Below are 124,583 nucleotides of genomic sequence, written 5' to 3'. Positions count from 1 at the left end.
TTTCAAATCCCGCTTAACATTTTCGAAAACTTGATGAGCGCCGAGGTTGTGGCCGGAATAATGGTGGAGTAGTAAATTTTCTTTTCCGAAGTCTTAGCAAAGACACATATTTGGTTTGGTTTGGTTTATGGGGTTTAACGTCCCAAAGCGACTAAGGCTATGAGAGACGCCGTAGTGGAGGGCTCCGGAAATTTCGACCACCTGGGGTTCTTTAACGTGCACTGACATCGCACAGTACACGGGCCTCTAGAATTCCTCCTCCAAAGAAATTCCAGCCGCCGCGGCCGGGATCGAACCCGCGTCTTTCGGGTCAGCAGCCGAGCACCATAACCGCTGAGCCACCGCGGCGGCAAAGACACATATTTGTTTCTTAAAAGTTTGAACTGACCTAAATAGCACATATTTCTTTGTTGCTTCCATTTGTGATACCAAAACTTCCTTTTTTAGCGATTCTGATACCTCGTTTGCCATGCAGAGACAAAAATGCGCGTTATATGAGCGAACGGCGCTTTGTATCGACTATCTGCTACCGCACGAAAAACTAAATCAACGAGTCTACTGAATTCGGCGTTAACAGCACTGTCAGAAATATCGTCGGTGTTAATGCCCGAAACAATACTAATTACCAACCGGCAATTTATTTGCGAAACGGGCACGAACGTTCGTGTATTCCATTTGAGTTTATCTCCTATATAGGTAAGTAAACACGAAGATGATCTGAAAGACTTCACTTTAAACGATGACAGTTGCATTGGCAGTAAAGTTAGTGATTACATGGCCAATTAAAGTTGCTGAACGTTAGACGCGTACCGTAATAGCTGTTGGCCATCTCACAACTGCGTTATCTATGAAACTGTGCGCTACCACTTTGCTGCTCCCAGCAGCTCTTCTTCGCCGACCAGCATAGACACAGTAGTGATTCCATCCTGTGCCCTTAGGGTGAGCTGCGCATGCTCATGGGCGGCGCCGTACAAGACACATGCACTGATCGTCTCAAACGTTAGGCTCCGCGCTACACGTTACAGAAAATAAGTAAACGATTACAATTGCACCAACTCAAAATGTAACTGATTACAGTAGTCAATTACCGCCCCAGGAAAGTAACTTAATAATTACAGAACCGTAATCGATTGCTATTGCGTTACTTTTCTTTGAACTCTATTTTAATAATAGATACTCACTCAAACTACAATAAATATTTCGGCTTGCTTGATATTTTTTTTACACTTTGGTATATTTCAAGAGTTGTTTTCCAATATTGCCATTGCTGATATTGCAACATTTCCTCGAGAAGTGATCAGCCGCTCAACTGAGCATTTTCGATGTAAGCGCTGGGAGGTAAGACTGCGCACCAGATCATAGTTCCGCATTGCTTCGATGCCAGTTTCTACAAACGCTATGAAGCGCAGCGATTCGTTCCGGTAAGTTTGTGGATATACTTTAATCCTATCTACAATCCACAGCGATTAGTTTCAGTGATCACTTTTATGCACAGAGGTACGGCATATGTGAAGGTTCCTCAGTTGATCAAGAGCTGTGCGAGTAACACCTGTCAGCGATGGACCAAAGAATTCAAGAAACTCATACCAGGAAGGCCTACCAATGCGTAGACGATTACCTACCTTGCCTTGTTACAAGAGGTGCAACCTGACAGCATGGTGACTACCTCTGTTGAAATTCTACGCGTCTACAACACATTGGCATGTGGACACAAGTTTACCTGTGAGTTAGCTGTCGTCAACGCGATATAGTTTTTAGATGTCCTCGCCAGGTCCTCTGAGTCACAAGTGTGCTGGATGCGCTACCCCAGGTCCAAGAAAAGTGCACTACCTTTCGATAGCGCTCATTCTAAGCTGGTAAAACGGGCTGTAGCTAGCACTGATCTTCGGACAGCTCTCAGTAGATCCTGCCCGCACCTTCGATGACCAAGTAGCTCGCCTATTAAGTGATGGCCATCCAAATGCATTTCCTTCCAACATTTGTGAAACCCTGCTCCACAAAACAAAAGAGACAGAAAAGCGAAGCATGAAGTTAACAGCCAGGTTATTCCGTATTTTCACAGGTTGTCCCACAGAGTTACGAAGGTGGCAAATATAGTTATCATGTTTACATGGTTTTCTCTGTCCCGTACAAGCTTGGAAAGGTCTGTGCAATGCTTGGTGATCGAAAGCGCAAATCACGCTTTGAGAAGCACGTCATCAAATGCACAAAATGCAGGAGCAAACTTACCTATAAGATCTCCCTCACCTTCATCAGTGTTTAAATTGGACAAACGGGAAGATGCTATAAGGACAGCGTCGGAGAACTCACCTTGAACATAAAAAAAATTACCGACGATTACGTTACTTCCTAATGCGAAATTTGAGCGCAGCAAATAAGCTGTTTCACCTTTTCGATAGATTGAGGCAAAGAAATCGAGCAACACATGTATGCGCTATCACAGAATTTTTTTTTTATTTTTCACACGTATTCGCAATTTCGGCTCGGGCGGTGCACTTATACAGATCCGCCGCCACCGATCTGGCTCTCTGATTGCCACCGCACAGGGGTTGCATTGGAGGAGGAGCGAAGAAAGGAATTAAGTTCGAGCCGGCGCTTTGACAACCGGAGACTCGCAGGAAGAGGGGGGAGGGGGGGCGGCGTGTACACCCAGCGGCAAACGATGGGGGCAGAAGCGCGCGCAGCAAGCGGACAACACGATAAAGGGAGGAGGGAAGAGATAGCAGCGACTGACTGATGCCGCTGACGCCGATAGCGCTGGGGGGATGAAAGGGGGGCGGAGCTGGTTACGAGGCCGACGCCGACGACGACGCGAAACCCAGGAACGGACGCCAAAGAGCTGCGCTCTAAAAATAAATTCTGCGATTCCTTGGCATGCCATTGTAAGGGCTGTAGTTGTAACCGCTCTTGAACTAAACCATGTTTCCTGCATACGCCAAAGACAAAACTGGAGCGAGAGATTATCCAAGTTTTTTTATTATTTCTAAAGCGCGAGAGAAGTGTGTCAGCAAACCCTCGGTTTCACTCCTCGATAAAGAACTTAGATTTCTGGACGGACACAAGTAGGCTGTTTCTTTTTTGTGGAAGGTGATTCCTGCCGTCTTGTCTGCGATTTTCTTAAGACTTGATTACCCTTTGACCGGGATCGCCTTTTTTGATGTTTGACATTGCCATGCTTCGGATAGTTTTCACTGTCTACACTGATTGCTTGTTATCGCCTTTTCCCTTTTTCTCTTTTTACGCAGCCTCGCTAACAGACACACAATTCTTGGTCACTAAACAAAGGTTATTTATTGTTTATTCCAGGTTATAAGCCGGTAAATTTTATATCGATTTTCTTGTGCTGTTTAGAACTGTCGCTTAATGAGCAACGACTGTATAGAGAAATAAGGTTTATCGCTTGGTCATGTGTCAGATGTTCTGCACGGGTGACGGTTGTACATTCCTCAACACCAATTATCTCCGCTCAGAGCCCCGCCTGCCGCCCGCTGCAGCTGAGCCCTCTGCTAACGAGCCGGAGAACAGAGGTTCTGCCCCTGTCGCGAAGGCATATCCCCAGAAGGTCAAGACGTTTAATATCGCCAGGTGGTACAAATTATTCGTGAGCCCGCCTCTACGGCACCTCTTACTTCGAATACATCTACAACCATCCCTTCACTGCACGGTTGAGATTTCCACCAATAGTGGGACAATCACTGTGCCTTCCTTTTGCTTATAATTTTCATTTTATTTTCTACGTGGTGGTGTACTTTCTCTCCATGCTTCATCCTCAATCCACTCGGAGTCGTCCGCAGCTGCATTGCACGATACGTTAGAAAGGGCCAGGAAAAAAAAGGCAGCCAAAGCTAAGCTTGTTGCTAAGCCTTGTCAGCGGCGACCCTAAATTCTAATTGGAGGCTATGTGGCGCGTGCACAAATTAAATCGGTGCAGCAGCAAGCCGCCCTCGCTGCAGTGGTTGTTGCGGCATGTATATCACGCACTGAATGTGCACCCAAGCTGTAGATTCGCCAAGACCACGTACATCTCCGTCATTTTGTAAAGCGTTCCGGGAAACACGCACCTCCCCAGTGAGATTACAAACCTTGAAAAAAAAAAAGTCATCTGACCTCAAAACACCTCCTAAAGGACAGGCACTTCGCCTCAAGGGTGATTTCCTGAGTCAACTTTCCGAAAGCCCCCTCACAGAAGCAAACCGCTTAAAGATCCTCCTTGAAGAACGTGAGAGCGCCGGCTTGCAGTTGCCGCTGAGCTTTATTGCCCCTAAATATTTCTCACCTTGTTTCTCCACTTCGCACGTAGCCGGAACACTCCAGTTTGAGTTTTCTGAACGCTCAGGCAGGCAACTCAAAGCTATACCAACGTTTAGGAGAATGAAGAGCCGAGGACCGTGGAGCCAAACTTTATTGCCTTGTATTGTTGTAGAAATATATAAACGCAAAATTGGACGCATACTCTTTACATGAACAATTACATAACATTAATAGAAATACAATTAGAAAGTTACATACCATCCCTGTCTTTCCCCCCTCTCTGTATCTACATAGCACTGAGCCGGAACGCGCTCTCAATCGGGCAGCTTGCGCACGTCTTCGTTGCTCTGCTGCCCTCAAGTGGAGTGCAGCGCCAACCGAAACTCCAGCATTTGGGCACGATGCGACCAGGATTCTCATCCTCATCACTGAGCAGCCTCCCATGACTCATAATGGCGGCACCAACATGGCAATAAGAACTGGTGCACAACATAAATATCGAAAAAATAATAATTCTTATCAACGAAACAACTAAAAACGACCGCTTAATGTGGAGTTAACCATCATTTTCGACTCCTTCGTCCTTCTGTGGTCATTATCCCGCACTTCTACAGCGCGAAAGGTCGCTTGGAAGCCCTCCATTCCAAGATAGGCAAACGCTGAAAACGTTCAGAAGTGATAATTCCTTACCGCAGTTGGGACTCAATAAATTTGGTGGCAAATTGGCGACGCCCAATGCGGTTCTTGTCATGCACCGCACAGAAGACGCAGTCGCACCACGAGAGAGACACGCGGGGTACACTGTAGTTCTCGAAGAAAAGCCTCAGGTCGTAGCTGTCTGCCTGCAGGTGACGCAGCACGGGCAGCGCCTTCAACACAGCGTGCAGGTCTTCCGGCTGAAGTCCTAACGCCGAGAGAGTCAATTCAGTTCCCAGGGTCAATTCTTCGAGGCGCGGAAAAGAGAGATATTGCACACAGAGGCAGCAGAAACGGAGGAATTCTGAACACGTGCCGTCACCGTACAAATGAAGCCTCCGCAGCCTTCTGGCAGCAGCTTGAAATAGTCCATAATAAGCGCGTATAGTGAGCGACGCTCTAACTTCCAGTATTTCCAGGTTGGGGAATGCATTACTGTCTAAGGTGATGTCATGGTCCGAGCCTTTGCAATACGCCAAGCGTAGGCATTTGATTTGTGGACAAAGTTTTGCTATCCCAGCGAGCCGCAAACCTCCGCAAAATTCCAAAGATAGATACTCTAGCCGTGGAAGACCCCGCAGCAGTTGACGCAGCTCCGAATCGACGTCGACCATACAGGTGGGAGGACAGAGCGCTACCGAAAGACTGCGAAGGTGCCGAAAGGCTGAGACGGCAGCCAATCCTTCCAGGGACTTCACGATAACCTGCAAAGCCAAAGTGTGTCATTAGAGCTCCGCAACAGCAGCGGTTTCCACATGTCACATAGAAAACGCTGAAACGTTTCCATGCGTAAACACATCAATTTGCACAGTACCACGCACAACGCAGTGTACGACAGCTAGAAAATGGCCTGTTTCACATGAGGGCTACGTTTGTCAGTACCATAAACACGCGTCCGAGGAAACCAAGTTTTTGAAGCACATGGATTGATATCTTCCGCAATACAGATTCCTTACCTTCATGTACAGGGGCTGCAGTGTAGACTGCACACTTTTCCACGACATGGAACAGTAGCATGCTCAGACGAATGATGCTGCGCTTAAGACAACCCTCAGGTACCCATGACTGCCTGTAAACTGAGTGCGAAACCACAGCAGCCTACCTTTAACCTACCCCGTCATACGAGATCTGTTAGAAAAGTATCTGACTTTATTTTTTTTTTTGCGAACACCTGAAGGATATGAAACAAACGCGCTTGCATCAGCCGACCTTGAACCTTCGTGTGCATGCACGAATTTTTTCCCGCCTGCCGATGGCGTTAGTCGCTGGGACGCAGCATTTGAGTGAGGCAGTGCGCAGTGCTCTCGTCGGTTTTTCATTGCAAGGAAAATGGCGGAGTGACAGTAGCAGCGCTACTGCATCAAATTTTGCCATAAACTGGGCGACAGCCGAGTGAAAACCATTCGAATATTCAGACGGCTTTCAGTGACGATGCTATGAGCAGCACACAGATCAAGCAGTGGCACAATTGATTTAAAGATGGCCGCACATCGGTGGAGAGTGAGCCACGATACAATTGGCCATCAACATGCCGAAATGACCAGGTCATTGCCGAGCTGAACGCTGTGATGATGCAGGATCATCGCGTGACTATCCGAGAAATTGAGGAAGAGGTGGACATGAGAAATTTTTCCGCACATTCCATTATCACCGAAGATTTGGCCATGGAGAGAGTTGCGGCAAAATTCGTGCCGCAGCTGCTCACGGTGGAGCGAAAGCAACTTCGTGTTGGAGTCTCACAGGGCATGCTGGATTCCAAAAACAGTGACCCTGACTTCATCATCATCATAATCACTGCCGACGAGTCTTGGGTGTACGGGTATGACCCGGAAACCAGATCCGAGTTGTCACAGTAGAAGCATTCCACGTCACCAAGACCAAAGAAGGCCCGCATAGTGCGCAGCTATGTGAAAGTGATGTTGACTGCTTTCTTTGACTTCCTGTGTGGCAGACCACGAGTACGCACTCCACAGGGTCAAGGAATGACCAAAGAGTACTACAGGGATGACCTCCGTTGCCTACGTGATGCTGTGCGGCGCAAGAAACCGGAGTTGAGGTCAACAGGAAAGTGGCGCATCCATCACGACAATGCTCCTGCACATTCCTCGCACTTGATTCAGACTTTTTTGGCGAAAAAACAGACCCCTGTAGTTCAACAGACTCCTTACTCTCCTGATATGGCCGCTGCGATTTCTGGCTGGTTCCCAAAATCAAGAAAGGAGCGCGATTTCAGAGAAGGAAGAACCTTATGGCTGCAACGACAGCTGAGCTAAACTCCATTCCGAAAGGGCCTTTTCGGAATACTTCCCACAATGCCACCACCGCTGAAAGAAGTGTGTGGAGTCCCAAGTAGACTACTTTGAAGGTGACTAGGTTTGCAACGCTCCAGTTTTGCAAGTTTTTTTTCTGCGGCCAAAGGTCGGATACTTTTCTAACAGACCTCGTACCTCCTTCCGCTTTGCTCGTGATGCTCTTGCCGTACTTTCCTACGCTTTCCTCTTCATTAAAGCCCCTCCATGACGTTTTCTGCCGACCAGCGACAAGAGAGGGACTTTGCACTTCATATTCTCTCCATACCGGCTTCCTTGGGTTTTCTCCTCGCAATCTTTTAATGTCCCTCCATAGCATTTTCTGTCTATCCCCATCATTCACCTCTGCTTGCTCCCTCTTTCGCTCTGTAGGTCTTTCACAAGTGAGCGACTGCGCAAGCTCACTGTGAAAATTTTCCGACTCGTTACAACCTCGTCATTTTGGCCGCTCAAACTGGCGCTACCGCTGGAAACATGTTTTCGCGTCGCACAGTTATAGAGTACTCCTCAAAAATATTGCCAAAGTTTTCTCTCAGCGGCAAAAAAGCCGCATTCCTGATAAAACCGCCAATGAAATTTCAGAAATCTTTCTCCATAGAAATCGCCTGCGAAATTTCCTCTTGTGAACGTGAATTTTATTACGTCGTCGTACTCCGGCTAACCAGAGCGAAAATACCAGCCTGTGCCACATGACATACCTGCCAACCATCGCGATGGCTTCGGGGTCAGCTGGTAGATTTCCAGCTGGAGCGCATTTTGTATCATGCGTCAACGTGCTTACGTGCGGTGTTTTTCCGCGCTCAGGCAGGATCCACCGGCACTGTGGGTTTTGTGATCGATGAATAACTAGCCCGTGGACATGTAGACGTCATCAGGATGGTAGATTCGACGACAAAAAAAAATCTGGAGGGGGCAAACTTCGCCTTAAGCTAACGTAAACACAGTAACGACATGCTATAACTCTCTAATGCCTATTACTGCGGAATTGGCCATTCTTGACTTCATATTCATAGATCCTGTTTCGTGCCTGTCTATTCTAGGATGACTCTAGTAACTGAGGACTTCTTTTAGATGGGGATTATTGAACGTTTATTACAGTCTGGGCTACATAGGTCTGATTAGCAGGAATACATGGCTGGGTCTGCTGCGTAGCTGTTCAAGTGGGGGCGCCGCGAAATCCGAGTCGTCTGCCACTTGTCCATAAGAGGGTGAGGAGGACGGCGGCCGTCGGGCCCGTGCGCTCGGCGCATCGGCGCATCGCTTGCGGGGGTGGCTGGCTGCTTCTCCGACAGCGGAGGAAGCGGAGGGTGCGTTGCCGGTACGGCTGGCGCCATCTACAAGAGCGTCTTGTAACATCCTCCCTTTTTTGTAGCTTGCCGTCATCCAACCAGGTAATCGTGAAGTCGCTTTGGGACCATTCTTGCTCTTTGAGGTCGTGCCGGCGTGCGAGTCACATCAGGGCGCTGCTGGGTTTCATGCTGTTCAGTATCATTGGTTTGGTTGTCTCCCGTTTCAGCATTTCCTTCTTCGGACTCAAGTTCTCTCTGTTCTTGTTCCTTGTTGCTGGTTGCACTATTCGGTGGGCTTCTTATAAACACGAGGTTCCTTCTCAGAACGCTGTCTCCCACGTTGACTTCATGCGATCTGTCATCAACTCTTTTTGTCACGGTTCCTTTAGACCATGGTCCGCTTCTAATCGGTCTGACAGTCACATCTTGTCCTTCTTTCATTGTTGGCAGGCCCTTGGCATGTTTGTCATGATAAAAGATTGTTCGTTGTCTTCTTGCCTGCTTCTTGCCGGCCACGTTTATCGTTTCGGGTTCAAGCAGCTTTGCTGTGATTGGCAGTGTCGTTCTGGTGCGGCGACCCATGAGCAGCTTAGCCGGGCTGGCGTTTAATCCTTGCAGGGGTGTATTTCGAAAATCTAGGAATGCCAATTGCGGTTCTGACTTGCTTTCTTTCGCTTTTTTCAACAGCATTTTTGCCGTTTTTACCGCTGATTCGGCCATTCCATTCGAACGTGGATAAGATGGACTTGACGTTTTGTGTTCGAAGTTCCAGCTTTTCGCAAACCTTTCAAACTCCTCGCTCGCAAACTGGGGTCCGTTGTCGCTCACCAGAATTCTTGGAATCCCGTATCTAGCAAAGTGAGCTTTCAGCTTGAGGATTACTTGGGTTGAGGTTGTCGTCTTCAGCTGATCTACTTTCCAAAAGTTGCTGAGATAGTCGACTGTAACGAGAAAGTTTTTTCCCTTATGCTCGAAGAGGTCGCATCCGACTCGTTCCCACGGATAACTCGGTTCCGGATGAGGGATGAGTGTCTCTCGTTGTTGGGAATGCGCATGCTTCTGACACACTTCACACCTTGCGATGTAATCCTTCAGTTCTGTGTTCATCCTTGGCCAGAATACACACTCGCGAGCACGCCGAAGACAGCTCTCAATTCCCATGTGCGATGCGTGAAGTTTCTCTTTGATCTCACGGCGCAGAGACAATGGGATGAGCAATCGTAATCCCTTGTAGATGAGGTCCTCTTCCACTGTGAGTTCATCTCAGAATGGGTAGTAGACGCGCATGTCTCGCGGCACTTGGTGCTTTTCTTGTGGCCATCCTGACAATATGATTGACTTAAGCTTTTGCAGGAAGTCATCTTTCTCCGTCGCTTTGCGGATTTTTTCCAGGGTTTCCTTGCGCACTGACAGGTAGTTCACAACGTTGATGCTTTCTAGTTCACTTTCACTGTCGCGGTTGGGAAGGAATGCCCTCGACATCGTGTCAGCTAGAAGTAGTTCTTTCCCTGGTCTGTGCTTGATGTTGATGTTATACCTTTGCGTTTGCAGTATCATACCTTGCAGTCGTCTTGGCACTTGATATAGTCTTTTTTTCATGATGGACTGATGAGGTTTGTGATCACTGATGATCGTTGTAGCTGTTCCGAAGGTGTACTGATGGAATTTCTGCAATGCAAATACGATCGCTAGCATTTCCTTCTCGATCTGGGCATAGCGACTTTCTGTCGGTGTTAGTGCTCTGCTGGCGAAAGATACAGGTTTTCCTTCTTGGATGAGAGCCGCTCCAAGTCCGAGGTCGCTGGCGTCACATTGTATTTCAACTGGCTTTCGCGTGTCGAAGTATGCTAGAATAAGAGCTCTTGTCACTGCATCTTTTGCCTTCTGGAACGCTTGTTCTTGTTCTTCTCCCCAGTGCCACGGTGTGTCTTTCACTGTGAGCTTCCTCAATGGTTCTAACACTCGTGAAATTCCGGGCAGGAATCTCGACAGGTAATTGATCATTCCGCAAAACCGCTGTACGCCTTGGACATCAGTTGGTCGAGGCATTTCTTGAATTGCCTTTGTTTTCTCTGGATCCACTTTCAGACCTTCTTTTGTCAGCACGTGTCGCATGAAGACTGTTGTGCTCATGCGAAGTTGCGTCTTGTACTTGTTCAGACGTATTCCAGTCTGTCTGCATCTCTGCATTAGGTTTTCGAGCTTTCTGTCGTGATCTTCAAGAGCATCCTTTTCAGTTTCTCCAACTCCATAGACGAGGATGTCGTCTGCTATGCACAGAACTCCGTTTAGTCCTTCAAGTGCCATTTGAAGTCTCTTCTGAAATATTTCACTGCTGACCGCTAACCCAAATGGTAGGCGCAGCCATCGATATCGGCCGTTGGGCGTTTGAAACGTGGTCTTTAGACTTGACTCTTCATCAAGGCAGCATTGCCAGTAACCTTCTCGTAGGTCTAGTTTTGAAAATACCTTGGCTTTTGCAAGCTCTGGCAAGCCGTCGTCGAGAATGGGCAATGTGTGGCGCTCTCGTTCTAACGCTTCATTTAGCGCTTGTGGGTCAATGCACACTCTCATGTCGCCATTTTTCTTCATCGCCACTACCATTCGGCTCACCCACTCGGTTGGCTCGGTGACACTTTTGATTACTCCTCTTCTCTCCATGCTTTGCAAGGTTTCTTCAAGCTGTGGTTTTATGCTGACAGGCACTCTGCAGCTTGTTATCGCTTTCGGGACTGCATCCTGTTTTGTTACCAGATGTACTGTTCCCGGCAGCGTCCCTAGTGCTTCTCCAAAGACGTCTGGGAATTTTTCCACTATGCGCTTTGTGAAGTCTTCCTCTGGAGCGTTAACTGTAGCTACCAGATCATAATAGATTGTTATGAGACCCATGCTTTCTGCTGTCTTCCTTCCAATGAGAGGTGTGAGCTCATCAGCAACAACTACGAACTCCAGGACATGCTTCTTTCCATTTTTGGCAGTGACCTCAAGCTGGGCTTAGCCTTTGGAGTAAACTTTGCTTCCGTTCCATGTCCGCAGTGTCGTTGCGCTCGCTCTCAGCTGCTGTGGCTGGACGTATTTGGCTGTAATCACATCAACTGCCGCTCCACTGTCTGCTTGAAACTTCACTTTGTTTCTGTTCACTTCCAAGAGCGTGTAGACTGAGCTGGGATTTTCGCTCTTAACTGCCAAAATGTCCTCTTCGTCGATATCGACCTCCGGACTAGCCACTGCCCTGCTGCCTTTGCACACTGCTGCGAAGTGGTTTGGCTTTTTGCACTTAAGGCACACTTGTTTCCAAGCTGGGCAGGCTGTTCTTTTGCGTTCGTGGCTCCTTCCGCAGTACTTGCATTTCGGAAGATTCGCCATCAATGGAGATTTCCTTTCTTCTTTTAGACTTTTACTGGCATAGTTGCGACGGTTCTGCTTTTTCACAGTGTGAACTTCGCTGTTGCTTGCAGCTGATCCCTCTTTAAATGCTTTCATTTGCTGTTTTGTAGCCTCATAAGCAAGACACACTTTGACAACTCTCTCGAGGGTTGGGTCATCGAGCTTTAGAATGTCCGCTCGCGCTCTCTCGTCGTAAATGCCACAGACGATCTGGTCGCGGATCAATTTGTCTCGTTCGTTCCCGAACCCGCAGTCGCGCGCTTTCAATTTCAGGTCGGTCAGAAAGTCATCGAACTGCTCTTCCTGTTGCTGCATTCGTGAGCGGAAGACGTATCGCGAGTACAGTTCGTTATGCTTCGGTAAGAAATGCGCGTCGAGAAGGCTTATCACATGCGTGTAGTCAAATTCTGGGTGTGGTATTGCTCCTGTTGGTTTCCCGAAGTCCAAAGTGTTATATAAGTCAAGAAGCGTGGAGCCTCCGACGGTCATAAGAAGTGCTACTTGCCGGTCGGACGGTGCTTTCGCTGTGTTGGTTGCTTTGAGGTACAGCGTGAAGCTCTGCTTGAAGGCTCTCCATTGTTCCGCTGCGTTGTCAATGGTTTCGAATTTCGCAGGTGGTGGAATCTTCTCCATGTTGAGGCGTTGGCGGTAATTTTACACTTCTGACACCATGTTTCGTGCCTGTCTATTCTAGGATGACTCTAGTAACTGAGGACTTCTTTTAGATGGGGATTATTGAACGTTTATTACAGTCTGGGCTACATAGGTCTGATTAGCAGGAATACATGGCTGGGTCTGCTGCGTAGCTTTCAAGTGGGGGCGCCGCGGAATCCGAGTCGTCTGCCACTTGTCCATAAGAGGGTGAGGAGGACAGCGGCCGTCGGGCCCGTGCGCTCGGCGCATCGGCGCATCGCCTGCGGGGGTGGCTGGCTGCTTCTCCGACAGCGGAGGAAGCGGAGGGTGCGTTGCCGGTACGGCTGGCGCCATCTACAAGAGCGTCTTGTAACAGATCCTGTTATGATTCTCCATACATTCTTTATATCTGCCAGCACATAGAAGTTTCCCAGACAAGCATCTGGTTATAGGTTGAAATTTATTCCTTCCCATCATCGTCTGACTCAAAAAGCCCAATACCTTATTTTTACATCCTACGTGGTTAAATACCGTGTACACACAATAAAGCCAGCTAATAGGGTCCAAGGTTCAGCCCCGGGGCAGCAGCCCCCCCCCCCCCCCCGGCAATGTTCCTTCTCTCACACAACCTCGGCACTCAGGTGACACCATGACACAGCTGGTCGTTCGTTTAGCCGTCGCTGCTGTCATCACCGCCACTGGCCCCGCTAACATCTCCACCAATGATGGGCGCGTGTCGCACCCGCGCAACGACATCTGTGGTTTCGCGCCATGTGGCAGAAGCACAACAGCCAAGCCAAGGCCTCCCAGCTGGATGGATGACTGGAAGATCTTGCCAGTAGCCACCATACACCGACCATTGGTAATCTTGCCTTGCCCATTTGCTCTTTATTTCGACTGGCTGGGATGTCATTAACTTGCCTCTTTCCTTCCCCATTCTCTCTTCACATCTTTCAAAACTTTATACCTATAATTTTCGCTGATTCATTTTCAAGTTGAACACTTTTCGTTAACCTACATGTTTCTGCCACATAGGTGTGTACTGGTAGGATCCAGCTGTTATGTACTCTCCTCTTGAGGGATGCTGGTAAACTGCCATTCCTGATCTGAGAATGCCTGCCAAGTGCACTCCACTATTCTTCTTCTAGTTACTCCAGTTTTGTGGTCCAGATCTGCAGTTACTACCTGCCCTTATTGCCTCACCACTTCCAGTGTCTCGCTATGTATTTAAACTTCTATTCCCTACCGAGACTGTTGAATATTACTTTAGTTTTCTGCACATTAATATCTGTTCTGCAGTGAAATCCAAAATTCCTCAATTTTCCCTCTAACCGATTAACTCGATGATGCGCTCCTTTCTAACTAGTTTCTTCCGTTCCTTTCTCAAGTCAAGTCTAGGGGAACACTGAACTTGCTTGCGAGATAGAAAGCAACACATGCTTTTTCCAGTTTGGGTGTGCACAGTCACTTGTGTTCTGTCGACTGGCATTTGATCAGGATGAGTTAGTCATCTACTTAACCAGGTCCTCCCTATAATACAGGTTACCTTGCTAGTTCCTGTTATGCTGTGCCAGCAGGAGGTCGCTGCTGCCACAAAGTATCTGTTTATGTATACTACTTGTCCCCCTTGCAATGTTCCTAACCTAAGCTGTGTGGTGGTTTCCCAAAGGCATGACAATTGGGCATGAGCTACTCTTCATGGAAATCCCTAATTTTTCCCGATGCAAGCATTATCGGGCATTGCTAAGTTAGGCATACTTTTTTGCTGGTCCTTGTCTGTGACCAGTACTCTCGGAAATGCAACCTTGAGATCAAAGGTGTAATCCAAACAGAGACGGAGGATGTTGTCGAGCTTGTTAGTAAAATTGGCACTGCTGTCGGCGAACCTGTCTCGCCTTTAGATATTGAGGCCTGCCATCGTGTGTCAGCGCGGAATGCTCGACAGAGCGACATTGTTGAGCTGAGCGAAAATCAAGAAACAAAAAAGTTCGCTGCGAGCAATATTGTTGTGCAGTTCAGAAGTCGCCAGAAACGTGACCAAGTTCTAGAAAAATCAAGGAAGAAGCGCATCACTAACGAAAGTCTAGGATTGTTTGACAGCCGTGCTGACGGTACAGATAGCTCTGCAAGCAGCCCTCCAGTGTTCGTCAACGAACACTTGTGTCCAAGCCTGAAAAAGCTGCTGTCATCGGCCATTGCACGCAAGAAAGCATGTGAATGGCGGTTCGTGTGGACACGCAATGGCAAAATATTGGCACGGAAAACTGAGGGTAGCGATGTTGTTCACATTGAGTCTGTGGACGACCTTACTAAGATCTCCTGAATGGTTTTGTTAATGAAGCGGTGCGAATTGCAGCTTCCATAAAATGTTCAGTCTTTCTGATGTCTTATATCAGCAGTTTGTTGAACCTAGAACAGCTAAACTGTGCTCATCTGCAAAAAGCACAGTATCCTTTATTCACCTTAACATCCGTTCTCTGGCAAAAAAACATGATGAATTTGCTCTTTTCATTGAACAGTTTTCTTTCCGATTTAATGTTATCATGCTAACTGAAACTTGGTGCACAACGAGCAACTGTGCGCCTTTGCTACCTGGTTATAATAATTTTTTTATCAATCGAACCGACAAGCGTGGTGGCGGCGTTGGCATGTACATTTCTGACAGTTTATCATGTGAGAAGGTGTCCCAGTTTACCGATATCACCAAACATTATGAAGCACTTTGTTTGCAACAAGAGAGCACTCTTTTCGCTGTCGTATACCGACCTCCTTCAGGCGATGTTAAAAGATTCATGGACTTTGTGGATAACCTACTCGAATATGCATCCTTCGAACGATTGCGGCTAGTTCTTGGTGGAGATTTTAATATTAATGTTACTGCAGGTAATACCTCTTCTACTGAACTGAACAACAAACTTGCAGCCTGTGGGTTTCAAAACGTCATTAAAACACCAACGCGTGTCACATCAACAACTGCATCGGTTTTGGACCTATTGATTACGAACAGCAACACACCAGTAACCGCAGCCGGAACCGTCAATTGCAGCCTGAGTGATCATTGTCCTGTTTTTATGGCTTATTCAGACGTCGCTGTGGGTCGCAAACCTTCTCGTTCAAAGTTCATTTTTCAATCTATAAATGACACCAGTCTCGATGATTTTAGGAACAAAATTATTAGCACTGACAGGTCTGAGGTTTTTGCAGAAAGTACTGCAGATAAAGCATACGACACTTTTATGACTATTTTTTCTGCCCATTACAAGGCATGCTTCAAACTGAAATCTGTTAGGCAGCGTCGATCGATAAGAAAACCTTGGATCGGCATCGAGCAGGTAAAAATGATTGAAGATAAAAATAAGCTTTTCGCTCTGTTCTTAAAAACGCGTAAGCCTTCCATATTTGCAGAGTTCAAGAAACTACGCAATCGAATCACATCAGAACTAAGGAAAGCCAAAGTGCAGTACTTTCAGCAGCTGATTCAGGATGCCTCGACATCTCGTCCTGATCGGATCTGGAAGATTGTGAACGACGCACTCGGCCTGCGTACAGCTGCGCCTAATCAGTTTCAGATGACTGTCGAAGGTCAACTGCTTACTGAAGGTGCTCTAGCAGAGCATTTCAACACCCACTACATAACTGCCATGACTAACAATGCTGCTCCTTCTGTAACGTCTTGCGTCCTTGAAGACAACCTCTTGAACACTGTTTTTATGGTGCCAACTAATACAGCTGAGGTTTACAACATATTTACGTCACTAAAGAACAGTAAAAGCCTTGACATAGATAATATCCAGGTCCGACCGGTCAAATACGTCCTCGACGTCATCTGTCCAGCCCTCGTACACATTTATAACCTTGCTTTGGAGACGGGTTTTTTTCCACTAAACATGAAACGCGCAAAAGTTTCAGTTATATATAAAGGTGGCGACAAAAATGATGCTGCCAACTACCGACCAGTGTCAGTTCTCCCAGTGTTTTCAAAAGGTCTTGAAAAAGTTATTCTGTCTCGTCTCGACCCCTTTTTTACCAAGCATAAACTTCTTTCTGAATGTCAGCATGGGTTCAGAAAAGGGTGCTCTACCGAGTCTGCCCTTTTGATTCAAAAGGAATTGGTACTCAAAAACATGGATGCAAATAAACTAACGCTTGGGGTGTTTGTAGATTATAGCAAAGCTTTCGACTGCCTCAACCATACTGTTCTCCTTAATAAACTGTATCACTATGGCATTCGGGGCATACCCCATTCACTCTTAAAGTCATACCTTGCAACACGCATGCAGTCTGTAGTTATCGATGGCAGTCTGTCGTCCTTTAAAGAAATACCATGCGGCGTCCCTCAAGGCAGCGTTTTGGGACCGTTTTTGTTTAATATCTATGTGAACGATGTGGTTCGTATTGATAAGCATGTCAAGTTTGTTTTGTACGCTGATGATACCAGCTTGTTTTTCACATCAGATAATAGTTTTCACCTACTGCATACCGCTAATGAAACTCTCTGCAAATTGCTTGATTGGTCGAGCAAAAACTGTTTAAGAATAAATCCTAAAAAATCAAAAGCCATTCTGTTTGCTTCAAAAAACAAACCAGTAAGTTTGATTGGCGGGCTCCGCTTGGGCAGCTCTACAATCGATATAGTCAAAGAGCACAAGGTTTTAGGAGTGGTACTATCGCACCGTATGACTTGGGATGCGCATATACAGCAACTGGTGAAAAAACTCTCTTCCGCTGTTGGCTTAATACGTCGATCTCGAGATATTTTTCCAACCAACATTAAACTTCAAGTTTTTCACTCCGTCTTTCGGTCGCACATTAACTACTGCACGTTAATTTGGGCCACGACTACTAAAAAAAACATAACTATACTACATAGGCTCGAAAAGAAGGCTGTTCGTTGCATTGCTAATGTTTCATACTTTCACCACACTCATGACCTCTTTACTCAGTTCAAGTTGGTCAGTATACAACAGATTTACGATTACCGTCTACTATACCTGCTGTACTTCTCAAGTGTATCTTACCAGCAGTTCCTGAAGGAGCTGTGTACTCTTACTTTGCAAACTCGCACATATCGAACCAGAGCGTCTGAGGAATGGTATGTACCGCGGCCACGCACTAATTATCTTCTGCAAACATTAACGTACAACGTACCATTTCTATTAAACAAGATTAAAACACAATTTTCTGGTTCCATTGCCCTAACGCGCACCGCATTGCGCAGCATGTTTGTTTCTGGGCAATTTTCTAAGACTGTTATATGATTTTGAGTGGTAATTGTGAAATTGGGCATACAGAGTGAGTGTGTGTGTGTTTGCCTTCTCATCGGGATCTCATGGGTAAAACGCTTTATGGTACTAATTTTTATTCGTTTGTTGCGTAGTTTTATTGTAGGGCACATTGTTCTTTTGTGGCGTAGTTAAGTTGATGAATGAAGTCCGTGTATTCCATTACAATATTCACTTGCATTTTAACTATTGTACTCAGTAAGACAATGTATGTATTCTGTTGCACATTTCATTTGTATTTGAATTATTGAAGTGTATATGAAGTCGCTGCTGCCAAAATGGTTCCCTGACCTAGTCAAGCTGTCCTCACAGCTTTTTGTCACGGAAGCCATCAACATTGTAATGTTGAAAATAAATTTTGATTTGATTTGATTTGATTTGACCAAGCTGTTGTCCCCTTCAGATACCATGTGCACAATTATGGACATAAATTACACTAAGGCTACTACACATTTCTCTGTTTCAAACCAAATCACCACTCCTCATGTAGAAAATGGGTTGTTTTACATTAGCTGGCAATAGTTATCATGACAGTTTGCAATCACAGCTTTTAACATAGCCATGAAGACAAAGTTTGCCACCCGCAATGTTTTATACTTGTTTTTGACAAATGTTGATGTGCGTCTGAATGGTGATGCTTTGGACAAAATGTGGTTTATGCCTGTGACAGACTAACAGCTGCTTTTTCTGCATTACAAGGGTAGTTCTTTCTCGAGACTTTTGTAAACTATACAGGAGGGCGTATCTTCTTTCGATAGAAGTGGCAAGTGAAAGAGTTATGGATAAGAGCAGCTGCACTCTCGTTGTGCCATTTCTGAATAAGAGTCGGATGTGGCAGTGTTTTTTCTGATTTATATATTCCAGCTTTAGCACCCATCAAAATTTATTTTAATGCCTCGTACTGTCGTGACCAAGATGTGTTAGCAAATGTGACCGCGTTTGGGATGCATGCCATATATGGGCATATGCCAATCAATAGCCAATAGATATTTAATCCGGTGCAATCAAAAGACATCGGAACATGATATAAAGGGATTTCATGATTACATCATTGTACTTAATGACTACTTGGTAATTAGTAGTAGTTAAGAAGTAGCATCTGGAACTGCACTGTGCCTGTACCTTAACTAACACTACTTAATCAGTGTACTAGTTAAGGTCACATTAACTACCACTAACCATACATTAACTAGTATCACAAAATGTGCAAGTCATGCATAACTATCATTAATCATCATTGTCAGATGTTGAGTTGAGTTTATTGGCGCATAAGCAACTAAGGCTATCATGCGCCAAGCTCAACGTATAAAATTTGTTTTATATAGATGTTATACAAAAGTCTAAATGAACGGCGGTGTAAAGGGCCTAAAAAGTTAATTCACGCAACCTAGTAAAAACGTAAGACAAAAGTTTAGAAGTGACTTATGGTAAAAGCTTTAAAGAGTGTCGGATACCTCAGCAGCCATCCTATGCTGGGCAAGGATCTCGACGTTCCCACCCGATGGAATAGGGACCTCAGCCGTCTTCTCAGGAATGAGAAAGTGGCTGAGGTGTTTCAAAAACAAGTAAGGCAAGATGAGGTGTGTCAATAAATTGTCAAGCACGGGGTTAAATGCATGTTTCTAGAATTTATGCGTTACAGTTGTTGTAACCTTTAGTTTGTTTAGAATATTTGCTTCTTGTAAAAAGTTAAATGTGCAGGACAAGTCGACAAGTGCATTCTCTCCCAAAACCAGTGATGGATGAAAAGGGATTTTTTCATTGTAAAACCGTGTGAAATGTTTCTTCCTCAGTGTTTCGAGCTTTCGACATGAGTATAGCAAATGGTTTACGGTGAGATCGTCTCCGCATGCGTCACATATAGGTTTGTCTTGTTTTGTTAGTATGAAGTTTTGTGTGAAGTGTGTGTGTCCTATGCGAAGACGGCATAAAATGACTTCCTTAATGCGTTCCTGGTGAGTACATGTTTTCCATTCGCCCAACACAGGCTTAACCAAGTGGAGTTTGTTATTTATTGTATTATTCCATGTTGCCTGCCATTTATCCCTTAGTTTAGAATGTACTAATTTCATGTAATCTTTAAAAGGTAAATTTACTTTCTCGATTTGTTTGTTCCGGGCTTGAGCTGCGCATACATCTGCTCTTTCATTCCCTTTTATACCGACGTGACTAGGGACACAGCAGAATTTGACGTTTAGTCCGTGGGCAGTGGCTGTTATTATGTTGTGTATGATGTCGCCGAGTAGTGGCGTGACTGCATTTCTGATGTGAAGCGCTGTGAGTACACTGAGCGATTCTGTGAAAATAACGCTGTTGCTTATGTTCTCGTTTAATATTTTCTCTACCGCAACGCAGATGGCATAACATTCAGCAGTGAAGATGGATGCACACTGCGGAAGTCTTATTATTTTTTCCCATCTTCCTTATACTACGGCACTTCCAACACAATCGGCTGTTTTTGAACCGTCAGTATAAAAAGTTTCAAGGCCACTGTACCTTTCCTCGAGTGCGAGGAATTCTTGGATGATGTGTTGTGAGGGAGTTTGCGCTTTTCGGAACTGTGTAAGCGTGAGATCGCAGTCGGTGTGAAAATTATTCCATGGGGCAAGTGGGTCCCGTCTTTGAGCCATTTTAGGTAATGTGTCAGCTATGTCAAGATTCTGGCATATCTCTTCGAACCTTAAAATCAGAGGCCTGGTAGCTTGTGGTTTGTTCCCGAATATTATTCCAGAGGGGCACTTTGTTACGATGAAATAACAGATGTGTTTTGGTAAGGATCTCACTTTGAAAACATATGTACAAGTAAGGGCATTTCTTCTGACTTCTAGCGGTGGTTCATTTGTCTCGACGTAGAAACTGGCTATGGGCGATGTTCTGTAAGCGCCGCATGAAAGGCGAAGGCCTGAGTTATGTGTGGGGTCTAGTCTTTTCAGATATGATGGCCGTGCTGATCCGTACACTACGCATCCATAGTCTAAGATGGAATGTGTCAAGGAGCGATAGATGTGTAGGAGGCATGCTCTATCAGACCCCCAGTGTTTTTGAGAGAGTACTTTCATTATGTTCAGTGATTTAGTGGCTTTCTTTTTCAGGTTATTTATGTGGGGTAGGAACGTAAGTTTTCTGTCAAATGGTACGCCCAAAAATTTATGCTCCCTTTTCACAAGCAGTACTGTTTCATTTAGGTGGAGTGTGGGGTCGGCCTGTAAGCCTCTCTTCAGTGAAAAAAGAACGGCGACTGTTTTTTTGAGGGGAAAACTTGAATCCATTTCTTTCAGCCCAAATTATCAGTTTGTTTAACGTGAGCTGTATTTGTCGTTCACATGTTGAGAGGTTCGTGGAGGTGTACGCTATTTGAAGATCATCAACATATGTAGAATACATAATAGACTTTGGCTTTATTTTCACAAGAGAATTCATTTTCACAATAAAGAGAGTTGTACTGAGAATACACCCCTGGGGCACTCCATTTTCTTGACTAAAATTCTTCAAAAGTGTTGAGCCAAGGCGGACTTGGAGTGAACGGCCAGAGAGGAAGTCCTTTATGCAGTTTAGCATCCTGCCGCAGATGCCTAGATCTGCAAGGTCACGAAGAATACCGAACCTCCACGTGGTGTCATAAGCTTTTTCCATGTCGAAAAAAACTGCCAGGCAGTGTTGTCTGTGAATAAACGCCTCTCGTACTGTATTTTCAAGGCGGACTAGATGATCGGTTGTTGAGCACGCTTTCCTAAAACCGTATTGATGTATATCAAGCAGTGTACGGGATTCAAGGACGAACATTAACCGGATATTAAGAACACTTTCAAAAGTTTTGGCAAGACAACTTGTGAGCGCTATGGGTCTATAACTACCGGGGGAACTTGGTGGCTTTCCGGGTTTAAGGAAAGGTACAATTACTGCTTTCTTCGATGCCTCAGGTAGCTTCCCGGAGACCCATATTTTATTAAAAAAACTTTAAAAGTGCTTCTACGGCAGGTTCTGAAAGATGGGCTAGCATTTGGTAATGTATTTGGTCTGGGCCGGGTGCAGTATGTTTACCGGCAGAAATTACTGTTTTGATCTCTTGCATTGTAATTAAATTATTGTAGGGTTCATTTGTACCACAACTTGTTGGCAGTCTTTGCTTCTCCGCTGTGTTTTTGTGTTTTAGAAAAGATGCTGTGTAGTGTGATGAGCTGGAAATGGTAGAAAAATATTCGCCTAAAATACCTGCCTGTTCTTCTAAACTCATCTGTACACCAGGAGCTGACAGAAGGGGGACTGTGAACGGAGATTAGTTGCCATTTAACTTTCTGACCTTCTCCCACATTTGTTTAGACGTGGTCGAGCTGTTTATTGATGAAACGTAATTTTTCCACGAAGATTTTTCGGCACTGCGACGAATATATCGAGCTTTCCCTCTCGCCTTTTCAAATTTTATAAAATTCTCCTGTGTAGGGTATCTCCGAAAAATGCCCCAGGCTTTGTTTTGCTTCTTTTTTTCTTCTTTACATTCTTTTGTGTACCAGTATTTGTGATTCTGGTTTACTATTCCTGAGGACTGAGGAATAGCTTGGCGTGCAGCGGCAATAATACAGTTTGTGAACAATTCGTTAAGTTCGTCTATACCCAGGTCGTCAGAAACTATTTTATCTAAGCTGGCTTCTTCACAGAACAGTGCCCAGTTGGCCAAGTGCAGTTTCCGCCGTTGCGGTTTAGTTGGGATTATTTCGGGTGAATGTGCTAAGCTAATTAGTATTGGTAAATGATCGCTCCCATATGGGTTATCTAAGACATCCCAATTAAAATCTGTAAAAATGGAGGACGAGCTGAAAGATAAATCTATACAACTCATTTTTCCTGAGCTAGGAGAATAGGTTGGCTTGCCAGTATTTAAGAGACAAATGTTATTGCAGAGCATAAAATGTTCAGTCAGTTGACCTCTAGTGTCGGTTTTCTCACTACCCCAAAAGCAGGTATGGGCGTTAAAATCTCCTATCATTAAATACGGTTCTGGTAATTGGTCTAAAAGGTCTTCTAAGTCATGGGTTGTTATTTTAAGATGAGGGTCAGTATATACGCAGCACACTGTAATTGTTTTAAATGTGTGTAGGATGGCTGCTACGGCTTCTAATCTAGTTTTAAGTTTGTGTTCACGAGCTGCGACTCCATTTTTAACTATTATGGCAACACCACCCGAAAGCCGGCTCGCCTGCTCTCGATCGCGGCGGAAAACTGTATAATTCTTAAGAAAGTTATTTTTTTGGGGACCTAAATTTGTCTCTTGTAGACATAAGGCAACAGAAGCGTGCGCTCCTAGTATGTCTTTTATATCACTGTAGTTGTTTAGAAGTCCCCTACAGTTCCATTGTATTATGAAAGCCATCTTAATTTTGTGTTTCTAAAGGGTGAAAAGGTAGATCAAGTTGTCGATGGCCCCGTGACTCGGGGCCTGTCTTTTTTTGACCGATCCAGGGAGCTCCGCCGACCGTCCGATGTGGACGGCACGGGGCTGTCCTGGGTCGTGTCCATCGCCTCTGGGGAGACGCTGGACGACCGTGCAGGAGGCATGTTGATTTTTGAGTTTGACCTCGACCTGTGGGAAGAGGTCTTGAGGCCCGCCGACCCGGGGGTCTGCGTTGCCTCCTTTGGGGTTTGCGGAGTAGCGCTAGCTACTCCACACGGGGGCGCGGGTGCCCCGCCACAGGCTCACTGCGTGTGGCCTGGACAGGTGCCGTAAGCCTGGTGTGGTGTGCCGCGCCCACGCACCACATCGGCGAAGTTTGTTTTTGCAGTGAAGGAGAATTTGTTTGTCTGAGCGTATTGCCTTCGTGCTTCTTTGAAAGAAATGTTTTGTGCAGTATTGAGAGTAATTATTTCTTTTTCTTTTTTCCATGAAGGACAAGCTCTGGAGTAGGCAGCATGGTCTCCTTCACAGTTTGCACACCGTGGGTTAGCAACACATTCTTCGGATTAGTGGTCCTTCGAAGAGCATTTTGCGCAAGTTTTGCGGCCGCGACAACTCTGTGAGCCGTGGCCAAATCTCTGGCAGTTGAAACATCTGCGTGGGTTGGGAATATACGGTCTTACATTTATTTTCAGATATCTGACTTCTATGCTTTCAGGCAGTATGCTGGTGTTGAAAGTGAGGATGAGGTGTTTCGTGTCAATTTCTTTGTTGTCCTTCCTGATCTTTATTCGCTGAACATTTATGACATCTTGATCGGTAAGGCCCTCAAGCATTTCTTTTTCAGAGAGGTGGACAAAGTCGATTTCAGATATGACGCCTCGGACAGTGTTTAGAGATCGATGTGAAGTAACGGAGACAGGAATCTCCCCTATGGACACGAGGTTTGAGAGTTTAGAGTACAGGACGGTGTCATGCAATTCGAGCAGTAAGTCACCACTGGCCATTTTGGATACCTTGTACCCAAGGCCCAAGGTATCTGTCAAGCACTTTGCTACCAGGAACGGGGATATCAGTCTTGCTTGTTTTTCTTCTGCATTGCTATGTACAACATGGAATTTCGGGAAAGTTATCTTTCTTTTCTGGAAAAAGTCGCCTGCATCGGTCCGCCCTCTTTTCGGAGAGCGATCAGGTTTTGAAATGGGGGGAGCCATAAAAAATTGAGGTTTTTCAGTCATGGTGCCAGCCACCCACCATGGAGCCCAACAAGGGGACGGGACAGGAACTTGAAAGCAAGTCCTGCCCACGCCAGCTGTACACCTTAACTATAACCTAATATGACTCAACTCAGGGTAGTTGGTCACACACGGTTAACCCTCGCCGCCAGGAAAAAGAGGAAAAAACGAAGAAAAGAGGAGGAGACAGGAGAGTTGTAACAAAAAGATAGGAAAGTGAAAGATAGAGGGGAGGATAGGAAAAGGCGACTGCAGATTTCCCCCGGTCGGGTCAGGCCGGAGGTGCCGTCTACAGGAAGCTGGGGCCAAAGTGGTGTGTTGCCTCCGCCGAGGGGCCTTAAGGGTCCAAACGCTCGGCATCGGCTCAACCACCAGGATCCGCTTTTCCCCGGACACGGCGATGCCACGCACGGCTAAGCGCGGATGCTCGGGTCCGTGGTGACGCATTGTTCACCATCATCCCCCTGCGGGGATGTCCCTACGGATGCTCGGGTTAACCCCGTGGTGTCGCCACTCACCAACGTCTGCATGCTGCAGACGCCCCCCTGCGGGGACATTGTCAGATGTTTGTAGAAGTTTCCTATACATTGTGTCCAACATTGCAAAGAGGTCCATCACTTGCCAGGTGAGTGACAGGACATGATGGATGGCATTAGAACAATAGTAAAGACCAATTAACCTAATTTACCTTCCTAGGCAGACCACATACATAAAGAAAGCAGAGTAGGAAATTGGTCGAGTTGGGGAATTGAACCAGGGTCTCTGGAGTGAGAGACGAGCATGCTAACCACATACTCAACACTTTTCCTGTACTGCTTTTGTTGATGGTTGTACTAACTACAGTAAAGGTAATTGATCAAAGTGGCCTGCAAAACTGCAGTGATTCTTCGTCATGCACGTATCATAAATACTTTCATTCTTTCACAATTCTTTGACCTTACATGAACATTTGTGCAAGTTTATGAAAGTCCTCCAAAACATGTGCCACTGTCATGCTTTGGCTGAGCATTTGTAGTTCTCAAAGAAAGCGCCTCTTTTTACTGCGTGCAGATTGATTTCAGTGAGCTTTATTTGGCTGTGGAATGCAATTTTATACAAATATGTAATAAACTATTACTTCTAACACAGTGTATGAGTCTGTTTATAGCAGGGCTCTCTGGTCTCGTTTTCTGGATCTATAGCAATGGTTGAATGAACTCATTTGCTGCATCTAGGACTGAAAGTGCAATTTTTAAAACACTGAAGAATATTTACTGTCATTGTGTTGCCATAAAACGAAGTTTAAAGTTTATGCACATTTTCTTAAGACACCAGGATGCTGCATCTATTTTTTGGTGCCTTAATTGCACTGCACACAATCAATTTGCGTCACCACCTATTGGGGGATTTCCCCATAGGTAACGGAGGCTTCTCAAATTTCCAATTTATTTGCCATGCAAGAGTGTGTTGTGTAACCACAAGAGTTTTAACAAATCTGAAGTTTCTGAGAATGTACCTATTAATTCTAGGCAGTGCATACCTGGGTTTCATTGCATGCATTGTGCTACTTGTAAAGCGCACGTGGAGTGTACATGCTCGTACTGACAAGGAAAATGATCTAATTCTTTGAAACCATCCAGTGCGTTCTTTCCCAGCTACAAGCTAGCAAGCACCCCACAATAAAAAATATGTAGCGCACATAATTATTTTTAAGGGGTGGGATATGGTTTGGTTTGGTTCACTGGGGTTTAACGTCCCAAAGCGACTGAGGCTATGAGAGACGCCGTAGTGAAGGGCTCCGGAAATTTCGACCACCTGGGGTTCTTTAACGTGCACTGACATCGCGCAGTACACGGGCCTCAAGAATTTCGCCTTCAAGAAATTCAGCCGCCGCGGCCGGGATCGAACCCGCGTCTTTCGGGACAGCAGCCGAGCGCCGTAACCACTGAGCCACCGCGACGGGGCAAGGGGTGGGATATCATAGGGCTTAGTGAGGTTGGAGGACAGATGAGGCATATACAGTACTGAAGATCGGGCACGTACTTTGCTATCGTGGATTAGCAAAAAGACGAGAACTAGGCATGAGATTCCTCATCAGTCAGAATATAGCTTTTAACATAGAGGAGTTTTATAGCATTAACCAGAGGGTGGCAGCTATCGTAATTAGGCTTAATAAGAGGTATTAGCTGAAGGTGGTACAGGCCTACGCGCCTACATCAAGCCATGATGACCAGAGCGTTGAAAGCTGCTATGAAGACGTGGAATTGGCGATGACCAATGTAATATCACAGTACACTACTGATGAGCGACTTTAATGCGAAGGTAGGCAAGAAGCAGGCTGGAGACCAGGCATTAGGCGATAATGAGATAGGTTCTAGGAATAGCAGGGGAGAGTTATTAGTAGAGTTCAAAGATAGAAATAACTTATGGATCATGAATACCTTCTTCCGCAAACGAGCCAGCAGGAAGTGGACATGGAAGAGCCCCAGTGGTGAGACTAAAATGAAATAGACATCATACTACGCGCTCACCCTGGCATCGTAGAGGTTGTGGAGGTCCTCGGAAAGATCCGTTGTAGCGACCACAAAATGGTATGGTCTAGTATTAGCTTAATTTTGAAAAGGGAATGGAGGAAATCAGTGAAGCAGAAGTCTACTAACGAGTTAGCATTAAGAGGGGAAGTAGAGGAATTCAGGATTTTGCTCCAGAACAGATTTTTCTTTTTAACTGAAGATGATGACCGTAATGTTGAAACAATAAACGATCGTTTCACAGATATCTTTACGGGGTGCGCCGTAGAAATAGGCGGTAGGATGGTTCGACAGGATACCGGGAAGCTATCTCAGGAGACTAAAGATCTGATTAAGAAACAGCAAAGGATGAGGACGTCTAACTCCATACACAGAATAGAACTAGTAGAGCTGTCGAAGCTAATAAATAAGCGCGAGGTAGCCGACATCAGGAAGTCTAACATGGAGAAAATCGAGCATGCTCTAAAGAGAAAACTAGGCATAGGTAAAAACCAGATGTATGTGAAAGAGACAAAGAGGGCAACGTCATTAGCATTATGAATAAGATAATTAAAGTAGCCGAAGAGTTTTACACAAATCTATACAGTAGCAATTGCAATCAGAATGTTACTGAGAGAAGCAGTAGAGCACAGCAATGGGACATCCCGCCAGTAACGAAGGAGGAAGTAAGGAAAGCCTTAGGAGCAGTGCAAAGGGGTGAGGATCAGGTGGTGAGGATCAGATAACAGCAGATTTGTTGAAGGATGGAGGAGAGATTGTGCTTGAAAAACTAGCCACCCTGTATACACAATGCCTTGTGACCTCGAACGTACCTACAGCTTGGAAAAACGCTAACATTACCTTAATTCATAAGAAAGGACACATTCAAGACTTGCAAAATGGCAGACCGATCAGCTTACTGTTTGTTGCCTACAAGGTATTTACTAAGGTAATCGCTAATAGGGTCAGGACAACCTTAGACTTCAATCAACCAAATGATCAGGCAGGCTTTTCTAAAGAATATTAAACAATAAACCATACTCACGCTATCAATCAGGTAATAGAGAAATGTGAAGAATATAACCAGCCCCTATATATAGCGTTCATTGTTTACGAGAAAGCATTCGACTCAGTAGAAACCTCAGCAGTCATGCAGGCATTGCGGAATCAGGGTGTAGAAGTGTTATGTGAAAATATTGGAAGATATTTAAAATGACTGCACAGCTAATATAGCTCTTCATAAAGTCAGCAATAAAATTCCAATACGGAAAGGTGTTAGGCAGGGAGACATGATCTCGCCAATGCTATTCACCGCCTGCTTACAAAAGGTATTCCGGGGCCTGAAATGGGAACAGTTGGGGATAAGAGTTAATGAAGAGTGCCTAAGTAATTTGCTACTTGCTGATGACATTGCCTTGCTAAGTCACTCAGGACAAGAACTGCAAAACGTGATCACTGAATTAGACACACAGAGCAGAACGGTGGGGCTAAAAACAACATGCAGAAAAACAAAGTAATATTCAACAGTCTAGAAAGAGACCAGCAGTTCGCAATTGGTGGCGCGGTACTGGAAGTAGTAAGAGAATATGTATATTTAGGGCAGGTAGTGACAGCTGGTCCGGATCACGAGAGGGAAATAACTAGAATAAGAATGAGGTGGAGCGCATATGGCAGGTTCCCTCAGATCATGAATGGCAGTTTACCAATATCCCTCAAGAGAAAAGTATACAACAGCTATATCTTACCGGTATTCACCTATGGGGCAGAAACGTGGAGGCTAACAAACAAGGTTCAGCTTTAATTAAGGACAATGCCGCGAGCTATGGAAAGAAAAATGATAGGTGTAACGCTAAGAGATCGGAAGCGGGTGGAGTGGGTGAGGGAAGAAATGCGGATTAATGACATCCTAGTGGAAATCAAGAGGAAGAAATGGGCTTGGGCAGGGCATGTTATGCGAAATTAAGACAACTGCTGGTCCTTAAGGGTAATGGAGTGGATACCAAGAGAAGGCAAGCGTAGCAGGGGGCAGCAGAAGGTTAGGTGGGCGGATGAGATTAAAAAATCTGCGGGAATATAGAGGGGCCGCAACTCGCGAAGGACAGGGTTAATTGGAGAGACATGGGAAAGGCCTCTGCCCTCAGTGGCGTAGTCAGGCTGATGATGAAGAAAAAATGCTGTGGTCATTGTCCAGGAAATCTTTCAGAGGTGAAAAAACTCCACAGACACACCAGAGCTGGGACATGATTGAATTTTATTCTGTGTGCGCCCACTGTGGAGCACGTGAGCTTCAATGCAGGTGAGCGGCCACCCTATTCCCACAAACTATTTAATCTCATCTGCCCACCTAACTTTCTGCCGCTCACCCCTGCTACGCTTGCCTCCTCTTGGAATCCACTCCGTTACAAGACTCCTCACGTAATGCCCCGAAAGGCCCTTTGAGATACTCATAAATAAATAAATTTTTCTTAGAATTTTGTGTTCTGTAACTTTATAATTTTGCGCTGTTTTGTATCCTCTGGCTTTGTTTTGTCCCTTCCTTCGCTAACACACAATTGTACCGAGGACATATTTGCTTACTTATTTATTCCAATACTCCTAATGACCCCCAAGAAGGGGGTACTGCAAAAGGGGGCGGGGAGGGCTACATGAAATAACTGTAATAACGATTTGCGAGAATTCTAAATGCAGCAGAAATTTAAAAAATTGGCTGAAGGCTTAGCTTGGTTAAGCCTGGCTGATTGCGAAAGCAATAACATCTGGCTGCGCTTGGTTCTGCTGGTAGTTTCGTTTCTCGAAATCACGCGTAGCAGACTCGAACTCGCCAACTCTTATCTCTTGTTCTTCACGTCGCTGAGCCACGATGTCACCGTCTCGAATCAACACAATGCTCTGCTATTTCTTCTTGGCTGTATACTGCACTCTTCTTTTAGCAAGCCGCTCTTCTTTCTGTTCCGGCGTTTCTTCCGCACGGCATTTTCTTCGCTTGTGATTATATCGCTCCGCACTACTAATAGATTCTTCTTCGGCATTAAGAAAAATCAATGAAATTAACCAATTCATTTAATTAATTAAATTTAATTCAATAAATTAAATTAATGAGGCTCCATCCATGAGATCAGTTGGGCTCCCAGCTCTCCTCTTGTCGTGACGTCACGCGGTCAGGTGGTAGCGCGCCGCAGCTGCGCCGGAGCGAAGGATGACCAAGGAGATAGCGCCACCCAGCGTCGGTTGTGGGGCAGAAGACGAAAAAGCACGAGTAGCGTGGGCGGAGGAGAACGGCGGAGCGGGTGGAAGAATATTACGTGGCAGAGAAGAGAAGAGCGCGGTCGATGACGGACGTGGACGAGTTCTGCTGGCTCCCCGAGTTCCGGGCTTGGGCCTCAGCCGCAGACGTCCGGGCCACCAGACCTGGACATCCGTCGTCGAGAGCCTCAGCCACCAGACCCAGGCGCCACTCTTCTCCGTCCATCCGTCAGCTGCTCTACACGGGCCGCCTCTGGCGCCTACGTGGCGTACCTGGGCTACCTGACCTGGGAACCGTGCCGGGAGCCCACAGACACTGACGCTGCGGCAGCATTGAAGGCCAACGTGGGAAACGCCGGCAACTGTGCGTCGACACTGGGATGCCCAAAGACTGCCTAAAGACTACCCGACACCCAGTCCTCCCAGCTCGATGCTCGTGTAAGATTGAAGTGTGGCTCTCCTTTTTGACTCTTTTCTGTACTTTTCGCGAGGATTTTGTTCTGCTCTCCCATTTGTTATTGCTTTTGTTGCGTTGTTCTCTTGTCTCTTTGCTCTTTTCACTCCAATACCGAAATTAGAGTTTCCTTTCCTACAAAAGCCGCCTCGTTTATTTCTTATACCTTTGATGAACGCGTCCTAACGCGTAAATTTAACCTGCAATCTTTCCACTTCCTCAAAAATTTGGCGTCCGCTATGACAGGACGAGGTGGGTTTTTATTTCTTTGCCTGTTGTGTTAATTTAGGCACAGTATAAGCGCTTCAGAGTTCGTTGCTTTAGGCGAGCGCATGGGCTTGTGCGGCGCGGAGTTGCGAGCGTGGGTGGAGGACGAGCTTCGTAAGGCACGGGGAGAAACGCTGAGCGTAAAGCTACGAAGCAGAGATTGGAGTTAGAGCGTGAAGCTACGAAGCAGAGATTGGAGTTAGAGGCACGGAATTTAGAGACGGGGCGTGAGGCTGCGAAGGAACGTTTGGAGTTAGAGGCGCGGAACTTGCAGCTACAAATAAGGCTCATGGAGGGTGGCGCAAATCCTCCAAATGACCGTGGAGAGCGTAGGGTCGCACCGGCCAGCTCCATTAACCCACACGCACTCATACCACAGTATAATGAAGCACGGGATGACCTCAATGCCTACTTAAAGAGGTTTGAGCATGTGACCACGGGGTAGGGTTGGCCAAAAGTAAAGTGGGCAGCGGCGTTGAGTTTGTGCCTTGGCGGTGAAGCACTTGGGGTCTTCGGTCGGCTCTCGCCCGAGGATTCCGTGGACTATGACAAAGCGAAGCTTGCCTTGCTTCAGAGGTTGAGGTTTACCGCGGAAGGGTACCGAGAAAAGTTTCGCCAGAGCAAGCCCCAGGATGGCGGAACGGCCTCGCAATATGCTGCGAGGTTGTTTAGCTTCTTTGACCGTTGGGTTGAGATGCGGGGTGAAGGCCGCACATTTGAGGTGGTTTGCGAGATGGTCGTGAGCGAGCAATTCCTGAATAACTGTCATTCCCGTTTAGCCCTGTTCTTACGTGAACGAGAGGGCAAGACAGTTCGCAGTCTGGCGGAGGCTGCCGATGATTTTCTCGAAGCACAGTGGCAAAATAACTTGTTGGTCTTTAAAGAGCAGGGGGAGCACACCATAAATAAAGCCAAGGACGAGGTTTCAGGTTCACAATCCAGCCTTCGGTGTTTTCTTTGAGAGAAGACTGGCACAAGGCGTCGGATTGTCGGACGAAGCCGAAGCAATCGTATTGCATCTGGTGCCGCGAGGTAGGACATGATGCCCAGTCATGCAGAGCTAAGAGACCAGAAGACCGTCAGGCGTCCGCATGTTGCATGACACCTCGGTATTCGCGTCCCGATAACCCTGCAGAGGTAACGCGAATAGAGGGCCAGTTGGGTCTGCCCTTCCACCCCTGTGGAAGCTGCTATGCCCGGGGGGCACGGCGAGGTGTTCGGCCAGCCTGGTTCGGTATTACGGGATACAGGCAGCAACGACATTGTGGTGCGTGAGTCCCTTGTACCGGCAGCGGCACGTACAGGGAAAAAGGCTACATTATTCTTGGCCAATGGGACCCGTGTAGAAGCTCCGGAAGCGGAGATGGTGATTTCTTCTCCATACTTCTCGGGTAAAGCCATCGCGTGGTGCTTATCTACACCCCTGTACGACATCATAATAGGCAATGTCCCTGGCGCTAAAGCTCCATTCTTGGTCGACCCGCTAGTTCTAACTGATCAGGCAGCTTCCCATGCCACGACGGGTTCGGCTGATGTTCCTTCCCTTACGGTGACGGCAAAGGTTTCAGAGAATAGCAAAAGCCCCACTCATAACACACTCCACTTGTCACGGCCGGAGTTCCCCCCCCTCCCTTCATCCCCCTACCCCTTCCCCTCGTCCCCAAGAGTGATGCCACCAACTAGCCAACATACGTCGGGACCAGTATCCCGTCCCAAGAATGTCCCAAAGTAATCAAGTCAAGTCAAGTTTCGCCTCAAGCAGGAAGAAGACCCGACCTTAGAGGTGTGTCACAGGAGGTTGGGGCAAACATTTCCTGGCAAGGGACAGACCGCCCATACTTTTCATACAGATGACGGTGTTCTTTTCCGAACATACCATGTGTGTGCCGGCCGAGTCGTTGAGCAAGCGGTGGTACCGAAATGCTTACGCACGCAAGTCCTTATGTTGGCGCATGAGAGTGCATTATCCGGTCATCAAGGGATACGGAAAACAATAGCTAGAGTGCTCAGTGAGTTTTATTGGCCTGGTGTACAGGGTGACATTAAGAGATATGTCAGGTCGTGTGATACGTGTCAACGGACTGTGTCGAAGGCAAGAACAGAGTGAATAACATCGTAGGACGGGAACATTTAAAATCATGGTGGAGACCGAGATCGGTTTGGAGAAACCGGTTTCACAAAGGAAAACGGAAGTACTAGCTGAAAGAGTTCTCGGGACGGTGAAGTGGTTTGATGTGAAGAATGGAATACGGAAGAATGGAGCCCACACCTGTTCTTGTTGATATTGTCTTTGTTCATGTTTGTTTTTGAGTGTCCGCTACCTACTTTTTATGCCTTTCGTGATTCTTCGCACCTCTATGGACGCTTTACGTTGACTTTTCATATACTCTCTGTGCTGTGTGTGCGAATGTCTGTGTATGCTTCGAACATTGACGACCGTCGTATTGTGTGTGGTGTGTAGTGTGCGCGCTGTGGTGTGGTGTTCTATGGTGCGATTGTCGAACACGTCTGGGGTCGCTCTTCTGGACTTGAGTTCTTTCCCTTCGAAAAAACTTCCGAAGAGGGGGCCTTCTGTAAGGAGATAGTGCCACCCAGCGTCGGTTGTTGGGCAGAAGACGAAAAAGCACGAGTAGCGCATGCGGAGGAGAACGGTGGAGCGGGTGGAAGAAGATTACGTGGCAGAGAAGGGAAGAGCGCGGTCGGCGACGGACCTGGACGAGTTCTGCTGGCTCCCCGAGTTCTGGGCTTGGGCCTCAGCCGCAGACGTCCGGGCCACCAGACCTGGACATCCGTCGTGAGCATCTCAGCCACCAGACCCAGGCGCCACTCTTCTCCGTCCATCCGTCAGCTGCTCTACACGGGCCGCCTCTGGCGCCTACGTGGCGTACCCGGGCTACCTGACCTGGGAACCGTGCCGGGAGCCCACAGACGCTGATGCTGCAGCAGGGTTGAAGGCCAACGTGGGAAATGCCGGCAACTGTGCGTCGACACTGGGACGCCCAAAGACTGCCTAAAGACTGCCCGACACCCAGCCAGTCCTCCCCGCTGGATGCTCGTGTAAGTGTCAAGTGTGCCTTTCCTTTTTGACTCTATTCTGTACTTTTCGCGAGGATTTTGTTCTGCTCTCCCATTTGTTTTCCTCTTGTTGCGTTGTTCTCTTGTCTCTTTCCTCTTTTCACTCCAATACCGAAATTATTTTCCTTTCCTACAAAAGCCGCCTCGTTTATTTCTTATACATTTGATGTACGCGTCTTAACGCATAAATTTAACCTGCAATCTTTCCACTTCCTCACAGCCTCCATCGATGAGAGGAGTTGGGCGCCCAGCTGTCCTCTTGTCGTGACGTCACGTGATCACGTGGTAGCGCCACAGCTGCGCCGGAGCGAAGGATAAACCTCCATCGACGGCAGCAAAGTGCAAGCAGTATTGCTTTCGCAATAAAACATTGCAAAAAATACGCCAAAAACACCAATATCTGAAGCAAAATCACATTCAATGAATAAAATTAATAAATAAATCTTTGGTGTGATGCAATACATAGAGTGCAGCGAGCTATGGAAAGAAAAATGATAGGTGTAACGTTAAGAGAACGGAAGCGGGCAGAGTGGGTGAGGGAACAAACGCGGGTTAATGGCATCCTAGTCGAAATAAAAAGGAAGAAATGGGCTTGGGCAGGGCATGTAACGTGAAGGCAAGATAACTGCTGGTCCTTAAGGGTAACGGAGTGGATTCCAAGAGAAGTGTCAGTCGCTGGACGCCTTGATCGATCACACCCGTTCCAACTGAACACGTTTATTCAAGGCATATCTCGGATACATGATCTCAATCACATGACGGTCGGAGTCGCTCTCTCTCTGCTGCTCCCCCCCTTTCTCTGCCGCCCTCTCTCCAGTCCCGTCTCCGTTTTCACGTGGCCGCTCAGGTGACGCGCGCGCGCCGATCCAGGTGGCCGTGGTTCTCACCTTCTAGCTCTCGTGATATCGCCTAGCTGGCGCTAGGCGTCCGGAGATAGTGGGAGACTCGAATGCTTACACGACCGGGCTCCCAAACATTGCGTCCTCGCAATGGTGTAGACCCTGTCGCTGCTGCGTATTATTGGGTAATATAATCTTCGAGCCACTTAGGCGGTTTCCTTAGGCGCGTTCGGCGATCTGAACAGTCTTCCGGTGGATCTTCGAGTTCTCTTGAGCGCGGCGAGTCTTGCGTGAACGATTCTTGTGCTTCCTGTAGTTCAGGTGATGGTGTCACCGCGCTGTCTTGTACATGGTAGTGCTTCAGTTGTCTAGCTGTGGCAAGTCGGGTATCTTCGTAGCCGTTTTCTTCCTTAGCGATGGTAAACGTGTCTTTGTTTACATGAAGAATTCTGTATGGCCCGTCGTAGAGAGGTCCCAGCTTGGCATCTCTTGCTCCTTTTTGGTACCATACTTCGTCACCTACTTCGAAATTGGATAGGCGGTGTTTAGCGTCGTGCGTCCGTTTCATTTTGCGTAGATAGGCCGTTAATGTGGCATTGGCTTGCGCACGTTTTGCTTCGATGTCGTCAGTTGGGTCGTGCGGGATGTTCATTTCGTTGTCCAGTTGCTTGCGTGGGACGTAGTTGAAAAGCAGTTCGAATGGAGAGAATTTTATTCCAAAGTGAGGCTGGTTGTTCCCCTGAAATGTTGTTTCTCTCATGTATTCGCTCCAGTGGTCGATGTCGCCGTTCACGTTTTTTCGCAGTGCGGACAAGATTTTGCCGTTTGCTCTTTCGACAAGACCGTTTGTTTCCGGAGCATAATGTACTGTGAGGCCGTGCGTGATGCTCTTCTCGGCAAAGTATCTTTTTGCTGCTCTCGACGTGAAAACTTTGTCGTTGTCCGTTATCACGGTCTTCGGTGTTCCAAACGTGAGAACGATATCTTCTTCGACAAAACGTAGTACATGTTCCGTTGATTTATCAGGTACGGCACGTGTTACGACGAATCGCGTTGTCACGTCAACAGCGGTTATAAAATATTTGTTGGAGTCCTGGGAATTGATGGGTTCAACGTGGTCCATTGCGATGGTTTCGAATGGGTTGGAGGATGGCATACGGGGGTTTAGTGAACCAGCTTGCACTCCCGTCTGCGAGTTGAATCTTTGGCAGGTTTCGCATCCACTCACGTAGTTTTCAACTTCGTTCTTCATGTTTTCCCAGAAGTAGCGTCGCTGTATTTTAGACAGTGTCCGAGTGACATCGCCATGACCGTCGTTGTCATGGTACGATTGGAGTACATCTTGTTTCAGCGATTCGGGTATTATAATGCGATGAATCTCCTTTTCTCCGTTATTCGTCACGTGTACGAGTCTATCGTTGACAAGCTTGTACTGTGACTTGCTTCCCTGCGGCTGCTGCGTTTGCTGAATGACTGATGCAAGTTTCGGATCGGTTCGTTGCGCTTTGTTTAGTCGATCATCCTCGGCTATGAGAATGAAAAAACTGTGGGCGTCTTCAGGCGTTCTTTATAAGGCGTCGGCCACTACGTTTGTCTTTCCTGATGTATGGCGGATGCTGAAGTTGTAAGACATCAGGTCAAGCACAATGCGTGCAAAACGTCTATTCGGCTTTTTCTTTGACATAATGTGCGAGACAGCCCAGTTGTCAGTGTAGATGTCGAAGTGCTCGAGTCCTTGTAAGTAATGGTGAAACTTGTCGGTGACGGCCCAATGCACTGCAATTGCCTCCAGCTCTGTTGAGTGCTTGTGCTTATCCGATTTCGGCACTTTCTTGCTTGCATATTCAATTATGCGTGTTTCGTTTCCGTGTTTTTGGGACAAGACTGCACCAAATGCCGTGTATGAAGCGTCGACATGCACTTCGGTTGGAAGCGATGGGTCGAAGGTAGCTAGTATGGGTGCTCTGATCAAACATTCCTTAAGTTTGTCCATGGCTTCTTGACATTCAGTAGTCCACGTCATCAATGAGTCCTTTTTCGTTAGTTCTGTCAGGGGTTTGGCGATCTTCGCATAGTCCTTTATATACTTTCGGTAATGCGATGTCAGCCCGAGGAAAGATCGTACTTCGGTTTTTGTGTTCGGTTTGCCATATCTTGATAAAGCTGCGGTTCTTCCCGGATCGATTGTTACTCCCTCGCGAGATATTATCGCACCAAGGAAAGGGATGGCATGGCAGGGATGGCACTGCGAATAGGCATTTTTTGAAGTCTGCTCTGAGTCCTAAGTTCTGTAGAGTTTTCAGCACTTGACTCACTGTCTTGATGTGCTGTTCCGATGTGTCCGTAAAGATACAGATGTCGTCCATGTAGACGATGACTTGGTTTCTGTCGATCAGCGGCTTTAGACCTTCGTTCATTACGCTCTGCATTGTTGAGGGTGCCGTGCATAGTCCAAAGAGCATACGAGTCGGTTCATAGTGACCATCTTCTGTCACAAATGCGGCTTTTTTTCGGTCTTCCTCACGAAGCGGAATGTTCAAAAAGGCCTTTTTCACGTCAATATTTGTGAAGTACCGCGATCCAGAAATTTTGTGGACTGCTGCGTCCACTTTCGGCATCGGGTATGCGTGTTTGACAGTTTTTGCGTTCAGGAAGCGATAGTCTACACACAGTCGTTTAGGAGTTGATTCGTGATGAGGTTGCTCAACCATGATGACGGGTGATGCATAAGGCGATTTCGATGGACGTATGATCCCTTTGTCCAGCCATTCTTGCGTTTGTTGCCGTATGAACGTTTTGTTGATTTCACTGGCGGTGTACGGCTGCATGCGAATGGGTTTGTCGTCGGAGAGCTCGATTGTGTGTTCCACGTGAGTGCACAGTCCGAGGTCATTCTCTGGGTATGTGAACACTCCAATGTTGTCAAGTAGAATGGATTGAAACCTGCCTGTTTCATCTGTAGTGAAGTCTTCAGGTTTCACTTGCGTGATGAGCTGAACGATTTCTTCACGGGATGGAAGTTCTTTGCTGCTTCTTACAGTTGTGACGTCCGTGATTGCTCCGCATGTTGTTGATGTCGGGCATTTGCAGGTGTCATTAGTCGCTTCGGAGTGTTCGACAGTTTTGTCTTCGGTCGGTGTCGTATTTGTCCCTTTCGTCCGATTGGGCGGTAGCTTTTGCGGAACGACGTTTTCTTCTGCTCCCCTCACGATCTCCTTTGGAATCCATTCCAAGCTGTGAATGCCGTTTGCGCATCGTTCAATGTAGTCATATGGTACGCACTCGCGCCAATCGGTTCCCACAGTTGCGTCGTATGGTAGGTCCTTTACGCATTTGACCTCGATTGTTGCTGAGGTTTTCCCAATCGTGATGCGTGCTTGCGTGACGCCTACTGGTATGTCGGATGTTCCGAAAGGTCCTTTGAGCAGAATATCTTTGTCTGGTGCCACTTCGAGGTTGTGCTGTGTGGCGAATGCATGAGACACTAAGGAGACTGTTGAACCAGTGTCCCAGAGCGCTGACGTTTCGATCTCGTTGATTTTTGCCGGTAGGAGAATTAGTTTTCCTGGTGATCCGCCTTTGACAATCCAGTTGGTGTGCTCTTCGCTTGCTCTTGCCTCTCTGCGGCGCGCTGCAGACTTCTTTTGCTCTTCGGTCCTCGTGTCTGGTTGGGGGCAATCTTTGGCTCGATGTCCCTTCGTTTTGCGTCTTGCGCAGGTGTCTGGCGGTAGACATTGGGTCTTCGGGTACGTTGCGCTCGGGGCTTCCACCGAATTTTTTTCAGGGAATTTTGAAGTCTTGGGGAAGGCTTGGTGTCTGGTGTGATCCTGCGATGGTCCAGCATCTCGTCGATCGAGCTGTTGAACGTAGTGCAAGAACTCACTTATGGTTCCGCGGCGGAGATCGTGGAAGGCAGCGAGCATGGGCTTCGCACTGTCTTGTCGCACTCCCTGAATGAGCCAGTCAACCACATCGTCGTCGGAAAGACCATATGTGCCACGTTTGATGCGTTGGAGCCGGGCGTACATGTAGTCGGTCATGCTTTCGTTTTCTCGTTGCACTCTTGCGTCAACTGATGCAACCCACTGGCAGAAGAGTAGTGGTTTGTCAAACTCATCTTTTAGCGCTGAAACCCAGGTTGTCCAGTCGTTGTACTGGTTGCCTGTGGTTTGATGCCATGATGATGCGCGCCCTCGGAGTCGTGATATTCCTGCATTCAAGGTTGCTGCATCGGTCCACGAGCAACGATCTCTCGTCGACTCCACTGATGTCTTCCAATCTTGAAAGTTTTCTCTTTCAGTTCCGGAGTAAGTCGGTAGCGTTCCTGTCAGATCAGGCGTTGTTGTTATTTGCAGCGCCGTGCTGTCGTTCAGCAGGTTAGATGATGTCATTTGCCGTTCCAGGAGTCGAGCCATCATCTGTAACGTAGTGTTGAGCACAGCGAGCTCCGTCGTTGCACTTATAGTTCCGGATTGCATCGTTGTTTCTGTACGAGGTGCGTCTGGCGTTGTCGACAGTCCGATTTCGGATGGATTTCTAAGCGGCGTTTGCATTCCGAAAATACCCGGGGTCCGAGGTTGTGTTGTCTGCAACTCCCGTGTGCCGTTTCCAGCTTCGTTTGGTATCGGCGTAGAGATTCTGGGTTTCGAAGCGTTCTCCCCGCCGGTCGCCACTGCTGGTGCACTTTCAGCTTCTCATTCAGTTGCTCGGAGTTCAGTATAACGTTTTCGGCTGCCGTTGGTCCGCTTGAAGGTCCGCTTGAAGGTTCGCTTGAAGGTTCGCTAAATAATCCTCGTCGCCATGTCAGTCGCTGGACGCCTTGATTGATCACACCCGTTCCAACTGAACACGTTTATTCAAGGCATATCTCGGATACATGATCTCAATCACATGACGGTCGGAGTCGCTCTCTCTCTGCTGCTCCCCCCCTTTCTCTGCCGCCCTCTCTCCAGTCCCGTCTCCGTTTTCACGCGGCCGTTCAGGTCACGCGCGCGCACCGATCCAGGTGGCCGTGTTTCTCACCTTCAGCTCTCGTGATATAGGCGTCCGGAGATAGTGGGAGACTCGAATGCTTACAGAAGGCAAGCATAGCAGGGGGCGGCAGAAAGTTGGCAGATGAGGTTAAGAAGTTTGCGGGGATATGGTGGCCGCAACTGGCAAAGGACAGGGTTAATTGGAGAGACATGGGAGAGGCCTTTGCCCTACAGTGGGCGTAGTCAGGCTGATGATGACGTAATGAACAGCTGCTTGAAATGCAGTAGTTCTGACAATGGCATGTGTGAAATTTGCAGCTTTAACCATGAGGTATCTTGCCGGAAAGGCACAACGCCTGTCGAGCTACTGGGTAGCATTCAGCATCTGTCTATGCGAGGATGTATCAGCGCACTGCTACAGAAATTGACAGAACAGGTGCTTAACACAGGTGCCAGTCCTCTCGGTTCATTCGTGTTTGCCTTCGTCTTTTTGCACTACCTCCTCTTGGAAAGACAAGGCACAAGACGGTAAGGACGCCCCAGTTCAAAGAGGTTCATGAAATATAAAATACACAAAACCACCACAGACAAAGACAAACCTATAGGACACGAGCATGTGCATCAGAAGTAATTGCAGCATTTTTTCTTGATTGACAACACACAGGAGAGTTAACACGTTTTGGCGGGCTAGTTGGTTAAGCATCTTGAATAAACAGTGCGAACGACGACAAGCACAAGAGACAAGGAAACGGACGACACATCGCTGCTTCGTCCGTTTCCTTGTCTCTTGTGCTTATCGTCGTTCGCGCTGTGTATTCAAGACACAGGAGAGAGCGTACCCTAATGTAAAAAATGGGCGCCTGTCCCTGTGGTCTGTTTCACTGTTCCCGCTTCATGCTTTTCAAATTCATTCAAAAACAGCTTGCCCCTTGGAACAACTGCAAGGGCTTCATAGGCCCCGTCTGCACACTTTGCAGAGAATAAACTTTTCAAAACAAAGTGGTACGTACCATAAGGTGTTCGACATTAGGAAATGCACACGCAGCAGCGGCAACGTCAGCTGCGTCCGGGGCATGTCCCAGTCTAGCCAGGGAGGTATCCAGTGTTGCTGCCAGCATGATGCGGGGGAAGTCCTTTGCTTTAGGATACGAAGCCTGGTCAGGGGCGTCGGCCAGTTGCAGGAGCGCTTGCACGAGCCCGTGAGAGTCGATGCGACGAACCTCGACACAGGACAGGCAAAAAGTAAGAAAGGACTGGGATGTAGAAAGCCTGGATAAAAAGTTTGAACGCTCCGACCTTGAAACAACAAGACTAATAAATTCAATGGCCTGGGTATTTCAAAATAACTTTTCTTCGGTGCCATAGCGATGAGCATGGGAATCAATTTTGACATCTGCATTGCAGACAAATCATCACAGAGACGTCGCAAAGTGAACAAGGGAGGGTTTACAAGGTGCTTGCAAACGCTTCAAAAAGAGGACTTGTCTTCATCTGGGCACATCATCATCATCAGCCTGACTACGCCCACTGCAGGGCAAAGGGCTCTCCCATGTCTCTCCAATTAACCCTGTCCTTCGCCAGCTGCTGCCAACGTATTACCGTGAACTTCTCAGTCTCATCCGCCCACCTAACTTTCTGCCACCCCCTGGTATGCTTGCCTTCTCTTATAAACCACTCCGTTAACCTTAAGGACCAGCGATCACAAAATGAACAAGGGAGGGGCCTCAGGTTGCTTGAGCCAACGTTTCGAGAAGAGGACTTGTCTTGTCACAAGAAGACAAGTCCTCTTGTCGAAACGTTGGCTCAAGCAACCTGAGGTTTTCCCCTCCCTTGTTCATTTTGTGATCGCCAAGGGCCATCTACAACACCCTCTATCTACCTAAGGACCAGCGGTTATCTTGCCTTTGCATTACATGCCCTGCCCAAGCCCACTTCTTCCTCTTGATTACAACTAGGATGTCATTAACCCGCGCTTGTTCCCTCACCTACTCCGCCCGCTTCCGGTGTCTTAACGTTACACCTACAATTTTTATTTCCATATCTCGCTGCATTGTCCTTAACTTAAGCTGAACCCTCTTTGTTATCCTCTATGTTTCTGCCCCATTGGTGAGTACCAGTAGGATACAGCTGTTGTGTACTTTTCTCTTGAGGGATATTGGTAAAGTGCCATTCATGATTTGAGAGAGCCTATGCCATACGCGCTGCACCCATCCTTATTCTTCTAGTTATTTCCCTCTTGTGATCCGGGTCAGCGGTCACTACCTCGGAGATCGGAGAACGCGGTCCTGGGAGCCGGATGTGACTCATCGCGAAGCAAGGGATACGACGAGGCCTGGCGTCGGCGGCAGAAGCATAGACGACGACAGACAGGGTGGTTCCACTCCGAACCACCGAACCGATCGAAGGACGCTGTGTCCCCCATGCCTGGGAGAAATTACTACCAGACGTGGGTCGTCGTTAAGCAAAGATGCGGCGAGAGCTTGCGACAGCAGCAGCAACGGTGGAAGCAGAAATGCACAGGAAGCACGGCGGAAGCAGCGGTATATGTTGGCCGAGTCGGTCTTCGGGTCACCGGACGGGGTGATGCTACACGGGGTCACGCTGAGCGAGGCTGCTAATTGAAAGACGCTGTGTACGCGAAGAGATCTCGTGCTTCGGCCATCCGGCGGGGGAGTTCGAAGAGGTTCATTCACCTGCGGGGAGACTGCGAGATACTCCTTTCCCGCGGTGGCAACGCACAGAAGACTAGCCGCAGTGGACAAGGCGACACCTCAGTGTTTGTTGGTCTTCCCCTTCTCATCTGTAAATATGTAAAATAAACCTTTCTGTAAAGTTTCCTCGATAACGCAGTCCGACAACGTCATTCGGAGCCGGGACCTGCGGGGCTAAACGAGTTAGTCATCTCCAGGACCCCTCCGTCTTCAACACTGGTGGCAGCGGTGGGATAGAAGCCCCATCTCCAACACTGGTTGGCAGCAGCTGGGATGGACCGTGCGACATCGTACTTTCTCCACGGGTGAGCGTTTTGGCTTTTGCTATGGGATTCGCCAGGCTTTAAGATTCAGAGAATAATCTTGACTGGGAATCAGGGTTTGTCATTTAAGAAGGGTTATTCTCAATGCATTTTTGTGTTAGCAGAGCCAAAGCGGAGAAAGCGGTGTCATGGACCTAATGAAATTGTACAGGTCGGACTTGCTGTTGATATGCGAGCAACTGTCGCTTGAAGTACCCAGTAAAATAACCAAAATTGAACTCTGCGAAATCATTCTTAAACACGTCGAGAATAACGATCAGCTGCTGGTAGATACGTGGAATTTGGTGCAGGGTGAAAAAGCCCGCAAAGAAAAACCCGACCAGGAGGCTAAAAAGAAAGCCGATCGGGAGAAAAAACGCAAGGAGGCAGCTGATCGGGAGTGGGAAAAAGAGAAGGAACGGCAACGGTAAAAGTGGAAGGTGGAAAATGAAATCAGGAAACTAAAGATATTCGAACTTGAAAACGAAATACGAAAAAAGGGCGGTAGTGTGAGAGCCGGAACTCCTGAAAGAGCAAGCGATGCTTATGAAATAGGTCCGCAGATAAGACCCACAGAGTCTGTGACCGTAGCCGCGTTGGTAAATCGCGACACCACGAGGGAAGTGGCAGAGAACGCGTTCAACTGGTGCGGTGGTCCAAGGGAAGCCGCAGAATCCGAGACCATGCCTGGAGTGGTTAGACGTAATGCTAAGAGAGAGTATTCCGAGATAGCGTCTAAACGACACGAGTGCAAGGATTCTCCTCTGTGAGGTAGGAGTGGCAACAGACAACTTTGTCGGGACTGTTACGAGCGCGACCCTTTCAGTAGAGTCGATACAGGCGTCAAACCGGCAGGACCGCGAAAAGGAAGGTTTACCTATCAAGAAAAGTTTCGAAGTTGAAACAGCGGAAACCCCTTTTGAGAGTACCAACCGCGGTAAGAGAGAGTTAGGATGTCACAGTAGCTTCAGTGACAAAGGCTCCGGAGAGGCTACCTTGGTAATACTGGCACAAGAAGAGTGCGAGGCTGCCAAGGAAAAGGGTAGCCATAAGAGCCAGACTTCCAGTGAAGAGAGCTCAGTCGTAGCTGAGCAGGGCAAGAGCCAGACTTCCAGGGAAGACAACTCAGTTGTAGCTAGTTCCCGTGCTTCAAACGATGCCCAGCCCATATCCCCCTGTACTGCCTCGTTGGTGGTTAGCCGTGGGCACCTAGTGCTAATCTTCTAACAGGTCTCCGATTTACTTCTAATATTGACTGAACTTCTGCCCTTAAGCACAGATCCGCATTCCCGAAAGTCCACCCTGGCACCATTATTCCTTTCCAATACCTCTCAGTATAATACACTTCTACATGTGGTAGAGAATCCACAATCACGCGCGAATGTTGGCGAGCCCTTTACGGCGTCTCTTTCATGCTCGCACCTTTTTCCGTCGCACTGCTCCTGTGTATACCAGTCGAACAATGGCTATTGGTCAGATTCTTTCGGACGTCAGACAACTACCATGGACGCGGCGAATAAGCGACGTAGCTTTGGCGAGTCAGGAAGCTCCACCCTCAGCGGTGGGGTCAACTGAGAATCGCTGACCTTCCAGTGTGCAAAAAGTGACGAGAGGAGAAGGAAAGGTGCAAAGACGCTGACATTCAAGTTTCACTTACAGATAACTCAGCTTCTACAAAGCGCATCAAAAAAAAAATTTTTGCTGGAGGATATTTGTGAAGCAGCGTACTTTACCATCACAGGCATACCGCAACTTTATTAGAGCCCCTTTCAGAGCCAACCTTCAGAGCCCCTCTAAGTGTCCCCTACAACTTTTTTCACCCAGCCAGTTTATACGGTTCCAGAATTTTCTCGGCCCACCATCAGTTGCATCGAGCACTTCAGCCATTCAGCAATCGGTGGACTACTTAATTTTCCCCTGGGACAAGGACCTGCACCTCCAGTTTCTTTTGTCAATATGATTCCCATTTTTAGTCTATTTCCTCCTGAGATACTGCACCCTCTTTGCATTTCTGTGTTCCCTTGAAGCCACTCGTCATTGTTCGATGGCATCCCTAATTTCCTAATTCCACTCGCTTTGTAGCTTCCTCTTTCGTTTTCAATGGTTTGGCACTTATATTTCTTTCATTTTCATACTGATGACCAGTTCTGATTAAAATCTCACTTTACTATGGGACGTTTCTCCAGTGCTTCCTCAAGGCCTGCTGGTATTAGCACTAGTTGTTCATCGTTTCATTTTGCGTTCCCCCTTTGTGTCTTTTCTGCATTTCTCTTTTGATCAAGGCTCCGATCTGCAGACCAATATGTTTATAACTGCTTGCTTAACTGTGCTCCCCTCTTCGTCTATTTCCACTTTTGCAAGCTTGCTATAGATTCCCAACAAAATTAGGCACTAGTCAGTGGTCGTCTGCCTATTACAGAATTTCCATGTGATTTGTAACTCACATTTAGTTTCTCTATCTAAAATAACTAAGCTGCGCTGCTCACAGGAGTCTAGTATTAACTTCCTGTTACAATTTTTGTACCCACCCAGGTCCTCGATGAGGCCGTTGATGTCACCCAAGAGAATAATATCGGCACCATCTCAAATTTTATATCATCACTGAGTCACTGACTTAGATCCTTGTTTTCTTGCCTGCAATTGTCCCCTGTCCCTGAATAAACTACCCCTAGCCATGTCCTTTTACCGGAAATTGTTCCTGATATCCAGACATGATCTTTGCAGGTTGACATTACTTTTTGCTAATTTTTTCCTTTATACATCAGCATACCTAATTCCTCCCCCTTCTTTTCCGTTGTTGCTCTGTTGCAGCCTTCCCGGAGGTAGCCACAAAGAAACGGTAGATCTTCTAGATCACCGAGATGTGTTTCGAACAGAAAGTACACACCCACTTCTTCGCCCTTTAACTGCTGTTCTATTTCTAACGTATTCGCGCTCTTTCTACCCCCTTGCAAGTTTATGCAGCTTATCCTAATGTTAAATTTTTTTTGTGGCTTTCTTCCCTATTCGCTTCTGCCCGCCACTGATGGCTTGGGCATCACCAATGAGGAAGGTTGACATATAACACTTACAAGGCACAGAGACAACCACGAGACGGCACCGTAACATATATCGAACCACCATTTCAGGTGGCTGTTCGAAACAGGGTACGTCCCCGAAGGGTATAGCGGGGTCTACAGAGCCTCTCCCAGGACTGCACCCCCTGAACAAACCGGTCGCCAGGTCAGAGGGAGCCTGTACCCATATACGGTGTGTAACCGACGGTGGGTTTCGAACCTGCCACCTCCCGCCGCCGAGGTGGACGACCAAACCACTAGGCCACGGCTGCGGTGGCTTTCTCCTAGTGGCCATTTCGTTGGGCTCAGCCTCCATTATTATGCTTTTTTCGTCGCTTCCACCTACTCCTACGACCGCCGTGGACCCCCTAGAAAAGCTACCGACTGGCCCCGCCAGGCAGTCGATCCCTGCTCCTCCCTTTCGACCAAAAGGGATGCCATCTCGTATCTCTCCTCTCCCAATATCTGCTCCACACACTTCCCACGGGATCGAGCAGAGTCGCCACCTTGCAGCACTGCAGCGAACCCTCCTTGGTATGGATGCATGTCATCGCTAGCCAGCAGTGTTTACATGCGTGCGTATGGCACACATTCCTGACGACTGCTGCTTGTTTTGCAGTTTCAGTGTGTTCCTATTTACTTGACTGCTTCTTAAGAAAGAAACACATGAACACACTATCATCCTCGGCTGCAATGAAGACAATTACAGCCCACATGGAGTATGTTGTGCTGAAGTGGCATCCTCTGTAGGTATTCGGAACTTATCATTTGCCGCGCGACGTCTCGAACACAGCGATGATGGCATTAGGTATTGTGTCAAACCAAAAAAAAAAACAGGTCACCGCAGCCCTACACGTGAATGCAGCAGGCCAGCTATTGCATTTTCTCATCAGTTATAAGTGGGGTACGACAGGTACTGGCACACTAGTCTGCTTGAAGACTTCTGCCAAACATAATGCAATCTGAACAGGCCATTTTGTGTCCTCTATATATGCATCAACAAATTGTTTGCATACTTTCTTCCCGCGACGTTAATCGATTCTGAAAGGCACCATCAGCAACAAATGAAAAGTGAACAAGACCACTGATATGCAAACAGCAAAACAAGAAAACCTGGGCTGAACGAAGCGTAGTACTTGAGCACAGTTTTGTTGTTTCCAAACAAACATGAGTGTAGATGGCGATACTAGCGTCAAAGCGTTTCCGGTATCAATGGCGTGGCACTTGAAAAGGCTTGCACCGGCGCAGGACATGTGTGTCACGCCGGTTTTGATAAGGCAACGCGGCATGCGAAGCATTCTGCGCAGTGTCTGTTAAGGCGCCGCTGCAGGTGACGTGCCAACTTTCGATGCTTCTCTTTTTGCCTGGGGTAACTGCTTGCTCGTAAAATGCGCCCTCTTCAAACAGGAGGTGTTCTGGGGTAAATTGCAGTGTTGCCAGAACAAAAAATGTTCAACAAAAAGTGTATAAGAGGGGTACTTTCATTCCGAAGGTGCACAGGCTCTCCTTAAGAAATGTTAATCAACCTCGCTCTCTTGCTCGCGTTTCATTTTTTGCTGATCGTACATGTAAGGGATTTACATTTCTTGCTGTTAAACTTGAAAACTACTGCGCATATCTGTCACACCACAACAGTGAGAAAATTTCGCCCGAGAGAACTACAAAAATGTTGTGGGTTTCTAAGTGGACACAGGCCACCACCCACCGCGGGTTCGAGCTTCGCGCGAGCCAAGGGCCCCGATCAGCCGTCACCACACACCACTGGGACACCGATGCGGTGCACTCCACCTCTGCTGGGAGGAGAGCGATTCGCCGCAAAGAAATAGGCCTCCAAGTTCACAAAGGAGACGTTTATTCACGTCGTCCTTCAGCAGTACACACACACTCAATCGTCACCCCGTCCCGGGGGCGCGCGAGGAGCAAGGCTCCGCTGCGCGCACGAAGCGACTCGAGTAATGCGCACCGCTAGCACGCCGCTGCAGGAGAATGTCCCCGCGGCAATGCTGTGATTTCTCTCTCGTGTCGACCGTTGGGCCGGTTGCGAGAGAGAGTGGGCATTCAACGCAAGGTACGCCTGTCAGAGGTCGCTGGACCCCGCTGGACAGGCTCGAGCCGCTGCAGGTCAGAGGACACGTGCGGGCGAGCTCGAGTAAGCACTGGTCCGAGCGGCAAAGCCGGCACGGACAAACAGTAACGTACGCACCTTACGCTGTCTCGGAGGGATCTCTCTCTCTGGGCCCCGCTCGGACGGTCGCGCAGTGCGCGGCCGCCCAAAACGGGTCCCGGATTCCCGCCAAAAGGCGCCAATGGCAAAGGCCCTTGGGGAGCCGGGGCGGAGCTGTGGCTAAATGACAGTGATTAGTCACCCAGCCGCCTCTCCACCGCCTGAGGCGGGAGCAAGGGAAAGAGGAGAAACAACGCGGGAGGCCGGCTAGCCGCGCAAAGGCGACGGCAGAAAGCCAGGATTCCCACAATGTATAATGATTCACATAATTTCCATCATTAAATATGTTACTAGTTCATTTCTATGCGAAACTAAAGAAAGATTAAGAAGAAATAAAAGTGGCAATCCCTATATCCTTATGTGGCTTGAATCAAGTTACAGTTGTTGCGATTCTTGGTTTGCAAATGTGGCGTGCAGCGGCTTATCAACGTATCACCCCGACAAAGGCACTCTCGAACCAGTTACATCACACAAGTACCTGGGCATTCACATCCCTTGTATGGATGGATGGATGGATAGGAGCGCCCCCTTTGAAACGGGGTGGTGGCAATTGCCACCATGCTCAGCTTTTCTTTATTATTTTTTTTGTTTACTGTGTTGGCAATTCTCATTAAGATTCTCCATCACCTTTGCCTACGGTTTCCTACAATTCTAACCTTATGCCACATCTCTGCTTTTCAGCCACCAATCCTCCAATCGCTTTTTGCTGACTTCCACTGCAGATTTATTTACATGACCATTGTTATCTTTAAACCCTAGGGCCTCAGAAAGAGTGACTGTGCCTGCATCGACATCCGGATGGATACCATCACATTTGATTATGAGGTGTTCAATTGTTTCCACAGATCTACCACACACTGCACATGTGTCATCTTCTTCGTTAAATTTCTTTTTGTAGCTGCGCGTTCTAAGACACCCTGATCTAGCTTCAAAAAGTAGGGCACTGCCTCTTGAGTTATCATAGAAAAATTCTTTCCTGATGTGCCTTTTCCAGAATCGATATAGTTCTACACTATGTTTCTTTTCCATTGAATTCATCCAATTTTTAACTTCCGCGTAACTGTAGTGCAGCAGCGCCACCTGCACTCTTGAAGAAGAAATAAAAAGCACGAACAGCCTGCAATGGGGTCCGCCAGGGGGAGCCATGGTCACCAACAACCCAATCTTGAATTTAACGACTCATTTCACTCCCGTGGTGCAATCTGGAGGGTATAAAAAAGGCAGTAGGGAGCGACGGGAAGCAGTGGACCCCGAGCTAGAAGGAAGCGTAGGCCCTCTTTCCTTAGTTCACCGTGGGCCGTTGGAGTTGGCGTTGCGGCACTGGTACCCACCAGAAGCCCTCACTGATCCGATAGTTCCCGGTCGAGGCAATGTAGACTCCCCACGTTCGGATCCGAGGACTTAGCGTTGCGGCATTGGTTCACGCCAGAGCCCTCGTTACTTCCACGGCTTCCGGTGAGTCCCCTCAAATCGACAGCCGCAGCGCCCCACTGCATTGGCAGTTTCTGTCCCCTGTCGGACCCTCACGCAGTAGTTTGTCTTTCGAAGAGAAAACCCCCTGGTCTGTTCCCTGTTCTGTACAACCAACTCGTCGCACGTCAAAGGTGCTCGACCTATTCGCGACATAACCTTGGCTACAAAACGGACATTGAATTCACTGCCAAAAAACCTAACCACATATGCCAGGATACTCCAAACACAACTTTCACTCAGCCCCTACTAACACTATAGGCTTCTTTTCTACAAAACAATCGTTTGTTAGGAACATGATATATTTGGGACCGAGGTATTAGTGACCAGATTACCATGTAGAGAAAGAGGAAGGGGAAAGGCACTGAGATTAACCGGAAGGGTGTTCCGGGTGGCTACCCCGCACAATGGGGGAGAGGAACGAGGGCATGTAAAAGGATTGACCAGTGAGAAATTATCATACCTGCGTATATTAGTCTAACTCAAGCTGTGGTAAAACGGCAGTTTGGGCGAGTTGGTTATGCAGCTTGTAATAAAAACAGCGCACGGACACAGGACGAGAATGGAGAGAAGACACACACAGCGCTGAACTTGGAACTGCGTTTATTGGAAAAAACAAGCTGCTTTTAAGGCAGGGCGTCAAGAAAGCACGCGCATGCGCTTTGTCAAAAATACACTTGACAGGTAGCAAAATGTCTCGTAATGGCACGTGGGATTATCGGTGCTTATGTATTTCGTAACAGATTTGTTAGGAAAAAGATGTGTCAGCCAGCCTTCAGTAGCATTGTCCTTTAAGGAAATGAAGTTGCTAAACAGTAGTTGCTAAACCGATAATCACACGTGCAGTTACGGTGCATTTTGTTACCTGACAAGTGTATTTTTGACAAAGTGCATGCACGCGCTTTCTTGACGCCCTGCCTCAGCTTGTTTTTTCCAATAAACGCAGTAGCAATTTCAACGCCGTGTGTGTCTTCTCTCCGTTCTTGTCCTTTGTATGCGCTGTTTTTATTACAAGATAACTCAAGCTGCATGGCTTTGAATACTTATCTCGCTGGAAATTATCGAAAACAATGCAGCTCCACCAAGAGTGGATATCGTTAAAGAAGGCCATGGCACTACATACCAGGGGGCAAGTTCTCAAGATTGCCCGCACAGTTTCCGTGGTGAGTGAGAGACAGCTCTCGCCAAGGCCCTCGATGCAGCCTTGCAGTTCCCTCAGTTGAGAGGAGTCCACCAGCGGTGCCGAGCGATCCCTGTGTGGCTCTTCCAGCTCCACGGCGTGCGAGACAAAGTCATGAGACAGGACGAGTACCTTGGCTTGGGGAAACAGGCGAATGAGTTTGCACACTGTGTTCTTGTTGTGCACAACACATATCTCCTCTGTGGCTTTCAGCACCTCCCTCGCAGCACTTTGGAAAGGGTCAGAGGAGCCGAAAGCTGCACATCCGGCGAACAGGGCCCCCGAGATTCTCGCCCTGCGCAGCGTGCTCCTCGCGGCGACCAGAGCCCTGTGGTTCATGACCAGGAGGCTGCCCCCCTCATTGCCCAGGCGGCATCCGTCAGGAAGCGGTGTGTCCCGCGGCCACGGTGCTTCCAGCTTAAGTACGATGTGGTCCTCCGCAGTCAGAAGGCTGTGGGGGTCCCCGTACTTCTTCACTGGTTCCATGGCTACACAGCTCCAAATAGCTGAAACATTCAACGAAAGAAAGATTCATTCATGGCCACATTTAATGCGACACGCAACCTCATTTCGTGCCTACACTACTAGGCCCCAAAATTTAACACAACGTTGGCGTAGGGAGTAAAATTTTTCTTGCGATGTGATGCAAGTAAGACATGAGGTTGGGCCAGTCGATTCATGGTTAGAGCAAAAAAGAACTACACGAAGACAACGGGACAAAAGAAGGCACGAAGGTTCCGTCGTCTTCTTTTTCTACTCTTGGCTCTACCACTCTTTGTATGAACAAGGGACAAGTGGCAACCACCTATGTTAACCTCATCGCACTGTCAACGTGCCAGTCGAGTCTTGGGCTACTGCCTGAAGCAAAAGATTGTGCCGGCCGAAATCCAGAGGCTCTTTGGCGCCCCGGGCCCGTCCTGGGGACATGTTCGCCAAATAAACTGCGCTTTGTGTGTATGTGATGCAACTCCCTCGTCTCCAGAGCTTCCAAGTATGAACAGGCATATTTGTTCTATCACCTAGTTTAATTATGGCAACTTGATCGCAAGGCCGCACTGCAGTAAATATGTTCCCGAGTGCACGGGAATTCTTCCTGCGGTGTTTTATTGTGAAACCTGTTGAGCACAGCGCAGGATGTGCCTACCGTGGACCCTATACACAGCAGCAGTTGGTTCATGCGCCACCCACGTACGAGACCCCGCAGGTGCCTATGGCCACTTCACTGTCTTTGCGGTTCAGAGTGGAAGCCCAGCAGGACTATTCTGCATTTGCCGATAGTAGTAGTAGTAGTAGTAGTAGTAGTAGTAGTAGTAGTAGTAGTAGTAGTAGTAGTAGTAGTAGCAGCAGCAGTAGTAGCAGTAGTACTGTAGTAGTAGTAGTAGTAGTAGTAGTAGTAGTAGTAGTAGCAGCAGTAGTAGCAGTAGTACTGTAGTAGTAGTAGTAGTAGTAGCAGCAGTAGTAGCAGTAGTACTGTAGTAGTATTAGTAGCAGTAGTAGTGGTAGCAGTAGTAGTAGTAGTAGTAGTAGGAGGAGTAGTAGTGGTAGCAGTAGTAGTAGTAGTAGTAGTAGAAGTAGTCGTAGTAGTAGTAGTAGTAGTAGTAGTAGTAGTAGTAGTAGTAGTAGTAGTAGCAGCAGCGGCAGCAACAGCAGCAGCAGCAGTAGTAGTAGTAGTAGTAGTAGTAGTAGTAGTAGTAGTAGTAGCAGTAGTAGTAGTAGTAGTAGTAGTAGTAGCAGCAGCGGCAGCAACAGCAGCAGCAGTAGTAGTAGTAGAAGTAGTAGTAGTAGTAGTAGTAGTAGTAGTAGTAGTAGTAGTAGTAGTAGTAGTAGTAGTAGCAGCAGCAGCAGCAGCGGCAGCAGCAGCAGCAGCAGTAGTAGTAGTAGTAGTAGTAGTAGTAGTAGTAGTAGTAGTAGTAGTAGTAGTAGTAGTAGTAGTAGTAGTACTGTAGTAGTAGTAGTAGTAGTAGTAGTAGTAGTAGTAGTAGTAGTAGTAGTAGTAGTAGTAGCAGTAGTACTGTAGTAGTAGTAGTAGTAGTAGTAGTAGTAGTAGCAGCAGCAGCAGTAGTAGTAGTAGTAGTAGTAGTAGAAGTAGTAGAAGTAGTAGTAGTAGTAGTAGTAGTAGTAGTAGCAGCAGCAGCAGCAGCAGCAGCAGTAGTAGTAGTAGTAGTAGTAGTAGTAGTAGACTTCATTGGTAGCATTATTTAAGCGGTCATGCAGGGTTGTGACTCCCATTTGGGAGTGACTTCCTCTGCCCAATCTGCAAGAAGGGCTTCAGTATTCATGCCAAGTTGGATGATTAAATCGTTCCATGCCTCTCATGAGGGAGCTGGTAGGAGTTTGTTTCGTTTTTGTTTTTTTTTGTGGGGGGGGGGGCATTGACCTTGCATGCAAAAAGTATATCCTTTTCAGGCGCTTTGTACACAATCACGTATACAACAAACTCACAGCTTTTTCTGAGAGTATGGTACACCGAGCAGTGATTTCATTGTTTCATTTGAACTAAGCACCTTCCTTGTTGCAAATATGTTGGTTACTTGTGCCATGTAGCGAACGCAGTAATAATATTTGCCTGAACAGTGAGCTAGGTAGCACTTTATCCACCATTTTTGACCAGACAGATTTTGTCGCAAGTGAAAACATTAAGATTGTTTTTGCTCAATTTTGGGCGTAATGTGCATCTTTGAAATGCAATGTGATTCCACGATCGCTAAGGTGCTTACCTGACACATGCGAACATTCCGATGTTACTATTTCTAACAAATCTGACACTGTGTACGGAATTCTGCACATGGTTGTAAAAACTTACCCGCAGGTCTTTCATGCTCAAAATCTAACAAGTTCCTTTTCTTGAGGCCTGAATATACTACTGAGAATAAGAAAACAACTGATTTCAATAAAACAAAAAATGGTACCTGAAAGGGATCATGTTCCTGTGTAATAATTTCAGATACGGCGCAATTTCGGCATTTTGAGTTGAATTCTTCTTTAGAGATTCCATGTAATCTGTGAGGACTCCGGACAGGTCCTAGTTGGATCCTTCTGAACGTTGTTGCCTGTGCTGTGTTGGTGTGAAGTGAGATCACGCGGCGCTCTTCATGAGTCCGTGGCCGATTCGTCTCCTTTGTGGTCCTTAGCAGAGGTTGTGTGTTGCACCCATAATGCTCTGAAGAGGAAAAGCTTGGATTCCTAGCCTGAATACGGATTCAGCTGATGCGTGTTTTTGTAACAGGCAAGGGCAGAGTGGCGGAAATTGTGTATGAAGAAATTCAATAGTGTTACTTAGAGAGAAGTGGGAGAATTTTTCCGAGAACAGGGAAGAGCACAATAAAATTCTGCAGAGACACTTAAGACTTCTTATGTGTGGGCAGGGTGTCGAACCAGAACCGAACCTTAACCCGAAACCAGAACCAAACTCATATTTTTTACCCAGAACCCGAACCGAACTCATAATTTTTTCTGCCATCTTGGAACTGAGCTTGAACCATAACAATTCAAAGAAACTGTTCCAAAGTGCTTTGGGACTCTGTTCAGCCCCAATTTTTTTGCAACCTGACACACGTTTCTTTTTACCAGAAAAAAATTAAATGTGTTAGCGCATAGCGAAAGCTGTCTGTGGTAGGCAGTGCAAAAGTGGCACCCAGTCTAAGCGACTGCAAAGTTGAAGGAAGTCTGTTGTCTAGAAAGAAACTTAATTGGCGCTTTTTAATGCCCTTGCGATAATTCTAAAGCACTGTATGCCAGACTGATGCGAAATCTAGAGTATATAACAGTCTCCCCCTTTCACACGTTTGCTTATGATGTTAATCGAAATGTTGCCACTGCTCTAACTCTTAAAGCACCAAGTGACAATAACATCATTTTCATTGCATCATGTTCCATAAATATGTGAAGAATAGGCTCAGCAACCGAACCACGTTGTGCAACATTTACTTTTCGAGGGCATTCGTTGTGCCAGACTAAGTAATAAATAAAACCTCTCATGATGGCTCAGTGGCTATGACGCTCGGCATGCTAATTCCAAGGTCACGTGTTCGATCCCAACTGCAGGGGCCGCATTTCGATGGCGACAAAAAGAAAAATGTGCGTGCGTGTGCAATGTCCACACACACTGAAAAATCCCAGCTGGTCTACGTCAATCTGGAGTCCGCCACTACAGCGTGCTTGATAATTCCTGCGTCGCTCTGACATGCTGGACCTCAAATATTACTAGTATTATTACCAAATAAATAATGTACAATTTGGTGCAGTTCTGTTAAGAACTGAACACTGTTTGTTGCACGTGATGAAGGTAACCAGCGAAAAACGGGCATGTGGCAGTGGCAGAAAAAAAATAAAAAGTAAATACACAAAGAGGCAGTGTGGAAATGCATGCGGTCATTGGCATGCGATAATGATTACGCCCAGAAAGATACTACTACAATGAAACCTAACTGCAGTGAGTGCCTGGATGTGCGCCAACTGGAGTATGCATCTAGGGTGGAGGTTGCGCGCGTCCGCACACACGCGCGCGCGCACGCACGCACGCACGCACGCACGCACGCACACACACACACACACACACACGCACACACACACACACACACACACACACATGATGGTTATTTTTGTGAAAGGCCACGATAATGCAGTAAAAAAAAATTGACACCCAGTGTGGCATTCGAACCAGTGGTGGTGCAACAGAGAAGCTTCTTTTACTGATTCCTTGGGCTACTCGGCCATTTTCGAAGATTATTTTTATTGCTCTCGCAAGGAATATCGGAACCTCTCTGACCCTCCTCATGCTTTACATGACCGATTTGAATTCAGCGATTTCGGCATATGGCCTCACGCCACCATCACCCCCCTATGCCACCCGCACATAAAAAATTCCAGAAGGTGCACACGTCAAGAAAGGGCAACCAGTTAGGAAGTTGAACTTGGGCACTGCTATACCTCCTGAACTAAAATGCACTGTTCTATGAACAGTGACTTCGCTAAACGCTGTGTATTTACTAATTTGGCCATACCTCGCACCAACTGCAAACCACGCGCCTGCGGGGAGCGCAAAGCCGCTTAAATCAAATCTCAACACTCAGTGGCACCGAAGTGCAAAACGTCCCTGTGTGTTGTGCAATATCAGTGCACGTTAAAGAACCCCAGGTGGTCGGAATTATTCAAGGGACCTCTACTACTGCACCTCTTACTTCCTTTCTTCTTTCACTCCCACCTTTAACCCTTCCTCTACAAACAGATGATGGGTGTTCACTGAGATATGTGAGACAGTTACTGCGTCATTTCCTTTCCTCAAAAGCCGCGCTGGAGTGGCAGTGGTGGTGGTGAAAACATTTATTACGAATGAACAGGAGGTATGTTTGGATCAGCCCGTAAGGGACCGATCCTTACAAACAATAGGTGGAGGTCCCTAGTATGGGACCCCAGTGGCGGTTGCCGCCGCCTGGGCGCGCCCGACTAAGGCTTGTTGGGCCTGTAAGTCGTGGCAGCCGAGCAGGGTCGCCTCCCAGTCCTCCCGGGTTGGGTTGGGTTGGGGATGGGGGGAATAGCGGGGTTGGAAGGGCAGACCCACACCATGTGATAGGTGTCAGAAGACACCGCACTACAGTGTGGGCAGCTGCCGCTAAAGGAGGGGTCAAAATGTTTTAGCGCTGCCGGGCACAGCAATGTATTGGTGAGAAGGCGGAGAAGGAGCCGCTCATCCGCCTTCTTCAGGCCTTTACATGGGCTAGGGTAAAGGCGATGACAATTTTGATAATATGTGGAAGAGTGGGGGGCATCGTAACACAGGCGGGGCACAGATTGTTGCGTGGTACATGTGTCACAGAGTGACGCGATTTGATTGACGTCGCTTTGCGCCCCAGCAGGTGCGCGCCTTTTGAATGGCGCGAGAAATGGCCCAAATTAGTAAAGCCACACTGACGAGGGTAATCGCGCTTTCGAAACTGAATCCAAACGAGCCGCAAGGCATGTTGAGTACTCCGACTTCCAGGTCGTTCGGCAAGATGCGCTTCTATGGCACTCTGCTTGAAATGCCACCAGCTTACAGTCTGAAATTTGGTAGAAAGAACTGGACTTCGAAAGTTCTGCATGGCATAAAACGCTGCCAAGACCTGTCAAAGACCTATCAAAGGTGCCCACTATTAGGTATATAAAAACTGATCACTAACTTGTTAATAAGTTTATTTCAACAATGCACTTTCGCCGCATGTGAACGTGTTGTGCATATAAATTTGACACACGAGGAGGCAGTAGTTGTGACAACTAGAATTAGGTCCGTGTAAGAGTACAGTGCAGTGATTAGTGCATGCCATGTAAGTGATGAAATCCTAAAAGACTGAGAGAAGTAACATTTGCATCCTGCCTAAGACAATCCACCCTTCCGGAGAGCATACCTTGTTGTGTGCATGGCTGCATCTTTGTTACATGCATGTGCGTGTTTCTGCCTCGTGTCCTGTCGAGTTTTGTGAAAAGTTCTCTTGAATATGTCACGTCACCAACTGGCCCAACAAACTGCACTATTAAGAAATTGTTGGAATAGCCTGGATGTTGATGAAATGCATTCCACTGCACATTCCAGCCACCTGGTATATGCTACGACCCTCCATACAAAGGTGGAGTTTCCAGTCTCAATAGGTAAAGAAGACAGTTTGGGCAGATCTTGTGTTGTAGCAAAATTTGCTAACATTTCCCCTTTGTTGCTGCTTTTCAGCATGAAGGCACACCTGAACAAATGAGCTCGTACTTTCACTGCAAAACTAAAACTAAGTGGGCTGCTTTGTTTTTAGCCAAGCTCTTGTCTCTAAATTTGCTTTGTGCCTTTTTGAGACCAGGCATTGTTTCTTCCATCTTATCTTCGTACTTTTAAACCTTTGTGCGGACTGTGTGAACTTGTTCTGTTCTCACTTCTTGTAATTCCCTTTTATTCGAATTGTTGCACATTTCACACTTGGTTCTTGGATATAGTATCTTTCTTTCAGCTTGTGGTTTTTATATCCTTTGCTGAATTTTTTTTATTTTATAGCAGTGTGGACAATATAAAGTTGTGCTGCAAAAATTCTTGCTACTGTTTGCGGTGCCCCAAGAAGGGCTTATATCATAAGCACAAAACGAGAGTTGTTGATTGTAAGCCTTGCTATAATGAAGCTCGGTGCGACCATTCTTCTCTCCTGTTCCTTTTAGATATTTTGGAGAACATGTCCAGAGAACCGAGTCTCATGCATCATGCCACTCACTAGCTGCATTCTGCTCCATCAAGACAAACAGCTGGTATGAAACTGTTTTTTGTACTTCATTGACGTGATGTCACGAGCGCCATTTTGGCACGTACTTCATTGACGTGATGTCACGAGCGCCATTTTGGCGCCAAATGCCCAGTTTCAGCATCACAGGCCAGAGGAGGGGGGATAAGTCAATTAGGCATATGCGTTATAACCTTTTCGCCATGCTGCATGGATGCCAAAATGACCACTGTGGCTTGAGTGCATACATCCTACAGTCATGAACTAAGAAGAGCAAACAGATTTCACTAAAATATTTTCTAGTTCTTTATCAAAGATGGGCTAATCACCAACTATGGCCATATCCTTCTTCACATAACGCATATAAAATTCAAGCATATATAGTCTTCGTCAAAAGTATACAGCCCATGGGGTAGGTCTGCTTCTGAGCAATGCAGCAAGGCTTCTCTTGCATACTCAGGGGACCCTAACTTCAGAAAGGCTGAAGAAACTTAAGTCCTCAACCCTCCCAAGCTTAGGACTATCAAATGTGCTTTAGAGCCCCGCTACACGGCTTGGAAGGAAACCACTTGGGGTTTATACTTTTGACAAAGACTGTACATTTCACTGGCCTCATTAACGCGCTCGAGTTAAACCTGTTTCCCCACTGGTTCCAACTTCGATACGGCAAATTCTTTCATGAAGCACAATTTGCAATGTTCAGCAATGATTAACATACATTTATAACTTCTTGGTTTAAAAAGAACTGTGTTTTTAGATTCCTCCAAGGCATTTCTCAATGTTAAGCTCCAGGTATCTACAATAGAACTAAAACACCTCTACACTGAGTAGCAGTGGTTTTCTACAGGATTACTGACTTCCTTTCTAACTACATCATGTGACTGCAGCCAACTCTCATGGTGTTCCCATCTTTCAGGCATGCCTCAAGGATATGCCTTAGCATGTTTATCCTTTCTGACCTGTATTAGCAGTTCATTTAGTGTCGCTTCTAGTTCTATTGTTTTTTTGCTGCTGGTTATGTTATCTCCTGCAAAATAAGTGATGCTTATGACATTGCATCACTTCGGACTGAACTCAATACTAACACTGTGTAGTGCTTCTGTAGAATGTAGAGTATTGTCACCAGTGGCCATATCTGCTTTTTGTCTCCAGTGGCACTTTCGTCCATGATGCTCACAGCTGACTTAGAGGGTAAACTAATAAACTTGTGCTTTTAAGCATGAAATGCTTTTAGTTCCCGTTGTCGGCAGTGTGGTGACGTCACGCCGAGACCGAGAGCCAACATCCGGGCTCTGAAACGAGAACATCCGGGCACCGTACGAGATTTAACGATTTTCAACGAGACTCTCTAAGCCATCCTACGGGACCGGCATACAAGCGCCGGTTGCTCTCCAAACGAGTCACAAAAAATAACTGCTGCAAGTGTCTTCTCAATGTTCATCAAGATATCTCTCGAGCTGTGCATTTGATAATGCACGGAATTATAATTTCCGATCTCTAATAACGCGTGCGAAAAGCACATAAATGCCACGATACACTTCGTTGTCATACGTGATCTCTTAGGGGCTTCGCGCATCGAAGCAAAGCCGCGCAGGCGCACAGGGGCCCGGGGGAGAAGCGCTGCGTTCAAAGGGCAAGGCATCGCGCCGAACGGGTGGTGGCGTTCCTCCCTTCCTTTACGGCGCGGTTCGGGTGTCCACCGAGATGGCAGAGAATTACTGCGCCATTTACTTTCCTCAAAAAACCTTGCGTTCAAATGCGTTCCTCCCTTCCTGTACGGTGCGGTCCGGGTGTCCACCGAGATAACAGAATTACTGCGTAATTTCCTTTCCTCAAAAAGCATCGCGTTCGAAGGGCAAGGCGTCGCGCCGAACGCGCACCTCGCTTACACCTCGCTTGAGGTGCGCGCAGCGCTGTAGCAGACGACACGAAGCTCCTGCCCCGGGCCCCTGTGCGCCTGCGCGGCTTTGCTTCGATGCGCGAACGCGCCGGATCCTCTGGCGCTCCGCGGAGCCCGGCCACGCGGAGCTGTGTTCGCACTTAGAATGGACCACCCTGTACATTCTTGTCAGGCCTGCGTCTCGTCGTGCCCGCGTACGCTTCTGCATCGTCCTGGATTACAATGCCGCCACCGTCACAGCTGCTTAAGCCGAGCAATGGAGCCTGTGTTAGACCCGTAAACATTTCATGCTTACTCTACTCTCGGTTACGGGAGAGGCACAATTTTTTTTATACAAATTTATGAGCACTTCTCACCGTCCCTATTTTTAAAAAACAGTAAATACTATGGCATGCATATTACAACCTGTAACAGAAATGGATGGAAGGCCAACTAATATTGGCTCCATAACATTAAAATCTAATTGCATACTGGTGCATTTATGCTGGGTTTATGCACATTTTCTCTCCATATCCTGCCAGTGTATGTATATGACACTGATTGTGGCCTGTTGTATTCTTGTGATGCAATGCCCCCCCCCCACCTAATGTAATGCCCCACCACCCAGGAGTCTTTAAGGGGTCAATAAATGATGATGATGACGATGCTGATAATGGTGCATTTAAAGCACAATTTTCGAATGGCACTGAAAAGGCATTCCTAACCTACCTCTTGCTTAATCTACGGTATGCTTGCCCATGTGGGGCCTGAATGGTCCGCTAATAAATGCCCTCAAGAATGTGCACACCTGCTCAATGCATTTCATCCTGCTTGCTTAGGATACTGCAACCACCACAGAAATGAAAAAAAAAAACCTAAGATTTCCTGCCCCCACTCATTGTTTGGCATAAGGTGAATGCTATAAGACCACAAAACTGGCTCTGATTGCACTTTGTCACACCTGCTGCTTCATATCTGTGCACATCAACCACCCTCACAAAGTCCGCATACCTCATCAAATATGGTGACATATGCATGTTTATTCCTGCTGAAAACATAAACGTAGTGTGAATGGCACTATTGTTTCTGTGCAGTATAGTCAGATACAACCAAAGAATGAAACAATCTTGGCCACGGCGGTCTAATTTCGATGGAGGCAAAATTCTAGAGGCCCGTGTACTGTGCGATGTCAGTGCACGTTAAAGAACCCCAGGTGGTGTAAATTTCCGGAGCCCTGCACTACAGCGTCCCTCATAAGCTGAGTCACTTTGGGATGTTAATACCCCCATAAACCATAAACCAAAGAATGAAACGGCAGATTTTTCTCAAACGCGGCCCCCCAGCCAATGGTGTGGATCACTTTTCAAGGGGCAGTGGATGATCCCCATTCATCTGCCACTCCCTGCAATGTTATGCTATCCAGTCCAAGCGGATTAAAGCCGACATCATGTGAATCAGTCAATGACATTGGGTGGAGGGCCTGCTTTAAGAGGTATTTGTCGCTTCATTCTTGAGTAGTATCCCATGGTAGGCACCGACCAACATTAAATACTATTGCATTCCACATGCTATCTTCTTGTAATCTCTTTGCAAAAGTGCAATTGAATATATTGGCTTGAAACTCTTGGTAGGTGTTCTTGTGCTTCAGTTTGCTGTGGATTGGGCTATTGTTTTCGTGTTAAGCATTCAGGCATTATGTATTTGTACTCTAAAACTTCAGCCTGGATTTAACCTGCTTTTTTATCTCAGGATCTCCTGCTATTTGAGCCGTTCTTTACTCAACACATATTTGTGTCCATGGATACTGGTCTGATTTTCTTTCTCATGTGCCATGTCTGCTTTTTGTCACCAGTGGTACTTTCTTCCATGATGCTCACAGCTGACTTAGAGGGTAACTTGTGCTGCTGATAGACATTACAGAAGCTTAAACATTAAAATCTGGTTATATGAATATATATATGGTCATAGGATATAATATATAAGTATAGTTATAGGATATATCAATATCCAGTGGGTGTAACATGGTTGTCAGGGAGGTGATACGTAAAATAGATGGCCTTGGTGTCGGTGAAACACACCGAGCCAAAGTTTCATGAAGACCAAGAACACCTAATTCTCCTGTGGGGTTTACTAGGGGGAGATAAACACGTTCTCCCCGTTTAACCGCGGCTGAGCCAGTTCAAAACCGCGCGGACCCCACCCCGTGGTCGCGTACGCTACTGAGCGCACGCCGACCACGGCGGGCCGTGCTCTACGGGAACAAAGGAACGAGACACTGGCTGACACAAACAAGGCATTTATTGCTATAGCAACAATAACGCCAGCTAGCAACAAAATACACTGAGGAATCTAGGATGTCCGACTCACCAGCACGGCTACGAGCGAACGTCCGCCCACGCGAGGGCAAAGGGATAAACTCCGAGGTCGAGCGGAACGGGCTCGGCGGGAGTAAGTTCCGACCAAGAGGCGCCCGTCGACGAAGAGCGAAGCCGCGAGCGAAACGTCTTCTGCTCGCTTCCCGATCCCAGGGAGAAGAGACCCGGCTATCCCCCGCGCGAGCGCAGCAAAACGCCATCCGTGGCGCTGGTGTCGCTGCGACGCGAGCGCCCTCCCCTGTTAGTTAGAGTAACCAAACTGAGAAGGGTGCGTTGCGGGAGAGATAACTACCGGGAACTAGAGCGTTGAGGGAAAGCGAACGCAGGGGACGAAGGCGTCCCCACACTCCACACTCCACTTTCGTGGTCTATCACCATACTTGTATGATCGCTGGCTTCTGCTTCCGGCTTTGTGTTGTTTAATGTTTTTTTTTTTCATTTTCACCAGGTTCAAGGTAATCGAGCGGGGCAATAAAGCTGCTGTAGTCTGGTAGACCAGTATAACTTGTCACTCTCGACAAGCTTCTCTGTTCCAAAGAGTACAGATTCTTTATAAGCTTCTCCACAATGTGCTAGGCATCAACAAGCTTAATACGAACAAGGCCGAGCTCCTGCGTCTGTGCATATATTTTATCTTCAACTTAATCCACCTTTCCTTTCAGCTCAAGCAGTTCTTGTCTGCTAGCAGCAAGCTGTCTCTGAAACTGCCGCTCATTTTCATGGTTGTGCCTGTAAATTTGTAACAGTAGCACATGCTTCTAGAGAAAATCAGAAAGAGTAGAGTGCAGACTTCGGTGTGTTAGGCATGGAAAGTCCATCTCCTCAAATAAAGCTCTGAAGGGCGACACATAAAGCATAAAACGCATATCACTCTCTCTTTCAAGTCAATGGGAAACGCACCCAGTATGGGTCTCTCCATTTTATGCGAAGCATATTGCTAGAGCTACCACTCACGCCGCCGCCGTGGGACCCCTAGCCGTGACACCACGTGACATCGGATGAGAGAGCCGGCCTCCACCTCGCGCCGTCGCCGTGGGACCCCTAGCCGTCATGCCACGTGACACCGTGACGTCACACCACGTGACATCGGATGAGAGAGCCGGCCTCCACCTCGCGCCGTCGCCGTGGAACCCCTAGCCGTCACACCCGCGCATTCCCGCGCATTTCGAACGCACGTTCACACTCGATGTAGGTGAAACGCTCGCTCCAACGGGCAGGCAGACGCGGATTCCGTGGCAATCCAGGCGCTCACCCAACGCGCGTCTCGGGGTTAGTCGGCGTTCCGCTGTAGCCATGCCGTTGTCTTCCCCCACGACGAAGGCTTCTAGTGGTTGTATTAAAATGACCAAGTATTCAACCAAGGAAAGCCATGTATTACCAAGCCTAGACACTAATATGCTTCGCATTCCCCAGGCTTAGCCAAGCTGAGCCTCAGCGATTTTTTTTCTTGTTACTTAGCTAACTGTTAACATGTCAGGTTGTCCTGTGATTACCGGCTGTTTTACAATTACGATTTACCGATATTTTGGAAATCCATATATTCTGTAGAAATATTGATTTGGATCCTAAATCCTTTTAAACGTTCGCCTCTAAACGGCCGCGCAATGCCGCTGCAACTTTGCCAGATTGAGGCGCTGTTCGATCTCGGGGAAGTTTCAGACGAGGAGACCGCTAACACAAACACTCCACAGACGCTGTCACAGCTCACGCGCACCCATAAGTAAAAACGAAGCCACACATCTGCTGTTCACACCTTGCTCAGTCATCCCGCTTTCGCGATCAAAAGGACGCGGAAACGACGAATTGACGCGTCAGCCGCAATTACTTAGCGCGTAAAGACCGCGATCGACAAACTCGGTGATTACCGTGCATAAGGGAGCCAGAAAACGGCGCGGAAGCCGACGCTTCGTTGCTTGTAATTATATTTGCGCCCCTCAAAGTCACGGTAGCGACAGCCGGACCACCGCGCACTCGCTACAGGAACAACGTTCACGGTCGACCCCGGTGCACTTGCCAAACAGACATTTCGCCAACCCGAACAGCAGCAGCTGATAACGGCAGCAGTAAACCGCTGACACGAAATCGGAGGCCCGCAAAGAAGCCGGTGCAAATTACGCACGACTGGGAATTAATTGCTACGAGGCAGCGCACAGAGACGACGAACAAGAAAAGACACACAGACGCACAGGAATTAAGAAGGCGCAAAAGAATTGCAAATATGACGCTAACTCACCGCTGCTGCTCTGCAGCTGGTTGTTCCGTGGCGCGAACGCGCGGACGTTTCGCGTTCGCGCCACGGAACGGACCGGACGAGCAGAAGTCAACACAAAAGAGAGAATCCGCTCTCGTAGCCAATGGGAGCTCCTCCCGCCTTTCCCCCTTCCGCTCCTCGGAATGCCAGACCTTGTAAAGAAAAAACCATGGAGGAAACTGAGAAGGGAGATGCCTATCGTCATATCTGAGACATATACTGCGCCATTTAATTTACAAAAACCAATTTACAATTTAACATCTGGCGAGAACCTTGAAGCCTAGTCATAAAAAGTAAAAAGCATGCAAAAAGAATAAAGTCGGTCTCCCCTCCCCGTGACCATATCACGTGATAGCGCGCGGCGATATTTATCAGCGCCACGCGTGCGCGGCGGACGCAGTTGTTGCTGCGACGCGCGTCTCTTCTTTCCTGTTTCTCTTTGCTCTTATCTTTTAACTCTCCTCTGTCTGCACGATGGCAGCGGTGGTGGCTCGGCTGGAGCCAGTAGCAGGCCCGTGCAATTTCCTTTTCATCCTTCTCTCAGTCACAACAACAACAACGGCGCACATTACAGTGCGTGGGCATGGAGGAAGGAAAAATTCAGGGGCACTTTGACTGTCTAAAGTCCGTAGAGGCGAAAGCGTTTTCCGCACCACTTTGCTTATGTGACAATGGTGACGTCACCACTGGATGACGTCACACATAATTGGTTGGTTTATTGGTTTATTGGGGTTTGACGTCACAAAGCAACTGGGGCTATGAGGGACGCTGTAGTGAAGGGCTCCGGAAATTTCGACCACCTGGGGTTCTTTAACGTGCATTCACATCGCACAGCACACGGGATTCTAGAATTTCGCCTTCATCGAAATTCAGCCGCCGCGGCCGGGATCGACCCCGCGTCTTTGGGGTCAGCAGCCGAGCGCCGTAAACACTGAGCCATCGCGGCGGGGCTGATGACGAAGTAATGACAAATTATTAATTAGTGACTAATTACCGATTGATTACTAAATACTAATTAAGTGCTAATTAATGACGCTTAACCTTCGCCTTTAGGAGTGGAACGCGACAGCGTGTTGTAGCGCTGCCAGGCAGTCCACGGAACACCACCACCCGTTCGGCGCGATGCCTTGCCCTTTGAACGCGAGGCTTTTTTAGGAAACGAAATGGGGCAGTAATGATCTGTCATCTCGGTGGACGCCCGAACCGCACCGTACAGGAAGGGAGGAACGCCACCACCCCTTCGGCGCGATGCCTTACAGTTTGAACGCAACGCTTTTCGAGGAAAGGAAATGGCGCAGTAATTCTCTGTCATCTCGGTGGACACCCGAACCGTACTGTATAGGAAGGGAGGAACGCCACCACCCATTCGGCGCGATGCCGTGCCCTTTGAACGCAACGCTTTTTGAGGACAGGAAATTCTCTGTCATCTCGGTGGACACCCGAACCGCACCGTACTGGAAGGGAGGAAGTGGGAGTGAGAGAAGAAAGAGGGGCTGTAATGAAGAAACTGAAAATTGTATTTGAGGAAAGGAAATTATGCAGTAACTGTCTCGCATATCTCGGTGGACACCCGTCTAAATGCGGACACATGTGCCGACCCGGACGGAGACACGGCTGCCGACACGGACGGAGACACGGCTGCCGACACGGATTGCTAACGACAGCATGAGGCATTAAAGGCTTTCGCCTTAAAAACTCCGCGCAGGTGGCGGTAGCGTTCGCTCACACGTCGGTCGGGAGCGGCGGTCCGCGGCGGCGGCTTCTACATTCCTTTTGAAGCGAAAAGCTTCACTAGGCTCTTCAACATTGCGCTTCGCGTGGGCCAGCCCTGGGCGCCGCCGCGGCGCGCCCTTCCGCCTCCTCGCCAACCCCTCCGTTCTCCTCCTTGCAACCGAGTTACCCTTCGCCGCTGCCGCGCAGTCTCAGTCGCCGTCCCAAGAGGAGAACATTCTTTCGCAAGGCGTTGCGATAACGCGATGAGCGGCGGCGGCGGCCATAAAGAGGCCGCACGCCGTGGCGCGCGCTCCATCGCCACTTCTCCTCGCCACCGGTTTACACCTTGCCGCTGCTGCACGGTCTCCGCCGCCGTCCCAAGAGGAGAAGGTTCTTTCGCAAGGCGTTGCGAGAATGCACGCGTGAGCGGCGGCGGCGGCCGTAAAACAGGCGCACACATTCGCCATGGGCCGCAGCGGTGGCTCAGTGGCTATGGTGCTCGGCTGTTCGCCCGAAAGACGCGGGTTCGATCCCGGCCGCGGCGGCTGAATTTCTTTGGAGAAATTCGAGGCCCGTATACTGTGCGATGTCAGTGCACGTTAAAGAACCCCAGGTGGCCGAAATTTCCGGAGCCCTCCACTACGGCGTCTCTCATAGCCTTAGTCGCTTTGGGACGTTAAACCCCATAAACAAACAAACAAACATTCGCCATGGAAGGAAGAAAAGAAGACCCAGTAGTGGTAGCGAGGGAGTTGGCTCAAAATCTACACCGCTGTCGTGGTACTCCCAGCGCATTGTGCAAGAGCTGCGACAGCCATGACGTCAAACAAAGCATAACTGCAGCTTTTCGCTTGTATATCCAGGGTTAACCAGAGCTAAGCCACTGCCAATTTTTTAAATTAAATCCTTTGAAATCGTTTGCGTTCGTGTCTTTTTAAATCACCCGAATATTCTGTTTTGCTTGTGCTATAGATCACCAAACGCCTCCTTAGAATTATACTCCGTTTCATACATCAGGTGCATCGCTGTCAAAGCTAGCGCTCTTTTTTGCGCAGCCTGCATCCGTGACAGAAAATAGTGCGTTGCTTGTGGTGAGCGAAAAATAACAAATGCATTGCCAACAGGCTTCGTGGATAATACATTCGTCATAAGCGTGACAAAAAACGATGTTATTGCGAGCGAATCGGTCGAGATGTGTGATTTTGTATTTTGCGTTTGTCGTCTTTTTCCATTTCACGTTTTCGCTGTCCCCGCTGGCCGCCGTGTTTACTCTTTCCGTCCGCCTCCCTTTCACTTTTGAGAAAATGGCGTCCAGCCGAGCGGCCGCGGCCAGCTCTCCTGTACGCATTTTCCCGAAGATTCGTGCACGCCAAGCAAGTAATTGCGAATGTGTTCGGCCGCACCAGGATCTGTTTTCCGGAGAAGTCTGTTCGGGAAGTACTGAGTGCTGTGAGCGAGGACACTGGAGTAGCGTTGCCAAAATCAAGGCGGAGCGTCTGTGCGGGCCTGTGGCGTCTCCGAAGAGAAGACCTCGCGAAGTGAAGATTTCAAGCTCGCGAATAGTCAAGAATGACAGCTTCACAGTCCATGCCATCCGTCTGAAAGTGCACAGTATGTACGCGAAGAGGGAATTCCCAACACTGGGCAGTGTGCTAAAAGCTGGCAATGAGGACGACGACCTGCCGAACTTCAAGAAAACCACATTGTGGAGGTTGATGAAGGACATCGGATTCACATTTCATAAAAGAAAACGGACTCTTGCACTGATCGAGTGAAGTGACATCATTGCCTGGCGTCGCAGATACCTGCGGGCGATCAAGGAATTCCGAGGACAGGGCAGGTACGGGTCGTTCCTTGCTTATTTTCTTACGCAGCACGTTTAGACTGGCTTCACATAGAGCTTGATGTTAGCGTTGCAACCTCGTAGTCGTAAGAGTGAGTGCTGCTTGAGAATGACACATTTAAAGGAAATCGTCTTAATCATGTCGCTGTTGAGGACCTTTTGCGCAGAGGTGACGTTTCACGGCCAGTTTTGCGCTACGTTTCGGTGGGGCACGTGTCTGCATGGGTCAGATTAAATCGCTAAATCCCAATTGGTGCGGCAAGCAAAAACAGCAGAACTGCCAAAAATGTAGCACTGCAATGGGTAGTGCCATCTCGTCGTCGCCGCAGGAACGAATGGACACCCACTGTACACTGCCAGTTGCTCCGTTGGTGCGAGTTACTGGCGCTACTGCTGCGAACGTGGGCAATTTTTGTTCCCAGCCGCCGCGAGTGAAGAGATTTCAAATGTTGTCAAATTAGTGATGTACCCTATGCAAACATACAGTGAATATAAACTGGCTACGAAATGCCGCCTGGGCGTGAAATATAATTCCGAACAAGGGAGCAATTAAGCTGAGATAATTCTTTTTCTCGAGTGTCTTTGAGCGGCTGTTTGTGCGACAGGGGTCAGCAGTGCGTTTGTTGCAGTGCATTGTCTACTTACATGCTGCAGCGTGTTTGTTTACTTACAAGCGTTGACTCGTGTACTCGGTTGTTTTGCATTTACAGGTGCATCCTCTACCTAGATGAAACCTGGCTCAACGCAGGGCACACAAAAGAATACGTCTGGCAGGACAAGACTGTAAAGTCATCTCAGGTTGCCTTCCTGAAAGGTTTAACAACGGGATTGGCGGCGCCTTCGGGCAAATGGGCCCGTTTGATTCTTGTACATGGTGGGAGCAGTGCAACAGGATTCGTGGAAGACACTGCTGACTTCAGAGCAAAAAAGGGAAACCACGCTGACTACCACTCTGAGATGGATGGCAACTACTTTGAGAAGTGGTTCACCGACAAATTTTTGCCAAACATTCCGGCCAATAGCATTGTCGTCATGGGCAATGCTCCATATCATAGCGTGGCTCTTGAAAAAGCACCACTGGCTGTTTCCAGAATAAACCATTTCTCGCAAACGCTGCGGGGTTAGCATTTTTTATTGTCCTGTCTCATTTATTGTTTGCGCTTTCGAAATATTTTACCTAGCGTTGTACAACTTTTTTGTACAACGCTCTCCCACAGCTTGGAACTCTTTTTACCTGACTGCATGAAAATCCTGCCTGAGCAGGTTCTGCTCTTCTAGGAGAGCAGGGAAATCAAGATAAGCTGCTTGCCTCTGTATTGCCTTCAGACAACGAATCTAACTCTTGAGGCAGTACTATTTTCTCTCGCTGTGTGAATCACCACTATGTTCTAAATTTAACACTTAACACGGGAAAACAGGCCATTTCGAGGTGGTGTGTGTAAAAATAATTTGACCAGAAAGTTAGACGGCCACTTGTTAATCGGGCCACGGCGGAGCACTCAGCACTGTGCTAATTAAACCCGACGAATGAACGTCATCTTTCGCACAAACCTCTCGCTTGCATCTAAAAAGTATAGTCACAATGCTCCAGAATCGGGAAGAAAACCGCTACTGCTGACCAAAAGCCGGTGCGAGCTCATTGACAACAAATTTCCGACAGCTCACATTAACGCGGTATGCATCAAATGAACAGATGCATGCAGTTCATTTCAGAACACGCCATAATATTCAAGCGATCCTGAACAAAACGAGTTTTCTCAGTGCACGTTAAAGAACCCCAGGTGGTCGAAATTTCCGGAGGCCTCCACTACGGCGTCTCTCATAGCCTTAGTCGCTTTGGGACGTTAAACCCCATAAACCAAACCAAACCATTCAAGTCACGCGAAATTCAACTTGCGATGAAAAAAAAATGTGCGAAAAAAAAAAGTTTCACCACCCGGGATTTGAACCCCCGCACCCCCACTGCCTGTCGACTCCCCGGAGCGACGCGTTAGACCACACGGCCACAAAACAGCGCGGAGTGATACATTTCTCTTTATTTTTTTCTGCGGACTACTTCCGTAGCCTTCACAGCGATGCACATGATGTATGAAACGGAGTTTAGAATTTTGCAATGAACTGCACAGTGTTTTACACGACTGATGTCACGTTTTCCACGCCACCCACTTTTCCTGCTTGGTGACTTTACCGAAAATCGACTGGTCGCAGCATACTTCGATAATCAAGGGCGCGTTCGGCGAGAGCGCATCTTTTGTGAATTTATGCCTTGACTTAATCCTAGCAACGGCGCCTGATCTCGTGCGCTCGATCACATACTTTCCAGGCCTGAGTGACCACTGCTTTATCCACTTTATGATATCAGCTAACCGCACACCGCATCCAATTTACGAATCTAAAAGAATCAGAGATTACGGCAAAGTCAATTATGCAGCAATTAATCAAGAACTTCAAATTTTCGTCAAAACATATGTGCCAGATTTTTTTCAGCCGTACAGTCGAAGAAAATTGGGTTCTATTCAGGAACAAAATTATGACATTAATAAATAAGTATGTACCATTATATAGCCTGTCAAGCAAGAAACGGCCCCCTTGGTTCACAATTTCTTTGCAGAGACTACTTAACAAAAAAACTCTTCAGTAAAGTCAAGCTAGCCAACAACCCATTACATTGGCTTGCGTACCGCGACGTTCATTCGCAGTATCGCGCTGCCCTTAAACAAAAAAAAAATCATTCCTCAATGACACCCTTCCTTCCTTTCTTTCAGTAGCCCTTCAAAATTTTGTTCGGTTACCAACCCGCCCAAGAAAAATGTCATAGCAGTTGGTGACGATAAAGGTCAGGTCAGATGACCGTTAATTCTAAAAAATCAGTGTGCATGTCAGTAACCAGGAAAAAAATATCCTCATCTTTCCCTTACAGCATTCACGGTACGCCACTCATGAAAGTCTCCCAGCATAAGTATCTTGGTATTACACTAACCGCTGACTTTAGATGGGACGTACACATCGCTAATGTAACATCGGCAGCATTACGAAAACTGTTTTTCTTGAGAAGATGTATCCGACTCGCACGAGCATCTACTAAACTCCTAGCATACAAAACTTTCATAAGACCTATTTTAGAGTACGCCCACACTGTTTGGTTTCCGGAATCAACCACTAACAAAGCAAAACTAGAAAAAATACAAAGAAAGGCAATACGGTTCATCCATAATAAATATAAGCGTACTGACTCCCCATCGAACCTTGCAGCTATTTCAGGACTCCCGACGCTATCAATGAGAGCAAAGCACGCGCGTTTAAAATTTTTATACCAACTGTTGCATAACGATTATAACATCAATGTGTCAAAATATATTTGCCCGTCCCAGACTCGACCGACACGACACAAACATGCACTCACTCTAACTGATTATTCCTATCGCACAGATGCACTTAAACATTCATTTTTTCCTGTAGCCATCCGAGAATGGAACAAACTGGATGCCTCGATTACTCATGCGCCGACCTTAACAACGTTCGCTACAAGGCTCGAGGCCAGTATTGCCGCAGAGTAACGCTCGCAGTGATGCACATGGACCTCTGGGTATTGATAATCCGTTTCACTTCCGTTCCTTCTTGTCTTAATCAGTGCATCACCCCTTGCGTAGTCATAGTTTGTCTTCCTGGGTTCGACTGTCCGCTATCATTCAGCATTATTATTGTTTCCATCATATACGTATCTTGTATTGAGCGCCAAGGTTTTTTCTTTCATTTTTTGTTTTCGCTTATACGTGCATGTTGTTCACTGTTAGCCGTGTTTGATCACTTCATATGATAACCTCGTCTAGATCCGATTGTACATCGTCCTTGCCGTATTGTGAAATTTCCTTGTGTTGTGTGATGTAGTTCTTGCCTCAGTGTAACTGTTGTGTATGCCCACCTGCTAGGGCCCCGTAAAGGGGCCTGCAGTATTGAAAATAAATAAATAAATCCCTAGTAACGAATGCTGTAATGTACTCAATGATATCTTTACTAAGTCATTTTCAGATACCGCAAATGCTCTAACACCCAAGCTACGCAATCGTACATTCTTGCCAATGGATCCTATCGTCATAGGTTCAGTCGGAGTAATTGAATTGATAAAAGGTATGAAGATTTCGTCTTCTTGTGGTGTTGATGAGGTTAATTCAAAATTTTTCAAGAACACTGAAGTATATTCATCAGTCATTTTGGCCAGCATTTTTGAACAGTCCCTAAAGCATTGCATTTTGCCTCAGAACTGGAAGGTGGCTAAGGTGCTTCCGCTTTTCAAATCCGGTAATACTCCTTCCCCTCTTAATTATAGACCAATCACATTAACGAGCATCCCGTGCAAATTATTAGAGCACATAATTTACTCTAAACTCATAACGTTCTTCGAATTAAACTCATTTTTACTCCTGTCCAACACGATTTTCGCAAACACTACTCGTATGAAACACTGCTATTATCTCTTAATAGCAGCAAACCTCCTCTTTCGACAATCGATCAATAATTGATTGCATTTTCCTCGATTTCGCAAAAGCCTTCGACAAAATCCCCCATAACCTGCTCCTTCTAAAATTAAGCATTCTGAACATTGACCCCTGCATCTTAAAATGAATTCAGTGTTTCCTCTCTAATCGCTCCCAGTTTGTTACAGCTAACAATTTTACTTCATCTACTTCTTCTGTCAAATCCGGTGTCCCACAAGGTTCTGTTTTGGCCCCGTTGTTGTTCCTAATATATATTAACGACCTTACGTGTTTCCTCATAAGCTTTATGCCGATGACTGTGTTCCTTATCGTGAAATCACAAACGCTCATGATAACATGCTCCTACAGTCCGACCTTGACGCGATCTCACACTGGTGTAACAATTGGCTTATGACCTTAAATGCTAGTAAATGCAAAATCATGACAATATCCCGTCGTACCAACATGCCTATACCTTACTGCTACAGAATTAACTCTATAGCTCTCGAAAATGTCACATCCTATATCTCGGAGTTTACATAACAAACAACTTTTCATGGCATGTTCATGTGAAATATACATATGTATTACGAACAATGCTAATCGCACTCTCGGTTATCTGCGTAGGAACTTTTCTCAAGCACCAAATCATCTCAAAGTAATTTTGTGTGAAACAGTAATTCGACCAAAACTAGAATATGCCTCCGCAATATGGGACCCAGCTCTTTGCACATTAACCGACGACATCGAAGCGATCCAGAATCGATCAGTGCGCTTCATTCTGTCTAATTATGCCCGTACAGCAAGTCTACCGAACTTGCATATTCGAAGGAAGGTCTCCCGTTTGTGCCTATTTCAAAACATTCATTTCAATAACCCTTTAATGAAAAGTGAACTCTTTTCTTAACCTACTTACGTGTCAGCGCGTGTCGATCACACGTACAAAGTTCGCGCCCCACATTGCCGTACACATCTGCTTTCTGACTCTTTCTTGCCAAAAACTATAACAGATTGGAACCCCCTGCCCCCCCCCCCCCCCCCCCCCTCCCCAATGCCTATATTCAAGATCCTGTGGCATACAAAGACGCGCAAAAAAAATTTCTTGACTGTCTAGCCTGCTCATTTCCTGATTTTTCTTATCACTTGTTTGCTGTGCCCAGAGAATTTTGTTTCTTTTCTTAAGCTCTGCACCATATGTTTCAGTATTTATTTATTTCCACATACTGCAGGCAGCAACGCTGCCCAAGCAGGAGCGCGTGTACACGTGTGCTTTCTTACCTCTTTCGTTCAAATTGTTTGTGGTAATTTTGTTCAACCCTGTACCCACACCCCCTGTAACGCCTCCTAGGCCTTGAGGGTAAATAAATATATATATAAAAGATAAATAAATAAATAACTAAATGACGCCGGCTCATTGTGCATCATCGGCACAGAGTTCGCCGTGAACTACGGCAACCTATGGCTTAACAAGGGAAACACGAACCGCGAATCGAAGTCTTTTTCCAGAGTATAGCTGAAGTTCACGATTCGACGCGAAAAAAAAACTCGGAAAGCACAGGTTAAAAGGCCACAGCACATTCACTGTTGCAGCGCTCAACGCGATGTGTATTTATGGTTCCTCTATCTTTCTTGCGTGTAAACAGGGTGCCTCGATGGTGGTGGTGGTGGCTAAAACATTTATTTAATCATAGGGAGAGGTGTTGGGGGTCGTGACCTGAAGGGTCACGCCCTTACAACCACTTGGTGGGATGCCTAGTCAGGCACCCCATTGGCGATTGCCGCAGCCCGGGCGCGCTGCGTTAAGGCCCTTTGGGCCTCGAGGGTGCAGCAACCGGACAGGGTCGCCTCCCTGTGCTCTCGGGTGGGGTTTGGGATAAGGATTAGGTATGGGTTCTGCTGGCAGGCCCACACCATGTGGTAGGTGTCAGACACCTCCCCACAGTGCGAGCACCACCCTTCGAATTGAGGATCGAAATGTTTTAGATTTTCCGGGCCAGCATCGTGTTAGCGAGCATGCGCAGGAGTACCTGCTCGTTGGCCTTCCCCAGCCCTTTCCACGGGCTGTGAAGAGTTTGGTGCGTGGATTTGTAATAATCAAATATTTACTTAATAGCGTAAACCGAATTGAAATCAGAGTCCTGGTCGGCGTCGGGTCCCGTGGGAAATGCCCCGGGAGAGAGCGCGCGGGCGGCGTCGTCGGCTGCCTCGTTTCTATAGAGGCCTTGGTAACCTGGAGCCTAACCGAGAGATCGGTGCACGGGATCCGAGTCTCGGCTACAATTTTTGCAGACGCGATAAGCCAGGGGAGTGGCCACTCTTGCTCGACGTTACGACAAGCCCCTCGCGAGCCGGTGATTATGTATTTGGACGAGCTGTCTGAGGCTGCCAAGGCGATGGCAACCTCTTTTGCGTGAATTGATGACTGGTCCTTGAAAGTAAGGGCGTCTACTGTTTTACCCTCGTGGACGACCGCGGCCGTGTACCATCCCCTGGGGTCCGGGTCGGACGCGTCCACGTAGAAGACTCCTGGTTTGCTTCGAAAATGGCGGTCTAAGGCTTCCGCCCGCGCCAGGCGCCTGCCATTATGATCCTATTTGGACATATTGGTGGGGAGAGGCCGCACGTGGAGGGCGCGTCTCCAGTGTACGGGAAGGCGGCATCTCTCCTCTGTGAATTAAGTGTGCTGGATGTGAAGTTGGGCTAAAAGGCGGCGACCTGAACCTGTCTTTGTTAGATGAGTGTATTGGTTGTGGAGGTGGGCCTCCCGAAGCTCCCTGAAAGTGTTCACCATCCCTAGTGCCATAAGGCCGCTGGTAGAGGTAGAGACCGGGAGGTCCAGCGCTCGTTTCATGATTTTGTGCAGGATGACCTCAAGGGCATCCACCTCCTGTCTAGCACGCATCCCCACTTGGACCGCCTTTCGCCAAAATCTCCCATCCGACACACACACGAACATCACAAAGCAGGGCTACGCAGACTGGTCCCGGTCAGTCATATCGCACCTTCGCTCCCACGAGAAGCAGATACAGCTCACAGAGGTGGTCACGGACGTGGACAACCACCTCCTCCACCTCTGGGAAGCGCGCCGCGGCCTTACACCCAGCTGGAAGCGCCAGAAACACAACATGAAGCTCAAAGCGCGCATTGCGGACCTCACCCGGCAGGCAGCAGAGTACGCGGCCCAACTCGCTGACTCGAACTGGGGTGGACCGCTGCAACACGTGACGGCTCTTCCGAGCCCTCATCAACCCAACACATACCCGCACAGAAACGCAGAAGCAACTACACAAAGCCAAGCACTCATTCCAAGGAAATACAACGCAGTTGGCACATGCGCTCCGGGATCGCTACCTGTGCACAACTCAGGACGCCCACAGATAGGCCTACTCCTGCGCAATCAAGGAAAACTCGGAGTTGGACAAGCCTTTCCAGCTGCACGATCTGCGGGCCAGTCAGGCCAAAATGAAGAGAGGCACCACGCCGGGCCGGGACAAGGTCACCGTCAAACGTTTGGCGAACCTTCCTGATTCAGCGTACCAGTGCCTTCTAGAATACATCAATGTGATCTGGACGGGGGAAACCCCGCTCCCCATTGACTGGAAGACGGCCTTTGTCACCTTCATCCCGGATGCCGGGAAACCGATCGACACGGACAACCTCCGCCCCATCTCTCTCACCTCGTGTGTGGGCAAATTGATGGAGACGATGGTGCGGGATCGGATGTCCGAGTACCTCGAACATCACAACCCCTTCGCGGACACCATGTTCGGATTTCACCCACATAGATCCGCACAGCATGTCCTGCTCCAGCTCGACCGCGAAATCTTGAACCCCATTACACAACCCCAAAGCTACAAAATTGTCCTCGCGCTCGACCTGAAAGGAGCGTTCGACAACGTAACTCACGAGATCATACTCACACATTTGAGTCAAACTCACTGCGGCACCAATACCTTCAATTACGGTAAACAATTTCTCACGGACAGACTGTCCTACATCCGAATACAGGACGAAGAGCATGTACCTTTCCTGCTCGGCACGAGGGGGACTCCACAAGGCACGGTGCTGTCCCCTCTGCTATTCAACATTGCCATGATGCGCCTACCTGCCATGCTGGGTGCGGTCGAAGGGGTCCAGCACGCGCTCTACGCCGACGACATCACCCTCTGTGCTACGCACGGACGCCTGGGGGACATGGAGACCAGCCTGAAAACGGCCGCCAGCATAGTGGACCGCTATGCTCGAGACTGTGGTCTGCAATGCTCCCTGCAGAAATCGGAATTCGTGCATTTGCGTCCCTCGGACACATGCTCGACCAAAATCAATCTCTCGTTGCAAAGCGGTCCTATTCGCGAATCCAAGGAAATCAGAGTCCTTGGACTCTTCATACACAACCAGCGACGCTGCGACACAACACTCGCCAAGCTCCGGCACGTGGGGGACCAGGTGGGCCGCATGGTCCGCCTAGTTTCCAGCAAGCGCGGTGGGTTACGATGCAAAGAAGCCTTGCGGCTGGCGAACGCATTCGTGGCCAGTCTAATCTTGCATTCGACTCCCTACCTCGATGGCCAGCGCCGCTTTCAGGCTGAGGACACCGTTCACGACGGAGGCATGTTGGGTCCCACTCTCCCGTTCGGCTACACTGGGAGCAATGCATCGGCGAGCTGTTTCGAACAATCTTCAAATTTCCACGTTAATCTACCAAGAAACTCGGCGCCTTGTTAACAGTCGTTAGATTCTCACCAGGGCTTGAAGTCAGGGGTTCTCTGGGGGTCTCAGACCCCCCCCCCCCCCCCCCCCCCTCCGAGACTTGAAGCCCTGATTCTCACAAAGGGCGTTGCATATTTAGTGGAATCTGCTCACCCACATGGTTTGCATCTCACTATTTTGCAAACAAACAGGGCTACTCATTTCGAGCTGCATTTTCATATTCGCCAAAGACTGCCATTCAAACAGCTCCTCGTTCGCCGCGAAGTCAAGCGTTCGATGTTTACGAGGATGCAACGTTAAAGTTGTGCCTTAAAGCCGTCTGGGTGCATCATTGGGTGCCTCATTACTTGGGTGCACACTTGGGTGCATCATTACACTGCAGAGTCTAAACAGCAGTCAAAGCAATGGACTGGGCCTGATTAAGGTGCACCAAAAAGGCAAAGACTGTTCGGCCGGAAAGGGCATAGCGACCGTCTTTTGGAATTCACATGAAATAATCTTTGTAGACTACTTACAAAACAGCAAATCCATAACAGGACCATACAATGCGACACTCCCAGAGCAACTGAAAAAATAATTGTGCACTAAACAACCTGGGTTACCGCGGAAAAAAGTCCTCTTTCACCAAGACGATGCTCCACCCCACAGATCCCTTGTTACAATGGACGAATTGCATGAGTTAGGCTTCGAGGTAGTGCCCCATTCGCCGTATTCTCCGGATTTGGCCCCATGCGACTTTTTCCATTTTCCAAACCTAAAGAATTGGCTGGGTGGAAAGAAATTTTCTTCAGATGAAGAGATCATCTCAGTGGTGAATGACTACTTCAAGGGCCTCGCACTTTCCTTTTATTTTTTCTGAGAAAACGAAGAAAAATGGAGCAGTGCTGGAAGAAGTGCGCCGAGCTGGAAGGGGACTATGTTGAAAAATAAAATGTTCTTTTCAGCAAAGTTGCTATCTTTCATTGATTTTTACCCCATTTATCAAATGACCACGTAAGCAACTCATACTATCACCTTAGTTCATGAAATACTTACTTACCCGCATCGACATCCGCAGGACCCGTAGAACTGCTCGATGGGCTTGGTTCAACCATGGGAAGAAAACAGCTTCCGTCCTTAGCAGAGACCCGACTGTAACTGTAGACGAGCCTCCAGGCTGGCGAAGCAAGCACCTTCATGCGAGCGACGCGCCTACGCTCTGGCGGGCCGTGCTCACCGCCAGCGAGTCTCGCGTTACTCGCCGCAGCAGTGCGCACTGCACACCGCGATGTGCGCGGCGCGATCTTATTCGGATAAAAATAAAGCACTTGCGATACGCCTGCAATACCGGCTGGTCGTTCCCTCCTCGTGTCCATGCGAGACAGCAAGCTGAATGCCCTCGTTTTTCATCTCTTGGCTTCCCCGCACCAACGCGGGTCTGTACGAACTTCGAACTTGAAAAGGGAAAACGATCTCGTTTACTGCGTACCCCCCCGCCTTATGTCACGCGATATCTTCTTTAGCTCTAGCCCTAAAAATGCGCGACAGCAAGCGACGGCAAACTGAAGTGGTTATCTGGCCACAAGTGTCGTGCCATGCCAGGTGTTGTGTTCTGCGGTGAAGAGGTGTTAAGACACGACGCAGCTTGCGGCGCAAGAGCTCAACTTCAAAAATTATTTTCTCGCTTTAAATGCAAATTAACTCGATTACAATTTCAAAAATGCAAGACAATGAGCTTTTCTACGTAACTCGCTATTGTTCGTAGTTTTACTAGGACCACCTCAGGGTGAAATTGGCGAGTGTTTCTGGCTCAAAACGCACTTTTCTGCAACATTAGTTTTTTTTTTACTTCTATGTTCGCAGTTTGGCCACCTGTAACATTTGTTATAGATACTAGACATATAGAGAAGCAAAACGACTGTTTCTGAATTTCCAAGAGAAAGTTCATATTTAAAAAAAAACGACAAAAATGAAACATTTTTCACAATCTTTCAATTTTTTAAGAATATTTCTGCCACATAAAGCTGCATACAATGAATTATATCGAAGGCCAAAATCTGTGTTGATGTCATTGAAGAAAAGTGTGGAATGTGTTCTGAAATATTCAGTTCTTTATTAACTATTGAACAGTGCCTAGTTTCTTGCCTTTTCTAAATGTTCAAATTGCGCTCACCACGCGAATTAATTTTTTTCGGCAAAACATGCCAGGCTTTGATTGCGCACATTGCTAAAAGTTGAAATGAATTTTCTTGAAGAAATTGGGACGACCCATAGTCGTGTGGGACGACCCATAGTCGAGGATGAGACGACTTCATGTTGCAGCTTTGGGTAGCCCACTTGTCCGTTGCCATGAAAGACCACAATAAGGAGAATAACCACAAAGAGTGGAAAACTGAGCTAGTTGGTCCATACTTCTGGGTGGGTACAGCAGGAACAACAAAACGCGGACGCAGAAAGAAACACACAGAACGAGGACGAAGTTTCGTCGTCTTACTGTGTGTTTCTTTCTGCGTCCGCGTTTTGTTGTTTCCTGCGGTACGCACCCAAAAGGAATAACCACAATTTCAGAACTTCTTCCCTTCCCGGGTTTAAGCACCAAGTACATTTTGTGTCGAGAATACGATGACGTTCGTTGAATAAGCTACCTGAGAACAATGTGTGAGCGCCAGCTCATCCCCGCCGACGGAGATCCTTCGCCGGAGGGCGAGCAACCCGAACTTTGAGTCCGAGCAACCCGAGCCGCCCGTGGGAGGAGAGAGTGATGTGAGGAGAGGATGAGGAGGACGAGAGCTCGCGCGGCGCGTGGAGAACAAGAGACTCCGGTGTTGGACACGAAAGGAGCAATACGGCCTCTTGTTAACCCAGTGCTGCTTTGTAATGGAAAGTCGAATAAACGTCTCTGAATTGTTCTTTTATCCTAACAAATGGATAAATGAATTTAATTCTTGGTAAAAGACAGCTCAGAGAAAAGGGTCGTTTCGCGACTGCCGCTTGCATGGCTGTCTCGTGGCCCCCACGGCCTCAGCCGCCAGACCCCTCCGTTCTCGCCACTGGAAAGCTCCGGCGTTGAGCGATGCCCTCCGGGAAGAGCGGCTGGCGCGGCGCACGGGGCTCCCTCTTCGAAGGACAGCGACGGTCGTAAATAAGTCCGAATGTTTCCAGAAAAGCGGGCAATTGGTCGTTGTGCGTCGTTGTACGAAACATTACCTCCACAACACAGACAGTGGCAGTGGCGTAGCCAGAAATTTTGTTTGGGGGGGCTCATGTTGCAGCGCGGCCTCCTCGTAGAATTTGTGGAGGGATCAAACGCAGGAATAATAACTGCACTGAAATATTGGCAATGCAATTGTGTATTAGATAACGCTACGCACTGTCTAGACAAGTGAAATATGCATTTTCTTAAATAGAAGCATGTATTCGTATATCGTAAAAACCGTGGCAGACATAACTGATGGTAATACTTCCATGCTTTTGCGTATTTAATAAGTAAAGAAAATATCACACGAAGTCTAGAACTATATCCGTCCGAAACCAGCAAAGCAGTGCATGCGGCTTGTTAAGGCAGAAGCCTATGGCGCCAGTAGCTAATTTCCCCCTACCGTGTCTGTCTGGAGGGGTTAGGAATGGCGACAGCGGGTCGCGCGCTTCGGACGCTTCGAACGCTGTCCAAGGCTGCGGGAAACGGGGACCAAGGGGCCGACGACCCCTTGAAAGGATCCCTTGACAGACATAGAAGTGGGGGTGGGGGACAATAAGGTCGGCGACTCCTTAAACCCCCGACTGTCTAGCTAAGCAGTGGCGCCTCTAGAGTCGGGCTCTGGCGAGCACGGGGCTCCGCCTACTTGTATGTGCAGTGCCACTGCAGCAGTATTGGTTGGAATTGGGCGAGAGCCGGTTTATTAAAGCTCCGCCCAATTATCGAGGGGATAAAAACCGCTGCAAACAAAGAGCAGGGACGAGCGCGCCGAGTCTCAGTCTCGGCCGCTTTTCTACAGCCCTTTTTTTTAAACAGCCTTTTTTGACAGCCTTTCTTTAAACCGCCTTTTTCTTAAGTTCGTTGTGTTTTGGTCTCGTCTTCAATAAATTAGTTTTTTGCTTCAGTTTTGTCGCAAGAAGTTTGGAGTTGCTGCCTCAACCGGCAACGTGTCGCCGGACGAGCGTACTATCAGACCAACCGGCCATTCCATTGCGACATCTTTTCCATTTAACTGGTGCCGTGACCAGGATAGTCCGAGCGGCTTTCTGCGAGCGATTGGAGGCAGTACCTTCCGGAGGCCTGACGGGGCAACACCTTGGTGAAGAGTTCCGGGGATCAAGGTCCAAGTGAGGCGATACCCTTGCGAGGGGCCCGGAGCCAAGACTCCACGACAGCGCCAAGGAGTGAGCGAAGAGAGACCGACGGAGCGAAGCGCTGCGACTTCGGCGGCACCTGCGATTGCCGACCTCGTCTACCGGGAGGACGTGATGAGCCTACTGCGAGCTGTGGATGCCGGCCACTCATCTGCGCCTATGGACGCAACCTGCCGCTGCTGCGCTTCAAGTGCATGATCGACAGCCCGATAATAGAGTGAGTTTCTCCAGTCTCACCTCACTTTCCCCGGGTGTGCTTGAGCCGCAAGGTTAGAGTAACAGGGCACAATGGCCACAGTTGGCTGGTGGAGTGGACATGGCTATGGGTATTGGGATGGCCAGGAGCGGCCTCAAATGTCAGAGGCTGAGCGAGCCAAAGCAAAGGAGAGAAGCGACGCTTATATTCTTGACCTGAAGCGTCAGTTAGCGATAGCCGAAGAGAAGCTACGGCAGGAGAAGAAAAGGATTTTGAAAAAGGAACGCTCACGGAGGGCGGATAGAGTACTTCGGGAGACGGCACAGTCGCAGTCGTACCCTGATCGAACGCCGATCAAGGTAGTGAGTAAAGCGGATAGCGGCAGCGGCATTTCGTCGGTTCCTTTTGAGAACCGCAAGGATGAACCTCTGCTTCCTGCAGACAGTGAAGCGATCACTAACGCCGAGGAGCCGCCCATTGCGCTGTCAGCCACGAGTGTTGACACAGAAAAGCAGGCCTTGGTTCCCGAGGTGGAGGCGAGCTCCACAGACATTCCAGGCAAAAATTCGTCTCGTGATGAAACTGTGCAGGCCAAATCTGGCGAGGAAGCAGTACATGTTAGTAGTGGTGCTAATGGCACTGATGAGCAAAACGGTATGAACGGCTCGGCCGGCCGGGTTGCCCAGCGCGACATTTTGTTGCCAGCTGAAGCGGCAGTATGTAAAGCAGGGTGTGGCGAGAGCGGCATGGCTCAGAAAGCATCCGTAGCACAGGCAGTAACGTCCGAGAAGTCGGAAGAACAGCTGGGTCAGCCAGACTGTTCCGATGCCGGAAGCTCAGGCTCATGTAACACCGCGCAAAGCTTGGCGGTAGATGAGCGGAATCGGAGCAGTGGCGACCGCGAATTCGCCCCGTTCCCTGAGAGAAGACTGCCGCTGACAGAGGCTTACCGCGACCCATCCTGCGATCTCCTGGCGGGTCTGCGCAGCAGGTGGGTCACAAACCTAGAATGCGGTTACGATGAATTGGGTGAGCCGGATATGCCACATTCAAAAGGGCCCTCTAGGCACAAACACTTAGAGCCTTCCGCGGAGGCTTGCGCCCGATATGCGCGCACGGGCGGCGGCTCCACCAAGGTAGAAGGTGAGGGACGCTATAGGAAAGGTCCAGTGCGAGGATTGTGCAAACTGCAGCGCGGAATGTGCACTTGTATAAGAACAGGTCGAGTGTTCGATCCTGGAGGCTAGCGACGCACACCTAATGGACACAGCCTTAATCCACTCTGCCACTGTCAGGTTGCGATAAGAGTAAAGTAAGGCTCGAGCACACAATGAGGCAGTGGGTGAGAGTGGGGAAACATGAACAGTTTACAGCCAGGAGACTGAAAATTGGACAAGCCCATGCTGTTTTGTCTTGTGTAGACTGTTTTCTCTTTTGATGACATTAATCCTGAAGGGTGCCGTGTTATCTGTCTTGCCCTCGTCGGTATCATGTTGCGGTGTATATGCAACTTAATGAAAACTCTGTAGCATTACGTTTTCTTCATCTTGTGTTTATTGACATGTTGTTCCATGTATGATTTTTGTCAGGAGTTTACCAGAGGGTTCTATTTGTGCTTCTCTGCTTGGAATTGAAATGTGTTAATTGAGCATTGTGTTTGCATCTGCATGCAGACAGCGTCCTGAGCAGGTTTTCTCTTGGAATTGTTAGCAGGACGCAGAAGCGCTCCTTTTTTTTTATGTTGTTGGTACAGCGCCCGGTTCACGGTCGGGTCCCGTGTGCTGTTGTGTTTTTTTTATGTTATTGACGGCCGGGTCTTTTGTACTTTTGCGCGCTATTGTATGTTGTGTGTACGGCGAGCGTCCACCCAACATTCTTGGTGGGGAGGTGTTAAGGCAGAAGCCTATGGCGCCAGTAGCTAATTTCCCCCTACCGTGTCTGTCTGGAGGGGTTAGGAATGGCGACAGCGGGTCGCGCGCTTCGTACGCTTCGGACGCTGTCCAAGGCTGCGGGAAACGGGGACCAAGGGGCCGACGACCCCTTGAAAGGATCCCTTGACAGACATAGAAGTGGGGGTGGGGGACAATAAGGTCGGCGACTCCTTAAACCCCCGACTGTCTAGCTAAGCAGTGGCGCCTCTAGAGTCGGGCTCTGGCGAGCACGGGGCTCCGCCTACTTGTATGTGCAGTGCCACTGCAGCAGTATTGGTTGGAATTGGGCGAGAGCCGGTTTATTAAAGCTCCGCCCAATTATCGAGGGGATAAAAACCGCTGCAAACAAAGAGCAGGGACGAGCGCGCCGAGTCTCAGTCTCGGCCGCTTTTCTACAGCCCTTTTTTTTAAACAGCCTTTTTTGACAGCCTTTCTTTAAACCGCCTTTTTCTTAAGTTCGTTGTGTTTTGGTCTCGTCTTCAATAAATTAGTTTTTTGCTTCAGTTTTGTCGCAAGAAGTTTGGAGTTGCTGCCCCAACCGGCAGCGTGTCGCCGGACGAGCGTACGATCAGACCAACCGGCCATATTCCGACCTTTTTCTGTAACTCGGCTGATATGAAAACGTAAAGGCCATGAAATTAGCAAGCATAGAGGACAAATATTTTTATGAATTTTTGTCATTCAAGAACCTTTACATTTTTGTACATATGCAACGGCCAGGGAAAACTCTCAATGACGCTGCTATTCGTCCAAGTTTACTGCGCAGCAGCAGCTGTTATGTATTGCAAGTAACTGTACCGAAGTTTTAGTCGCAGCAGCGAGCACAAGTACAAACAAGGACTTCTCCAAAATATGCATGAATAGTGTGAAGATAAAATGTATTAGAAATGTGAAGATACAACTTGATAACGGACAAAAAAGTGCCACTGGAAACAAAGTCACCGTATGTATACACAAAACCTCGCAACAAGGTCTTTAAATACACGTATGTTTCCATTAAATCTGCGTATCTAAGCAAAAGTAACTCTATATAATGCGTCAAACAAGGCAAATAAACATCTTGCGCAATCACAGATAGTAAACTTCACAGACGGAAAGACAGACGATCCGGGAGAGATCTAAACTATGATAGCAGAAGTCGCGATACGCACTTGGGCCATGCTGCGGTCGGTGACAGTTCGAAAAAATTTCGTGGACAGGGGGGGGGGGGCTGAAGCCCCATAAGCCCCCCCCCCCCCCAACTGGCTACGCCCTTGGACAGTGGTTCGAACATATCAGTCCTCAGAGAGTGTCCCGTGGGCTCCAACTTTCGCCCCGACCTTGGACGTCTCCTGAAAAGATACAAGTGCTCGACCGATGAATCAGACCTGCGCGTGGGACAACGTTGTAAGTGACCGTCGGAACATCGACCGTGCGGCTCGAATAGGTCGTGGTCGCTACCTTGCCAAGTGCCGTGGACCTGATTCTGGGTTCGGATTGGCGCCGAGGTGCGAGCGTCGACGCCAGTTTCCACCCCTCGAACGACGTTACCTTGGTCTCTGTACAGCCATACAGCCGTACTGGCACAGACGGTACGGACCGTATTGTAGAGGCGTTGATAAGAGCCTTCAGCAATCGCAGGATCCTAGACGAGCCAACAAAATCGGATTTGTAACGTTCAACCCGAAAGACCCTGGTCCTGACGAAGATTTCGCTTATCTGCTTGAAGAGGCTGGATCCAAAACGACCTGCGACGGAGACGCCGACGAAAGAGATGAGCTCCGTTAAATTTTGAAACGTCTTCAGAACGAATTCATGACGGAGGCAGAGGCACTGGGACTCTGAGATCACGTTGAGCACAGCACTGAACTCCGGAACGACATTCTCTTCGCGTCAACCCCGTACAGGTCTTCACCTGCGGACCGCCAGTTTATGAAGAAGCAAGTCAACGTCTACCTAGTTAAAAAAATGCCGCCACCATCTGGAAGACGTTGAAGTAACGAACACTAGCTGTTCGGTAGCATCATCTATCGTCCATGTGATATCATCATCATCATCATCATCATCATGATCACGATCATCATCATCATCATTATCATCATCATCAGCCTGACTACGCCCACTGGAGGGCAAAGACCTCTGCCGTGTCTCTCCAATTAACTCTCTCCTTCGCCAGTTGCGGCCACCGTATTTTCGCAAACTTCTTAATCACATCCGCCCACCTACTTTCTGCCGCCCACTGCTACGCTTGCCTTCTCTTGGTATCCACTCCATTACCCTTAAGGACCAGCAGTTATCTTAATTTCGCATTACATGCCCTGCCCAAGCCCATTTCTTCCTCTTGATTTCCACTAGGATGTCATTAATCCGCATTTGTTCCCTCACCCACTCCGCCCGCTTCCGATCGCTTAACGCTACACCTATCATTTTTCTTCCCATAGCTCGCTGCGTTGTCCTTAACTTAAACTGAACCCTCTTCGTTAGCCTCCACGTTTCTGCCCCATAGGAGAGTACCGGTAAGATACGGCTGTTGTGTACTTTTGTCTTGGGGGATAATGGTAAGCTGCCATTCATGATCTGAGAGAACCTGCCATATGCGCTCCACCCCATTCATATTCTTCTAGTTATTTCCCTCGCATGATCCGGATCAGCTGTCACTACCTGCTCGAAATAGACATATTCTCTTACTACTTCCAGCCCCTCGCCACCAATTGCGAACTACTGTTCTCTTGCTAGACTGTTGATTATTACTTTGGTTTTCTGCATGTTAATTTTTAGCGCCACCGTTCTGCTCTGCCTGTCTAACTCACTGATCATGTTTTGCAGTTCATGCCATGAGTGACTTAGCAAGGCAATGTCATCAGCGAATCGCAGATTACTGAGGTAATCTTTAACTCTTATCCCCGAATGTTCCCATATCAGGCCCCGGAATACCCCCTGTAAACAGGCGGTGAATAGCATAGGCGAGATGGTGTCTCCGTGCCTGACACCTTTCCTTGTTGGAATTTTAATGTTGACTTTATGGAGAACTATGGTAGCTGTGCAATCGTTAAATATATCTTCCAATATTTACACATAACACTCTTCTACACCCTGATTCCGCAATGACTGCATGACTGCTGAGGCTTCTACTGAGTCGAATGCATTCTCGTAATCAATGAACGCTGCATATAGGAGCTGGTTATATTCTACGCATTTATCACCTGATTGATAACGTGAATATGGTCTATTGTCGAGTATCTTTTATGAAAGCCTGCCTGATCATTTGGTTGATTGAAGTTTATGTTTGTCCTGACTCTATTTGCCATACTGTAGTAAATACCTTGTATTCAACAGGCAATAAGCTGACCGGTCTGTAATTCTTAATTCTTGAAGTCCTTGGCGTCTCCTTTCTTATGAATTAAGATAATATTAGCGTTTTTCCAAGCTCTAGGTACGCTCGAGGGCACAAGGCATTGCGCATACAGGGTGGCCAGTTTTTCGAGCACAATCTCTCCTCCGTCCTTCAACAAATCTGCTGTTACTTGATCCTCACCAGCTGCTTTCCCCCTTTGCATTGTTCATTAAGGCTTTCTTTACTTCCTCCTTCGTTACTGTCGGGATGTCCCATTGCTGTGCTTTACTGCCTCTCTCAGTAACATTCTGATTACAATCGCTACTGTATAGATTTATGTAAAACTCTTCGGCTACTTTAACTATCTTATCCATATTGCTTATGACATTGCCCTCTTTATCTCTTATCGCATACATCTGGTTTTTACCTATGTCTAGTTTCCTCTTAAGGCGGGGGTACCACGGCGGCCATCTTGGACAAGACGTTAGTTGAACCACCAGGGCGGCTCCACTTGTCCGTGGAAGCGAAAAAGCGCTCCTTCGAGACGATCTGGTCCTCCTCTCTGCGTTACCTTGACCTCCTCTCCCTCGCGTTGTGGCAGAAGGAGGCGGTTAGTCACGGAGGGGGATAAACGCCATGACAATGACGACCGCGCTCGAACGTGTTTGGCACACGGGTACTGCTTCTTTCGTCCCTACCCACCCCTTGGCGGCCCTGCCGTGGTACCTGGCGATTCTTTTTTAGGAGGCACTATTTCGAATGTGACCTTTTGCGGTGCCAGTTGATGTGACATTGTGTTCAGTTGGAGTCAGCGCCCGTCCTGTCCGTCTTTCTGTGTGTTTTGTGTAGAATTTAGCGCTGTTTTTACTTTCCTGAACACGAAGTCTCTATATCTGTGACATTTACAGAAATTATATTTTGTTTCCATTTTTTCCAGAGTTGTACACGTTGTTTTATAGTTATTCTTTTCTCACGACCCTGACAAATATTTTTATGACTAGCAGCGGCAGCCACGGCAAGCAATATTACAAAATAAAGCTTCGTAGGTTCCACTGGCATCCATAACAAAGGGCCACAAGACATCTATGGGCTATGGCCTTCGTAAAACTATGGATGATGTCGAAATGGATGCAGCGGAATAGTAGATGACCTCTTGGTTTCAAAGGGTTGTTGCCATGCGTGTTGTCACAGCCTTTTCTGCGGTCAAAGGCGCGTGGCGCGTAGCTTGTGTGCTATTGATTCCCGTTCACCATACAAACGTTTATTTCGCAATTACAGGAAAAACACCAGCAGTGAAACATCAACCCGAGATTTCGAAGCATGGCGAGTGTTTTTATTTTTTACTCACACACTGCCAGTGCTATGTAGAATTCTAAGAGATTGCTGATATGGTAACAGTAAATAAGAGAAAATGGGCAGAATAAGGCATATGAGAATGGTACAAACATATTGCGTTCAAGTCGTTGGGTCAGTAGCTGCGGAGAGGTAGTCTGTGACGTTGAGATACGTTGCAAGTAATGCTGATTTTCTTTTTTTCCGCCCGCGCATCCGTGTATGATAACAAAAATCCCGAAAGCGCTTAGGGCCGCAGCCGGCAACATTCTTTTCGTTCACTTTTTATTGTCAAATAAACTACTACCACCACCAAGGTTCGAAAAACGAAAAGGAAACACTGGCTGCGAAACTTCCACTGGAGACTGCGGGACATAGCTGGCAAGAGCTAATAAGTACTCATTACAATCGCGTCAGGTTTCTCCCTACTGTGGCCTTAGCATAGCATTTCCATCCATTCATTGGAACTGCATTTTGTTGCCACACGAGGCAACGTTCCTGCTTTTGTGATATCGTTTTGTGATATCGGCGAGTGTGTAGTCTCAGCAGCCGTGCTCCGCTGTAAATAAAGTTTTATTTTTTATTCTGGTTCTTAGTGCGAACTTTTTTTTTGGTAATGAGCAACTAAATATAATGTACATACCTGAATAGAGCTACTCTCGCTCTGCCAGTGACGACGACCCCTTTCCGCGATAGGTCTAACGATTCCGCAGGTTTCGGGTGTGCAATTTCCGCAACCGTCGAACGCGAATTCACGTTTTGGGGAATGCAAATGGCCAACAAATGAAGTTTTCACAACGGTGACCTAATATCGACTATTTTCACAGTGCAGGATGCACATGCAATGAAAGGAAAGCTCTGGTCGGACCCAGACTGCCGCGCTCTTGGGCAGCCAGCAGCAGTCACCGACGTCGCTTGTGGATTAGGAATAAGGACGTTTTATTTCGCCATCGAACGTACTTCAGGATAAAGCGATTCAAAATTGAATATCACATCGGAGAAAGCAGGGACAATTAGAAGCGTCGGTCCTACGCGATGTCAGCAATCCGGCCACCGAATGTTTCCGAGGCGCGCGATCACATCGGTGGTTTCTACAAAGTTGTCGCGCTGCATAAACAAGCAAAGGAACAACAGGTACACAAATAGGATTAATAAAACAAAAGCGTAGCTCTCGTTTTACCTCACGCGAACAAACATAGCTGTTTGCATACAGCGCTGTAAAAAGGAGTACTGGTGTGCAGTCGCCCTGTGTTATTGGCGGAGCGAAGGGATGGCGACGTCAGTGCGGGCCGTGTTCGTGACTCGAAGGCATTCCAAAATCTCGAATGCCTTCGCGGAGCTCCATTGACTTGATAGTATGTCAGCCAAATGCCATTGAATAGTTCGTGCAGCTGCACAAGGCGACATCCGACTCGAATGACACTCGGTTGGAAGGTATTTGAAACGCCCGTGTAGCAGAGATATTGCTAATCTCAGGCTCGTGATGTTTTCTTAGATAACAGCATGCGATCAGACGCGAAAGCAATTACATCTGCTATGACATATTTTGCAAATATTTGCGAAAACAAACTAATTTTCACAATGTGCTGCAGCACCGATCGTCACTACCTGCAACACCCATCGTCACTATCATCATTTCCAAATAGCACCTCTTTTTGCCATGTGACAACGCAATGAAAGTGCCATTCGTTCATGGGGAGTGCGCTTCGTGAAAGTATCACTAAAGTTGCCGTGTGACAGGGGTATAAATCCCCCCACGCACGCGCACAAACACATTCAAACACGGAAAATGGTACGGTTTCAAAAATATCTTTGCCGTGTACGATCATACACGGTAAACCATTTTTGAAAAGTCACTAAATTGCGTTTGAAAACTATCAAAATGTAGCAGTTACAACTCAAACATGATGCCACTTCATTTTCAGAAATTATAACTTTTTATCGTCACGTGTATACAAGTACGCTGGACGAAGTTCCTACGGTAAACTCAGATTTCTAGATTTCCTGCAGCGCATACAGACCCCCCACCCCGGCGGCGCAACATGTAGGCTCTCAGCCCTGATTTCTCTTCACTGCTGCCGAAAAAAAAAATCGACTACACGTCTTTCCGGGTGGACGGTCGCTTTTAGATAATGGGACTCTGTCAGCTAGGGGGATAGGGGAAATGAACAATAACGCCCCTGCACACTGCTTTGTTTTCTTTCTCCACATGGACTCAACAAACGCACTCGCGCAAGGCCTCGCGTATTTGTGTGTGTGTAGCTATTTTCGTCTTGTTATATGTCCGCAGCTGTATCCATGAGCAGGCAGAGAAAAAAAAAAAGCTGCTGTGTTGGTACTATCATGTCAGCAGTTCGGATACTCGAGCCAGTACTAACGGCTTACTGTATTGCATTATGCCAAGTTTTCGATTAGCGTACCCTCCTAGCGGCCGCCAGGCGGAGCACGTTTTATGTTAGTGGTCCAACAGCGATACCAGACACTCACAGAGAAAAAGACGACGTACAAGGAGGCTCCTTCTATGTGTCTCATCTTATTCTGTGTCAGTGTCTGGCAGGGCTGTTGTCCACTCAATCCCTATGTATCAACTCCAAGTAGCCCAATCTGCCGTTCTTCAGAAACGCGTTTGCAGGGTTGCCTGAATGCCCTTGAATGTTATCTGCGAAAATGCATTTATAATTGTGGGTGCAGGTGGTCTCCAGAGCAGTAACGGGCAGTGCTGGCTTCAATAGGCAGAAATGAAAGGGGTGAGTCATCTGTGGACACGCCTTCCCCGGTGCACTTTACAAGGCTACGCTGGCGAACCTGACCGCGTCTGGTCGCTCGAGTCTGTTGACTGTCAGGACCACGCATGTAACTGCGAGCGCATAAAGGCTACTGGCAGTGTACGTTCCCCCCACCCCCCGCAGTTGTTGACGGAGCAAGCGTCGTTCCTGGAAAGAAACGCGGAACGCACCGCTTCACCACGACGGTGAGAGCAAGGGTTGGGTGCCGCGCTAAAGATTTTTATTACAAACCCCACTGCGCCCAGGGCGGGTGCGCCCTGACAAGTTGTACCCACTCCCCGCAGCAGAGGCACACAGGTCTGTCTCCTCTTTCTAGCCTGGCCTTGGCTGCAGAAGAACCTTGGATTGGAACGGCCGCATGTCAATCGCCTTCGCAAAACATCAGCTTCGCAGAACTGTGAAACCCCCTCCCTATTGTAAACAGCGTGACGTCAAAAAGTTGTGGCCCGGTTGGCAGAACTGACAACTTTTGGTTCTGAGCCGGTGTTGCTGGTCCCGAGGGCTCCTTCGCCGCCTTTTTACCCCGATTCGAGACGCCTCGCCGGCCCTCACAGGATAGAAGAGGGGAAACGCTTGCGCTGAATGACTTAGGCCGGGTGGCAGGAGCGCGCTCCGGGCGCCAGTGTATCCGGCCGGTGCCTCATAATAGACCTCTCCCTGATGTAAACAGTGTGACGTCAAAAAGGTGTGCCCCGATGGGCAAAATCGTCGAATTTCGGTTCTGAACCGGTTTTTCAGGTGCCGAGCACTCCCCCACCAGCTTTGTTCCCTGATTCGAAACGCCTGGCAGCCTTCTTCTCCCAGTGTGAGCCTTCTCGGTACGGCGCATGTTTTGCCCTTCGGGCCAGAAGCACGTGCGTTGATGACGTGTGTCTTGAAGGAAGCCAGTTTTCTTTGCACGTGTTGGCCTGCCTGCAAATCTGTATGCGCAGTCGCGTTTTTTTTTCTTTTTCAGGTGAGAAAAATGTAGAGCCTAAGATGTGTGTCCCAGAAAATAGTGAAAACATTTTTTTTCTGTCAACTTGAAGGAGCGAAAATTGCTAATTGATCACGTGCACTCAGTGGAGCAGATTGTCAATGAAAACTACCTCCATGGGGAAGTGACAGAAAGTGTGTGTCCTGAGTGAATCAACTTGAAATTCGAGGCCAATACAATGGGGTTTTGTTACGTTTTGCGCTAATAATAATAAACACAATCTTTATGCGAACATAAAGTGCCTCTAAACAGATATGCGAAGCTGAAGAGATTACCGCGCATGCGGGAACACTTTATTTGCAGAGCCATCGCTATATGTGCTCATTCATGTGCAAGCAAACATTTTGACTTAGAAGTTACATTCAGCCAGAGCAATGCCTACTCCCGTAATATCTTAGAATGTCATGAAATATTGAGGAAAATAGATGTGTGTGTAAATGATGGCAGATTTTTTTCACGTTTCATGACCATGCACACAAAAGCAACCGCTGTGGCAAATGCTATTTCAAGGCCGGAATGCGAAGACAATGCAAGCATGCTGCTGCTGTATGCTTTTTTGTAAACAAGCATGAGGAACCGTCCTGAGCAAGAGGCTGAAGCGTTCGTCAGATCTGGTAAAATGTAGAGTTCCGGACCCTTCCAATTAGGGTTTTTTCATAACCACGCTAATGAAAATCTGGTCGTAAATGTTTATCAGGTAGACGAGCACCATTTTGAAAATATTTATGGTCTTTCTTCTAATTTGTAAATACGGATCGACACTAACGTCATATTATGTTCCCCGCTTTGTAAACCAGGTCAAAAAACAATTCGCGATGTAAAACCTGCTTCCCACATAACCTTGCTGAATTATCCTGAAGTCCTTGATGGTTTTGCTGAGAGAGCTTCGAAATCTGCTGAAAAATAGCTCTTAGACAAAATGTTTTCACCAATGTCATCCACAGACCACCCAGCCAAAGGACTTCATACCGGTTTCCAATAAATTTCACCAGAAGCTCTCGGCCCCTCGTGTTCACGGAACTATCCTGAGTAGTAGTAGTAAGTGGCTTTTATTGTAAATGAAAAAGAAGGTAAAAGGATTCTTGCCAGCGCCGGCATCTGCTATCATGTCTAGAAGCACCTGAGCTGGGGCTGGGGGATGGAAATGGAAAGCGAGATGACAGTGAAGGGGAAAACAAAGGGTAGAGAGAGAGGGAAAACCTTCCCTCCTGCTTGTATTTCCATTACGCGAGGCGATACAGCCAGTGGGAAGGACCGCGAAAGTTGCCGGCGACCTGACACGTGAGGCGCGCACTTCGGGAGAGGGCGACCGCACTCTCTCTCTCTCACACACACATACACTACGCTCGCCCGCTCCGCAAGCTCCCCTCTCACTCGCATACACCAAGCTGCCCCGCACGCCCGCAGCACAATTTTCTCCATTCTTGACCGGAGCGGAATTCCAGCCATGACTAACAATGAGGGACACCACCGCTTTTGAGCACCCGCGAGCAGATTGGCACTTGCGCTGGCACGTGGCAAGTGCCAGCGGTGCGAGCAGCAAGCAACTCACCTACTCCTATCTAGACACTACACGCGCAATCGTGCAGCGCCATGCGCAGCAAATGTCGCTGTACTATTGTGGAGCAGCTCTTCCGGAAACCGCCATTTACAAGAGCTAGTTTTGAATCATAATACCCAGTAGCCGAGACTGACAACTGATTGCATTTCTAACGATTTCGGTATCCGTGGTTTGCACACCGCTGAGGGAAAGTACTGGTATTTCATGCAGTGCAAACAATGGCAAGAGATGCTGGCATTGTTTTTGCTGCATTGCGCGCATGCATATCACCAGCTACGCTCCCATATACCTTTCAAGAATGTTATCCGTGCATTCTTTTTTTCTTGCAGTGTGTGATTGACATATAATTTTGGGGGCATGCTTTGCCACTACAATGCTAGTGAAATCGCACTGTCCACACATGCACTTCGCCACTGGTAGAGACAGAAGCAGAAGGCTTCATTCACTTCCATTGATGTGCATTTTCAAAAGACAAACGCATGTTCCTTATAAAAACAGGACCATTTTATTACAACATCTGCTAAGCACGTTCAGATGCCTTGCACAACTCCCCCGCACATCATGGTGGCAGCCTGCAAGCAAACAAGACCATACCAATGTCATATGTGAGTCTATTTTCAGGAAGTGACAGGAAATGTCAGTGCTCAAAAGTGGGTATTAGCTTGTTCTTTACTGCTCAACCATTGCAGTTACTTTCCATTGACTTAGTGTTTCAGTAACACACAAACACATATGCTTACCTCCCGTCATACAAAAATGTGAGGGCAGTAACGGAAAAGGAAAGAAAATATGTGCATAAACATAGCAAGTGGACTGAAAAGTCCTTACATACATCTAAGTAATTTGCTGCCACTGTAACAATGAGAGCAGATATGTTAGGATAAAAGCCTGCTGAGCACGATAGAAACATATTCTGCTTATGCCATACAGGGTGATACAAAGCTGCTGGAACAATGATACACTGCTTGTTTTGATGTCACCAGCAGTTCACGAAGAAAAAGCTTACCAGCAGAAGGCTGTATCCATTGCACACAAGCAGAAAAATGTGAGCTGTGAGGTTGAATATCCCTTGAAAGTGTATATTGATACTGTGCTTCCAAGGAAAGTGAACGCCACAAGCGGGCTAGTAGCAAAAGAAAAGACGCAGCTATAGAACAGAAGAAAGGACCAGGCATAAGAAGTACAGCATGTCCAACTAAGCTATACTTGGGAAAAAGAAACAACTCAACAGTGACGTTGCAACGGACATATAAAAGCCCCACATTTTTGAAAATATAAAGCGGAAAGAAATGAAAACACACTGTTTCATGTTTCATATAGCAGGGATCTCAACGGTTACATTTGAAAATCAATTACAAGCATATTTAGAGTGCATTCATCCACAAATGTGCTTCAGCGCCTTTTCAGCTAAGGAAAACACCCAACTCAACGAGGGCTGTGTAGCTTTCAAGCATTTGTATGAAACAAGTGATAAGTTTATAGCAAAAATACCCTCTATAATGATTTTACCTCACATATACTCACCTACGAGGCCATAACAGGAGGGCGGAAAGAAAAACTATATTGTTGCAAAAGAGCAAACGACTAGGCGCCTTACGAAATGTCACAGTGCCGTGACACTGGTAATCTTGCACACGCGTTCATGAAAAACCGCACTCGATAACACACACTACGAGGTAGCTCACGCACGCGACACAGGTACAGTTGGGACTTCAATGCACATACTAATAACAAAATTGCGGTCCGAATGGCTCACCTGCGTTTGGCCCTGACATCAGCCATGCGCGTACGAAGCTTTGTGATCGTCGACCTTTTGCGTTGAAGGTATCGCCGCCGATTCCACATTTGACACTTTTACACACAAAAAAACTGGCAAGATAACGTGATAAAAAACGGCGCTGCACATAAATACAAAAGCACAGTAAAAAAAAACACCAACAAGCAAAACAGCACGATACACCGACGACAGCCTGCGGAGCAGCCGAAGAAGCGACCGAAAGGCAGGACAGGCTTCAGCGTAGTCAGTCGTCCGTACCGGTACAGAATACCGGGGCGAGAGTTGCGGGCGTCACACACACAGGGGAGGCGCTGCGCACACGTTTCAGTAAACCCCAATAGTTACTGTCTCGTACGTCTTGCTTCAAAATGTTTGACAGCGCCACTGTCGTTGACCGGCGGAACTCCATTGTTGAGTCAAAACGCCCGCGAGATTCAAATGCAGCAGCCCCGTCGACCAACAAACGGGGCGAGTGCGAGCTAACGTGAGTCGTTTATCATACCCAAATTTACATCACTGGTAGTTTAAGACCAGGGACTTCAGTTCCTGTCAAAAAAGCCTGGAATATAACAGTGATCTTTCGCGCTGGATGTATTTTGCGGAGGTTACGGCGCACCAAAAAATAGCGCAATTGAATGGCGCAGTAATACCGTTCTGTTTGTCATAGCGAAATTCGGACTTGAGCAGGTCCTTGAATATTTCCTAAATATTTCGCGTGCAAAATGTGTTCCCTATACGACGTTTATTTCCTTCTAAAACTCAGATCAAAAAAGCGCAGTTTCTAGGTTACGACCAACTTTGAACAATGAAAACTAAAAAATTATGACATGTAGCTCAATGAAATTTTCAAGAATTAACAACATGGGTACTATCTACAATCCTGCTAAATATGTTTGTGATTTATGAACTGGACTAGGAGTTATTAATGCGCCATTCTTTTAAATTTCACACTTTTTTATGGCACCAGTTCTAAATAACCACCCAATATAACTCAATAAATTGCCTGTAAGGTCCTCGAGTCACACTTAATCTAAAAGCTGCAGAAGCAGTTTTCTTTTCGGAGCAGTAGTTTTCGTCAACAGCAAATCCAACGCAGGCAAGTCGAGCAAAAATATCGTTTTATGCCCCTCGCTCTTTTGCTCACTGCTATCATACTAACGTGAATAGCTTTTAGCGACACATACCATCGCAAAGAAGATACAATTATCTTTACAATGCGCTCAATATCATTTTTCTAGCGCAAACGGATGAGCCACACCGCTCACACAAACATGACAAAAAACGGCTGCTGACCGCCGCTAGCGTGGTACCGCCGCCTTAACTGCTTTTAGGCAACCGCCGCTGTTTAGATCATGCTCGGTTTTCTCCATGTTAAACTTGCTGATGTCGGCTACCTGGCGCTATTTATTAATTTCGATAGCTCTACTAGTTCTTTCTGCCTATGGAGTTAGACGTCCTCATGCTTTGGCGTTTCTGAATCAGATCTTTAGTCTCCTGAGATAGCTTCCCGGTATGCTGTCGAACCATCCTACCATCAACTTCTGCAGCGCACTCTGTAATGATAGCGGTGAGATTATCGTTCATTGTTTCAACATTACGGTCGTCATCCGCAGTTAAAGCTGAAAATCTGTTCTGCAGCAAGATCCCGAATTACTCTACTTTCCCTATTAATGCGAACTCGTTAATAGACTTCTGCTTCACTAATTTCCTCCGTTTCCTTGTCAAATCTAAGCTAATACGACACCATACCATTCTGTGGTCGCTACAACGGACCTTTCCGAGGACCTCCACATCCTCTACGATGCCAGGGTGAGCGCACAGTATGAAGTCTATTTCATTTTAGTCTCACCAATGGGGCTCTTCCACATCCACTTCCTGATGGCTAGTTTGCGGAAGAAGGTATTCATGACCCGTAAATTGTTTCTACCTGCGAACTCTGCTAATAACTCTCCCCTGCTATTCCTATAACGGATGTCATTGTCACCTACCGCCTGGTCTCCAGCGGGCTTCTTACCTACCTTCGCATTAAAGTCGCCCATTAGTACGGTGTACTGTGATTTTTCTTTGGTCATGCCGATTCCACGTCTTATAGAAGCTTTCAACGATCTGGTCATCATGGCTTGATGTAGGCGCGTAGGCCTGCACCACCTTTAGCTTGTACCTCTTATCAAGCCTAATTACGATATCTGCCGCCCTCTCGTTAACACTATAAAACTCTTCTAGGTTGCCAGCTATATCCTGATGGATGAGGAACCCCACACCTAGTTTTGGTCTGTCTGCTAAACCACGATAGCACAGTACGTGCCTATCTTTTAGTACTTTATACGCCTCATCTGTCCTCCTAACCTCACTAAACTTAATGAAAACCCATTTAATACCCGTTAATTCTTCCAACAGCCGGGCTAAACAAGCCTCAATGGATAAGGTTCTTGCGTTAAACGTTGCTAGGTTCAGTTTCCAATGGCGGCCCGTCCGGAGCCAATGATTCTTAGCATCCTCAGCTGCGTCACAGTTCTGACCACCGCCTTGGTCAGTTGCGCGCAGCCGCTGGGAAGTCAGGGCCGAGGGTTGATCGGGTTTTTCATAAAAGGTTGCAGCCAAGTACTACACCAGGGTGGCCAAATCCAGCTCTGGTGAGGAAGTGCGCTGTCGATTCTATATAGTCACCGAAATCACGCCGCACCCCAGGCCTTGTTGTGCAGTTCTGTCGACACACGGAGTGCCCTCTTTCTGAAAAACCCGTTGGAGAATTGCGAACACCGGGGGCGCAGGGGGGGGGGGGGGGGGAGGCGGCCCTACGCCTAGCTAGGGATAAGCCTCAGCGCGAGGCCCACAGACGCGGCCAAAAAAGGCCAGCGCCCCAGAAAAGGCAGCCGGCGAGGACCGCGACCGCGCGCGGGAGGGCGATGAAACGGCCTACCTGAGTCTCCCAGCGCCGCAGGCCGGTCGAACCGAGTGTTTTCCGCCGAGGGCAGGCGCCGCGGCCAACCACAGCAGGGCAATGGGTGTACAATCCCAAGCTGAAGAAACGGCCGAAAAACCGCCGACTGGCCGCAGGAACCGGCAGCGGTGGCCGCAGGGACAGCCGAGACCACCGGCCGCAGCTGAAAAGGGCACCCCAGAGGTCCTCGACGTCGCAGGGCAGCTCAGGCAGGCAGAGGAAACTTCCCATGCGATGTATTGCCACGTGATTAGGCTACTTTTCCATACCTTACTGCGAGCGGGCGCCTACCGCCTTGAAGCCGGATATTTTTGACCAGTTTGGGCCGAAAAGTTTTGAAGCGAAAAGTTTCACTAGGCTCGTAAACACCGCGCTTCACGTGAGCCACACTACAGATTTGCCTCAGCTGCGCATGCGCGAAACCGAGTGACGTCACGCGGAGCGCAGGTGGGCGCTGCTGCCGCAGCCGTTGTCGCCGCCGCGCGCTGGCTCCGTCGCTTGACCTTTCGCCGCTGCCGCGTGCTACTGCGCATGTGCGCCGCCGCTTCTCCTCCTCGCCACCGTTTGACCTTTCACCGCCGCCGTGCGCAGTGGGTATTTGAAAGAAGGGGTATATAAGGCGCGCTTGCCCATAGAACAGACGCAGACACTCGCCATGGAAGGATTGATTGATTGATTGATTGATTGAAAACATCTTTATTCAGTATTTTCAGAACATGTGGGTGGGCCGCCTAGTCCGGTAGTCCATTGGCTGCTGCTGCTGCGGTGGCCCTCCCCACCAGCCAGTGCTGACGGTCAGGATCATCGCTGAGCAGAATAGCCTCCCACTGCTCCTCCGAGGGGTTGGGAATGGGGTCAAGTAAGGGATTAAATTGGCATGCCCACACCATATGGTAGAGGTTAGCTACCTCTCCACAGTGTGGGCACTGCGGAGAGTACCGTATTGTGCGTTTTTATCGTAAAGACTTTAAAAATTTTTCTTGCCTAAACCGCTGGCTCGTTTGCGGTGAAACTGCACACAGAGCTTGCGTATTATGGTAACTTTTGTATCGTAGCAAGTTTTACAACGGTACTTACCTAGTTGAGCCATGCATGATGCGAAAACGTAGTCGCCTGCCTCGAGATCGGCGAACCGAAGCCCAAAACACGAGTTTTTTCTGAAGGGCGGCAGTAGCGCCATCTGTCTCCTGCAGTAGAAAGCGTCACAAGGCGCTAAGGCGAGCGTTACAAGGAGCGCGGGGGCCTTTTCGTCTGCTTCAACTGAAGGGCTTCGAACATGTTCGGCCAAGTGAGCGGAAAAAATGCCCGAAACAACTATTTTAGCGAGGCTGTGCCATTAAAAGAATATTGTTTGACGTCTTCTTTTTTTCGTCCAATGACTTTATCCAATTCAGCTTATATCGTCTGCTTTCGTGGCTCTCCTAAAGCGCCGGAGGACGACGTCGCGAAGTCCTGAGCTGTGTTTTTCTTGTTTAATTTCGTTGTGGAAGATAGATGGCGCTACTGCCGCCCGTCAGCAAAAACTCGGTTTTTTGGGCTTCGGTTCGCCGATATCGACGCAGACGACTACGTTTTCGCATCATCCACGGCTCAACTAAGCAAGTACCGTTGTAAAACTCGCTACGATACAAAAGTTACCATAATACGCAAGCTCCATGAGCAGTTTCACCGCGAACGAGCCAGCGGTTGAGGTAAGAAAAATTTTGAAAGTCTTTAGAATAAAAACGCACAATACGGTATAGTGTAGGGTACCACAGGTGTAATTTAGCTGGTGTTGGGTATGTGTTGGTTTGTAGTTTCCTAAGGGTGTTCTCTTCTAACTTATTGAGGGATTTGTGTGGTGTTGGGCACTCCTTTCTGGCTGTTCTGTATGGCGCGAGATTGTCAGCATACACTGCTAAACCTATCAGGTCACGGCACCCTTCATGGTCATCAGGGGGAGACGCCCGGTATAGAAGAGCTCGGGCATGCCTGTGAGCGGCTTCGTTTCCTCCTGGTAGTTCCAGGTGACCGGGAAACCAGATGATTGAGGCTTGGTTGGGTGGATGCTTAGTCAGCAATGACAACCCTGACTTATGAATTAATCCGTAATTGAAGTTGCGACAGGCGTTCTGGGAATCAGTGAGCACAACGGCGTTGGGGTTAGATGCTACAGCTAATGCAATAGCTGCCTCCTCTGCGTGAGTGGGGTTAGATGTTTTCACCGAGGCGCAGTTCACCATCGACCCTGAAGGCGTTGAGACTACAATAGTCATGACTCCATTCTGTGGTCCTGCTGCGTCCACGTAAAGGGTGTTAGTCTGCTTGTCCCATTTCTTCTGCAGGGCTTCCCCTCTTGCCTTCCTCCTCTCGATGTTATATGCGGGATGCATATTCCGTGGAATGGGGTGCACGTTGATGCGTCTTCTCACATCGCGTGGGACCTCTTCCCTTTGGTCAATTGTATAGGGCTGATTAACATGGATCTTCTCGAGCAGTTCTCTGCCGGGTGTTGTAAGTGCGAGCCTATTGAGTTATGAGAGCCATTGTGCTCCCCACATCTCTTTGAGGGTGTTATAATAATAATAATAATGCCTTTATTTTTCATCACAAGGATGAGGGAGGCAGAGAGAAAAAGCTAGGGGTGTAGCTTGACGAGCTCTCGCCTCCCCAAAAATAGATATAACTTGTACAGGGAAAATATGCAGACAACATAACAGCATACCGGCAAAACTTAAAAAAAGAAAGAAAAAAAAAAGAAAAAAAGAAAAACGTGGCAGTAATACTAACGAAATAAAGGAAGCATGAACAGAACCTATTTTCTGACACAACTGTAACACTTTGTAACGCGTAAAAATCAAACGTAAAGGCAAAATTACACAAAAATTACAAATTGCAAAATTGTAATAACATAAATTTAAACACAATTACAGGAATTACAATTTAGAAGTTACAAAATAACAACCACAAAAATTATACAAAATTACAGAAATTACAATTCAAAGTTACACCCGGTTACATATACTTGAAGCAAAGTTTTGCAACTCTTTTTTTTTCGAGTGCTCAACAGTCATGTTGTGACTATGGCAGAGGTTGAGATAGTGCGGTAGACTATACCTAAGCATCTGTTTGCCATACCCTGTTCTGTATGCATAAATGTGCCATATTTCGTTGTTTCTTGTTTTGTACGATGCGTGTTTTTTGCATAATGAAGCCAGTGTGGCAATGAAAGGAGTATTGTTTTTATTTTCGGTTTTGTATTTAAAGAGTAAGTAGTATGCATATAAATCATTAATTGGCATTATGTCCCCTTTCTCGAAAAGTGGTTTGGATGGGTGGTCATATGCTACATTATATACTATTCTAAGAATTCTTTTTTGTTGGGTAAGTAATTTTCGGAGGTTTGTGAAAGATGTATTTCCCCATACCAAGTGACAGTAATTAAGATGCGAGCAGAACAATGACTTATACAAAAGCATTTTCACATTTACAGGGAGAATGTTTTTGTGAGCGTAAATTGTTCCTATGACACGGGATAGTTTAGATGCTATGTAATTTATGTGCTCGTCCCAAGTCATTTTCTCATTGAAAAATACACCTAGTATTTTGAAAGAGCTAACAACATCTATTTTAAAATTATCAAGAAATATACCATCATTATTTTGGATGTTCTTGTTCTTGGGGCGGAAAATAATAGCTTTAGTTTTTGAGGTATTAATCTTGAGGGCATTAAATCTTGTCCACTTTTCAAGTTGAGTAAGCGTTGTGTTTGCTTTTGCAATCATAGATGAGGCGCATGACCCGGAAAAAAGCAAGGTGGTGTCGTCTGCATATATTACAATTTTTGTTTCTTTGTCTATTTGTGTTATGTCATTCACATATATATTAAAAAGGAATGGGCCCAAGATGCTGCCTTGGGGCACACCAGATAAGATAGCTTTGACATCTGATCGGTGACCGTTTAATTCTACATACTGCTGTCGATGTCTTAGATAACTGCTCAAAAGTAACAAGGATTGTCCACGGAAACCATATACCTGAAGCTTTTTAAGCAGTAACATGTGGTTAAGATGATCAAAGGCCTTCGAAAAATCTACATATATTCCTAAAGCTAAGCATTTGTCATCGAAAGAGAATGTACTACTAGAGCCATGAGCTTGGCCGTTGGCGTGGAGTTCGGTAGCCCCAGTGCCGTCTTGTAGGCTTTCCTGATGAGTGTCTCCAACTTTTCAATTTCCGACCTGGAGAGGTTAAGGAATGCCGTCCCGTACATTATCCGCGAGATCACGAAAGCTTGCACTAAGCGGATGGTGTCCCTTTCCTTCATGCCATGGTGTTTATTTCGGATACGATGTATCATCCGGAGGATTTGCTCGGTGGATGTTGTAAGCTTCTTCATTGTGGTGGTGTTCTGTCGCCCCTGCGGGATATACTGCCCTAGGATCTTGATCTGCGTGGGTTTCTGTACTGGGTGGCTCTCTATATACACTGAGATGTTCTGCACTAGGGGTGTCCTCGGGTTCTTCAGAATTAGCAACTCGGACTTTTCCGGCGCACACTGGAGGCCTCTCTCCCTGGCGTACCGGGCCACCGTGTCCGCTGCTGCTTGAAGACGCTCCTCGATCTCGGCGTCACTCCCCGAGTTGCACCAGACAGTGATATCATCCGCATACAATGTGTGTTTGATGCCGGGAATTTCGGAAAGAAGGCCTGGTAGATCTTTCATAGCCAAGTTGAACAAGAGGGGTGACAGTACCGCCCCTTGCGGAGTTCTCCTTGGGCCTAGAGTGATGGGATCTGATTTTATTCCACTGAAGTTTATAGTGGCTTGCCTGGCTGATAAGAAGTTTTTGATATAGTTGTAGGTTCTTGCGCCACAGTTGGTATCGGCGAGGCTTTGCAGGATATTTTTATGTAGAACGTTATCGAACGCTCCTTTCAAATCCAGTGCCAGGATGGCCCTTGTGTGTGACTTGGGAGGTGTCTCAAGGAGGTCTTTGTACAAGTACAACAGGGCGTCCTGTGTTGATAGGTGAGGGCGAAAGCCGAATTGAGTGTTAGGTAGGAGGTTGCTATCTTCTAAGTATCTGCTCAGTCTCGTGTTGATGACCCTCTCTATGAGTTTCCACAAACACGAGGTCAGCGATATCGGTCTTAGATTGTCCAGTTTAAGGGGTTTGTTCGGCTTCGGAATGAACCGAACCTCGGCTGTCTTCCAGGATATTGGTAACGTTCCTGTAGCCCAATGCTGCTCGTTGAAGCATTCCACCAGCGAGGTGATGGTGTCATCGCTGAGGTTAAATAAGAGCTTCGCTGTTATCTGATTTGGACCTGGAGCTGCATTTTTTCTCATGGCCGCGATTTCTGCTTTGATTTCTTCTTTCGTGAGTGGGATGTCCAGCTCGGGATTCGGCAGCCCAGAATACTCCGGCTGTTCCACGACTTGGTCCGTGCACAGATACCTGGTCTTGAGCTTTTCCATCAACTCTGTGTCCGTACCCGGGGTGGCGTGTACGATCTTCGTGAGCCTGTCTTTAGAGGCAGACTTGCTGCTGCTGGGGTCGATTAGGACACGTAGGAGCTTCCAAGTCTTTGACACCCCTAGCTTCCCCTGAATACCATCACAGAGCGAATTCCAGTTCTGTCTGGTTAAGGATATGGCATAGCATCCTGCCTTTTTGTTTATCTCCTCTATTTTTTTGTTGAGTTTGCGGTTAAGCCGTTGTCTGCGCCATCTCTTTGTCAATGCGTGCCTCGCTTCCCATAAATGTAGAAGGTGCGGATCGACCGCTGGGCAGTCCTCTGTCGTGCAGACCTCTTTTGTAAAGGCTTTCAAAGTGTGCACCTCATCTTTAACCTATTCCTCTAGGTCGGTAATAGGGTTTGCAGTAGATGTCTGGGCCTTTCTCCACCTGTCCCAGTTCGTAACTCTTGCGATACCTATTTTGCGCTTGCACGAGTTTGTGCTTATCTCCAGAGAGAGTATGAAGTGATCGCTTCCCAGGTGCTGTTCGGTATTCTTCCAAATGGCGCTTTGTATGTTCTTGGTGAACGTCAGGTCAGGACACGTATCTCTACTGACACTGTTTCCCAGCCTCGTAGGGTAAGTGGGATCGGTGAGGGTCGATAACCCTTCTTGCGTCACTACTTCTTCCAGTTTTCTGCCTTTTGGTGTCGCTGCCGGGTAGCCCCATGAAGGGTGTGGTGCGTTGAAGTCGCCCCCAATCACGCAGGGGGAATGGCCCGCTAAGGTCAGAAATTTCTTTATGAGGGAACCCAATTTTGCGTGCCTGTCTTTAGGAGGGCTGTATACATTCAATACGTGCGTGCTTGCCGCTCCTCTTTGGAGAGGAAGAATAGTTATATAGCAGTGCGCAATATCCGGCTCGAAAGGGTCGTGCAATATGGCAGTGTATAATTTGTGCAATAACGTGGCAGTTAACTGGTCGTGCTGGTAAGTCACATAGTCTTGGAGTTTAATAGGTATTAGGTGGGGTTCTTGAATTAGGATAGCTGCCGGTGGGTCAGATTCCTGAGATATAAGGAGATTTAGAGCAGCCTGCTTTCTCCTGTATCCCCGGCAGTTCCACTGCCAGATCTTTACTCTAGGTTTGGCTGGCATGTTGAATCCGTATCGGATGGCTCGTCCACGTGCATTGTACGAGCGAATTTCGACTTATGTCTTTTATACGCATGTTTCTTCCGAAGTGCAGAAATTGCCGTCTCCGTGTATCGTCGGTTCTTTGCAATCTGCTCTCGAATTTCTTGGAATTGGGCGTTCACGTAAATTGGAAAAGCTTGGAACTCCTCCTTGAAGGACCTCAGTTCTTGGATAATTTGTTGATAGACCTCGCCTAAGGCGGGCTGGGAGCTAGGTACTACCTGCTGTTTTTGGTTTTGAGGAGTCGGCTGAGTTACCGGCGTTATTGCGTTAGTAGTTGCTCGCTTAAGCTCTTGGTTTTGGATTGTTAAAACACTGACTTGTTTTTTCAGACTTTCTATCTCTTTTTTGAGTGCTGCCAACTCCGTGTTATTCTGAGGGGAGGACGAGGGGAGGGGAGGCCACTCTGCAAAGCTCACCTTCGAATCTGAAAGCTGACCCGAGGACGTCTTCTTCAGCGCCCCGGTGGTCTTGATGAGGTTCTCCTTCCCTTGTTCTTTACCCGCCTCCACGTGACTGGCGTTCTGGGTGGAGCCTGTTGCCCGGCGTCTTGAGCTGGAACGGCCGCGGGAGGCGGAACGAGAGCGGGAGACTGATGACGACGCTCCTCTGTGTCGCTGTGCAGGCTGCCTCTTCTGGCTTGGCTTGCTCCTACCTTCGTCATCGTCAAGTTTCGTTGTTGATGCCGCGTCTGGTGACGCGGTACTAGCGTTCTTGTTCAGCGGTCTCTGAAATTTCTCTTTGCAGTCTCTTGCATAAGTATTGTGCGGGCCCTTGCACAGCGCGCAAACGGGTGTGCACTCGTGCGTCTCATCTGGACTCGGCGTTTCACAGGTTTGGCAAGCAGCCCCTTTGGGTTTCGGGCAGACGTCTGCTCGGTGACCTGGCGTTCCACAGTTGATACAAGCAGCCCTCGTTTTACGGTAGATGTAGCAGCGGCGCTCTGACCACCCGTAGTTGACCGTGAAGGGAACCTTCTGCCCGGCGAAGACGATGACTGCCGACGTAGTCTTGCCCAGTCGGCGCGCTCCCAGGATAGTATGGCTGGGTGAGGAGACGTCTTGGAAGATAGAGTCATCACTCACTTCAGGCTTGATATTATGTATGACACCCCTGAAAACATCATCTGGCAAGGCAACATAGGCGGTGACCGTTATACTCTTGCCGTCGAGGTGCAGACAATTAAGCTTGGCGAGGCGGAACGCGTCTTCCTCACAGTGAGTACACACCATTATAATGTTCTGCTGGCTAACAACGCGCAGCGTTGGCTTTTCCTGTAGAGGGGTGTTGAGGGCTGCTTGGATCCCTAATTCGAGATCGTAGGAGCGTGGAGCCACAGATTGCAGATCCACCGTGGTTTTAGGTCGAATGATGACTTTGTATGGAAAATTGCTGAGACTCGGTAGACGCGGAGGTCTTGGTGCAGGAGGCTCTCGGCGTTCTTTCTTCTCCGGCTCTTCCTTGGGAGGCGTGGATTTAGCTTGCGCCGCTCTGTCGTTGTTGCGCCGGGACCATATGTTCCAGCCATGGCTGTTGTCTTCCTTCGGGAGATCCTGCGGGGCATCAGCTGCTGCTGGGATGTTGGTACATGACTGAAGTCCATCTCCGTCGGGTCGTAGCCTCTTAGAGAATTCATCGTGGTCGTGGTAGTGATGAATGAAGCGGGAGCACTCACTGGCGAGCGTCGTTAGACCCGCGTTGCGCGAACGCTATGCCGCGCATCCACGGGCGCACCGGCGTCTCCGCGGCGGTAAGGCACCCCAACCCCTTGGCCGTTAGGGTTAGCGCTCTTCACGGGGTGACGAGAAGTCAGACAGGCTTTAGCGTCGAAAATGAGGCACTAACAGGCTCACTGGTGATACCAGGCGAAGTCAGGCGTTGAAGGCAACCCGTGGATGGTAAATATACGGTGATCCAATATTCTAATCCGCCGCAATCGAAGATTGTTAACGGAGCCCATGAATCGCACGTCCGCTCGTGACGAACGCTTGCAAGAAGAAACAACAGTCGGACGGCGCAGAAACACCGATCCAGAAGTGGTAGCTTGGGAGTTGGCTGAAAAGCAGCGAGAGCTTTTCGCTTCGAGATATCCAAGCTTAACCTTAGCCAGAGGCCGCGAGGTGGCGCCGAGGAGTGAAGACGCTGCCACGTCGAGCTCTGCTGTTAATGGCCTTTTTCGGCGGTTTTTGGATGCACCCAGCAACATCTCACTTCACACTGATTGTCGGAAGTCCAGAGGATCAAATGGAACCAACTCTCTAAAAGGTGGGACCACCAGTTTGGTTTTTACGAGACTTTGAAGTTCGGAGCAACCACGTCGCCAAGTTAAGCCTAGCGTCCGAGCCTAGCGTCCGCCCTAGCCGCCCTCGAGGGGAGACCCTTGGAGCGTGGACGGCATGGACTGGCAGGACGAGGAAAATCCGAGCTGCCAGCCGAACTCTGACATTAGTAAGGATGGAAATATGGAGCCGATTGATGCCTTAAAAGAAAATTCATGGTTCCGCCGGCAGGGCGGCAGATGTGTGAAGGAATGCGACGCAGCGTCCGAGGCGAAGAAGGAGGCACCCGTGAAGGGGAGCGAAGGGTCAGATCGAAAATACCGAAGAAGATGTTCCGCGTAGTGCTGCGACTGCACGGCGGCACGGATAAGCTGACGAGGAAAGCGGGGCCGAAGCTAGGCCAGGTCCTGACTACGGCTGCAGGCCTCGACCTGAACGGGGAAGACAGATTCATCGCCAACCCAAAGAATCAGTCCCTACTAATTATGACCCCGGAGCTCGGCAGGACGAAGCGGTACGAGAAAATTGCGACCATAACAATTGGGCCAGTGGAGATAGACACAACTGCTCACGCGGCCATGCCGGAGGGCGGCAAGGGCGTCATATACGACGTTCCGCTGGACGTCACGGAACAGGAAATTCGGCAGTGGCTCAGAAATAACCCTGGCTACGTTGGAGCGAGGAGGCTCGGGAAAAAATCCAAAACCGTGCTCATGCTCATCATTTTCGAAGACCAAGAAGTTCCGAGAGAGGTGTGGTTCAACGGATTTCTATACCGGTGCAACCTCTATAAAAAGAAATTCGAGTTGTGCTACGCATGCGGCAACCTAGGACATCGGTCGGACGTCTTCCCGGACCCTACCAGCCAGCGCTGCCAAGGGTGCAGAATGCTTAATCCGCCGGAGGGGCACGAACAAGATTGCGAGCCGCAATGCCTACTGTGTGGCGGCTGCCACCCCCTGGGGCACAACCCCTGCAGAAGCATGTACCGGACCCCGCACATTCTAAAAGTCCGACAAGCAGAGAAAGAAGCCATCCTGGCTCAAAACAAGCAGCAAGAGCCACCGCAAACCCGAGGTAGATAGAGAGGAAGAGGCGACACCGCGAATACAACGGGCCGTGCGAGAGACTCCAGCCACCAGAGATGAGCCAAGATCCAGGAGCAAGAGCAGGGGGCCGCCACAACCACCGCCACCCAAGGAAGACAAGAAACACTGGCCGAAGCCCGGAGAGACGCCAGCCGGTCAAACAAAGACGAAGGAAGAAGCCAACGCGAGCAAGAGCAGGGGGCCTCCACAATCACCCCACCCAAGAACGACAAGAAACATTGGCCGAAGACCGTGGAGACGCCGGCCGAACAAGCAACGACGAAGGAAGAAGCCAACGCAGGCGGTAAGTCGGTTAGCTTCCCTAGCGGGGTCTCCAAAGAAAAAAACTCTTAACTTTCCGTACTACAACAGACGCAAGCTGAGCATAGCAAAGAAATCAGAATAATTAAAGAAGACGTCAAAGATTAAAGAAACCCTCAAATCCCTAGTTGAGGTAGTTAAAGAGTTAAAAGAGGCATAAGCTATTCCTGCACCGGCACTTCCGATGCTCAGGCCGCCCGTCATACGGGGCCCCGGTGGGGCAAGCGAGAGCAATTGTGGCGGAGAGAGTGACGACTCAGATGAAATGAACATCGATCAGGCTAGACCCGCGAAACGTAAATCAGAGGACACTAGTGTAATTGGACAAGCCAGAAAGCATGTGGCATTTAGAAAAGTGGTCAAGGATGAAATCATAGACTTCGAATTGAACCTAAACAAGAAACTCGAGGCGAGATTTGCAGTGCTAGAAACGATGCTTCAAGCTCTTTGCAACGCATCGGGTGTACAATATCAGAATCATAATGGATACCAAAACGTCTAAGATTTGGCAATGGAATTGCCGGTCGTTGTCAATGAAGCGATGGCTGTTGCAACAGTACGTAGCTAGCCAGAACACACAGCCTTTGGCAATGGCTCTGCAGGAAACGCGAGGTGTATGGAAGCTTTCGGGGGACAAAAGCTACGATAGCGGGAAGGGAAGTAAAACCCAGGTCGTGACGTACCTCAAAAGCAACGTCGCCGTCGTCCAGCACGAAGTAGGCAACAGGGAGACCGAAACGGTCTTTGTGGAGATCCTGACCGGCAAAAAGAACCGAGGCAGCATATTTCTACTCAATGTGTACAGATCCCCGAGGTGCACGAAGGCGAGGTTTGGCCCGATACTTAAGAATAGCCGGCGATTTTAATGCCAGACATCGAGAATGGGGTTACACGACCAGCAGCCCGAAGGGTCAAACGCTGTTGGAAGACATCAATGAGTCAAACCTCTACATCGCTAACGACATCACATGCCCGACGAGGGTGGGCAACAGCGTGTCAGTGGACACAAACCCGGACTTGACTCTTTGCCATAGAACTGGCATAGTCCAGTGGACGAACAAGCATCAGGATCTCGGTAGCGACCACTACGTGCTAGAGGTAGAACTAAGCAGGAAAGTGAGCGTTAAGCCCACTGTGTATCAGAAGGAAACCCAAGTGGATTGGGATAAATTCAGACAGATCAGAGAACGGGAAGACATTGGGGATATTGAGTGCATTGAAATTTGGGCCACCCAGTTAATTAACCATGTAAACGAAGCCACCGAAGAAATTAAAGGCGAAGCTCTTCCTAAGGCGATGGATAGCAGGCTATTCGGCATGTTCAAAAAGAAAGAAGAGCTAACGAAGAAACTCAAAAAGCAAAAGTGGAACCGAAATCTCAGGAGAGAGATAGCCAGACACAACGTCGAGATAGAAAAATACGCACGGAAACTCGAGTCGCAGCGTTGGGATAACAAATGCACCATGAATGGGGCCAAGACCTGGCAACTGCTCAGGTTCCTGATAGACCCCAGTAAGTCCAAAACGGCTGCCAACATAGAACAGGTCAAGGCGAGGTATAACTTTAAGGGTACGGACAAACAGCTCATTGAGAAGCTCAAGTCCACGTACGTAGCTCCCCCCCGCCACTGCGCATTACAGAGATTACAACGGACCGGCGAACAGCGAGCTTGACGCGCCCATAACAGTGGCAGAAGTCAGAGCGGAGCTGCACGGCCTAAAGAGACGATCGGCAAGATGCTCGGCAATCTGTACGACGAATCGACCAGAGCCCGAACCGGATACCTAAATCAGGTGTGGGAGAGTGGTCAAGTACCCCCAGAGTGGAAGAGGGCTAAGATCACCCTAATCCACAAGCAGGGAAAGCCACTGGGCTTAGAGAATCTCCGCCCAATATCACTAACCTCCTGCGTAGGCAAACTACTAGAGAAAGTCATTCACAGGAGGCTAACCACATACACCGAAGAGAATGATGCGAAGAGAATGATGGATTCAGGTACGGCCTTTGTACGCAAGATACCATGCTCAGACTACATAACGATGTAGTCAGCGACTTCAGGAAAAAAAAATACGAAAGCCATTCTAGGCTTAGATCTCAAGAAAGCTTTCGACAACGTCAGCCACGACGCCATTCTCGACGGGCTAGCTGAGCCATGAGTAGGCGAAAGAACCTACAACTACATTAGATCATTCCTGCGAGACAGGACGGCGGTTATCAGCTTTCAGGGCTTAACATCGGAAGAGTTCCCGCTGGGCAATAGAGGCACTCCGCAGGGGGCTGTGCTCTCACCCTTCCTTTTTAACATCGTAATGAGAAAGCTCCCCCGTAAGCTTGGGCATCTCGATGGCTTAAAACTAAGCATCTACGCGGACGATGTGACCGTCTGGATCTGCAAAGGGAACGACTCGTATATCACATCCAGGCTCCAAGAGGCAGCAGATATAATCAGCAAACACGCAGAGGGCGTAGGTCTATGCTGTTCGCCAGAAAAATCGGAGCTCCTGGTAATGACCAGCAGTAGCGGGAAGATAACTCCAGATATCAAAATTAAAGTCAACGGGAACGAGGTCCCGAAAGTGGATGAAATTAGAACATTAGGTATGATTATCAACCGCAGTGGTAGTAACAAAAGCCTGATAAAGAAATTAAAGGACCAGGCGGAGCTCGTAGTCACAGTTTTTAAGAAGACGTCCAACAGAAGGAGTGGCCTCACGGCGGCTAGTAGACTCAGACTCGTACAAGCTTTTGTCACGAGCAGAATCTGCTACGCGACTCCATTCCTAAATATCAACAAGAGCGAAGAACGGGAAATAAACACCATAACTAAGAGATGCACGAAGTGCGCTCTAGGGCTTCCCATAACTACTTCTAACAACATTCTCGAGAAAATGGGGTTGCGTAATGAGTGGAAAGAGCTGTCTGAGGCGGTCAGGATATCCCAGAGAGAGCGACTCCCAGGAACGACGCCAGGTAGACAAATCCTCGATTGGGTAAACCTACTAGCGCCCGGGGAAGGCGAAAGTGTCCGGGAAAGCATAGATCGAGAAATCAGAAAGCATCTATACGTCTGCCCCATACCGAAGAACATGCACCCCGTACACGACGAGGGGAGGAGGAAAAGCAGAGCTAAGCACCTCGCTAACAAATTGGACAAACTCCCGCCGGGATCGGTCGCCTACACCGATGCAGCGATCGGGAAAGAAGGCGACGTAACCTCAGTCGCCCTATTAGACACCCAGATCCCCATAGGAATCGAAAGAAACCGAGTTCTACCGCCGGTAGAGGCGGAGGAGACTGCAATAGCCATTGCCATTGCACGACCAGGCGTGAAACACGTCGTCAGCGATAGCAAAGCGTCGGTTAGGAATTTTAGCAAGGGTAGAGTCAGCAATCGTGCTGCCAAAATTCTGGACGAGTCGTCTCTCGCCGAAAGCGTGACTATAATCTGGACCCCAGCACACGCCGGTCTCGCCGGCAACGAGGCTGCCCACTGTAGTGCCGGAGCTCCCATTTCGCTGGCTGGCCCCCCTGGAAACAAGCGCTGCGCGCTCGCCGACGCTCAAAGCAGGCCCAGACTTTCTCGGACAAGTCGCGACATGCAGCGTGACTCACCCCGACGCCGCGGCGCCGACACGGACCCTTCCTCCTCTCCGTCGGTGCGAACTCCTCCGCCGCTCGCCGGCTCTCGACCATTGGTCTAATTTGAACGGCTGGCTGCCGTAACCGTTTCCAGCGGCTTTAAAAGCGGAGCCGCGCTCAACCCGAGCACCAGACGGGCAGCAGAAGAGCCACCACGCCGGAGCTACGCTCGCCGCCGGGGCCGCCCTTCTTCTGTGTGCCTGCCCGTGGTGCTCTTGACCCTTGTATCATGTAAAAGCCCTTGTACATACTGTACATAAAGTTCATTTGACTCACCGTCGCCTCGACCGTTTCCTGGCTCGGACCACAAGTCCCAACAGTGGTGGCAGCGGTGGGATGCCCTAGTCCCAACAGTGGTGGCAGCGGTGGGATGTCCCAGTCCCAACAGTGGTGGAAGCGGTGGGATGTCCCAGTCCCAACAGTGGATGGCAGCTTCGGGATCGACCGGCGTCAGCTACCTCGGCGCGGTGAGTGCCTGATGTTTTCCCCTCAATTCGCCAGACTGCTCTAGCACAGGTGATTGTAGTTTAGAGTAGGGCTGTGTGTTGCACTGGAGAGAGCTTTGCTGTTTCGAGCCAAGTCGGAGCGCTTTGAAACGAAAGCTGGTGCAGAGGGAGTTAACGAGGCGTGTTTGGAAAGAATTACTTGCGCGTGTCATACTAGTAGTGCTATAGTAGTGACCGGCAAGGGAATTCTAAGAAAAGGGCAAACTACAAGAGGCTATTGTGCGCGATGGAGAACTTCAAAGTGAAGGAACTCATCGAAATTTGTGAAGAGTTGGGCATTGATTTGGGCCCCGCAAAACGAAAGCATGCGATTCTCGAGATCATGCGAAAGGAGAATGTAACGGCTGAGGAAGCCAATGAGGCCTGGGAAGAGATCACAGAACGCCGTGAGCACGAAGAGGCTGAAAAGCAGAAGCAGCTTGAGCGCGAACAGGCAGAACGTGAGCGCGAGGAGGCAGAAAAACAGAAGCAGCTTGAGCTCGAAGAGGCAGAAAAACGGAAGCAGCTTGAGATAAAACGGCATGCTCGCGCTAAGAAACTGATGGACCTGGAGCTTGAAGCACACGAGATCTTTTATGAGAGAGATAGAACATTGTCCGCTCTGCATGAGACCGACGGTCAGCAGCTGAGAGACAGGCCGCAGCCCTTCGTGATCGCCGAAGATATGGCGAAATATCTTGCGGAGTTCGAGCGCGTCTGCGAGAGAAAGCGCGTTGAGCGGAATGGTTGGGCACAGAAGTTGGTAGCCCTGCTTTCCAGCGAAGCGTATGACGTTGTCAAGCGCCTGTTGGACGACGGCTTGGCGGACTACGATGAGCTAAAAAGCTTCTTACTGGCGAGATATAACGTGTCACCGCTGGACCTTCGCCAAAGGTACCTGCGAGAGAATAGCACCCCATCCTTTAACGATTTTCCGTACCAGTTTAAAGCCGACATTTTAGAGTGGCTCGAAAATGCTGAAGGGTCGGATGATTGTGACACAGAGGTAGAGTGCGTAGCTGTAGAGCAGAGCTGCCAGTGCGGCACAGAGGAACGTAGTCCGTGCTTGGCAGATGTAACTGCTGCGGTAACATTGGGAATTGCCCCGCATTCGCCAACTGAGAAAACCTCTACACTATCGGATAAGGTAGTCACAGCATCGGACGATGCACTAACAGAGGTCCCGCCCATTGAGATTGTGGCGGAGTTACCGGAAAGCGAATCTCCTAGCGTGTCGAAAGCAGGAGAAGTTGCCGAACAGGGCAGAGAGGACGTCCGTCTGGACATTAGTGAAAACACTTGCGCCGACGCAAGCAAAGTAGATGAGGACGGCACACCGTGTTGTTCAGCGCGTTCGGCAGAGATGCAGAAACCCGAAACTTACGATCAACGGAAGCAGGCGCATGGAGAGTTTGCGAACGCTGAGTTGTGCGTTAGTGTCTCTGGCGAGGAATGCGAAACGAGTCCCGTGCTTTCGCACTGCTCTGAGCTTTGCGACTTTCCAGAAAGCAGCTGCAGTAGCGGGAACACCGCGACTGGGTGCAGAGCCGACCCTCATCCGAAATTGGCGGAAACGCGTCAGGAGCATGACGAGAACTGTATACCAGCACTAATGTCAGGAGTAAACACTGGTTCGTCCGCGCCTGTAGAAGCCAAGGTGCTGGACGACAGTGGAGTACAGAACCTCCCAGACGACATGGGAGCTGTAGACGTCGTTCCTTCCGAGAAAGATGAGGACGAATGCGCACTCAGAGACGCTGAGCAGGAAGAGCGCAGCTTTGGGGAACTTAGTGAAGGCGCCAAAGACAGGTCTGATCTAGGTAGCGCACGTGAATCGGCTGAGAATCATAGTGACATTGTCAGAGAACAGGAACCTAGGCGACGAAAGCAGCATGTGCTTCCGCAGGAGAAAATGATAGGAAAGCACGAGAAAGAAAGGTGCAACCGGAAAGAAAGTAACAGCCAGTTCCGAAAAGAGAGCTATCACCACAAGGTGATAGACAAGCAGTGCTGCCGCCGAAAGAACAGTAAAGGCAAACTCAAGAGAGACAGCTGTCACCGAAAGACGATGAAAAGCAGGCAAAAGAAAGAGTGGTGCCGCCGAAAGATGAAAGGCAGGCAGAAGAAAGACGGGCGCCGCCGAAAAGAGAGAAAGGGCAAACGCGCGAAAACGGGTTTCCACCATCGGAAGCGCCAGCGTCGCCGGCAAAATGACTTCAGTAAAGTCAGTCACGTTGTCAGCCCTGAAACTAGCGTCAGAACCAGAGCTAAAGAAATGTGCGAGGCATTACTATCGCGCAAAGCGAAGCGCATCAGTGTGTCGAGGCACATAGATCTGAGCAGTCGAATAAACTGCAAAAAGAAATCGTGCACACATTCGCGCGGAAAAGTGCACCAAGGCACCAAACCGAGATTCAAGAGAGCGCTGCCCGGGAGGCGAAAAATTAAGGAGCGGGACAAGTGTGAATCTTGCCGCCAGCACAGAGAGAGCAAGACGCGCAAAGGCACGTGCTCTCATGCGGGCTCTCGTTTTCCGCTGCATTCACGGGCGAAACCGCGCTCCCATAGAAAGCGGCACGCGCGCGGAAGGAAAGCGCGTGTACGGCTCAAAGAGCGAAAGATTGTACGAGGCCGCAGTGACAGGGGCAAGAAAATTGCCCAGAAGAAACCGTCTAAGCGCTCAGCCAAGCACAGTTATCGCGATAGAAAGCCGCGGTTCGAAATGACGCCACTTAGTAGGCGTAAAATTAAAAGGCCGTGTAGAGGCGAACTACACACCGAGCGGAAAGGCAAACGGATGCGCGAGAAAGTCAAGACTCGTGCAAGATCTGACTTGCCCCCACGAACAGAGAGAAAGAAAGAACGGTCCCATTGGAAGCGTTGCGCACTCGCTATGGGACGTCGCGACTGGCGCGCGAAGCGCAAAGAAAGGGACAAGTTGCCAGTCTATGAAAGCGAATCGCTCTCGTACTGTAGCTCCCGTAGAAACTAGAAAAGCGCGTATACCGCGAAAGAGGCAGAGACATTAGCTACCACGATAGTAGAGAGAGAAAGAAAAGCGCGTCTACTGCGAAAGAGGCAGAGACCTTAGCTACCACGGTAGTAGAGAGAGAGAGAGAAAAGCGCAGCACAGCGAAAGAGGCAGAGTCACTAGTTTCCGCTGTAGCGGGTGTCGTTTACCGTCCGTTAGAAGCGAGGAAAACGCGAACGTTGACGCACTAAGCCGTGTGTTCTAAGCAAGGCTGGCTTCGCCTCCTCGTGACCTACATTTTGTCTCTTCGCGATCAGCTGTTAAGTTCGCTCGTAGATCGGGGAAAAATTGATATCCTCATTTGTGGCCTCAGCTGAGTGTTCTTCTGGCCGAGTGATCTCAAGAGAGCGAATTTGCTTTGCATTCATTTCATTCCGAGTATTTCATGTGTTTGACACTTTGAGTTTATTGCTTTGGAGTTCTCGTCTCCCACATGTGTCTCCTGTAGAAGAAGGAACAAAAAGGGGACTGAACTAATGCTAGCGGAGTTTTTATGACCTTTAAGTCTGGCGTTTTGACGGGTGACGGAGGGCACTTGCTCGTGTTGGGTGTTGCCTGTTGTCGGTCGGTTCTTCGCAACATGCAGAACGATCAACGGCCGATGCTGAGAAGCAAGCTCTTTCGAAGGACCCAGCGAGGCTGATCCAGTCACCTGGGCGACAAAGCTGCGGAGTAGTGATCGTGTCCTGGCGAGCGGGACCCGTTCTCGGAAAGGAGCCTGGAGCTACCTGCGGCTGAACACCGGACGAGAACTTGGAGGAGCCTGGCGTACGAGCGCGCCCCGCATCCGAGCCACGCGGAAGTAGCTCGTCTTCGTGGCGCATTATCTGGCGGCGGTGGTGCTGTTGTGCCGGCGCCCACATTTCGCTGGCGGGCCTGTCTAAACCAGCGCTGCGCGCCCGCCGGCGCTCAAAGCAGGCCCAGACTTTCTCGGACAAGTCGCGACATGCAGCGTGACTCACCCCGACGCCGCGGCGCCAACACGGACCCTTCCTCCTCTCCTCCTCTCCGTCGGTGCGAACTCCTCCGCCGCTCGCCGGCTCTCGACCATTGGTCTAATTTGAACGGTGGCCAGTGATTGGAGGATTTGAACGGCTGGCTGCCGTAACCGTTTCCAGCGGCTTTAAAAGCGGAGCCGCGCTGAACCCGAGCAGCAGACGGGCAGCAGAAGAGCCATCACGCCGGAGCTACGCTCGCCGCCGGGGCCGCCCTTCTTCTGTGTGCCTGCCCGTGGTGCTTTTGACCCTTGTATCATGTAAAAGCCCTTGTACATACTGTACATAAAGTTCATTTGACTCACCGTCGCCTCGACCGTTTCCTGGCTCGGACCACAAGTCCCAACAGTGGTGGCAGCGGTGGGATGCCCTAGTCCCAACAGTGGTGGCAGCGGTGGGATGTCCCAGTCCCAACACCACATGCTCGCCCGCTCCTCATTACCTCGGGGTGCTGCGGACGCCTCCACAACATCATCTAAAAGCAAAGAAACTATTGGTACGTTTAGGGATGTAACCGAAAATCTAAAGGAAGACCGGAGGATATATCCGCCACCGGATAGATCCCTGAGTAAAAAGGAGTCGTACGACTGGAGAAGACTCCGAGCTCGAAATTTCTTCTCGCCCCTGTGGAGGAGTTGGACGGGTGCCAGAGGGCGGAAGAGGGACGGTGCAGAAACCGATATTTGTAAATTTTGAGGCCACGTGGCAACATTAGATCACATAATTTGGAGATGTGTTCGTGCCCCAGGGCACAGCGCGATTAAAACTAGCGATGAATGGGAGACCACGCTGAGAAGCTCCGACGAAAAAACTCAGCGCTTCGCCGTCCGCCTGGCGGCCGAGGCTGAAGACCTCTTCTCCTAGACGAGATCGGATGTCCTCCGGCCGCGGTGCGACAGACTGCCTCCCCGGACGCCTGCGTGCGGACCCGGAGGTTGCTGCCGCGCCATATTCGGCGGAAATAAATGTTCTTCCTCCTCCTCCTTAACCTTAGCTAAGTCACAGTCAATTTTTTCGACTCTTTGGAGGGCCATTTCTCCTTACCTAAAGACGGTAGGTGGTCGGTCGCCATGAGGTACGAAATTGTGAGCTGCTGAGTGCTGACGAGATGGACGCCATGTTAAGCCTTACCATAAGTAAATATTAACCTAATTAGACAATATTGGTGTCTAACATGTTCTACTAATCGAGCCCATTACGAATATCTATTAGATTATGACGTTATGGGTTAGTTAATTGTAAGCAATTAAATATAAGCATCAACATAACTAAACATTAACTTTTGTGGGTTTTTTGCGCAAAAGACACGACACAAAGGAACGAGGTAGACAGGACAAGCGCTTACTAACAACTCAGGTGTTTATTGACATAACATTTGCTTAAATACAGCAGCTGCTCTTATCAAACACGAAAAGGGAAAGAAGATACTTACCATACATATATCAGATCAGCACAGATCAGCAACTCGCAAACATTAACTTCATTAGTTAATTTTGGTGTCAGTTCTGCACTTCACAGAATAGTGACAATGCAAGAATAGTGGTTAACTTTTTGTCGTGTTTTTCATGTCATTATTAAAGCCAAAATAGAACAGCACTGTGGGGCTGCAAAGGATCATGCATCACTGGGCTAAAGTGCACGGCTTTTTTCTGCGCACTGATAGCGGGCCATGAGGTTGTCCTTCAGCATTCCTTCCTGAACTGATATTGCAGTTGCACATGCCAGAATGCAGCGTTGACAACAAGTATTAGAAGTTTTGCTGAAGGCTATACCATTGTTGCCATGTACAAAACAAGCAGGCATATTCTTTTTCCTGCCATTAGGCATAATGAGAAAGGGAAGGAAAGTTTGAAGAAGGAGTGTAAACAAGCCTCAGTTGAAAAGTGGCAAAAGTACTCGATAAAACGATTATCATGTGTCCACTTGCGACAGTCATATACGCTGCGCAACTCTAAAGCATTCTCAAATGTCGTGTGAATAAAAGACAAAGTGGGTGACTTTCTATTGCATAAAAGTCTATACATGCCATTCTCATTAATACAAATATGATGAGATGTGGCAGCCAGTAAACTGGATTAGAGTTAGAGGAAATGCAAGAATCAATTTGGAGGGTTTACATGGCAACGGCTCCTGGCTTAGGCTGAGAAAGAATACTTCGTATAGTCACAGAAACAGGATACGATGGCCATATTATCTGGTTATTTCGAGCAAACACTAACATCTCAAGCAGTATTGTAAAATTGGATTTCTAGTTTGAGAGAGCTATGATGTCGTACAATGAAATTAAATCAAATATAAGCCGTTTAAGTACGTTACAGGCTTATATGTTCTATGATAGAACTTTAAAGCAACATTTAAGAATTATTTGGTAGGTTTTGACTTGGGACAGCGTTGCGCCGCCGATGAGCCTCCAGTCGGGCGAACGGAAGCACGCTTACAGAGCGCGGTACTGTGGCGCCATCTCCGGGGAGCGATATATATACTTTATCGGTCCCGTCATCGCCGAGCAGAGGACGGTGCATGTTACTCTTCTGTACACTTCATGATGTCGCCGTTCCTTCTTTCGCTTCCCTCGACGCGCTTTTTTCCCTACCGCCTTCTTTCCTCCTGCGCTGAGGAGCTCAACGCAGAAACTAGTGCCCAGAACTGCGCTCTAAAGGGGGCCCGCATTGATATTAAGGCGGAAGCCTTTAATGCCTCATCGATGTAAGCAGGGGTTGTCGACAGAAATGTCACGCTTTTCAATTGGTCGAAACGGTCGTGACGTCACAGTGCGCGCATTTCAAACGGGGCCAATTGTACTTTGGCTAGTAACCATGCAACAAATTAAAGGGATCGTATAGTGATGCTCCAAGTAAGTGGGAATGAGTTTAATTAATTGATTAATTAACCCAATTAGCCTAAGTAGTCTTTGTAATGAGGCTAGATAAATAAATAAAACCGAGTAGGAAATTGGTAGAGTTCTGGAATCGAACCCCGGTCTCTGGAGTGCGAGACGAGCATGCTACCACTCCGCCATGCCTTTTTTTTTCTTTATTGCATTTTCACAACGGGTACAAAGAAGTAAAACATGCCAGCAACACTTGCACTGACACGGCAGGCTAAAATTTTTTCAGTTCAACCACGTCATCCAACACATTTAACCAAGTTTGCTGATCAGGCAGTGCCTGATACACTTCCCTCCGACGTATGACACCTTCAATGAAATGCTCGCGGAGATACAACTACTTCTGCATTGTTGAATTGTGTCCTTGTTTTCCATAAACTATGGAGGCCAAGGAGCATAATAGTGTCGTAAGGGATGTCCTGTTTTCCTACCGGTAAGAACCTGATGCCATGCGGGTGTAGCGGTAAATCTTTCTTTAAGGTTCTTTGGAGCACATCCCAGTGCTCGATAGTTTGGAATGAACAAAGGCGCGTCTAGTGGATACGGTCTTTTCGTTCACTCCCATCTTCCTCCCTTCCCGTTACGGGGAGGTTCAGGTGTCCACCGAGGTATGCGAGACAGATACATTTCCTTTCCTCAAAAACCAATTTACCGACGAGCAAAAGGGTAGAACCGAACAGGTTATGGCGTACTGTGGACTCCCTGGAAGCGTTGCAAGACGCTATCGCGTTTCGCTCTAGGCGAAGTTTAACATCTTAACACATCAGTGACACAAGGAGCAACACTGCGCTTAAGGCTTTCGCCTCACCGCACTTTAGGTCAACAAAGTGCCCCCTGAATTTTTCGGATAACTTTAAGGCGGAAGTCTTTAATGCCTCATCTTTGTAAGCAGGAGTTGTCGACAGAAATGTCAAGCTTTTCAATTGGTCGAAATGGTCGTGACGTCACAGTGCGCGAATTTGAAACGGAGGCAATTGTACTTTGGCTAGTAACCATGCAACCAATTAAAGGGACGGTATAGTGATGCTCCAGTTAAGTGGGACTGAGTGTAGTTAATTAGTGAACTTACTAATTAGCCCAATTTACCTTTCTAGACAGACGAGATAAATAAATAAATCCGAGTACGGTTGGCCGAGTTGGGGAATCGAACCAAGGTCTCCGGAGTGCGAGACGAGCACGCTACCACTCCGCCATGCCAGCTTTTTTTTGCCTTTATTGCCTGTTTTGACAGATTACAACAGATCATAAACAGATGTTCTGCGCTGCACTCTCAAACATCAAGAACGGACATGTGTTTCACTCGCGTGAGAAAATCAAAACTGTTCCAGGGAACACAACTCTCCCATCTACTCGATAACTTCATCTCCAAAACCTAGCTCCTTGTACACTTCACGTAGCTTAAATATGTTTTCTTTGAAGTAATCGCGGACAGAACGCGCATCTTCATCACAGTGTCGTACAGCCATCCTGCTTCGACAAATACTGTGCAGGTCAAGCAGGAAAATACGATTCCTGGACGTTGAGCCGGATCTCCGCCATGCCAGCTGGATGGTGTGGAATGACCAAAGGAGCCTCTAGTGAATACAGTGTCTTCGTTCACTCCCATCTTAAATTGGTAAATTGGTTTTTGAGGAAAGGAAATGCCGCAGTATCTGTCTCACATAACTCGGTGGACACCTGAACCGCACCGTAAGGGAAGGGAAGAAGGTAGGATTGAAAGAAGGAGAGAAAGAGGTGCCATAGTGGAGGTCTCCGGAATAATTTCGACCACCTCGCACAGCACACGGGCGCCTGTGCCTCCATCGCCTCCATCGCCTCCATCGCCTCCATCGAAACGCGGCCGACTTCCTCCCATCCCTTACGGTGAGGTTCAGGTGTCCATCGAGATATGCGAGACAGATACATTTCTTTTCCTCAAAAAGCAGTTTACCGACGAACAAGGCGTAGAGCCGGACGGGCGGTGGCGTTCTGTGGACTTCCTGGCAGCGTTGCGAGACACGGTCGCGTTCCACTCTTGGAAGCGAATCTTGCCATCTTAACCACACATCAGTGACACAAGCAGCTACGCCGCGGTTAAAGCTTTCGCCTCACAGCACTTTAGGTCAACAAAGTGCCCCACTGAATTTTTTTAACGAGAAGATACGTGTGCCCTTTACCTAAAGTGGTAAGGAGTGTACTTTAGCCTCAGTTCTGGTTTGTAATGCGGATAGGAAGCCGAAACAGCAATCAACGACTTCGAATGTTGGGATGTGCAACGGGCCATGTTGGCAGGAAAGCAGTGCAGAAACAGGGCGTGGTTTAGATAAGGTTAACCCTAGTCAGATGCGAAGCATATTGATGGCTAGGCTTGGTAATACATGGCTTTCCTTTGTTGACGTTCATCCCGCTCTTCATCGGTCTCTGTGGCACGCTGAAGCTTTCGCTTCTCGTTCAAATCAGCCCTGCTTCTAGGCGGCATCCCAACACCTGGCCGCCTCGTAAGCGCCCGGAGATGGTTGCGACTGAGAGTGAGAGAAGGATGAAAAGGAAAAGTGCACGGGCCTGCCAACTGGCTCCTGCCGAGCCACCACCGCTGCCACGTGCAGATGGAGAGTTCAAAGATAAGCGGACAGAGTAACAGAGAGAGTAAAGACGCGCGTCGCAACAACCGCGTCCGCCGGAACGGACGCTGGCTGGGTGGTGGTGGTGAAAACATTTATTAATCATAGAGAGAGGTGTTGGGGGTCGTGACCTGAAGGGTCACGCCCTTACAACCACTAGGTGGGATGCCTAGTCAGGCACACCATTGGCGTTTGCCGCAGCCCGGGCGCGCTGCGTTAAGGCCCTTTGGGCCTCGAGGGTGCAGCAACCGGACAGGGTCGCCTCCCAGTCCTCTCGGGTGGGGTTCGGGATAGGGGGTAGGGATGGGTTCTGCTGGCAGGCCCACACCATGTGGTAGGTGTCAGACACCTCCCCACAGTGTGAGCACCGCCCGTCGAATTTAGGATCGAAATGCTTTAGAATTGCCGGGCACAACATCGTGTTGGTGAGCAGGCGCAGGAGTACCCGCTCGTTGTCCTTCCCCAGCCCTTTGCATGGGGTGGGAAGAGTTTGGTGCGTGGATTTGTAATAATCGCATATTTCCTTAAAAGTGTAAATCGGATTGAAATGAAAGTCCTGGTCGGCGTCGGGTCCCGTGGGAAATGCCCGGAGAGAGAGCGCGCGGGCGGCGGTGTCGGCTGCCTCATTTCCGTGGCTGAAAAAACAGATACACGGCCGCAGCCCGAAGGCTGCGAGCCGAATGCTCAGCTTTATACCGCTGCTGTAGCGTCACGTGGTCAGCTGCACCGCCTCTGATGTGGAGCCTCCACCGCCGCGGCCGACCGCGCGAGCCGGCAGCCCATCTCTCCTCAGCTGTGACGTCATGTTGTCACGTGGTCAGCCGCCGCGCCTCTGATGTGGAGCCTCTACCGCCGCGGCCGACCGCGCGAGCCGGCAGCCCATCTCTCCTCTGCTGTGACGTCATGTTGTCAGGTGGTGTCACGTGGTCACGCTAAAGGTCAATGGTAGCTCCACCGCCGCGCTCGACGGGCTGTAGTGTAGCTCTAGTAATATGCTTCGCATAAAAGAGACCAGATCCTAATAGCCGCACATGAGGGTCAGAATCGTTGCCGGATCAACATTGCAGACAATAGAACATGAAATTGCGAAGCCACCACAGAGTACAGCAACGTCACAGTCTGCGCAATGTAAAGCGAGACGACGGAAGAAGCCAAGAATGGTCAATAAGAATACTGAGGTTAGCACTTTCAACAGCTCAATGGGGAAGCGGAAAGCAGGGGGCGGGAGAAAGTTAGGTGGGCGGATAAGATTAAGAAGTTAGCTGGGATACGGTGGCCGCAAATGGCAATGGACAGGGTTAGTTGGCGAGACATGGGAGAGGCCTTTTCCTTGCAATGGGCGTAGTAAGGCTGATGATAATGATGACTCTTGTAACGTAGAGAAGATGTGAAGAAATCCAGTGATTCAATTTTCTTCACCGCCTAACACTGTCGTCTTGGGCTCCGTGAATTAAGAAGGCCACAGTTGGGACGTTGTGTTGGCGAGCTTAGGCGCGATGGTCGCGTGTATGTGTAACCTGTGAAGGCGCCTTTTAGCCACGCATGCCAGCAGCGATCAAGGACACGTTCACCAGGTGAACCTGGGCATGCAAAAATTTTTGAACAGTGAGGATCTGTGCGTTCATTTTCCCTATGCAGATCGGAGACCAGAAAAAGGCGAGTGGCTAAGGGAATTTTCGCAGAGTAGAAGCTCACCATGCTGTGGCATTCATGACCTGGCCTTAAGGTCCATGCACTGGGTTCTTGATAAATTACTGTCACTTAAGTTCGTCCTTAAGCGCCAGTTTTCACATCACCCTATCGTTAGGGAGACACAAAATTATAAAGGGAGTTAAAAGCTTGCTTTGATCGCTTGGATGAGCGCTTGGTGGCGATCCATAACAAGAAGAAAGTGCTGCATATCATTCACACTACAGAGCCGCTTTCGTCTGCACGTGAGCGCCACCACAGGGATATGAAAACTCCATCCAAGCAAAGGGGCTCCTCTTGTCGAAACGTTGGCAAGCATCCTGGGGCTCTTCCATCCTGGCAGGAGCCAAATTATCCACAGAACTGTTCCATCTTATATGGGCGCAAACACATACCTCCAACCCGGGGAACACGGGAGCTCGTGAATGTATAGCCTTTGTCAAAAGTTCATAGTCCAGGGGGTTTGCTTCTGGACACTATTGTGGCGCTCCTGTAGGACTCATGGAAGTCCTACGCATCGGAGGGAGCAGGACCAAAAATCTTCTTACCTTCAGGAG

The 124,583-nt window shown here is 48.3% G+C and overlaps 2 protein-coding genes across 2 annotated transcripts; both read right to left on the bottom strand.

The window, feature by feature from the left end:
- Positions 1-4,386: 4,386 nt before the first annotated feature.
- LOC149325195 (uncharacterized) lies at positions 4,387-78,370 on the bottom strand. Its single transcript, XM_089562743.1, has 4 exons — positions 78,269-78,370; positions 50,698-51,260; positions 40,822-41,031; positions 4,387-5,651 (listed from the first exon to the last, which is right to left on the bottom strand). The coding sequence occupies exons 1-4, from the start codon at positions 78,321-78,323 to the stop codon at positions 4,938-4,940; spliced, it is 1,542 nt and encodes a 513-aa protein (XP_089418869.1). The 5' UTR covers positions 78,324-78,370; the 3' UTR covers positions 4,387-4,937.
- Positions 78,371-84,959: 6,589 nt separating this feature from the next.
- On the bottom strand, positions 84,960-106,659 carry LOC149325194 (uncharacterized). The gene is made up of 3 exons (XM_089564203.1): positions 106,574-106,659; positions 105,071-105,650; positions 84,960-85,016 (listed from the first exon to the last, which is right to left on the bottom strand). The coding sequence occupies exons 1-3, from the start codon at positions 106,645-106,647 to the stop codon at positions 84,960-84,962; spliced, it is 711 nt and encodes a 236-aa protein (XP_089420329.1). The 5' UTR covers positions 106,648-106,659.
- Positions 106,660-124,583: the final 17,924 nt, after the last annotated feature.

Source organism: Amblyomma mixtum, chromosome 10, assembly GCF_055824585.1.
Source record: "Amblyomma mixtum isolate Tamu chromosome 10, ASM5582458v1, whole genome shotgun sequence".
Taxonomy (NCBI): Eukaryota; Metazoa; Arthropoda; class Arachnida; order Ixodida; family Ixodidae; genus Amblyomma; species Amblyomma mixtum.
This window is presented reverse-complemented; position numbering and strand designations above follow the sequence as displayed.

Excerpts from the sequence above, each read along its gene's own strand:
- LOC149325195 (XM_089562743.1), bottom strand. The coding sequence starts at position 78,323 with ATGGTTGAACCAAGCCCATCGAGCAGTTCTACGGGTCCTGCGGATGTC. Across the intron at positions 51,261-78,268 it reads TCCTGCGGATGTCGATGCGG|CTATTTGGAGCTGTGTAGCC; the intron begins GTAAGTAAGTAT and ends TGAATGTTTCAG. Across the intron at positions 41,032-50,697 it reads TCTTGAGAACTTGCCCCCTG|GTTCGTCGCATCGACTCTCA; the intron begins GTATGTAGTGCC and ends TCCTGTGTCGAG.
- LOC149325194 (XM_089564203.1), bottom strand. The coding sequence starts at position 106,647 with ATGAATTCTCTAAGAGGCTACGACCCGACGGAGATGGACTTCAGTCAT. Across the intron at positions 105,651-106,573 it reads ACATCCCAGCAGCAGCTGAT|CCAGAAGAGGCAGCCTGCAC; the intron begins GCCCCGCAGGAT and ends GAGCAAGCCAAG. Across the intron at positions 85,017-105,070 it reads ACCGACGATACACGGAGACG|GAGACGTCCAAGGTCGGGGC; the intron begins GCAATTTCTGCA and ends GTATCTTTTCAG.